Here is a 144,179-nt window from a genome sequence, read left to right on the forward strand (position 1 = left end):
GGAGCGCGAGCTAGGCCGCAACCTCGGTGTGGGTGGCGTCTCTCTCCATGTATCGCACCTTCGCCGGCAGGGATATCCAGGCAAGCAGGGGGGTGCGTGGGGGGCGCGAGCTAGGCCGCAACCTCAATGTAGATGGTGGTGTCTCTCTCCACGCAGTGAAGACCCCTACGAGTCAGCCTTGACGTATTGCAGCCGCCGCCGCTGCCTCCGCCCCACCCATGGCACAGCTGCAGCTGCAGTAGTTGTTGCTGTGGTTACTCACGATACCCCACAGTGATCGTGGTGAGGTGGTTATTTCGAATCCTCAACCAAGCAGCCTCCGTTAAAATTTCGAAGATGTCGGCGAGTTGACAGCGTGAACATTAGAACATTAGAACAAAGAACAAGTTTAGTTTGTCGATCACGTAGGCTTTATCCTTTAGCTGTATCCCTTTAAGTTGAGTTTATCCTTCCCCACGCTGCGCCACTGGGGTGAAGGGGGAGGCCTCGGCCCAATCCAGGCAAGGCCTCGCTCCCTCACGCATCGTTAAGCCACACACGCCGCATAACAGCCTGTTGCGTGATGCTGCTGCTTAGGCAGTGGTGCACAAGACAAAAACTCAAACACGTTTGGCAATCTTCTTGGTTCTTTCGGTAAAGTCACGTAGAAGGGAAATAATAAAATAATAAAAATAAAACATAATAAAATAATTCTCACGACGTTTCGGCCACAACGCAAGCAGCCGTCCTCAGGTGAAGACCAGGTCTGTCGGGGAGACAGCATCTGAATGAAACACCACGCTTGGAGCGTATATTTAAGCTGGGTTGGAAGAGGGGAGAGCGCCTTGACAAAATAATTAGCATATCAAGAGGAATTTAGCATATTTATGGGAAATGCAGATATGTGATTAGTACTACTTGTGAAATGGGTAGGAGGTGGGCGGGGGGTTTCAAAGTCATATTATGCCCGTGCATTATGCAGGATTAGCAGCATCAAAGGGAGGGGATAAGGGTAGCATTAATAAAGGGAAGGAATGTTAATGGTATGTAGCTGCAGTAACTAAACAACCACGTAAAAAACTAAAGTATAAACTACATAGTTTCATCAGTATACTAAATATACTCTCCAATAAGATGAGCTACTAACAGTAAGTAATACATTACAATTCTATGTCGCAAAAAATATAATATGCTTCCAGCTAAACTTTTTTCCCTTACATCACACGGGTCTACCCCATACTATATGCTGCCATAGACAAACCCAACATTAAATTATATACTGTATTACTATACACCACCCTATACCTTAGAATAATACATAGTGTAATATTACACTATGTATTATTCTATCCACCCTACTGTATATCACACTGCTGTATATTCACTGTACAATTACGATACTATATATTGCCTTATATTTTGTATTAAACATTACAATTGTATACTATTTATTATTATACAATCTGCAATACACTATACCATTGACCTTCGAGTGAAAGATACTAAGAGGAAGCAACGAAATATGTCAATGGGAGAGTGGTAGTAGGAGACTTGCAGCGGAGAAATAATCCATTCCCTGCTGAGAATACAAGATATATAGTCAATACCAGTGAGTGGACTGCGGTCTGAAAGTCACCATAAACGTGAACACAATCAGTTAAGATCCGAAATGGTTTATTACGTCCTTCCAATGATTGCTGAGCCAGAATCCATCTTCTCAGTTGAAATTGTCTCTGTTTGTATATGTGGATCGCCTCATTAACGAATCTTTCATGGTAGCCAGATGGCTTGCAGAGAACCTCTGTCTTGGAGAAGTCAATGTCATGTGAGCCCACTGAAGGGTACTGTATGTCTGGAACCACATCTTTTACAGACGGGACCAGATCACGAATTTTATGTACTGTGTTGAATTGGACCTGGATCTTGTGTTTAATCAGGATTTTGGAGATCTTTTTTGTGACCAAAGCAATGTAGGGTAAGGTGATGGTTTTGAAAGGCTCCTCAACAGGATCCTTCTTGATGGTTGGAGTGATGGCTTTGCGGATTGTGTAGTCGGAGTAACCATTAGCCTTAAGAGCATGGCGTACGTGTTTGAGTTCACTGGCAATGTGTTCCTGGTAGGAGATGCATTGGGCTCTATGGTATAGTCTTGATGAGGGAATTCTGCTGGGATGGATGGTGGTGGGAATCAGGTTTTAGGTAAGCATCCGTATGGGTGGCTTTCCTGTAGACAGAGTGACTCATTGAACCATCAGGTCTCCTTTTAATTATGACATCCAAAAAGGGTAGCTTGCCATCTTTTTCGACTTCCATGGTGAATCTGATGGCTGGGTGTATGGAATTGATGTGGTCGAGGAATTGGTCTAGAGCAGGCCGGCCATGTGGCCAGATGACAAAAGTGTCATCTACGTACCTCTTCCATAAGGTCGGACGTAGAGTGGCAGTCTGGATGGCGTCAGTCTCAAATTTATCCATGTTTCATTCAGACGCTGTCTCCCCGACAGACCTGGTCTTCACCTGAGGACGGCTGCTTGCGTTGTGACCGAAACGTCGTGAGAATTATTTTATTATGTTTTATTTTTATTATTTTATTATTTCCCTTCTACGTGACTTTACCGAAAGAACCAAGAAGATTAATCCCTGCAGTCACGAAAGCTTTAAATCGAAACGTTTGGCAATATATATAGAGGCGACGTGTCCGCAAATGGGCCTTCCTCACAGCACAACGCACAGGGCACGGCGTCTCGATTAAACCCCCCTGCACCCGCCAAACACAATTTAAACACACACACAGCTCACTCACACACACAGCTCACTCTCACACACAGCTCACTCACACACACAGCTCACTCATACACACACACTCACACAGCTCACACGCAGCTCATTCTCATGCACAGCACACACTCACACACACAGCTCACTCACACTCACAGCACACACACACTCACACACAGCACACATTCACACAGCTCACTCACACACACAACTCACTCACACACACTCACACACAGCTCACACGCAGCTCATTCTCATGCACAGCTCACACTCACTCACGCAGCACAACTCACACACACAGCTCACTCACACACTCACACACAGCTCACACTCACACAGCACAACTCACACACAGCTCACACTCACACACAGCACACTCACACAGCTCACTCAACAACAACAACCGCCATTCGCCACTAAGTGGCGGTGACGTCACCACGAAGCTTGTGCCAGGCCATGTGCACCCTGAGGCCACGTGAAGTGTCGAACGCCCGCTGACAGGAGGTCACGGGGCAGACCCAGGTGCCACGGGTCGACTGACCGAGATGACCGAGATGACTGGCTGATGCACCACCTGTGCCCCCTACTGTGCCAACTTGCTGTGCTTTAGCCACCCGGCGCTCCGCTCGTTGTTGTGAGCGTCGCTCCTCCGCCCTCCGTTGTTGTTGGAGGGCGACTGCCTCCAACTGCCCAGTAGCGTCCTTCACGAGCCTCCTCCACTGACGCCGATCTTGACACCGCTGGTACCAGTCATCGGCAAGTCCACTCAGCTCCACGTCCTCCTGTACCACATCACTCCATCTCTTCTCTAGCCCGTGCCGCGCCCGTTTAGCCCCCTCGATCCGGCCGAACAAAAGCTGTTTAGGCATGTGGTGGCTGGACATGCGGGCTACATGACCCAGCCAACGCAGCCTTGCCTGCCGGAGGAGCTCACTGATGGGACTTTGCCCAGATCTTTCAAGGACTTGTGAGCTCCTCACACAATCCAGCCTGGTTAAACCCAGGATGGATCGTAGGCAGGCCAGCCTAAATGTTTCCAACCGGCGAAGATGCTCCACTAGGGGGGTCCACGTTTCGCAAGCGTAGAGAAGGGAGGGAATGACCGTGGCCGAGAAGACCTGAAGCTTCGTGCAGAGCGACAGACCAGGTAGCTTCCACACAGCGTTACGCAACCGATGAAAAGATATTGCCGCTCGACTGATTCGGAGTGAGACCTCTGCTGATAAACTGGAGCCGGTCATAAGCACACTGCCCAGGTATGGGAAACTCTCCACTCTCTCCACAACTGCCCCATCACCGATTGGGAGTTGTGGGGGTGGAGTGCCCGATGGTACAAAATACCCAGGCAGGTGCTTAGTTTTGGTGGGGCTGATGGTAAGGCCCCACCTCTTAGTGGCACGCTCCAGTCTCAGCAGCAGCGTCTCCAACTCCTCTTCTGAATGAGCAGCTATTACCAAATCATCGGCATACATAACGTGGTTGACCAATAGGGAGCCATCCCTTGATCGCACCCGGGCGTCGATCAGCCTCCCATTATATCTGTACCAAATGGTAATTCCCCCGGTACAGCTATTGAAGGCTTCACGAACTACGCAGTCGAAATAGATGTTAAATAATGTGGGAGCCAGAGGACATCCCTGTCGCACCCCAAGGTGTACAGGGAAAGGCTCCGACTCCCGGCCACGTAGTTTTACCCGGGCCCGCTCACCATCATGAAGGTCCTTAATGATCGTGAGCAGAGGGTCAGGGACTCCGAAAGCACGAAGAACAACCCAGAGCCCAGTCCTACTGATGGTATCATAGGCCTTGACCAGGTCAATAAAGCAGAGATGTAGGTCTTTTTGGAATTCCCTACACCTCTGCTGTAGCAGACGGACAGAAAATATGGCATCTGTGCAGGACCGCCCTTTCCTGAAACCGCATTGGGGCTCCGCAAGCCTCTCCTCAGCGTGCCTAGCAAGGCGATGTTGAATAATCCTTGCCAGGACCTTACCCGGCACACTGAGGAGTGAGATGCCCCTGTAGTTGTTACAGTCGGTACGGTCCCCCTTCTTAAAGAGGGGGACCACCAGGGCATCCTTCCAGTCCTGCGGAACCCGTCCAGTGGTCCAGACTGTTGTTATGATGTCATATAGGGCAGTCTGTGCACAAACGCCACCCTCCCTCAGCATTTCGCTTGGGAGATCATCTCTGCCCGGTGCCTTCCCTGGTCTCAGACTCCGGATCGCCCTCAGTACTTCCTCAACAGCTGGTACCTCAGCCAGCCACTCACAGGGGGTGACCTCTTCCAATATTTGAAGCACCGCAGCCTCAGCAGGGTTATCCCCACTTTGTGCCATGATGTTTTCCTGGCTGAGAGATTTTCCCTCCCCCAGGACCTCACAGAAATGCTCAGCAAATCTGCAAACCTGTTCCTGGGGGTCGGAGATTGGATCACCGTTTTTTCCTCTAATGACGGTAATAGGTGTGGCGCTACAGGTTACTTTTTTGATGGAGTTAAATAGTGATTTGTGATCGCGGGCCACTGAGGCAGACTCCATCTCCTCAGCAACCCGCGACCACCACCCATCCTTACAGCGCCTTACGGCTCTCCGAACCTCCGAGCGAAGGCTGCGGTAAACCTCCTCATTCTCTGACGTGGGATGCTGTAGGCGATGAGAGTGGGCCTGTCGCTTTTTCTCAATTAACCTGAACACCTCCTCCGTCTGCCAGGGTTTCTGGGGAGGTCTGGACCGCGTACCCAAAGCAGCCATTGCAGCTGCATGAGTCACAGTCTTAAACCTCGCCCATTTACCCTCGACATCAGGTGGAGTGGGGGACGATGCCAACCCCAGCTGCAAGCAATGATGAAATTCTCGCTTGCAACTTTCATCAGCTAGCTGAGACCAGGCCACTTTTAGTTGGAATGGGGTCCTGGGTGTACACCCACCACCGGAGTGGAAGAATGGCAGGCGCATCTTACAGATGACTAGTCGATGGTCAGAGGTCAGATCAGCTCCACGGTAGGTCCTGGTGTCAAGGACATGGGCTCGCATCCGCTGGTCCGTCACTATGTAGTCCAGCAGATGTTCTTGCTTGGACCCGGCATGTATCCATGATGTTGTGTGGATGCGCCGATGCCGGAAGAGCGTGTTGGTAATTACAAGCCCATGGGCTGCACAAAAATCTAGCAGCCTCCTACCGTTATTATCACACTCTCACACACACAACTCGCTCACACACAGCTCACACTCACTCACACAGCTCACTCACACAGCTCACTCACACACACACAGCACACTCACACACTCACACACGCAGCTCACTCACACACACTCACACACGCAGCTCACACACACACACACACAGCTCACTCACACACACAGCTCACTCACACACACTCACACATAGCTCACACTCACTCACACAGCTCACTCACACACACAGCTCACTCACACACACTCACACACAGCTCACACGCAGCTCATTTTCATGCACAGCTCACACTCACTCACACAGCTCACTCACTCACGCAGCACAACTTGCACACACAGCTCACTCACACACACTCACACACAGCTCACACGCAGCTCATTCTCATGCACAGCTCACACACACTCACGCAGCACAACTCACACACCGTTGCACACGCCGCCGCCATCTTGAGACATCGATGGGCAGATCAGCTCCACGGTCGGTCCTGGTGTCAAGTACATGGGCCCCCCGCATCCGCTGTTCCGTCACTATGTAGTCCAGAAGATGTTCTTGCTTGGACCCGGCATGCATCCATGATGTTGTGTTGATGTGCCGATGCCGGAACAGCGTGTTGGTAATTATAAGCCCATGGGCTGCACAAAAATCGAGCAGCCTCCTACCGTTGTTATTGAGCTGATCTGGCCCATGCCTTGCAATCACTCCAGTCCAGGTGCCAGCATTATGACCAACTCGGGCATGGAAGTCACCCAACAAGATGACTCTATCCCGTGGGGCCACTTGAGCTAGCACCTGTGACAGGAGGTCATAGAAGGCATCTGACTCATCGCACACACACACGAACTCGCACACACACAACGCACACACATATATGGACTCACACACCCACATGGACATACCCACGCACACACAAACTTTTATATAGAGTAAGTAAGTTTGTAAATAGTTTTTTTATGTATGTGACTTTAGCACTACATTTTTTATTCAACGACTGACGGATGCGAAAATGGAATAGCACTGGCTTACTTACAGGGCTTATGGAGTGGTACCTGGGTTCTTTTTTTAAAACCAAATCCTTCGCAAGTTTTGTACACAGACAGACACACAGACAGAAATAATGACGTTTATCGGTCAGATGTTAATGATCCATGTGTAATACGAGCGTATGTGAGGTTTCGCCGCCCCAGCCCTAAGCCAATCAGGCGCCACGATGTATTGGGGGCAGGGTCTGGGGGCAGAGCCGGGGGGCATTAAGGGAGCGGTATTATCTGGAAGGTTCTCATGGGGTGTGGCTTAGGGCGGAGTCTGGGTGATGTTGAAAGGGGATATTAGGGGGAGCCGGAAGGGGCTTGGGGTCAGTTGGTGGGAGTTGGAAGCTGGACCACGTCGGGAGTCTCCTCGAATCATCGGCCACGTGGCAACGCGGAGACAGCTCCCAGCGCGCCGTTGGCCAGCGGTGCGCGGGAGCAGGGAAGCGCGAGAGCCGCGCGGGAGCGGGATGTGTTAGTCAGCGACGTGCCGCGGAGTGACTGAGGGGAGCGGAACGCGAGCTGTCCATAACGAAGAATAAAGAGACGGAGACACATTCGCATGGCGTCGACCTGTTTTATTACCCATGTGAAATGCATGTGTAGTTAAGAGTTTATCTTTGTGGGGAGCTGTAGCGCAGTTATTTCACTGCATTATGAACTCTACAATTAGTTTGATTATCGCCGACAGCAAACATGATTGATAACACTGCGAAACAAAAAAAAATTGTCCTTGCGTAGTAAGTGTTATTTTCTAATTGCTTATGCCTCAAAAGTACAGAAAATGGCTATTATTCCCCACAAACTTTGCTTTTGTGACCAGGACAGTGATATTTTGAAATGTACCTATTTTCAATGAGAAAATGTGTGGATTTGTGTCATTCCTTAACGTAAAGTCCTGGTCACAAAAGGAAAGTTTGTGGGCATAACCAATAAAAAAAATAACACTAGCCATCCAGGGACAAAAATCGTGTTACATAGTGTAAGTGAAAGCTGAACTTGTTGTGGGCCCCTGCTATGTTGATTCATCTTGAATTAATTACATGGTGAAGTGTGAGGAAGCATTAATACTGAGCAGATGAAGGTGGCCAGGCATGGTTCTGGACACACCACCACCTTTTTACCATGCGGGTGTGTGACAGTGTCAAGTTTGTATTTGCAGTAAAGTATATTAACTATTGAACATGTAGGTTAAATCAAAACAATAGTTTAATTTAGTTTTCCTCTGGGACTTTTTGTAAGAATGGAAACAATCAGGAAAATATCTCAGCACATATGCAGCTGAAGTTAGATCTGTTCATCTGAGCATTCAAGCAAATCTGAGCCTGGCTTCCACCTCGAAGTTTCGATTGAACATTAATTGATGTCTTCTTCTTCCTAGCGTTGTTCCCGCTGTGGCGCAGGGTCCGCTTTTCGGCATTGTCTTCTCCATTTGGCTCGGTCCAGGGCATCTTCAGGGGATGCGTTGACCGTCTTCATGTCTTCCTTTATTCGGTCCATCCATCGCTTCTTCGGACGCCCGCGTGGACGGCGGCCCTCTGGCTCAATACGCAAGGCAGTCTTGGCCACTGATGACTCTTCACTTCGCATCACATGGCCGTACCACCGAAGCCTTGCCTCAAGCATCTTGTCCGCAATGGGGGCCACACCAAGTCGCTTCCGAACGTCTTCGTTCCTGACACGATCCCATCGAGTGAGCCCGAGGCTCCATCTGAGCATCCTCATCTCCATGGTGTTGGAGAGCTTGTTCGTGTACAGTTGTGGCTGGCCAGCACTCGGATCCATAGAGTGCCACCGGTCGGACGATGGTCTTGTATATTTTTCCCTTCAGCCTATCCGGAATTTTCCGATCACAGAGGACTCCGGTGACTTGCCTCCATTTCATCCACGCCGCATTGACTCGTGACCTCACATCAGTCGTGATGCTACCATCTGAGCTGATGGTGGAGCCCAGGTACTTAAAGTCCGTCACTTTCTTCAGATCTTCTCCGTCAATGCTGATGGTGCCGTCGGTTTGGGGGCCACACTCCATATACTCCGTCTTTTTGATGTTGAACCTCATCCCGTTTTCGTCCAAACGTTCCTTCCACAGGCGCGTTTGTCTTTCCACTCCTCCTCTCTCTTCATCTGAGAGGAGGACGTCATCCGCGTAGAGAATTGACCATGGCAGGGGCGTGTGCAGGTCGGCAGTGATCGTGTCCATGCACAGGATAAACAGGAGTGGTGACAGGGCCGATCCTTGGTGCACTCCAACGCTGATGGGAAATGGCGGTGATATGCCCACTGCACACCTGACTGCACTGGTGATGTTCTTGTATAGGAGTTGCACCCAATGCACGTAGGTTTCAGGGACTCCATGGGATCGAAGCGAGTGCCAGATGAGGTCGTGGGGGACCCTGTCAAATGCCTTTTCAAGGTCGAGGAACGACACGTGCACAGCTTGGTTCTTCTCTCTGTGCCTCTCCAGCAGGAGCCTCGCCGCGAATATGGCGTCCGTAGTGCCACATCCTTTGACGAAGCCGCATTGGTTGGGTGATAGGGTGATGATGTTTCTAATCCTCGTGTCCAAAACTCGCTCAAAGATCTTCATCGCATGACACAGGAGCCGGATTGGCCTGTAATTCGAGCATTCTGCCACGTCCCCATTACCCTTCCAAATTGGAACCGTCGTGCTGGTCGACCAGGCTTCTGGGACCTCACTGGTGCTCGTGATGGTGCTGAAGAGCTGGGTAAGGAGGGCAGCACCCTGCCTGCCAAGGATCTTCCAGGCCTCAGCAGGGATATTGTCCGGGCCAGTCGCTTTCCCATTCTTCATTCTCTTGATAGCTTGTTCCACTTCGGTGATGGTGATAGGTGAAACCGGACCGAGGACGTGTTCAGCGCTAATAATCGGTGGGTGGGGAAATTCCTGGTTGCAGATTCCAGAGAAGTAGTCGCTCCAGCGTTGAAGGATGGCGGGCGGGTCTCTGAGAGCGCTGTGATTCTCATCCTTTATGCATTTGACCTGACCAATATCCTGAGTCGAACGATGGCGTGCCTCCGCCAGTCGATAGATCTTATTGGCACCTTCTGGGGTGTCCAGTTCGACAAACAGTTGGTCGTATTGAGCTAATTTCACCGCTGCAACTACTCGCTTCGCTGCCGATTTGCAGTTTCTGTATTGTTGGTAATCCAGATCTGCGAGCGTTTGGCGCCACTTCTTGAAAGCTAGCTTCTTCTCTTTCACTGCTAGCTGAACTTCTTCGTTCGACCACCATATTTGCTTGTCAATGAAGTGTTTTCCCGGCTTAGTTAGCCCCAGTGCTTCCATTGCTGCTGTGCACAGTTGGTCGGCGAAATCTTCCCAAATCGCATTTGCTGGTCGGTTGGTGTTCACGTCAATCTGATTAAAGGCGACTCTCAGCTGATCCTTGCATTCCTTCATCCGCCACCACTTAATTCGCTGCTGTCCAGTTGTTGGTGGGCGATGTCGCTGGCCAATGTCCATTTTTATGTCCATGACCAGGATGCGATGTTGCGGGGCGATGTTGTCCGATGGTATGACTTTAGTGTTTGTCACCGTTTTCAGCTTATCCCGCTTGACAAGCCAGTAATCAATTTGAGTTGATCTCCCACCACTGGCGTACGTAATGAGATGGGACGGTCTCTTCTTGAAGAAGGTGTTGGCGAGGACAAGATCATGGGCTTCCGCAAAGTCCAGGGCTCGGTTTCCCTCATCGTTCCGGGTACCATATCCTTGGCCACCATGGTTTCGAGGGTATCCATCCCGGGCGCTTCCAACGTGTCCATTTAGGTCTCCACCAATTACTAACTGCTCTTCTCCATTTATCGATTGCATGTGTCCATCAAATTCTTCCCAAAATTCCTCCTTGGTATCTGTTGGGCAGCCGGGCTGCGGCGCATAACAAGATACCACCCGGAGGCGCAGATCGTTTGAGTCGATTTCGATGGACATGAGGCGGTCGGAAACACGGTGGACTGCCACGACGTTGTCTCGTAGATTTTGGCTGACTGCGATTCCAACGCCGTTCTTGGTGTTTCTTTCACCGTTGTAGAACAGTTTGTATCCTTCTCCAATCTCCCTGGCCTTTGCTCCACTCCACTTCGTTTCTTGGATGCATACAATGTCGATACGACGGGCCTTTAGGGCAGCTGACAATTCTCGACTTCTCCCTGTCAATGTTCCGATGTTGAGTGTTCCCAGCCGTAGTCGGACTAACTTCTTTAGCCTGCCCCATCCATGAGCAGGTAGCCCTCGTCCACTTCTCGCGTCGTTTGGGCGAGGATGGCGCGCGTTTCCCCCGAGGGGTGCCCTAGCTTGTTCCAAGTTGATTTGACGTTGCCATAGATGCGACACAGAAATACTTTGGCCGGTGGGTTGCTCCATCTGACGCCAAAGACCCTCACCGTTGGTTGGAATCCAGCCGGCACCGCGTGGAGGTGGTGATGGTATTTTGCCGGCCAATTGAACATTAATTGATGTATTTCTGCATAATACAAATAGTATTATTTTCAACACACTTTGCTATTATAGCTGAATTTTTCTTAAATATTCCTTTCATAGCTAGACAGCCAAAATTGTGTGCTTGGAGTTTTTGGTAAGCATGAATTTTGAAGACACTGGGGTGTCCAGGCATATTTATGACCATTGGCCCTCTCATTGTGTGCCTTAACAGCCCGTGTGATGAATTGGGGAATTATTTTCACTATATCATGAATATAGGAATAAGTATAGATATGTTAGTCATGTGTGACTGTGTATCTATGCATTCCTCTGTGCCTTGATACTGACGTAGATGGTGTGGATATATTTTTCTGACTGCAGCTGACGCTTCCTCTGACTCTTTCTCTGCAGAATTGGTCTGATGGAGCAAAGGGACTCGGTACAAGAATGAAACAATGCGACCAGCATGCAGACAGCACGGATCGTACTGGAAGTTTGACACAGCACCAGAGAACTCACACAGGAGAGAAACCCTTCAAGTGCACTGTGTGAGAAGGCATTTACAGAGTCATCACATCTTAAAACACACCAGAGAACGCACACAGGGGAGAAACCTTTCAAGTGCACTGTGTGTGAGAAGGCATTTACAGAGTCATCACATCTTAAAATACACCAGAGAACACACACAGGAGAGAAACCCTTCAGGTGCACTGTGTGTGAGAAGGCATTTACAGAGTCATCACATCTTAAAATACACCAGAGAACGCACACAGGAGAGAAACCCTTCAAGTGCACTATGTGTGAGAAGGCATTTACAGAGTCATCACATCTTAAAAAACACCAGAGAACACACACTGGAGAGAACCCATTCAAGTGCACTGCGTGTGGAAGTGCATTTGCATGGTCATCAGATCTTCACAACCACCAGAGAACGCACACAGGAGAGAAACCCTTCAAGTGCACTATGTGTGAGAAGGCATTTGCAAAGTCATCAAATCTTCAAAGACACCAGAGAATACACACCGGAGAGAAACCCTTCAAGTGCACTATGTGTGAGAAGGCATTTACAGAGTCATCAACTCTTCACTACCACCAGAGAACGCACACAGGAGAGAAACCCTTCAAGTGCACTGTGTGTGAGAAGGCATTTGCACGATCATCGCATCTTAAAAAACACCAGAGAACGCACACAGGAGAGAAACCCTTCAAGTGCACTATGTGTGAGAAGGCATTTACAGAGTCATCAACTCTTCACTACCACCAGAGAACGCACACAGGAGAGAAACCCTTCAAGTGCACTGTGTGTGAGAAGGCAGTTACAGAGTCGTCACATCTAAAAACACACCAGAGAACGCATACAGGGGAGAACCCCTTCATGTGTACTGTGTGTGGAAGCGCATTTGCAACATTATCAAATCTTCACGACCACCAGAGAATGCACACAGGAGAGAAACCCTTCAGGTGCACTGTGTGTGGGAAGGCATTTGCACAGTCATCACATCTTCAGAGCCACCAGAGAACGCACACAGGAGAGAAACCCTTCAAGTGCACTGTCTGTGAGAAGGCATTTGCACAGTCATCAGTTCTTCATCGACACCAGAGAACACACAGGCATCAGAAGATCCCCAAGGAGCGGAGTCTGAAATCGGCTTGTGTAAGTCCAAGTGCTGCAATGAGCCCATCCCTGAAATGTGAAGAAGTGATGGTGAAGAGTGAAGACGCGATGGTAAAATGTGAAGATGAAGATTCATCTCCAAAATCGGACCTTCACATCGATGGAGGCAACGTGAAGCAGGAGGAGAATTCTGACTGTGAGGCAGAGCGAGGCAACTCCCAGGAGTTTGTGGAAGTGGAGGTGTGGGTGGACTTCTTAGACAATACAAAGTCAAATGGAGACCCGGTAGATGTGTAAGCTTGAGACAATGAAGCTCCAATAGATTCACCATTGTCACAGACCTTTAATTACAATAGCGTCAAGTTGCACACTCAATTCCTAGGTTCAACCTGCAGAGTAAGAGCAGCCAGTATTTGCGGACCTCTGGGTTGGGTAGATCTCTAACCAGGAGTAAGAGCCAATAAGCTCCCAAGCATTCACTAAAAAATTTAAATGTTTAGTGAAACCCGCCACTACGCGATTTGTTCTCCAACACACCGGTGTGCTGTACTAGTGTAGTGTAATAACGCCGACTGTTGTCCAGCAACGGCAACTGCGGTCGACAAATAGTACACACGCCAGTGAGCATATACACCGGTGTGTCGGCAGGGAAGAAGAACTGGGGCAAGGGTCACGGAAGACCCCATCTGGAAGCTCCTGGAACCTGCTAGTGGGTTCGAGAAGGGAGGCACGGCCAGGGCGGAGCCAGGCCACACTGGGTAGCATAAAAGCAGCTGAGAGTGGGAGCTCAGGGCTCATCTCCTCGTGGCTGTCATCTTCGCCGCCTTCGTCAATGCCGTCTTCGCTAGATATTGCACGGCCAGATAGTTGTTGGCTGTCTCGGTCAGCGCCATTGGTGTTACATGGTCAGGGTTGGGATTTAGGCTAGGCTAGACGACTAGAGAGAGCGAATTTATATTTACGTGACCCAAAAAAAATCTTATGGATGATATTGGTCGCGAAAGCCTATGTGTTAAACTTGCTTAATTGCCTCAGCTATTCGGAGTTTTGTATCATATCTCATCACAAACACTCGAAGAGCACCCCTATGTGGTAGCTGCCTCTGTGTGGCATAAGGTGTCCCAGCACCAGCCTGCATGTGGGCATGAGTCTGTCAGTCAGGGGCGATAATTGATGTGTAATCTCAGTTGTGCAATTTCTGGATAATATTTGGAATTTCCCAAAATTTTGACAATGACACCAACATGCAAAGACCTATGTGTTTTTATTGACACAATAGTATGTTTTACATCCACTCTTTAAGCAGATGGTGCATATTTTGTTTATGTTACTGGAGTAGCCAGGGGTGCCTGTCGGATTTGAACCTTGAACCTCTGCAATAAATAGAGAATGCGCTAACACTTGGCTTCCCTCATTCTGAGTGTAGGCATGCCAGCCAGTGTTTCTAACCAGCGCAGATGTTCCATTTATAGGGGTCCACGTTTCACATGCCTAGAGAACGGAGGGCAAGACTGTTGCCGAGAAGACCCGAAGCTTCATGTAGAGCGACAGGCCAGGTAGCTCCCACACAGCATTGCAGAGCTGATGGAAAGATAATGCCGCCCGACTGATTTGGACCACCCACACACTGTACACATACGCAGTGTAGACGTATTGTGTACACACAATGTATATACAGCGTACAAACAGTCTGCACATACACTGTATACACAAACACACTAACAAAAACAATGACTTCCATTCGCCAATACGTGGTGGTGAAGTCACCACGGCGCTTGTGCCAGGCTATGTGCACGTTAAGGCCACGTGAAGTGTCGAACTCCTGCCGCCAGGAGATCACAGGGCAGACTCAGGTGCCATGGTTAAACTGAGATGACTGTCCGATGCACCACCTGTGCCCCCTACTGTGCCAACAGTGTACATACACGGTGTGTGCGCGCGTGAATAGTATGCAGCTGCAGCAACCAAACAACCACGTAAAAAACTAAAGTATAAACTTCATAGTATCATCAGTATACTAAATATACTCTCTAATAAGCTGAGCTACTAACAGTAAGTAATACATTACAATTCTATGTCGCAAAAAATATAATATGCTTCCACCTAAACTTTTTTTCCTTACATCAAACAGGTCTAACCCGTACTATATGCTGCCATAGACAAACCCAACATTAAATTATATACTGTATTACTATACACCACCTTGTACATTGTTATATTACACTATGTATTATTCTACCCACCCTAATGTATATCACACTGCTATATATTCACTATACAATTACGATACTATATATTACCTTGTACATTGTATTAAGCATATAAATGTTATGCAGGGAATGGATTCTTTGCTCTGCTACTCTCCCATTCTCATATTTCGTTGCTGCCTCTTAGTATCTTTCACACGACGGTCAATGGTACAGTGTATAATAACAAATAGCATAACATTTATATGCTTAATACAATGTACAAAGTAATATATAGTATCGTAATTGTATAGTGAATATATAGCAGTGTGATATACATTAGGGTGGGTAGAATAATACATAGTGTAATATAACAATGTATAAGGTATAGGGTGGTGTATAGTAATACAGTATGTAATTTAATGTTGGGTTTGTCTATGGCAGCATATAGTACGGGGTAGACCTGTTTGATGTAAGGAAAAAAGTTTAGCTGGAAGCATATTATATTTTTTGCGACATAGAATTGTAATGTATTACTTACTGTTAGTAGCTCAGCTTATTAGAGAGTATATTTAGTATACTGATGATACTATGAAGTTTATACTTTAGTTTTTTACGTGGTTGTTTGATGTAAGGAAAAAAGTTTAGCTGGAAGCATATTATATTTTTTGCGACATAGAATTGTAATGTATTACTTACTGTTAGTAGCTCAGCTTATTAGAGAGTATATTTAGTATACTGATGATACTATGAAGTTTATACTTTAGTTTTTTTACGTGGTTGTTTGGTTGCTGCAGCTGCATACTATTCACATTCCTTCCCTTTGTTGGTGCTGCCCCTGCCCCCTCCCTTTGATGCTGTTAATCCTGCATAATGCATGGGCATAATATGACTTTGTAAACCCCCCGCCCACCTCCCACGCATTTCACAATAGCACTTCGCATTCCTGAATTTCCCATAAATATGCAAAATTCCTCTTCAAATGCAAATTCTTTTGTCAAGGCTCTCTTCCTCCTTCACAGCTTAAATAGACACTCCAAGCCTAAGACGTGTCATTTAGACTCTGTCTTATCGACAGACATGTTCTTCACCTGAGGACGGCTGCTTGCGTTGTGGCCGAAACGTCGTGAGAATTATTTTATTATGTTTTATTTTTATTATTTTATTACTTCCCTTCTACGTGACTTTACCGAAAGAACCAAGAAGAGGAGGCCTTGGTGTTTAACCCTGGTGCTTCTCTCGCACGGGCGATCTGGTGACAGTCTCTCACGAGATGCCCCCATTGGTCGCATAGATAGCACGCACGGGGAAGGGCGGTGGCTCCATAAGAGGCCCCTTGCCTACTTCCCCTTACCCTCCCAGTGCGCATTTGTTCGAGTTCTGCCTCTTATTGAGACACTCGCCTGGTTAGCCCCCCGACCATGGAGCGTAGCCCTCCCACCTCGGACTGGACTATCTCCGCTGTAGACTGCAGCTTGGTAACATTCAGGTGTACTTGGGTTACCTCCTCGCGTACTTGGGTCTCATGGCCTGTGAAATCTCCTATGCCGGTCTGTATCCCTGCCACCCATCCTGGGGTTGTCTCACGGGATCCCGAAGGCTCCCTCGTCCCCCCCCCCCCTCACCTCCTCCTCTGGAAGAATACTTGCAATGGTGCTATCCCAGCCGTCGGAATTCCACACGCTCGCGAGCAAATCCCTCACACACACACGTGCGCGTGCTCGGCAAGGGTGTTAGATGGGGGATATGGGCAGTTCGCATCTGGCTGCCACCCCGTTGTGCTTGTCAGATGCTGCTGAACTTTCTCGGTGGCGAGGTCATCAATGATCTCGGCAGTGTATCCCAGACGTGCGCTCTGTGTTAGCAAGCGTGATTTATTTTGGTGCGCTCTCACTGAGATCCGAAGTGAGAAGTTCACATCGTGGTTATTGTTGTCGTGGTGGTAGTTGTTGTTTACCCAGGTAGAGCCTCGATCCTTCTCTGTCTTGTAGGGAGGCCGCTTTGGATTGCACTACTCTTCGATTTCACATTAACATGCTAATTTATTACATTAATATCACTAGCCCCGGCCACTTCCTCATGACCCTTGGGCTACACCCATTTCAAACCTTTTACAGCAGTCTGCCTCAGCAGCAGTCCATGCATTTTCTATCAGTGTTTTTGTTTGCATTCTGACCACAAGTATTGTGGTTAATGCACACATGATTCCTTGTAAAAGGTTTCAATTTGGTGTTTTAACATCTTAACACCTGTTTTTTGCCAGAAAAATGGGGAAAACCTATTCTCATATTTTGGTACTGGCAAAGGTTCCATTATGAAATATTGCAGTATATTAGAGGTGAGCCGTGCTTGTGCAGAGAGGACAGTAAGGAGCCGGAAGTGAATGAATTTTGTGGCAAAAATGCAGGCCTGATTATATGTAAGGATAATGTGGTAAATGAGAAAAAATATAGCAGCGGCGGGGTGTTGGAGTGTGCAGGTGTTACAGGTGTTGAAGGTGAACAGGTAAGCTAAAAATTGCGTGAAAAACATAACTTACCCTTGAGTACGCATGGAATTTTTGATGTGTGTTTGTTTCATAGTGTTGGCGCAATTTGGTTCTCAAAAAAACACAGTCCGCTTTATTTATATACATTCAAACTCATCTTGGAATGTTTTGTATACGGTTTCTCCACATTTATTTCAGTAATTTAGTTTATTGGGACGACAGTACAGTACTTATTTCAATTGTAATGTATATTTTATATGCCGTTTACCTAACCCCATTATTTAGGTTAGGCTTAAGTTTTTAATATCGCAATTTTACCTTTCACATGGCACTTTCCAAGAATGTTACCTCCTCGCTATTCAAGGGGCTGCTGTACTTTTTTGTCCATCAGCTATAGCACAGGAGTACGGATTTTCAGCAGGAACTAAATCTCTGCTTTCTTGGTGTAATTACGGCCTATAGTACCATAAAGAGGCTTGGGGTTTTGGATTGTTTTTTTGTTTTCGATGTCTCTGCCTCTGCTCGCATTCGTTGAGGATTTTTATGATTTTAGGCAGGCCCGTCTAAAGCTGTGTGACCAGGAGTCAGGGCCATTTCCTGTTCAACTTGGCTTGTGGCCGAAATTCTCTCTGGCCCCATGCATTATATTACGTATCATTTTCAAATAAAGATGTGTTTTGAGAAGCTCACAATGGCCCTATAAAAAAATGCATTCCATACAGTAACAATGATACGCTAATCGATGCCTGGTTATAGTCAAGGGATCGTCCCCGGCTGGTCAACCATGTTACGCATGTTGATGATCTGGTCATGGCTACTCAATGATATTGAGTTGGAGAATCGTGTTCTGTACCTGGAGACTTCCATGACGAAATGGGGCCTTGCATATGTTCTACAAAAAGATCACCTCCCTGGGAAAATCTTGACCTAAAGCTTTCGTAACTGCAGGAATTCATATTCTTTGGGTCTTTCGGTTAAGTGACGTGACTTTACCGAAAGACCCAAAGAACACCTCCCTGGGAATTTAATGTCATTCAACACTGCACCTGCTCAGCTCTCCATGAATAATCAGGTCGTTCTACACGTGGTGGAGGAGCTCCTATAACTGGTTAATGTGTTCACGACCAGCTCTGGTTTGGCATCCAAAGTCTCACTTCAAATTAGTCTAGCAGCATTCTTTCATTAGGCTCTGTAGCACTATGTTGGAGCTGCCTGGACTTTTTTTCTATACCAATGTAATAAACCTTGATGAGACGGCTTCCGGAATCAGTCCTTTTTATTTTCAACTTCCACAGTTACACTTCACAAACTCCCCGTTGCTGACAGACAACGGAAAGCGGGCAGACTTCCCGCCAAGTCCCCACCGCGCACGTGGCACCCAGAGCCCCGTACGCGCGTGACTCCTGCCCTTCTCGTTCCCAAGTCTGCTCCCGACTTCTCTCTCCCTCTCTCTCTTAATCCCTTCGTCACGTGGTACCCCCCAGCCAATCCTCCGTAGACAGCGTTGACCGTTCCCGATGGTTCCCTGTCAATCCCGGGACCACGCCTCTGATCCGGCTTCCCATTAGCTGAGGCCCCGATTGTCCAGGCCAATCACCCCTGCTAACATGCCGTGATCACGCCGAGGCCATGCTCCCTGGCTCATCTTCAAAGACACCAGAGAACACACAGGAGAGAAACCCTTCAAGTGCACTGTGTGTGAGAAGGCATTTTCATGGTCGTCATATCTTCAGACCCACCAAAGAACACACACAGGAGAGAAACCTTTTAAGTGCAGTGTGTGTGGGAAGGCGTTTGCAAAGTCACCAATTCTTAAATCACACCAGAGAACACACACAGGAGAGAAACCTTTCAAGTGCACTGTGTGTGAGAAGGCGTTTGCAAAGTCATCAATTCTTAAATCACACCAGAGAACACACACAGGAGAGAAACCTTTCAAGTGCACTGTGTGTGGGAAGGTGTTTGCAAAGTCATCAAATCTTAAAAAACACCAGAGAACACACAAGCATCAGAAAATCCACAAGAAGTGTAATCTGAAATCAGCTTGTGAAAGTCAAAGTGCTGCAATGACCCCATTGTTCATGAAACAAGAACCAGAAGACAACCCTAGCCTGGACACTTTGAAAGGTATCAAGGTGAAATATGAAGAGGTGAAGGTGAAATGTGAAGAAGTAACAGTGAAGAGTGTAGAAGTGAAGGTTAAATTTGAAGATGATTCAACTCCAAAATCGGACCTTCACATAGATGGAGGCAGTGTGAAGCAGGAACTAAATTCTGACTGTGAGGCAGAGCGAGGCAACTCCCAGGAGTTTGTGGATGTGGAGGTGTGGGTGGACTTCTTAGACAATACAAAGTCAAATGGAGACCAGGTAGATGTGCAAGCTTCAGACAATTAAGCTCCTATAAATGCACTTTTGTCACAGACTAAAAGAACACCAAAGAAAGTACTGTCTGTGAAAAGACATTTGCACGGTCATCAGTTTTTCAGATCCACCAGAGAACACACGGAGAAACCCTTCATGTGCAGTGTCTGTGGGAAGGAATTTTCAGGTTCACCTGCTCTTAAAAATCACCAGAGAACACAGGTGTAATGATTGTGGTGTCGCTGCTGTGTACAGACGCACACGTGTGACGTCACTGCGTTACTATCACGTGGGTCTACACACATACATGACGTCATTCCGGCTGGAGGCGGGAATGACGTCAGGGCTGGTGCTGGACACGTGACCGAATCCGAGTGGGGGGCTGGGGGCCAAGGGGGACCTCGGGGGGCACGTGGACAGCACGGGGGCTTCGAGAGGGTGCTCGAAGGGTGGCGTGGCCGGGGTGAGGCCGGGCATGCCGAGGCCCATATAAGCAGCCTCCTCAGGGGGTTCGAGGCTGCCCGTGCTGAGAATGAAGACACCTCGTGAAGATGCCAAGAAGAGAAGGCCTACAGTGAGCGGACCGCCAGCAGCCACCTGGCTGGGTCACGCTAGAGTAGCTAAGAGAGAAGTGTGTCTTAGCTAGGGTAGGTCGGTGGTCACACCCTATGCGTAAAGTAAGAGTAACTGTTGAGTCACTGTTGTGTTCATTAAGAAATGAGTGTTGCATCCCAAGAAGTGTGTGCGCCTAATATGAACCCATTACACAGGCATCAGAAAATCCCCAAGGAGCAGAGGCTTGTGAAAGTCAAAAGTGCTGCCAGGCGCCCATCCTTAATGATAAGAACTACAAGAAAATCCCAGCTTGGACACTTTAAAATGTATCAGTCCGGCAGAACCCGGCAGGTCAGCTAGTGGGAATGAGGGACCGACACGCGTATCAACATAGGGTTTAAGTCGCGAGGAATGAACATACCACCGACGTTTTCCGTACTGAACGCGGATACTCTGTGAGTTCCGAACATCCACCAGCGTTACGGGCCCCCGCCACGGCCTGTGCAGTTTAGGGGATGTGCCCGCCGGCACCTGGGGGCAGTGGAGCCATACCAGGTCTCCCACTGACCAAGGCATGCGAGTACGCGATCGACGCGCATACCGTTCGTTCCTTGCCTGGGCACGGGCCGTCGCACACCTGGCAGCCTCTCGCGCCTCCGTAACGCGTTCAAGCGAGTCCCGCACGTGATCAGGCAAGGAGCGGGACGGTTGTTTACTCGGCTTAACCAGTTGCACATCGATGGGTGTAATATTCTCACGGCCATACATAAAAAAAAATGGTGAGTATCCCGTGGACGCGTGTGGAACCATGCGATATGCCGCTAAGACGCCTGGTATGTGCAAGTCCCAATTGGTTTGGTTTTCACTGACCGTGTGACAAAGCATAGCCGAGAGGGTACGGTTGAATCGTTCCACCATACCATCCGTTTGCGCATGGTATGGGGAAGTGCGAATTTTCTTTGTGCCCAGCGCGTCACAAACCTCCTTAAGCAATTTAGAGAAGTTCCGCCCTTGATCTGTGAGCAGCCTCTCAGGTGCCCCCCTATCCATGACATACCCGTTCAAGAAAGCGTCGGTGATGGACGCAGCCATTTGGTCGGGTAGAGGCCAGGCCATCGGCCATCGAGAAAAATATTCCACCCCGACCAGAAGGTATTTATTGCCCCTAGCCGACGGGGGAAATGGGCCCAGAATGTCCAGAGCAACTAATTCGTTGATGCGGGACACCTCAATGGAACGTAACGGCGATACATAGTGGTTCCGAGGCGGTTTCCTCTTCGCACAATCATGGCATGAGCGGACAAAGTCATTGACGTCTGCCGTCATGCCGGCCCAGAAAAAATCCTTTTGTATCGCGGCCAAAGTCTTCTGGACGCCGAGGTGCATCAACTTATCAGCGTGCAGAGCGCGAAGCAGGTCGTTGCGAAGCGAAGTAGGCACGACCAAGCGTGGTCGGTCAGACAACCCGTCGGTGCACATTAACAGTCCCGACTTGCCTCGGAACATCTGCCACTTCCATCCCGCCAATTGAGCTTTTTGTTTCCCTATCAATTTCCGTAGCGGAGACAGCGAGGTATCAGCCTCCTGCTCACGTAACCAGACCGCGTGCGGCAGCCTTAAGGTATCATCGGTGTCCACCGACACCTTCTGGTCGTCCTCATTCGCTATCGCCCCCATAACCGGGCAGGGCGAGGTGGGCAGTGCCGCGCAGTGGTGCGTGCCCGTCAGGCAAGTGCACGGAGGAACGGGTGGCAGCCTTGAGAGCGCGTCAGCGTTCGCGTGACGGGGGCCCCCTTACGATATGTAATATGGAAGGAAAATTCCTGTAACGATTCCAACCACCGAGCCAATTGGCCTGACGGCTGGTCCAATTTCAAGGAGTATTGCAAAGCCGCATGATCAGTGCGAACGAGGAATTTCCTTCCATACAGGTACGGCCGGTACAATCGAACAAAATGCACAATCGCCAAAAGTTCCCGCCTTGTCACGCAATATCGCGTTTCCGCAGGGGACAGAACCCTGCTGCCATACGCCACCACTCGCTCAATCCCGTCCTTACGTTGCGACAAAACGGCCCCAATGCCGATATCACTAGCATCCGTATCAAGGATGAACGGCTGTGAGAAGTCTGGGTAATTTAGCGTAGGCGCCGTGGCGAGGTGATCCCGAAGTGATCTAAAATAACTTTCTTCCTCCGCTCCCCATTTAAACCTTTGATTTTTTGCCCGTTAGAACGTGTAATGGTTTCGCCAACGTCGCAAAGTTCTTAACGAAGCGGCGATAATAGGAAGCGAATCCAATAAACCGCCGAACATCACCCACGGAAGTGGGTGTGGGCCACTCTCGAACACATTTGGTTTTCAAAGGGTCAGTGGACACGCCGTCCGAGCTGACAATATGACCCAAGTAACGGACGGAGTGTTGCAAAAGGTGACATTTTCTAGGCTTAAACTTGAGGTCAGCCGCCCTCATTCTTTGGAAAACCGTCTCCAGGCGTTGGAGGTGTTCCTCGAACGTGCGGCTGAAAACAATGATATCGTCTAAATATATGAGGCACGTTTCCCACTGTAGTCCAGCCAACACCAATTCCATAAGCCGTTGAAACGTCGCCGGAGCCGCGTTCAAGCCCATAGGCAACCGATTTCATGCAAAGAGACCTTGCGGCGTGCGGAATGCCGTTTTGGCTTTTGACTCATCATCGAGGGGAAGCTGCCAAAAGCCCGAGGACAGATCAAGGGTGGAAAAGAATTTAGCACCCGATAAAGCATCCAATGAGTCATCCATCCTCGGTAAAGAGTACGCGTCCACCACCGAAATTTTGTTCAACCGGCGGAAATCAACGCAAAATCTTGTACCACCATCTTTTTTCTTAACCAGAACGACGGGCGCGCCCTAAGGGCTGTTGGACGGCGAAATAATATCCGCCGCCAGCAATTCATCTACTGCTCCGTGCACGTGTTCCCTTTCCGCTGGGCTCATGCGATGAGGGTGCATACAGATGGGAGGTATCGCACCAGTGTCAATATGGTGCGACAAAAGCGACGTGCGGCCGAGGTCCAAATCATTTCTGCTGAAAACATCCGCGTACCGTAGCAATAATGAACGCAGAGCATTTCTTTGCTCATTCGACAAAGAAGAATTTTCCCCGCATAAATCTGCGATCCAGCGTTCTTGCGAACAATCGTGTGGAGGCCCACCAGCGGGCATCCGGGCGCGCGGCGTTTCGTCACAAGAGGCGAAATCGGTAGTGGCGTGAGCCAGCACCGATCCCTCCGGAACAACAACGCGGTCAGGTCCCCCATTCAACACCTGTATGAAAGGTGCCTGACCTGGTCGCACGATCGTTTGTGCTGCCGCCAAGGAAAAAGATTTAGCTACCGAATTTGATGGGGATAATAGCACGCCCTTCGCATCCCTTTCAATTTGAAGGGGTTTTCGGTAACGCAGCGGAATGAGCATTTGCGCTCCCGACGGAACCTCCACCGTAGCAGCGACTACGGCAGTAACTGCGTTACCTGTAGGCGCACTGGCCAGCAGGGAAGGCAGGAACGACATCCTACGACCCCCCGGCATTTCCAAACAATCCTGGTCGACCCGTATTTTCAGCGGCATCCGGCGCAGGAAATCAGTACCAAGCAAGCATGGGACAGCTAGCGAGCGAGAGATCAACACGGGTCCTGCAGCGGTAATATTCCCGATAGCGATGCTCACATCTACCTGACCACAGATACCCATGCTACCCCCATTTGCGGCTACACACGCATCATTAACCCTGCGTATCCGCGACGTAGGAATGGACAGCAAATGAAAAATAACATCTGAAATGATGGTGGCAGATGCGCCAGTGTCCACCAAAATACGGACGTCAACGCCGTCGATGGTACCCCGTACCGTCGACGAGCCTGACGCCGCAGCCACAACCCTGCGAGCCAATTTCTTCCACTGTGTAGCAGAGCGTGTAAATGGTGCAGGAGAAGTAAAATTATCCTTAGGAGTGTAAGAATGAGTGCGAGTGGATGAATGATGTGACACGACCTGCCGGGTGTCCGATTTGTGCCGACTCGCCCGAGGTTGTTGCAGTTCCGCAGCAGGTGGAGGAGATGGAGGTCCCCTTGGCCGAAGAGGCGACAGCAGAGGTCGGCAGCGGCAGTCGCGGGCGAAATGGCCTTGTCTGCCGCACTTGAAACACGCGGCCGTCGTCGGCCGGCGGTCGGATGACCCGGCCCCCGCACGTGGACGGCCTGCGTAGTCACCACGCTGGTCGCGCAGCCGCCGTCCCGGAATCCCATGCGGAACAGCAGCAGCCAGCACGTCGTCGTCGCCAGAGTCGTCGGAGCAGTGGACGACCCGTCGTGGAGACCACCCCAAGGGCGGCCCGTCGATTTCGGGTTTCCCCGTCCACGCCGCCATCTGGTCCCAGCGCTTGATGTTAAACTTAGCGTCCAAGCAGCGCGCCACCCATCGCGATGTAAGCGGTTCGTGGCCGCACACTGGTAGAGAAATGTTGAGCTCCTGAGACAACTCCAGCATCCAGCATACGGGAAAGGATGAGAGGATCCAAATGATCGGCCGTTGCGTCGGGATAGGCAGCCATGGCCAGCGCCATCAACGCCCCCCGATAAGCCAAAGGCGACTCCTCCGATCCTCGGCGATGCGACATAAATTTTCTGGTGGCTGACGTCGGTGGGTCGTAAAATTCCGCCATCTCTGCGAATGCATCTCGCAGTGTCTTCTTCTTGGACGCCGGGATGGAGCGGAAGACCCCCAGAGAAACATCATCAAGCAGTGTAGGTAGCGCTCCCAGCGCCTCCTCCTCCGTCCAATGCACGGATCTAAAGGCTGACTCGAAGCGCCACGTAAAAGCACTCCAATCGCCCCCGGCGAGAAATTCTTTAATCTGTGGAAGGCGATGTCTGCGGTGGCAAGCGCGCGCCGTGGGCGTCCCCGACTGCGGTTCCCGCGCTCCACCCGTCGCAGGCAAAATGGCGTCCGGCGGCCGCGTGATGGTAGGCGCGCCCAAAATGGCGGCCGACGGCTCCAGCGCAGCCGCCCCGCCCAAAACGTCGGCTTCTTCCCGCGTGGCAGGAGCAATGGCGGACTCCGATTCTTTTGTAGGACCCCTTCCCGCGGCGTCCAGCTGATCCGCAATCTGGCGACCCACGGTTGGTGAGGACGCTACCGCGGTCACCAGACTCAGCAGAATGACGCGTAACGACCCGATCTGCTCCGCCATCAGCCGCCATCCGTCTTTCGTTCCTGCGGTGGTCGCATCTTCTCCCAGTCGACGCTGAGAGGCGTCGAGAGCAGTATCAGCAGGCGGCATAGGAGCTGTAGCCCCCAACAGCTCATCTTCGTCCGTCTCGGCCTCTTCCTCCGATGGAGGCTCGGGCAGGTTCTTTTTTCTGAGGTGCTTGGTCATCTTGACGATCGTCCAAACGGTCGCAGAAGAACTTCTGACACCAATGTAATAAACCTTCTTGAGACGGCTTCCGGAATCAGTCCTTTTTATTTTCAACTTCCACAGTTACACTTCACACACTCCCCGTTGCTGACAGACAACGGAAAGCGGGCAGACTTCCCGCCAAGTCCCCACCGCGCACGTGGCACCCAGAGCCCCGTACGCGCGTGACTCCTGCTCTTCTCGTTCCCAAGTCTGCTCCCGACTTCTCTCTCCCTCGCTCTCTTAATCCCTTCGTCACGTGGTACCCCCCAGCCAATCCTCCGTAGACAGCGTTGACCGTTCCCGATGGTTCCCTGTCAATCCCGGGACCACGCCTCTGATCCGGCTTCCCATTAGCTGAGGCCCCGATTGTCCAGGCCAATCACCCCTGCTAACATGCCGTGATCACGCCGAGGCCATGCTCCCTGGCTCACCCCTTATTGGCTACAAAGCGGGACCGGCAAGCCAATCCCCACGTGAACCCTCTATGGCTGTTATTACACAAAGCTGTGAGTGTCCATCGCCAAGGTCTAGTCCATTGCAAAGGTCTCGTCAAAAAAACAGGCAATAGTCTACATTATAGACTGCCAATACACTAGCCGAGGTTAAGAACCAGGCTACAGTCGACATTATAGACTGCCAGTACGCTCACCGAGGTTAAGAACCAGGCTACAGTCTACATTAGTCGTTTTTTTTTCTTCTATTCACTTTATTTGTATTATTATTTTCTATCTACGTGACTTTACCGAAATAACCAGAGAATATGAATTCCTGCTGTCACGAAAGTTTTAAGTCAAGATTTTCCCAGGGAGGTGATCTTTTTCTAGAACATATGCAAGGCCCCATTTCATCATGGAATTCAACAGGTACAGAACAAAATTTTATAAGAATGGAAACAGTCAGGAAATTAACACTGCACATATGCAGCTTAAGTTAGATCTGTTCATCCTCGCATTCAAGCTCATCTGAGCCTGGCTTCACACCTCTAAGTTGCAAATGAACATTAATTTATACATTTCTGCATAATACAAATAGTGTTCTTTTCAACAGCCTTTGCTATGTTAGCTAATTTTTCTTAAATAAATATTCCTGTTGTAGCTAGACAACCAAAATTGTGTGCTTGGAGTTTTTGGTAAACATTAATTTTGAAGACGCTAGGGTGTCCAGGCATATCTATGACCATTTGCCCTCGCATTGTGTGCCTTAACTGCCCGTGTGATGAATTGGGGAATCTCTTTCACTATATCATGAAAATATGAATATGTATAGATGTGTAAGTCATGTGTGACTGTGTATATATGCATTCCTCTGTGCCTCAATACTCACATAGATGGTGTGGACATGCTTTTCTGTTTGCAGCTGACGCTCTCTCTGCAGAATTGGCCTGATGGAGCAAAGGCACTCAGCGCAGTTCAGTACAAGAAGGAAACAATGCGACCAGCATGCAAACAGCACGGATCGTACTGGAAACTTGACACAGCACCAGAGAACACACACAGGAGAGAAACTCTCAGAGTGCTGTGTGTGTGGGAAGGCATTTTCAGATTCATCTACTCTTAAACAACACCAGAGAACACACACAGGAGATAAACCTTTTAAGTGCACTCTGTGTGGGAAGGCGTTTACAAAGTCATCAAATCTTAAGACCCACCAGAGAACACACACAGGAAAGAAACCTTTCAAGTGCACTGTGTGTGAGAAGGCGTTTGCCCAGTCATCACATCTTCAAAGACACCAGAGAACACACACAGGAGAGAAACCCTTCAAGTGCACTGTGTGTGAGAAGGCATTTTCATGGTCGTCATATCTTCAGACCCACCAAAGAACACACACAGGAGAGAAACCTTTTAAGTGCAGTGTGTGTGGGAAGGCGTTTGCAAAGTCATCAATTCTTAAATCACACCAGAGAACACACACAGGAGAGAAACCTTTCAAGTGCACTGTGTGTGAGAAGGCGTTTGCACGGTCATCCATTCTTAAATCACACCAGAGAACACACACAGGAGAGAAACCTTTTAAGTGCACTCTGTGTGGGAAGGCGTTTGCATTGTCATCAAATCTTAAGATCCACCAGAAAACACACACAGGAGAGAAACGTTTTAAGTGCACTCTGTGTGGGAAGGCGTTTGCAAAGTCATCAAATCTTCAAACCCACCAGAGAACACACACAGGAGATAAGCCCTTCAAGTGCAGTGTGTGTGAGAAGGCGTTTTCAGATTCATCTGCTCTTAAACAACACCAGAGAACACACACAGGAGATAAGCCCTTCAAGTGCAGTGTGTGTGAGAAGGCGTTTTCAGATTCATCTGCTCTTCGACGACACCAGAGAACACACACAGGAGATAAACCCTTCAAGTGCAGTGTGTGTGGGAAGACATTTTTAGATTCATCTACTCTTCAACAACACCAGAGAACACACACTGGAGAGAAACTCTTCAAGTGCAGTGTTTGTGGGAAAGCGTTTGCACATTCATCAAATCTTAAAAAACACCAGAGAACACGCACGCATCAGAAAATCCACAAGAAGTGTAATCTGAAATCAGCTTGTGAAAGTCAAAGTGCTGCAATGACCCCATTTTTCATGAAACAAGAACCAGAAGACAATCCCAGCCTGGACACTTTGAAAGGTATCAAGGTGAAATATGAAGAGGCGAAAGTGAAATGTGAAGAAGTAACATTGAAGAGCGTAGAAGTGAAGGTTAAATTTGAAGATTATTCAACTCCAAAATCGGACCTTCACATAGATGGAGGCAGTGTGAAACAGGAACTAAATTCTGACTGTGAGGCAGAGCGAGGCAACTCCAAGGAGTTTGTGGATGTGGAGGTGTGGGTGGACTTCTTAGACAATACAAAGTCAAATGGAGACCAGGTAGATGTGCAAGCTTCAGACAATTAAGCTCCAATGGATGCACCTTTGTCACAGGCCTTTCTAATGAATATAATGTGACGCTCTTCAATGTTACTTCTTCAACTTCAAACATGGAATATGTGCTGTCAGGACAAAGTATCAATTTCTAGGTTCAAACTGCAGTGTAAGCGTGGCCAATATTTGTGAACCTGTGGGTTGGGGCGATCTCTAACCAGGAGTGACTCAAGTGTTTTGTATCATATCTCATCTTAGACACTCGATGGGTGCCCATAATGGGCATCTGCCCCTGTGTGCCACAAGGTGACCGTTCACTGGCCTGCATGTGGATATGAGTTTGTAAGTCGGGGGAGATGATTGATATGCCAGTCGGATTTGAACCTTGAACCTCTGCAACAAATAGAGAATGTACTACTACTTGGCTTCCCTCTATGAGAGTGCTGCACATATAGGCCTCATCTCGGCAGAGATCAACTTGTAAATACGTTGCAACGTTACGCAGTACATTTCAGTATAGTAATAAAATGTTGCCAATGTGCCCTTTGATTATTTTTAATCATAATTGAAAGAATACCCGTCTGATTTTGTACGTACATACAACATTTTGTGTATTAATGTCAAACATGGAATATGTGCTGTCAGGACAAAGTATCTGTTTTGGTGGTAACCTGTACAAAAACTCACGTGAGAGCTGTTATTTTTGTGATACGGGTCAAAGGGTATTTTTGTGAATCAGGACGCATCTGACTGGGGCAACTCATTGTCTTTGAAATCGGGAGCATAGTCGGATCATTCATCAGTTAAGGTATGCCACTTATAAGTTACGTATAGGAGATACATTCTCCACAAGAACACTAATTATCATTTTGTATTACGTATACATTTTGTCGAACTGAGACTTGAAATGGACCTTGCCGATGAACATCAGTTGAAGCAAGCCGGACTGTTGAGACATTGTACACCAAAACCAGTCCACAGGTGGCTTGTACTGAACACATGTGTAGTGCCATAAGAGAGGAGGGGCTGCTGGGGGCTCTAGGATCTTAGGCAGATAAGCCCTCGGTGCCAGGCGCTAGGATCCCAGGCACCCCAAACAGTTAAGCCCCTTGACGCCACCAACGGGGGGAGGGGCTGTGCGTGCTCTGTGGGATATCTGGGGGCGCACACAACCCCACCCCTCGTTCGGGACGAGGCATTAAAGGGCAGCTCCCTGGCCGATCGGGGGCAGTTGCAGCTCAAGACCCAAGATCAGCCAGCTTAGGATGTGGTGCCACAGCGACGGGGCCGCTCGGCCGAGCCAGGGAGCCGCCCGGCTTCCACCGCCGCACTGCCCCCCATCACCCCCCCCACATAAACACGCACCCGCACCCACGTAGGGCCTCGTGGTCGGGTCACCTACCCTGAGTTTTCACCCGAGGGCCCCCTAGGGGGGTTACCCCACGGTTTCTCAGGGCCAGGGAATTGGACAGGACCCTTCCCAGGCCAAGTAACACTGCGGCGCCGTGGGCGGATTTGAGATCGCACGACCACGGCGAGCTCAGAGAGCCCCGCAGTTAGAAACGCATACAAACACAAACACGGGTCAGCAAGGCAGATAGCTGGGATCAGGACCCGGGACGACTGATTGGTCGAAAGTTCAAAGGCCGGCGGGATCGCAGGGGAGCGGGAAATCCTGGGCTCAGGATTGGTCGAGAGACCAAGGCGGTCGGGACGGGGGCGCCTAGCCTTTGATGTAAATAGTTTAAAAGAAAACGCAGGGGCAGTAGGGAACTCTCTTCTTCTGGAGTTTGGACACGGGGTCAGCGACGAAGGAGTCATCGGGCGAGCCGCTAGATTGTCTGCAGGACGATCTGAGCGCCGCAAGGTCACCAAGGACTACAGACGGTATCGTGTTGCGCGCCTTACAACACCTCAGAGCGGAGAGTAGGATCCGGGGGAGAGGGTTAGTTCGGGGTAAGGACGAGTAGGAAAGCGGTTTGGCAGAGAGCGCAGCATAGAATAGGGCTACACGGCACCAGAGTGTGGGTTAGAAGCGCCTTGCTGGCTCGCACACACACACGGGTGGCTCGGTTGGTTAGCAAGGGCTAATAAAATCTCGAGCGTAGTAACAAAACCGTGTTGTTGGGTGTTTTTGGAACGTGGTATTAGCGTGCACTGCATTCGCGAGTGTGTGGTCGTTCTATGCATAAAGGCCGTGGTCTCTGTACGATTGTGCGGGTACGGAGGTGTGTGCGTTAACGCCCGGGGGGAGCACTTTTGTGTGTTGGCGTGACTACGCAGCCGTGTGAGAGGAGAATCGTCCTTGTACGATATTTGTGTTGACGTGCACGCGCGAGTGGGGGAGGGGACGAGTCGTCGTGTCGGCGTGTGCCCCGCTTGCGTGTGCTCGTTACTTGCGTAAAGTGCGGCGCGGTGGTGGACCCCTGACCCCCGACCCCGCCGCTCGAGCGCGTAATCGGCTGCGCATTGTTGTACGGTTTGTCTCGCGCGCACGGCGGCGGCGGCTTGAGTCGTTGTGTCGGCGTGTGCCCCGCTCGCGTGTGCTCGTTACTTGCGTAAGCTCTCGGCGTGCGTAATCGGCGTACCCCAGGTGCGCGATCGTAACGTGAGCGGCCAGCGTTGGGTGAGTGCCGTGCAGAGCTGTGTGTGGGTGTGCGCGTACGTGGTTAACCATGCCTGCTACGCGGACCCGCGGTGGAGGGGAATCCTCGGGTGACGGCTCCCACACCATGGGTGAGGAGCCTTGCGGCGGTTCGCTTAGCAGCGGGGGGGCGATTGATGATGTTAGTCCGGCCGTTAGTATTATCGAGGGAGGGATCTCGGGGGCTAGCGACCCCCACAAATTGGTGTCGGAAGCGGTACGGACCCCCGCGTTACCTCACGCTAAAATAAGACTGATATTTACCGGCCGGGGGGCCCCTTCGTGGAAGGCATTCGCCCGCAATCTCTTAGGGGCCAAGGAAATTAATGGATGGACGGACGCGCAGGCAGTACGTCAACTTAATATGAATCTTGATGGGCGGGCAGCCGATTTTGTAGAAGCGTTACCCGCGAGCGCACAGACACAGCTAGAGGAGCTGATGCGCCGACTCGATCAGCGTTTTGGCACGCGTGACGAGGAGGAAGCAAAATCGGCCTTAGAGGCGCGCCGTCGCCAACCTGGCGAAGATCTCCGTGATTACGCCGAGGATGTGCGCGAGTTAACAAAGATCGCACGCCCGGGGTACGCAACTGAGGTTATTGAGGAACTGGCTGCCGAGAAAATCCAGCGGTACCTGTCTCGCACGGCGTGGTGGCAGCCAGACATGAGCTGCCCACGTCTTCCCTTTAACACCCTTGTCGAGCGCGCATGTAAGTGTGAAAGAATTCACAGCGAACGCGCGCAGCTCCGGGGGCTGGGACGAGAGCGCGCCATTGCGAGCCTGCTCTCGGAAGACGAGGAGGAGGAACAGGAGCTCGCGAGGACGGTAAGGGGCCGGGAAAGAGAGCCTCCAGTGTCCCGCGAGACAACCCCGGGATGGGTTGCCGGTATACAAACGGGTATAAAGGATGTCTCCGGCCAGGTAACCCAGGTACGCGAGGAAACGAACAAAAATATGACCCAATTGCAATCCTCCGTTGAGACCATCCGATCTGAAATGGGGGACCTACGCGCCACGGTGGGAGGGTTATCTGGGAGGGTAGCCCGACTAGAGGCGGAGGGTGGACAGCGGCGTAATGGGGGGGGAGGGAGTGGGCGGGGGGCCCACTACGGAGCCGCCCCCCCTCCCCGGGCATGTTATATGTGCGATCGCCGAGGGCATCTAGTGAGAGACTGTCCTGAAATCACCCGAGCTAGGCAGGCGCGGGGGTTAAACTCCAACGCCTCCTAGTGAGCGGACCAACTAGGGGTGCAATCGACGCGGTCCCGATACAAATAGACGGTAATGGTAATAATGGCGAGCGAGTGATCTCCACACAGGTTCCAACAACAACGCCCACGGAAACGGTGACTCCTGGCGACTGGCTACGGGAGCTGGTGGCGGGGATCACGGGGGCCACGTCGCTGGTGGAAGGGGAGGTACACGGAGTGCGTACCCGAATTCTGCTGGACACGGGGGCGGTGGCCTCGCTCGTGAGCGCAGCGCACTGCAGCGCGATCGGGGTCGACGTGCGTCACCTGCAGGCACCGGACCGCGCGCTGCACACGGCGAGCGGAGCCGGAATGGGGCTGCTGGGGAGAGCCACCCTAGAGGTCCGCATAGGAAACCAGGTGTGCACACAGGAATTCTACGTTTCGAGTGTGTTGTGCCACGAGTGCATTGCAGGAACGGACCTCCTGGAAAAGTTGGGACTTAACGTACAGCCCCGGCAACGATGCGCTACGGTGGAGGGCAGCGGGGAGCGGATTCCGTTCCTAGGACAGGAGCCGAATCGCCCACGCTTCACACCCGTGGCCGCTACGCTGGTGTCGGCCGTCACCATCGGGCCTCTCGCCGAGATGCTGGTGCCAGTGGCAACCCTCTCCACCGACCCAACCCACCGACCATCGGGCGAGGTAATGCTGACTCCTCACCCGGAGTTGGCATCGCGATACGGGGTGGTAGGGTCAGCCACACTGGTAAACGCAGATGGGGGCCGGCTGTTTATACGTGTGTTTAACCCACACAGTACCCCGGCAATGATACGACGACGCACCCCGGTAGCCACCGTACACCCCCTGCATGCTCGCCACTCGAACGACTCGGTGTTCGCACTCTGGGCGGAGGACCCTGGCCGCCCCGAGGACAGCCAGGATCTGGCCTGGCGGGTCGGCCCGACCCCCCGAGCCGAGATTGTTCCCCTGCAGGATGCGTTACATGTGCCTTGGGCAGCCTTACCTAAGGGGGAGGCCGATCAGCTGCGCGGGTTATTGCGGGAGTACGCCGACGTGTTCAGTGAGCACGATTCGGACGTGGGCCGGACCGACCTGGTCAAGCACCAAATTGACACAGGTGCAGCCCGACCCATCAAACTCCCCGCATACCGAGTGGGCGCGCCTGAACGGACCCAGATCAAAGAGGCAGTCACGGATATGCTACGCGATAACATAATCCAGCCCTCCGCGAGCCCTTGGTCTGCCCCGGTGGTACTGGTAACGAAAAAGGATGGGTCAACCCGGTTCTGTGTCGATTACCGTAAACTAAATGCAGTCACGCTCGGCGATGCCTTCCCCATACCCCGCATCGACGACACCTTCGACAGTCTCGCAGGAGCGCGGTATTTTTCCACCCTCGATCTGGCGTCCGGTTACTGGCAGGTGGAGATGACGGAGGAAGATCGGCCGAAAACCGCATTCACCACCCCGATGGGACTATTCGAGTTTCGAGTACTCCCGTTCGGACTCACCAATGCGCCTGCGACGTTCCAGCGGCTGATGGAGTTGGTGATGCGGGGCTTGCAATGGGAACAGTGCCTGATTTACTTGGACGATGTGATAGTGTTCAGTAGATCTTTGTCTGAGCATTGGTCCAGGCTTCGAGAGGTGTTCCAGCGACTGCGAGCGGCTCATCTCAAGCTCAAGCCACGTAAGTGTTACATCGCACAACGCGAGGTGGGGTACCTCGGGCATCGCGTCAGCGAGGCAGGCGTGCACACCGATCCGGAGAAGGTACGCGCCGTAGTGGAGTGGCCACGGCCAAGGAATCTGACGGAGATCAGATCATTTTTGGGGCTCGCCACCTATTATCGTCGATTTGTAAAGGGATTCAGCGAGATTGCACGCCCTCTCACCCAACTCACCTCCCCTAAGCACCCCTACCAGTGGACGGGGGCCTGCCAGACGGCCTTCACCACTCTCAAAGATCACCTCACCCACGCCCCCACCCTCGCTTTCCCCGATTTTACCACCGATTTTATTTTGGACACCGACGCCTGCAGCAGCGGGCTGGGCGCGGTGTTGTCACAGGTACAGGAGGGGACGGAACGAGTCATCGCGTACGCCAGCCGGACCTTGAGTGGGGCCGAGCTGAACTATTGCGTGACCCGCCAAGAGTTGTACGCCGTAATTTTCGCATGCAAACAGTTCCGGCCGTATTTGTACGGCAGGAGATGTCGCGTACGCACTGACCATTATGCTCTGCAGTTCCTTCTTACATTCAAGGAGCCGCGGGGGCAGATGGCCCGGTGGTTGGCGCAGTTGCAGGAATACAACCTGCAAATCGAGTATCGGGCTGGCCGGACGCATGCAAACGCGGACGCCTTGTCGAGGCGACCCACGGTGTTCGCCGAGACGAGGGCGGAGGAGGCCTGCCCGTGTTTCACGGGGGGACGCTGCCGGCAGGCAACGGACCCCCGAGCGGCCGCGGCCACTGACCCCCCCCCAGCGAGAGAGAGTGCAGTGTGCGCCACAGAGACCCTCGCAGGTGGCACCGAGGATCCCGTCGACCGCCCGGCAAGCGCGGGACCCGCAGCTCGGGACCCGATCGGACGGATCCAGGAGGACGTCGGCTGCGCCTTCCCGGGCCTGAACGACGAGCAGCTGAGACAGACCCAGCAGCGAGATCCGGATCTGGCGGCGGTGGAGGCGGCACTGCGAGAGAAAGAGGATGCACTACCAGGGCCCTGGAGCGGTTTGTATGCCCGGTTGTGTGTGGAAAACGGGGTGGTGAGGGAACTGGCCGACGCTGGGCAGCCTGGGTGCATCTGCGTTCCCGCCCATGTGCGACCCCAACTACTACGACTGGTACACGACCACCCGCTCGGGGGCCATGATGGGGAACGGCGCACCCGGGAGACTCTGCGTCGCCAGTATCTCTGGCCTAAATTGGCGCAAGATGTGGCCGCCTGGGTGCAGGGCTGCCGGGCCTGTCAGCAGTGTGGGCAAAAGCCGGCGAGGTACCAGGTACCACTGAGGCCGTTCCGAGTCAGTCGGACGAATCAGTTGGTCGGAATCGACCTGCAGGGGCCCTTTCCACGATCCCACCGGGGCAACCGATATATTCTTGTAGCGGTGGAGTACTTCACCCGCTACCCCGTGGCGGTGGCTATCCCGGATAAAACAGCCCTCGTAGTGGCCCGGGCCTTCGTGGAAAACTACGTACTTAAGTGCGGGATCCCCGAACGAGTCATTACCGACCAGGGTAGTGAATTCGAGGCCGAACTATTCCAGGCGCTGTGCCGAGAGTTCGGGATCCAGAAGGACCGAACCACGGCATATCACCCCCAGGCGAACGGGATGGTAGAGAGGATGAACCAGACTCTGGCCGGGAAGCTTAAACGCATGGCGGCCGCGAATCAACAGGACTGGGACGAACACCTCCCCTATGCCCTGTTCGCCTACACCACCGCCGTTCACACATCTACAGGACAGACCCTGTTCCTAATGATGTTTGGTCGCGAGTCTCGCCTGCCCGCAGATCTGCTGTTCGGTGTCCCTCCGCCGCAACGGGAGGAAGGGAGCCACCCCGTGGAGCACTTGCTGGAGACCCTGCGAGGGGCCAGGGGCCGAGCCTACCCGAACGGAGAGGCCGCGCACCAGCGGCAAGAGCAGGGCGCCCGACCCCGTATGGAGCCCCCCTTCTACACTGCGGGCTCCGAGGTGTGGCTGTACACTCCCCGCGTCGGTGCCGGACAGGTGGGGAAGCTGACCACCTACTGGCGAGGACCCTGGATTGTGAGACGGCAGATCTCACCATGGACGGTGCTGATTCAGGGAGGAGAGAGGGGCCGGGAGATGGTGGTCAACATCCGCCGACTGAAGCCGTGGCGAGCAGCCCCCGAGGGGGGGAGCCCCGCCGTCCAAGTACCCCGAAACCCCGGGGTCCCCCCACCCCCCGTGCCCGGGGGCCTCGCGCAGTATATGGGCCCCACGGAGCCCCGGGCTCCGAGGGGCCCCGGGCGGGGCCGGGGGCGACGAGGACGGCGACCCTTAAACCCCACCGCCTCTGAGTTTGTTCCCCAGCCCGCAAGTGCCAGAGACCGAGGGGAGCCGTTGGAATGGAGGAAGAGACCACCGCCGGAGCCCCAGGAGACGGAGCCGCCACCCCCGAGGCCAGCCACAAGGGCCGGGCGAATCCCGCGGACCCCACGGCGATACCTCGTGGGGGCAACCCAGGCGAGGTGCTCCAGTCAACCCGGGACGGGGACTGGCACCCCGGGGGGCTATGTGGTGCCACAGCGACGGGGCCGCTCGGCCGAGCCAGGGAGCCGCCCGGCTTCCACCGCCGCACTGCCCCCCATCACCCCCCCCACATAAACACGCACCCGCACCCACGTAGGGCCTCGTGGTCGGGTCACCTACCCTGAGTTTTCACCCGAGGGCCCCCTAGGGGGGTTACCCCACGGTTTCTCAGGGCCAGGGAATTGGACAGGACCCTTCCCAGGCCAAGTAACACTGCGGCGCCGTGGGCGGATTTGAGATCGCACGACCACGGCGAGCTCAGAGAGCCCCGCAGTTAGAAACGCATACAAACACAAACACGGGTCAGCAAGGCAGATAGCTGGGATCAGGACCCGGGACGACTGATTGGTCGAAAGTTCAAAGGCCGGCGGGATCGCAGGGGAGCGGGAAATCCTGGGCTCAGGATTGGTCGAGAGACCAAGGCGGTCGGGACGGGGGCGCCTAGCCTTTGATGTAAATAGTTTAAAAGAAAACGCAGGGGCAGTAGGGAACTCTCTTCTTCTGGAGTTTGGACACGGGGTCAGCGACGAAGGAGTCATCGGGCGAGCCGCTAGATTGTCTGCAGGACGATCTGAGCGCCGCAAGGTCACCAAGGACTACAGACGGTATCGTGTTGCGCGCCTTACAACACCTCAGAGCGGAGAGTAGGATCCGGGGGAGAGGGTTAGTTCGGGGTAAGGACGAGTAGGAAAGCGGTTTGGCAGAGAGCGCAGCATAGAATAGGGCTACACGGCACCAGAGTGGGTTAGAAGCGCCTTGCTGGCTCGCACACACACACGGGTGGCTCGGTTGGTTAGCAAGGGCTAATAAAATCTCGAGCGTAGTAACAAAACCGTGTTGTTGGGTGTTTTTGGAACGTGGTATTAGCGTGCACTGCATTCGCGAGTGTGTGGTCGTTCTATGCATAAAGGCCGTGGTCTCTGTACGATTGTGCGGGTACGGAGGTGTGTGCGTTAACGCCCGGGGGGAGCACTTTTGTGTGTTGGCGTGACTACGCAGCCGTGTGAGAGGAGAATCGTCCTTGTACGATATTTGTGTTGACGTGCACGCGCGAGTGGGGGAGGGGACGAGTCGTCGTGTCGGCGTGTGCCCCGCTTGCGTGTGCTCGTTACTTGCGTAAAGTGCGGCGCGGTGGTGGACCCCTGACCCCCGACCCCGCCGCTCGAGCGCGTAATCGGCTGCGCATTGTTGTACGGTTTGTCTCGCGCGCACGGCGGCGGCGGCTTGAGTCGTTGTCGGCGTGTGCCCCGCTCGCGTGTGCTCGTTACTTGCGTAAGCTCTCGGCGTGCGTAATCGGCGTACCCCAGGTGCGCGATCGTAACGTGAGCGGCCAGCGTTGGGTGAGTGCCGTGCAGAGCTGTGTGTGGGTGTGCGCGTACGTGGTTAACCATGCCTGCTACGCGGACCCGCGGTGGAGGGGAATCCTCGGGTGACGGCTCCCACACCATGGGTGAGGAGCCTAGCGGCGGTTCGCTTAGCAGCGGGGGGGCGATTGATGATGTTAGTCCGGCCGTTAGTATTATCGAGGGAGGGATCTCGGGGGCTAGCGACCCCCACAAGGACTCTGGACCTCCTCGTCCCGCTTGTCCTTGTAAGGGCCGGGACGCTGTGAGGGCCAGTGGTGGGACTCTGGGACTCCCGGCTCTACGTCCTTGTAAGGGCGAGTTCCGAGGAAGCCAGAGTCCAGACCCGCACCTTGGCTGGGTCGGGTCAATTAGCCTCCCCTAGGGTAATTGCAGCCGGAGGAGCCCAGAGCGTAGCCAGAGTAGTGTATCTAGGCTGTGTACCTAGGCTGTAACAGAGTGTCAGGACTGTTGGAGTGTTGTATTGTAATAAAGAAGATACCTCTACAAGTGTCTCCGGAACCCATTACACATGCATTCCTAAAAGGCCGTGGTATTTACAGTTTGTGTAAAACATTCCTTTGTTTCGTGTAGAGAACGTTGAATGAAAGATGTCTGCCGATCTGTTTTTTCGCAAGGAGGTACTTTAAAGAGCACATTTGAAGGCATCGTGGATTTTTGTTACAGATTTGTATTCTAGCCTATGTTTTATTGAATTTTAACTTCTACTTAAATAAAACTTTAGATATATCTGTCTGCATTGATATCCCACCTTGTTTACCACATGTTTACCTAAATATGTAGACGCTCCCTCTGAAGACGTCACCTCAAATTAACGAGTGGGTTACGTCAGGGCCTTCCCCTCTCTCTGGCTTGTGATGTCACCAAGAGCAGAACTCGCCTCCACGGAATCTAACGACTGCACTGTCTTGGAATGCATTTACACAGTAATCAAATCTTCACAACTGCCAGGGAACACACATTAAAAACCACTTAATGTACAATTGGAAGGCCTTTTGAATTGTCTTGAAACTGAAACACGTGTAAGGAGGTCTACAAGGAGCAGAGTCTGAGATTGACGTGTGAAATTTGAAGTTCCATAAGCCCATCGTTTGTGATGCTTGGACCCAATAAAGATGGCAGCTGGGAAACGTCACCATTCGTGAAGGTGACCTGTGAAGGCTCTAGGGTTTGACTTCCAGGTCACTAATGGAGCCCGAGACAAATCACATCCATTTGTGGATGTGGAGTTTTGGGAGGACTTTTCGGACAAGGTCGAGTAGAAGCAGACAGCATGTGTGACCATAAGTGTTGGGTAGATCTGTAACCAAAAGCATGAGACACGGTTTCCCAATGTTTATTTCAATTGTTTAATTTTTAGTTGATTTGGAATACAGTACGTATTTCAATTGTGATGTAAATTTTAGTTGATGTTTACCTAACGCCATTACTTGGGTAAGGCTTAAGTATTGAATATCGCGTTTTTAGCTGTCGCGCGGCATTTTCCAAGAACGTAACCTACGATATTCAAGGGGCGGCTGTATTTTCTGTCGATCGAGTACAGCAGGCCTATGGTACCCTAAATAGGCTTGGTGCTTTGGGTTCCTTGATTTCGATGTCTCTGCCTCTGCTCACATTCGTTGAGGATTTTTATGATTTTGGGCAGGCCCATCTAAAGCTGCGTGACCAGGAGTTGGAACCATTTCCTGTTCAACTCGGCTTGTGACAGAAATTCACTCTGGCCCAATGCATTACATTTGTAATGTGAGGTTACACCTGGATAATAATGATGGGCTCTGCCGGCCTCAGCCCGCAATCAATGGGAAGTCGAGTTAGGGGCGTGGCCCTGGAGCCGTACATTAGCTTCGAGAAAGTTCCAGGGGTGTGGCTGAGGATTGGTTGCGGGGCATCACGTGGGCCAGGGATTAAAAGGAGCGGAGAATTCTAGATTTGAAGCTTTCGTGACTGCAATGATTCATATTCTTAGGTTTTTTCGGTAAAGTCACGTAGGTAAAACATTAAAATTAATGAAAGTAAAATCAAATAAAAATCACGACGTTTCGGAGGCAACACAAGTCTCCGTCATCAGGTGGGACCGTCACAGCCAGATTTGCTGGCTGTGACGGTCCCACCTGATAACGGAGACTTGTGTTGCCTCCGAAACGTCGTGATTTTTATTTGATTTTACTTTCATTAATTTTAATGTTTTACCTACGTGACTTTACCGAAAAAACCTAAGAATAGGAGTGGAGAAGCCACGTGGCTGGTGCCGTGGTCTGGAGCCTGCCATGTGGCAGGCCGCGGGAATCTCTCTCACGCTGTCAGCCAACAGCGTGAAGGAGCAAAGGAACTGGAGGAACGAATGTGGTGGAAGCTGTGAACGAAACTGAATAAAGAATTCTCAATTCACGACGTCGTCTCAACGGGGGTTATTACACATTACATAGCATCTTCAATAATTATGTAGTTTGTGGAGCTCCAATAGCCGTATACATAAATTGCATTCGTCGCGGTTAAAAATAATATGCTTATCGATGACTAGTCATAGTTAAGGGATTATACTGGTAGGAACGAAGTGAACCAGCCTACAATAGCTTATATCATCCGTCCGTTTGATGTCCGATTACGTGTAGCAACATCGCCCCCTACTGCAAACACTTGGCAGGACCCTACAAAAACCTTTAGACTCAGTGAGGCTTTCCTGGCTAAACAAGTGTAACATTCCCTTATAATTCCCTGAGATAGCTTTTAATTAAACATTTAAATTTAAAATTAACTCACAGCGGCCTAAAGCCTACAGCTAGGCCTAAAGCCTAGAACTAGGCCTCAAACTCTCCTTTCGTATCGTACCCCCGACATTTCATTTTATTATAGCCATTCATTTGTTCGTTCCTACCAGCCCACCCCGCAGGGACCTGTTTCCTTGCTGGTCAGCCCTGTTGCATCTGCTGATGATCTGGTAATGGCTACTCAATGAGATGGCTGGCTGAGGTGCCATCTCTTGTTTTGCCGGACACACAGTAACAAGAACAACAACCGCCATTCGCCACTAAGTGGCGGTCACGTCACCATGGCGCTTGTGCCAGGCTATGTGCACGGGGTAGACCCAGGTGCCATGGGTCGACTGACTCAGTTGACTGGCCGATGCACCATCTGTACCCCCGACTGTGCCAACACAGTGTACACACACACACAGTGTACACGCACAGGGCACACACACACAGTGTACACACACAGTTTGTACACACAGTGTACACACACACAGTTTGTACACACACAGTTTGTACACACAGTGTACACACACACAGTGTACACACACACACTGCACACACACACAGTGTACACACACACAGTTTGTACACACACACAGTTTGTACACACAGTGTACACACACAGTGTACACGCACAGTGTACACGCACAGGGTACACACACACAGTGTACACACACAGTGTACACACACACAGTTTGTACACACACACAGTTTGTACACAGTGTACACACACACAGTGATGTCACCACTCATTAACTCGTCGGCGTGAGACGCCAGGGAAAGCTGTTCCCCGCTAGTGACGTCATGTCACCAAGATATTCAATCCCCCCCACGGCGCTTTTGACCGGCGGTTCATTAACATAATTTATTCATGAAACAGTCGCGAGTTCATTGCGACGGGTTCAGCAGCCAAGCCCAATCACCCCACGTAGGCCCGGCTCATTAACATAATTTATTCAATTACACCGCTGCTTGTTGGGGGAGGGGATTGTGTGATGAACTCCGCAAGTGACGTCATGTCACCTCCTGCTGCCGCGTGACGTCACGATATATCCGGAAGCTGTTGCACCGCGAACGCGCGCTCACTGAGATCCGAGGTGAGAAGTTGACATCGTGGTGGTTGTTGTTGTGGTGGTTGTTGTGGTTGTTGTTGTTTACTCAGGTAGAGCCTCGCTCCTCTCGTAGGGATATCAATTGAGTAGCAGCGAGGATGGAATCGATGTCCAGGTTGGAACATTACAACGCGGGGCCTAGCCATGCGGGGCCTTGCCTCCTGCCCTCGCCTGATTGCATTTGCTTTAATTCTCTGCTCAAGTTTAATTTGTCTTCATCTGGCTCACTACTTTGAAAATTTGTTTCTTTTAATTATTTCTACAGTTTTTTTTTATCCTACCAAGGCCAAGCCCACTTCAGATGCTATACCGCTCTTGTTTTCAGAAGCGACCAGTCCAGAACAAAGTGGCTTATCAACGTGTGGAAATGTCTGTCGGTCAAATACTCTAAACGCGTGGTGATGTTGACTCTTAATGTGGAGGGGAAAACCCTGAGGATCCGGAGGAAAATCCACGCGACCACGGGGAGAGAGAGAGAGACGCGCAAACTCCAAATATACAGGAGGGGTCGGGATCGAACCCACCACCTCCTGTAATCCAGGAGAGGCAGTTAACATCTCCCAGCCACCATGGTGCACACTCGAGTACATTACCACAATGAGTCTCAGCACTCTAATTCAGGAGCGTTCTGCCGAGTTGGTTTTGCTGATGACAACTATTTTTATGATAATTGGTTTTTTACCCTTTTATCTGGCAACAAAACTGACACCTTCTTTACGAGGAGTCATGTTTGCATAGACCACAATACCTGCAGCCATAATGCAAACAAAAAACATAACTCTGATAATGTATGCACTGTCCTTGAAGTTGATTGGTCCACACCCGAGACAGCTTTCCTTAGAGCCTAGTCTCTTTCTCTCTCTGATGGTGCATTGTCTTTGAGTTGTGCGCCTTTTGGCGTCATCTGGTCCAACACCATGTGAGACTAGGCTCTAAGGAAAGCTGTCTCGGGTGTGGACCAATCAACTTCAAGGACAGTGCATATATTATCAGAGTTATGTTTTTGTTTGCATTATGACTGCAGGTATTGTGGTCTATGCAAACATGACTCCTCGTAAAAAAAGGTGTCAGTTTTGTTGCCAGATAAAAGGGTGAAAAAAAACAATTATATTTTTTAATGGCAAATGAGATTCCAATGGTGTAAACTATTTTTATATTACCAACCAATGCTCACAGAGCTGATAGATCTTTTGTCAGAAGCCACCTGGCCATAGATGATAGCTCAACGAAATGGCTTTTCACGTGGAAGATTGTAGCAGCCAAATAATCTAAATGCATGTTACTAAATGTGGAGGGGAAAATCGAAGGACCCAGAGAAAAAATAATCCGAGTGAGCGAGTGTACTCATTTGTGTTAGTGTACTCCTTGAGCGTGCTCTGCGTGCGTGGGTTCGACTCCAACCCTGACGCATTTATAATTGCAGTTTACATTTTAAAATTTTTTATTTCTCTCCCTGTAGTGGCATTGATTTTTCTCCACATTTAGAAACATGCGTTTTGAGAATTTTGCTGCAATACATTTCCATATTATAACCCACTAAGTTGAGCTATCATTTGTGTCCAGGTCGATTCTGGAAAAGAGCTATGCAGCTCAGATGGCCTCACCTGGTAAAATAAAAAATATTGTACTGTGTTTGAGGGTTTTTCAATTTAATTTCTCATTTAGCAGTTAAAGATTATGTTTCAGGAGGGTCCTGCATTCGACTGTTTGACCACCACCAAATATATTTTGAGTTTAGGTTTGGAAGAAAAACGGAAAACCCAGTGGAACACCAATGCCGACGGTGACGGCCGACGCCAGGATAGCGGCCACGGGCTTGAAGCGAGGGCAACCCGGCTCTTGTCCCAAGAAAGGAATCCGCTCCCCGCTGCCCTCCACGGTGGCTGCACGCTGAGCCCCAACTTTCCCAGGAGGTCGGTACCTGCAATACACTCGTGGCATAACACGCTCGACACGTATAACTCCTGGTTACACACCTGGTGACCCTCCCCAGCAGTCCCATCCCACTTCCACTTGCAGTGTGCAGCGCACGATCCGGGGCCTGTAGGCGGCCCACGTCAACCCCGACCACGCTGCCGTGTGTTGCACTCACGAGTGACGTTACTGCCCCCGTGTCCAGCAGAATCTGGGTACGCCAATCTGTTCACCTGCCCTTCCACGAGCGACGTGGCCCCCATTATTCCTGCCACCAGCTCCCACAGCCAGTCACCCGCCGTCGCCGCATTCTGGGGTGTTGTTGTCGGCATCTGCGTGGGGGTCACTCGCTCACCATTATCACGACAGTTTATTTGTGTTGGGGCCACGTCAATTGCACCCCTCCGTGGTCAACCTCTTTAGGGAGGCCTTGGTTTCGATTTAAAGCTTTCGTGACTGCAGGGATTCATCTTCTTGGTTCTTTCGGTAAAGTCACGTAGAAGGGAAGTAATAAAATAATAAAAATTAAACATAATAAAATAATTCTCACGACGTTTCGGCCACAACTCAAGCAGCCGTCCTCAGGTGAAGAACATGTCTGTCGATAAGACAGAGTCTAAATGACACGTCTTAGGCTTGGAGTGTATTTAAGCTGTGAGGGAGGAGGAAGAGAGCCTTGACAAAAGAATTTGCATTTGAAGAGGAATTTAGCATATTTATGGGAAATGCAGGAATGCGAATAGTGCTAATTGTGAAATGCTTGGGAGGTGGGCGGGGGGTTTTCAAAGTCATATTATGCCCATGCATTATGCAGGATTAGCAGCATCAAAGGGAGGGGGCAGGGGCAGCACCAACAAAGGGAAGGAATGTGAATAGTATGCAGCTGCAGCAACCAAACAACCACGTAAAAAACAAAAGTATAAACTTCATAGTATCATCAGTATACTAAATATGCTCTCTAATAAGCTGAGCTACTAACAGTAAGTAATACATTACAATTCTATGTCGCAAAAAATATAATATGCTTCCAGCTAAACTTTTTTCCTTACATCAAACAGGTCTCACCGTACTATATGCTGCCATAGACAAACCCAACATTAAATTGGATACTGTATTACTATACACCATCCTATACCTTATACATTGTTATATTACACTATGTATTATTCTACCCACCCTAATGTATATCACACTGCTATATATTCACTATACAATTACGATACTATATATTACTTTGTACATTGTATTAAGCATATAAATGTTATTCTATTTGTTATTATACACTGTACCATTGACCGTCGTGTGAAAGATACTAAGAGGCAGCAACGAAATATGAGAATGGGAGAGTGGCAGAGCAAAGAATCCATTCCCTGCATAACATTTATATGCTTAATACAATGTACAATGTACAAGGTAATATATAGTATCGTAATTGTATAGTGAATATATAGCAGTGTGATATACATTAGGGTGGGTAGAATAATACATAGTGTAATATAACAATGTATAAGGTGGTGTATAGTAATACAGTATGTAATTTAATGTTGGGTTTGTCTATGGCAGCATATAGTACGGGTTAGACCTGTTTGATGTAAGGAAAAAAGTTTAGCTGGAAGCATATTATATTTTTTGCGACATAGAATTGTAATGTATTACTTACTGTTAGTAGCTCAGCTTATTAGAGAGTATATTTAGTATACTGATGATACTATGAAGTTTATACTTTAGTTTTTTACGTGGTTGTTTGGTTGCTGCAGCTGCATACTATTCACATTCCTTCCCTTTGTTGGTGCTGCCCCTGCCCCCTCCCTTTGATGCTGCTAATCCTGCATAATGCATGGGCATAATATGACTTTGAAAACCCCCCGCCCACCTCCCACGCATTTCACAATTAGCACTTCGCATTCCTGAATTTCCCATAAATATGCTAAATTCCTCTTCAAATGCAAATTTTTTTGTCAAGGCTCTCTTCCTCCTCCTTCACAGCTTAAATAGACACTCTTATCGACCGACATGTTCTTCACCTGAGGACGGCTGCTTGCGTTGTGGCCGAAACGTCGTGAGAATTATTTTATTATGTTTTATTTTATTATTTTATTACTTCCCTTCTACGTGACTTTACCAAAAGAACCAAGAAGAGGAGGCCTTGGTGTTTAACCCTGGTGCTTCTCTCGCACGGGCGATCTGGTGACAGTCTCTCACGAGATGCCCCCATTGGTCGCATAGATAGCACGCACGGGGAAGGGCGGTGGCTCCATAAGAGGCCCCTTGCCCACTTCCCCTTACCCTCCCAGTGCGCATTTGTTCGAGTTCTGCCTCTTATTGAGACACTCGCCTGGTTAGCCCCCCGACCATGGAGCGTAGCCCTCCCACCTCGGACTGGACTATCTCCGCTGTAGACTGCAGCTTGGTAACATTCAGGTGTACTTGGGTTACCTCCTCGCGTACTTGGGTCGCATGGCCTGCGTTATCTCCTATACCGGTCTGTATCCCTGCCACCCATCCTGGGGTTGTCTCACGGGGTCCCGGAGGCTCCCTCGTCCCCCCCCTCACCTCCTCCTCTGGAAGAAGACTTGCAATGGTGCTATCCCGTCCCAGCCGTCGGAATTCCGCACGCTCGCGAGCAAATCTCTCACACACACGTGCGCGTGCTCGGCAAGGGTGTTAAATGGGGGATATGGGCAGTTCGCATCTGGCTGACACCCCGTTGTGCTTGTCAGATGCTGCTGAACTTTCTCGATGGCGAGGTCATCGATGATCTCGGCAGTGTATCCCGGGCGTGCGCTCTGTGTTAGCAAGCGTGATTTATTTTCGTGCGCGCTCACGGAGATCTGAAGTGAGAAGTTCACATCGTGGTTATTGTTGTCGTGGTGGTAGTTATTGTTTACCCAGGTAGAGCCTCGCTCCTTCTCTCTCCTAGGGAGTGTTGTATGTGTTGGGTTATGAAATTTTGATGAAAATAATAAAAATTAATAATTTTCCGAAAAATGCGCAAATCACATTAATTATGTTAATGTGTGTATTAACATGCATAAATTATGATAGTGTGAGTAATTATGTGCATAAATTATGATAATCACGGAGATAATCGTAGTAATTTATGCGGATGCTTGCGATTATGTTAATGTGTGCAGTTATGATAATTAGGCTCAGCTTCGTTTATCCAGTGTTATATCAATCAGGATAACACGATTATCATCAATTAAACGTTTATCGATTATCTTAGTGTGTTTATGATATTTTTAGGTCTCAATTTTCATATCTCATCGCAGGTAACAGCTCTTATGAATAAGATAGTTTTGCATGGACTTAGAAAGAATCACTCGAACAGTTGGTGTTAAGCAATTTTATTCTAACAAGCATGTGACATTCTATCATGCAAAAGCAGGTAACTAAAAATACTTCTTCATTTGCGACACTATGCATTTAACTAAAATGAATGAATAAACACTTATGCATTTACTAAATTGAATAACTGAAAACTCTTATGCATTTGCGATATTGTGCATTTAACGAACTGAATGACCAAAAATTATTATGCAATCGTAACCTCTACCTTTCCACCAGGCATCTCATTAGTTCGTTTTTGTATCGATCACAATCGGCGACTGGCCGAGTTTGAAAACAAGCATGACACACTTCATTTTGCGGTAATAAAAAGCACTTATTGTATCCCCGAGGCGAAAGTATATGTCAATAGATTCATCGGTAAGTATAATATTCTTTTAACGGAATGTTGGAGTCAATGGTGGATGAGGGCGTGGGTGTGGGGGGAGAGCGAAACTGGCTCTGTTTTAATTAATTCTTCGGCGAGTCTCTGACAAAGAAACCGGTTTGACAAGATATTCTCTGTGCTTCCGTGAGCCTGTGGAAACCATACGACCCTGTTAGGAGATTCCTCTGTCCGAGCGAGTTGCAGCCGAGACTTTCTTCGCGGCGGGGTGAGCAGCGGCGCTTGTTCGGAAGACTTTGACTCTCTTTCTCCACTGCTAGATGACGAGTTGGCACGATGCTCCTTGAAGATGCTTGGTCGCTCGTGTCGCTCGGTGTCGCTCGGTGACGCTCGCGCTCTCTTGGTGGCAGCCCCCGGCTTCTCCAATGCTCGATTGATTGTTGAGTCGGCACGATGTTCGCCGTCGCTCTGGACGTCTTGTGTGTTCACACTGGTCGTTGGTCGGTGTGCCCTCAGGCACACGGCGCATTCGATAGCTCTGTCCTCCTCCTCACAGCCGTTTGACCAGGCTTTCTCCATTGCTTCGCGCTCTCTGCTTTGTTCGCTTGGCGATCTCCGCCTTTCCTGCGGGTTGTTTGCTGGTCGTCACTCAGACGAGGAGCGATGCTTCGTTCGTGGCAGGGTGGACGTTGGCGTCTTTGTTGGCTTCACTCGCAGCTCGGTGACTCAGGGTAGCGATTCTTCTCAGGTGGTGCAGACCTCGGCTTGTAGCGGCACGTCGCTACCTCGCGATCCTCGTCATGCTGGATGACGAAAACTTCTTGGCGATCTGTGGTGGAGTCGAAGCCCGGACGATTCGGTGGGGCCTGTGGCCCGGAAGATCTGTGGGGAGGCCCGTGGCCCGGATGATCTGTGTTGAATGGATTTTTCCCCGGCTTATATTGAGAAAATCCACTCAGTTTCCCGAGTTGTTCAAAGTCTGTCATAAAACCTTCCTGTGGGTGGGACCATCTGCATCCGTGTGTGTGTGTCGTGTGCGTGTCCGTCTGTGTGTTTCGCGTGCGTGTTTGTCCGTGTGTTTATTAGCTTTGAAGACACAGCTGTGTGTCGTTCTGGAAGAAAGGGGTGGGGGTGGGGGCCTCGTGACGGCGCCACCGAAGCTATTCATTAGCCAGACCGATGGTTCGCGTCGAGTTATATATAAAAAAAATATTCGAATCCCTGTTTTTGTTACTGAATAATATTTGTCGCGAAAACCTACGCGTTAAGCGAGCTTAATTATTCCTTCCCTCGCTCAGGGATCATATCTTTTGTCTCACACAGCTTAAGTTGTTTTGGTTTGGAAGTTGAAATGCGACTTATTTGCTGCTTGGTTCCATCTGCATAGTTATGCCGAAACCGTGTTCACGATGTTTCATCGTGACCCGATCTCTCATGGAAATGTTATTTCCTCGCGTGTGCAATTTTTGCTGTCCGTGTGGTGGGAAGACAAAGACGGTTGTTTCCACGGTGGAAGCACCCGGCGCATGCGCTTATTTATTTATTTCCCAGAGCGTGTTAATTTCCTTTGAGCCATTGCCCGGGAGTTTTATTGGTGTCATTTCCTCGCTTTTGTGCCTGCGTGTGGAGATCCTCTCGGAAAGACAAAGATGGCCGTGATTACCCTCTTTCATGCCCTCTTTCCTTTGAAATGAGGTGTGCGCACATCTGTGTTAGTGTGTGGGGGCCTCTGTGGGAGTGTGGGGGCGTGTTTGTTCCCACGTTGCCGCGTCTATTAAAAAAAACGATATTATCTATGTTGGCAGAATAATTCTTAAAAAAAAAATAATTTTAAAAATTAAAAAGGGGGGCATATACCCAACAGTCCGCCCTTTTGAAAATTATCAGGGGTCGATTTGGCCACTGGCGAATTTTCAAACAAAGTAATGCCCCCTTTTTGTCATGAATCCCATCAGCCGCCCTTACTCTCGACGGTTATTTCTTACGACGCGCGTGCACGTATTACAATCTTAACCTGGTTACATCTGAAATAAGCAAAGAAAATAAACAACACGTTAAACATCGATATTGCGTTACATCGGTTCTCATACATCATAACTCCGACGAATATTCATTTTTGTTTTTGCTCAACCTGGTTACATTTGAATTAAGCAAAGAAAATAACAACACGTTAAACATCGATATTGCGTTACATCGGTTCTCATACATCATAACTCCGACGAATATTCATTTTTGTTTTTGTTAAATCCTGGGAAACGCTAGGTAGCGGTTTCGAACGCATTTATGCGTTACCTTCCTCATGTTGCCTGGTTTACCACTTATCACTTTGATAATTTGATCACGGTTTTCGGGTTCGTTTTTGGAGTTTCCTCTCTCACTCTCTCGCATCGTGGGAGTGTGTGGTGAAAAATTGTGCTGTACATAATCGGAATTCGCGCACACAACCCACTTTGACACTTGGTTCGTGGCATTCGCTCTCTCTGCGATTACATGCACATTTGCCGAGTCAGTGTGTCGATTTAATTCTGTGTCTCGTAATGTTGCCCTCTTTGTTTTTACGAGTGTGTTAGATTTCAACACCATTCCCGATATGTCATGAACATTCGTCTCCATTTTAGCACTCCGATCCACATACATTTTGGTTTCCCTTGGATATTTTCCATTCAAAGGCTCACGCCTGCGCTCCTCGGCGTGTCTCTGTGTTCTCTCTTTGTTTCTGCTGTCTGTTATCGACTGTCCGATCACACTTCAATTCAGCCCTGTCCTTGCATTCGATTTGTGCGTCATTTACGGGAGCACTGTCCGCGTTTTTGCCCGCCCTGTCACTTGCAGCCTGCCTGTATTTCCCATTGAGCTCGGGGTTTAACCAAACCTCGGCGGGTGGGGCGCGTGTTGGCCGCTCGCTCGCGCTCACTGTGGGTAGTTCATCATGTATTTGGACCGCATTCTGTGTTATTCCTCTATTCCCTCCTGGTACAGCCGGCGGAGGAATTGGTCGGAATTGGATCGATTGTGTTTGACCTCCCATCCTGCGATTCTCGTACATTTTTGGCCCAGTGTTACTCCCATTTGGGTGCCAAATTTTTCCTGGATTGTTACTTTGCCATTTTCGTGGGTAATTTTGACCTTGCGTATGTCGGGGCATGGGGTGTTGATATGATTCTGCCCTTAGCCTCCACATTCTGCGATTCTCCTGAATGTTCGCATCCATACCTCCGCGGTCTGTGTAACACCTTCCCGCTAGGTGGTTATCTTGTCATCTCTGTGCGTAATTTGAACCTTGCGTGTGTCGTGGGATGGGGTGTTGATATGGTTCTGTTCTGAGCCTCTCCCTCCTACGATTCTCCTGCATGTTCGCATCCATACCTCCGCGGTCTGTGTAACACCTTCCCGCTAGGTGGTTATCTTGCCATCTCTGTGCGTAATTTGAACCTTGCGTGTGTCGTGGCATGGGGTGTTGATATGGTTCTGTTCTGAGCCTCTCCCTCCTACGATTCTCCTGCATGTTCGCATCCATACCTTCGCAGTCTGTGTACCTTCCCGCTGGATGGTTATCTCGCCATCTTAGTGTGCAACTTTGGCCTCGTGTGTGTCGTGGCATGGGGTGTTGATATGGTTCTGTTCTGAACCTCCCCCTCCTGCGATTCCTCTGAATGTTCGGCTTTGTGCCGCTCTCATTCTCGTGCCAACCTCTCTCTGGGTTATTTTGCCATGTGTGTGTCTGCTCCTCTAGGCATTGTGGGATTGCTCGGTGATTTTTATTCCTCTCTGAGAGGCTGGGTTCCTTATCCCTCTCCCTGTGTTCTGGATCCGGATTACGATTCTTAGCTCTGTATAACCATGCCATGTACTCCTTGCTCTCTATGCGGCGTAAGGATGCGGTTTCTGGATTCAAAACCATTCTCACCCTTTCTGTAATCTCTGGACTCAAGGATTCAAAAAACATAATTTTGAACATTGTATCTCCTTCGTGGTATCGATTCACATCGCCTGCGTAATACGCTCTTTTAAATTGTACGAGGTAGTCACGTGGATCTTGGTCCATGCCCTGGGTCATCGATTTTACAGCATAAAACCCTTCAGTGAGTGTCGAATATTCTCCAAACTTCCGAATCACTGCCAGGCTCAGTTGTTTAAAATCATTTCTAACCTTGTGTGGTAGTGACTTTACCCATGGGATAGATTCTTTATGTAAGGTCCGTTTCAACAAACTCGCTTTTTCATCCCGTCTCCTCAGCCCTCTAATCATTGCCTCCTCTTCTACTGTTGCGATATGTGTGTGGATATCCATAGTCTTATTGTGGGGGTCAAAATCGGGAATTCTGACTAGAGCCTTGTCCATCAATTTAAGGGTTTTACTGGTGAATAGGTATTCCGAAAGTTGATTGCCGACAGCGTCATCATCAAACAAGTTATCATCAGGCAATCTGTCACTTTGATCTGTACTGTGTCGGGCGTGGTTAAGCGGTGTGCATTTTATGTGTGCGCGCCCAGTGCCGTGTCGCTCGTGTTGCCATTTCCCTTCAGTTTTTGCCTCTGCCCTTAGTGAAGCATGTCTTGGCGACTTCACTTCAACTTTTGTGCGATCAATCTCTGGACTCTGTCCACGTACCCAAGAGTGTGATTTAATGTTACTTCCATATTTATTCTGTGGATCAACGTCTGTGAGTTTCGCTGGTGTCGCGAGCCCTGATTTCTCCTCCCTTACAATGGTGTGAGGACATTTTTCCTCATTTATTAGAGACGATTTCTCTCCTGTTTCCTTTCCAAATTTTTCTTTATTCCACAATCCCTGTCTGTATGCCTGTGTGAGAAGGCATGAGTCCTGTCCTGCCTTCTCTGCAGTTTTTGCATCGTGTTCGCCTTCGTTACATTTTATCCAGTCAATTAGTTTCCCCCGAGGTGTGTTCGTGTTATCGATACAGCTCCCTTCCCATATGTCTCTCTGACTGTACTGCTTTGTAACAGATTGGTCGGTACGTTTTAATACGAGCTCCCCGTATCCCGTAACCCATTCAAAAATTATTCTTAATCCTAACATCTTAGGTATGGCGGAAGTTACACTGACATTCCTTTTCAGAGTACTTATAAAACAATTATCTCACAGAGTGTGGTCAGTTTGACTCGAGCTATCCTGTTATTTTCCGATTCAGTGTGCGTACCTCTAACACCATTTATCACAGGATACAATCGGTTCGATATGATTTATCTAAATTCCACTGTCTTTGTTTCAACTTGCTATTCTGGATTTTAACCTCAGAGGGCGTTTTTTTTTGTTTTACGCCCGTTTACAATCACAATGCAATGTTTGGTCCCGATATTCTGGTTAACACGTGGTGATTCATTCCATCATCCATGCAAAACACTGTCTGCGAGAGATCCCGGACGACGCCACCCAGTATGTTGTATGTGTTGGGTTATGAAATTTTGATGAAAATAATAAAAATTAATAATTTTCCGAAAAATGCGCAAATCGCATTAATTATGTTAATGTGTGTATTAACATGCATAAATTATGATAGTGTGAGTAATTATATGCATAAATTATGATAATCACGGAGATAATCGTAGTAATTTATGCGGTTGCTTGCGATTATGTTAATGTGTGCAGTTATGATAATTAGGCTCAGCTTCGTTTATCCAGTGTTATATCAATCAGGATAACACGATTATCATCAATTAAACGTTTATTGATTATCTTAGTGTGTTTATGATATTTTTAGGTCTCCATTTTCATATCTCATCGCAGGTAACAGCTCTTATGAATAAGATAGTTTTGCATGGACTTGGAAAGAATCACTCGAACAGTTGGTGTTAAGCAATTTTATTCTAACAAGCATGTGACATTCTATCATGCAAAAGCAGGTAACTAAAAATACTTCTTCATTTGCGACACTATGCATTTAACTAAAATGAATGAATAAACACTTATGCATTTACTAAATTGAATAACTGAAAACTCTTATGCATTTGCGATATTGTGCATTTAACGAACTGAATGACCAAAAATTATTATGCAATCGTAACCTCTACCTTTCCACCAGGCATCTCATTAGTTCGTTTTTGTATCGATCACAATCGGCGACTGGCCGAGTTTGAAAACAAGTGTAATGCGGGCGAAAGCGACCTTCCGGATGTGACGTCACGAGGAGGCGGAGCCAGGTGACGTGGGTGAAAGGTAGGGGGTCCTTAAGCGGGTAAACCGGAAGGAGAAGGCAGTCGGGGTGTGAATGGAAAGGTGTGGGGCCACGCGGGCGTACGAGCCGAGGGGGCACCGTCAGAAGCGGGAGCCAACCCTGGGAACAGTAGGGAGCTACTGGGAGGTGTAAAGCTGCAGATAGAGATAGGCAGTAAGGCTGTGTGTGAGGAGCAGCGGGGTGGCTGCCAGGAGTCGCAGGAGCGACGAGAAGGCGAGACAGCACGAGGCCGTCAGAGCTGCAGCAGGAACAGCCAAGGGAGCTGTGTGAGAGTACAGCAGCGGAGCTGCTGTGGGGCTGCAAGAGCGACAAGAACAGCAGCGGGGCTGCTGATGTGGACTGGAGTGACATCGGAACCAGCACAGAGAGAATAAGAGAGACAGCCGTGTGGGGACGCAGTACGGACCGAATAAAGGACACTGAGCCAGATATCGTGGTCAAGTCTTTTATTACACAAGCATGACACACTTCATTTTGCGGTAATAAAAAGCACTTATTGTATCCCCGAGGCGAAAGTATATGTCAATAGATTCATCGGTAAGTATAATATTCTTTTAACGGAATGTTGGAGTCAATGGTGGATGAGGGCGTGGGTGTGGGGGGAGAGCGAAACTGGCTCTGTTTTAATTAATTCTTCGGCGAGTCTCTGACAAAGAAACCGGTTTGACAAGATATTCTCTGTGCTTCCGTGAGCCTGTGGAAACCATACGACCCTGTTAGGAGATTCCTCTGTCCGAGCGAGTTGCAGCCGAGACTTTCTCCGCGGCGGGGTGAGCAGCGGCGCTTGTTCGGAAGACTTTGACTCTCTTTCTCCACTGCTAGATGACGAGTTGGCACGATGCTCCTTGAAGATGCTTGGTCGCTCGTGTCGCTCGGTGGCGCTGGGTGTCGCTCGGTGTCGCTCGTTGTCGCTCGGTGACGCTCGCGCTCTCTTGGTGGCAGCCCCCGGCTTCTCCAATGCTCGATTGATTGTTGAGTCGGCACGATGCTCGCCGTCGCTCTGGACGTCTTGTGTGTTCACACTGGTCGTTGGTCGGTGTGCCCTCAGGCACACGGCGCATTCGATAGCTCTGTCCTCCTCCTCACAGCCGTTTGACCAGGCTTTCTCCACTGCTTCGCGCTCTCTGCTTTGTTCGCTTGGCGATCTCCGCCTTTCCTGCGGGTTGTTTGCTGGTCGTCACTCAGACGAGGAGCGATGCTTCGTTCGTGGCAGGGTGGACGTTGGCGTCTTTGTTGGCTTCACTCGCAGCTCGGCGACTCAGGGTAGCGATTCTTCTCAGGTGGTGCAGACCTCGGCTTGTAGCGGCACGTCGCTACCTCGCGATCCTCGTCATGCTGGATGACGAAAACTTCTTGGCCATCTGTGGTGGAGTCGAAGCCCGGACGATTTGGTGGGGCCCGTGGCCCGGAAGATCTGTGGTGGGGCCCGTGGCCCGGATGATCTGTGTTGAATGGATTTTTCCCCGGCTTATATTGAGAAAATCCACTCAGTTTCCCGAGTTGTTCAAAGTCTGTCATAAAACCTTCCTGTGGGTGGGACCATCTGCATCCGTGTGTGTGTGTCGTGTGCGTGTCCGTCCGTGTGTTTCGCGTGCGTGTTTGTCCGTGTGTTTATTAGCTTTGAAGACACAGCTGTGTGTCGTTCTGGAAGAAAGGGGTGGGGGTGGAGGCCTCGTGACGGCGCCACCGAAGCTATTCATTAGCCAGACCGATGGTTCGCGTCGAGTTATATATAAAAAAAATATTCGAATCCCTGTTTTTGTTACTGAATAATATTTGTCGCGAAAACCTACGCGTTAAGCGAGCTTAATTATTCCCTCCCTCGCTTGGGGATCATATATTTTGTCTCACACAGCTTAAGTTGTTTTGGTTTGGAAGTTGAAATGCGACTTATTTGCTGCTTGGTTCCATCTGCATAGTTATGCCGAAACCGTGTTCACGATGTTTCATCGTGACCCGATCTCTCATGGAAATGTTATTTCCTCGCGTGTGCAATTTTTGCTGTCCGTGTGGTGGGAAGACAAAGACGGTTGTTTCCACGGTGGAAGCACCCGGCGCATGCGCTTATTTATTTATTTCCCAGAGCGTGTTAATTTCCTTTGAGCCATTGCCCGGGAGTTTTATTGGTGTCATTTCCTCGCTTTTGTGCCTGCGTGTGGAGATCCTCTCGGAAAGACAAAGATGGCCGTGATTACCCTCTTTCATGCCCTCTTTCCTTTGAAATGAGGTGTGCGCACATCTGTGTTAGTGTGTGGGGGCCTCTGTGGGAGTGTGGGGGCGTGTTCGTTCCCACGTTGCCGCGTCTATTAAAAAAAAACGATATTATCTATGTTGGCAGAATAATTCTTAAGAAAATTTTTTTTTTTTTAAAAAGGGGGGCATATACCCAACAGGAGCCCGCTTTGGATTGCACCACTCTTCGATTTCACATTAACATGCTAATTTATCACATTAACATCACTAGCCCCAGCCACTTCTTTATGACCCTTGGGCTACACCCATTTCAAACCTTTTAAAAACAGTCTGCCTTAGCAGCAGTCCATGCATTTTCTATCAGAGTGTTTTTGTTTGCATTCTGACCACAAGTATTGTGGTTAATAAACACATGATTCCATGTAAAAGGTTTCAGTTTGGTGTTTTAACATCTTAACACCTGTTTTGTTGCCAGAAAAACGGGGAAAATCTATTCTCATATTTTGGTACTGGCAAAGGTTCCATGATGAAATATTGCAGTATATTAGAGGTGAGCCGTGCGTGTGCAGAGAGGGCAGTAAGGAGTTGGAAGTTAATTAATTTTGTGGCAAAAATGCAGGCCTTTATAATATGTAAGGATAATGTGGTAAATGAGAAAAAATATAGCAGCAGCGGGGTGTTGGAGTGTGCAGGTGTTACAGGTGTTGAAGGTGAACAGGTAAGCTAAAAATTGTGTGAAAAACATAATAACACAATGAGACACAGCACTCTAGTTCAGGAGCGTTCTGCCGAGTTGGTTTTGCTGATGCACCCTTTAGACCGATGAACAACTATTTTTATGATAATTGTTTTTTTACCCTTTTATCTGGCAACAAAACTGACACCTTCTTTACGAGGAGTCATGTTTGCATAGACCACAATACCTGCAGTCATAATGAAAAAAAACATAACTCTGATAATGTATGCACTGTCCTTGAAGTTGATTGGTCCACACCCGAAACAGCTTTCCTTAGAGCCTCGTCTCTCTCTCTGATGGTGCATTGTCTTTGAGTTGTGCGCCTTTTGGCGTAATCTGGTCCAACACCATGTGAGACTAGGCTCTAAGGTAAGCTGTCTCGGGTGTGGACCAATCAACTTCAAGGACAGTGCATACATTATCAGTGTTATGTTTTTTTTTTCATTATGACTGCAGGTATTGTGGTCTATGCAAACATGACTCCTCGTAAAGAAGGTGTCAGTTTTGTTGCCAGATAAAAGGGTAAAAAAAACAATTATATTTTTTACTGGCAAATGAGGTTCCAATGGTGTAAACTATTTTTATATTACCAACCAAGGCTCACAGAGCTGTTAGATCTTTTGTCAGAAGCCACCTGGTCATAGATGATAGCTCAACGAAATGGCTTTAAACGTGGAAGATTATACCAGCCAAATAATCTAAATGCATGTTACTAAATGTGGAGGGAAAAAATCGAAGGACCCTAAGAAATAAATTCTGTGAGTGTACTCCACAAGTGTACTCTACGTGTGGCCCTATAAAAAATTGCATTCCATACAGTAACAATGATACGCTATTTGTCCCCTGCTGGTCAACAATGTTACGCATGTTGATGATCTGGTCATGGCTACTCGTTGATTTTGAGTTGGAGAATCTTGTTCTGTACCTGGAGAATTCCATGACGAAATTGGGCCTTGCATATGTTCTACAAAAATAGATCACCTCCCTGGGAAAATCTTAACTTAAAGCTTTCGTGACTGCAGGAATTAATATTCTTTGGGTCTTTTGGTAAAGTCATATGAACACCTCCCTGAGAATTTAATGTGATACAATACTGCACCTGCTCAGCTCTCTACAGAGGTCGCAATTGGGTACCCGATACCCGTACCCTACCCGATACCTGGCTACCCGTACCCGGCCGGGTAACGGTACCCGTTTGCGACCCTGGTGCGGCCGGGTACGGGTAGCCGCACGTGACTCACCCCAACCAATGACTGAGAAGGCCGTGAGTCACTGGTGAGTAACCGTTTGTCACTCATTTTCCAACGTCTTGTCTTCTCTCACAATTCAAGTTCCTAGAATCAACCCACCCGCACCTGAAACATGGCTTCATCCCAGAGGTCGCAATCGAGTACCCGATACCCGTACCCTACCTGATACCCAGCTACCCGTACCCGGCCGGGTATTGGGTAGGGTACCCGTTTGCGACCCTGGTGCGGCCGGGTACGGGTAAGGAATCAAAACCCGTTTGCGACCTCTGGCTCTCCATGAATAATCAGGTAGTTCTACACGTGGTGGAGGAGCTCCTATACCTGGTTAATGTGTTCACGACCAGCTCTGGTTTGGCATCCAAAGTCTCACTTCAAATTGGTCTAGCAGTTTTCTTTCATTAGGCTCTGGAACACTATGTGGAAGCTGCCTGGACTTTTTCTCCATACCAAGCTGTGAGTGTCCATCGCCAAGGTCTAGTCCATCGCCAAGTTCTAGTCGAAAAACCAGGCTATAGTCTAAATTATAGACTGCCAGGACACTCACCGAGGTTAAGAACCAGGCTGCAGTCTACATTATAGACTGGCAGTACGCTCACCGAGGTTAAGAACTAGGCTACAGTCTACATTTGTCGTTTTATCTTTATTTCTATTCACTTTATTTGTATTATTATTTTCTATCTACGTGGCTTTATTTATTCACGAAAACCGTCGCGAGTTCATTGAAACGGTTTAAAGCTTTCGTGACTACAGGGATTCATCTTCTTGGTTCTTTCGGTGACTTTACCGAAAGAACCAAGAAGATTCATTGCAACGGGTTTAGCAGCCAAGCCCAATCACCCCACATGGGCCCGGCTTATTAACATAATTCATTCAATTACACCGCTGCTTGTTGGGGGAGGGGATTGTGTAATGAACTCCGCTAGTGACGTCATGTCACCTCCTGCTTCCGCGTGACGTCACAAAATATCCGGAAGCTGCTGCACTGAGCGCAGCGCTCACTGAGATCCGAGGTGAGAAGTTCACATCGTGGTGGTGGTTGTTGTTGTGGTGGTTGTTGTTGTTGTTGTGGTTGTTGTTGTTGTTTACCCAGGTAGAGCCTCGCTCCGTCTCTCTCTCGTAGGGATATCAATTGAGTAGCAGCGAGTATGGAATCGATGTCCAGGTTGGAACATTACAACGCGGGGCCTAGCCATGCGGGGCCTTGCCTCCTGCCCTCGCCTGATTGCATTTGCTTTAATTCTCTGCTTAAGTTTAATTTGTCTTCATCTGGCTCACTACTTTGAAACTTTGTTTCTTTTAAATATTTCTGCAGTTTTTTTTTGTATCTTACCAGGCCAAGTCCACTTCAGCTGCTATACCGCTCTTGTTTTCAGAAGCGACCTGCCCACAACAAAGTGGCTTATCAACGTGTGACATGTCTGTCGGTCAAATACTCTAAACGCGTGGTGATGTTGACTCTAAACGTGGAGGGGAAAACCGGAGGAAAATCCACGCGACCACGGGGAGAGAGAGACACGCAAACTCCAAATATACAGGAGGGGTCGGGATCGAACCCACCACCTATAGTCCATGCGATACAGTTAACATCTCCCAGCCACCATGGTGCACACTCGAGTACATGACCGCAATGAGTCTCAGCACTCTAGTTCAGGAGCGTTCTGCCGAGTTGGTTTTGCTGATGCACCCTTTAGACCGATGAACAACTATTTTTATTGGGTAGGGTACCCGTTTGCGACCCTGGTGTGGCCGGGTACGGGTAAGGAATCAAAACCCGTTTGCGACCTCTGGCTCTCCATGAATAATCAGGTAGTTCTACACGTGGTGGAGGAGCTCCTATACCTGGTTAATGTGTTCACGACCAGCTCTGGTTTGGCATCCAAAGTCTCACTTCAAATTGGTCTAGCAGCTTTCTTTCATTAGGCTCTGGAACACTATGTGGAAGCTGCCTGGACTTTTTCTCCATACCAAGCTGTGAGTGTCCATCGCCAAGGTCTAGTCCATCGCCAAGTTCTAGTCGAAAAACCAGGCTATAGTCTAAATTATAGACTGCCAGGACACTCACCGAGGTTAAGAACCAGGCTGCAGTCTACATTATAGACTGGCAGTACGCTCACCGAGGTTAAGAACTAGGCTACAGTCTACATTTGTCGTTTTATCTTTATTTCTATTCACTTTATTTGTATTATTATTTTCTATCTACGTGGCTTTACCGAAATAACCAAAGAATATTAATTCCTGCAGTCACGAAAGTTTTAAGTCAAAATGTAACCACCTTTTTACCATGCAAGTGTATGAACATGTAAAGTTTGTATTTACTGTCAAGTATATTGACTCGATTGAACATGGAGGTTAAATCATAATAATAGTTTATTTTAGTTTTGCTCTGGAAATTTTTATAAGAATGGAAACAGGAAATTAACACAGCACATATGCAGCTGAAGTTAAATCTGTTCATCCTCGCATTCAAGCTCATTTGAGCCTGGCTTCACAACTCTAAGTTGCAAATGAACATTAATTTATACATTTCTGCATAATACAAATAATATTCTTTTCAACAGCCTTTGCTATGTTAACACATTTTTCTTAAATATTCCTGCCATAGCTAGACAACCAAAATTGTGTGCTTGGAGTTTTTTGTAAACATTCATTTTGAAGACACTAGGGTGTCCAGGCATATTTATGACATTTGCCCTCTCATTGTGTGCCTTAACAGCCCGTGTGATGAATCGGGGATTCTCTTTCACGATATCATGAAAATATGAATAAGTATAGATGTGTAAGTCATGTGTGACTGTGTATATATGCATTCCTCTGTGCCTCGATACTGACGTAGATGGTGTGGATATATTTTGTTCTGTCTGCATTTGCGCTTCCTCTGCAGAATTGGTCTGATGGAGCAGAGGCACTCAGCGCAGCTCGGTACAAGAAGGAAACAATGCGATCAGATTGCAAACATCACTGATCGTACTGGAAACTTGACACAGCACTAGAGAACACACACAGGAGAGATGACCTTCAAGTGCAGTGTGTGTGAGAAGGCATTTTCAGATTCATCTACTCTTAAACAACACCAAAGAACACACACAGGAGAGAAACCTTTTAAGTGCACTGTGTGTGAGAAGGCATTTGCACGGTCATCCATTCTTAAATCACACCAGAGAACACACACAGGAGAGAAACTTTTTAAGTGCACTCTGTGTGGGAAGGCGTTTGCAAAGTCATCAAATCTTCAAACCCACCAGAGAACACACACAGTAGATAAGCCCTTCAAGTGCAGTGTGTGTGGGAAGGCATTTTTTGATTCATCTACTCTTAAACAACACCAGAGAACACACACAGGAGAGAAACCTTTTAAGTGCACTGTGTGTGAGAAGGCATTTGCACGGTCATCCATTCTTAAATCACACCAGAGAACACACACAGGAAAGAAACCTTTCAAGTGCACTGTGTGTGAGAAGGCGTTTGCACAGTCACCACATCTTCAAAGACACCAGAGAACACACACAGGAGAGAAACCCTTCAAGTGCACTGTGTGTGAGAAGGCATTTTCATGGTCGTCATATCTTCAGACCCACCAGAGAACACACACAGGAGATAAACCCTTAAAGTGCAGTGTGTGTGGGAAGGCATTTTTTTTATTCATCTACTCTTAAACAACACCAGAGAACACACACAGGAGAGATGCCCTTCAAGTGGAGTGTGTGTGAGAAGGCATTTTCAGATTCATCTACTCTTAAACAACACCAGAGAACACACACAGGAGAGAAACCTTTTAAGTGCACTCTGTGTGGGAAGGCATTTGCAAAGTCATCAAATCTTCAGACCCACCAGATAATACACACAGGAGATCAACCCTTCAAGTGCAGTGTGTGTGGGAAGGCATTTTTTTAATTCATCTACTCTTAAACAACACCAGAGAACACACACAGGAGAGAAACCTTTTAAGTGCACTCTGTGTGGGAAGGCGTTTGCAAAGTCATCAAATCTTAAGTCCCACCAGAGAATACACACAGGAGATAAACCCTTCAAGTGCAGTGTGTGTGGGAAGACATTTTTAGATTCATCTCTTAAACAACACCAGAGAACACACACAGGAAAGGAACTCTTCAAGTGCAGTGTTTGTGGGAAAGCGTTTGCACATTCATCAGATCTTAAAAAACACCAGAGAACACACAAGCATCAGAAAATCCACAAGAAGTGTAATCTGAAATCAGCTTGTGAAAGTCAAAGTGCTGCAATGACCCCATTGTTCATGAAACAAGAACCAGAAGACAATCCCAGCTTGGACACTTGGAAAGGTATCAAGGTGAAATATGAAGAGGCGAAGGTGAAATGTGAAGAAGTAACAGTGAAGAGCGTAGAAGTGAAGGTTAAATTTGAAGATGATTCAACTCCAAAATTGGACCTTCACGTAGGTGGAGGCAGTGTGAAGCAGGAACTAAATTCTGACTGTGAGGCAGAGCGAGGCAACTCCCATGAGTTTGTGGATGTGGAGGTGTGGGTGACTTCTTAGACAATACAAAGTCAAATGGAGACCAGGTAGATGTGCAAGCTTGAGACAGTTAAGCTCCAATGGACGCAGCTTTGTCACAGGCCTTTCTAATGAATATAATGTGAAGTTGAACACTCAATTTCTAGGTTCAAACTGCAGTGTAAGCGTGGCCAGTATTTGTGAACCTGTGGGTTGGGGCGATCTCTAACCAGGAGTGACTCAAGTGTTTTGTATCATATCTCATCTTAGACACTCGATGGGTGCCCATAATGGGCATCTGCCCCTGTGTGCCACAAGGTGACCGTTCACTGGCCTGCATGTGGATACGAGTTTGTAAGTCGGGGGCGATGATTGATATGCCAGTCGGAGTTGAACCTTGAATCTCTGCACCAAATAGAGAATGTACTACTGCTTGGCTTCCCTCTGAGAGTGCTGCACGTATAGGCCTCATCTCGGCAGAGATCAACTTGTAAATACGTTGCAACGTGACGCAGTACATTTCAGTATAGTAATAAAATGTTGCCAATGTGCCCTTTGATTATTTTGAATCATAATTGAAAGAATACCTGTCTGATTTTGTACGTACATACAACATTTTGTGTATTAATGTCAAACATGGAATATGTGATGTCAGGACAAAGTATCTGTTTTGGTGGTAACCTGTACAAAAACTCACGTGAGAACTGTTATTTTTGTGATACGGGTCAAAGGGTATTTTTGTGAATCAGGACGCATCTGACTCTGGGGCAACTCATTGTCTTTGAAATCGGGAGCCTTGTCGGATCATTCATCAGTTAAGGTATACCACTTAAAAGTTATGTATAGGAGATACATTCTCAACAACACTAATTATCATTTTGTACTACGTATATAAATTTTGTCGAACTGAGACTTGAAATGGACCTTGCTGATGAACATCAGTTGAAGCAAAGCCCGACTGTTGTTGAGACATTGTACACCAAAACCAGTCCACAGGTGGCTTGTACTGAACACATGCATTCCTAGAAGGCCATGGTATTTATAGTTTGTGTAAGACATTCCTTTGTTTCGTGTAGAGAACGTTGAATGAAAGATGTCTGCCGATCTGTTTTTTTCGCAAGGAGGTACTTTAAAGAGCACATTTGATGGCCATGGTATTTATAGTTTGTGTAAGACATTCCTTTGTTTCGTGTAGAGAACGTTGAATGAAAGATGTCTGCCGATCTGTTTTTTTCGCAAGGAGGTACTTTAAAGAGCACATTTGATGGCATCGTGGATTTTTGTTACTGATTTGTATTCTAGCCTAGGTTTTATTAAATTTTTACTTTCATTTAAATAAAACTTTATATATGTGTCCATTGATATCCCACCTTGTTTTCCACATGTTTACTTAAATATGTAGAAGCTCCCTCTGAAGACGTCACCTCAAATTAACGAGTGGGTTACATCAGGGCCTCCCCCTCTCTGGCTTGTGATGTTGCAAAGAGCAGAACTCGCCTCCACGGAATCTAACGACTGCACTGTCTTGGAATGCATTTACACAGTAATCAAATCTTCACAACTGCCAGGGAACACATTTAAAACCACTTAAAGTATACTTGGAAGACCTTTTGAATGTTTTTGAAACTGAAACACGCGTAAGGAGGTCTACAAGGAGCAGGGTCTGAGATTGACATGTGAAATTTGAAGTTCCATTAGCCCATCGTTTGTGATGCAAGTGTAATGCGGGCGTAAACGACCTTCCGGATGTGACGTCATGAGGGGAGGGGTTACGTCACGTGGGGGAGAGGGGTCAGGTCTATAGGGAGAGAAACCGGAAGAGGAAGGAGAGTGATTGGGGACTAGGAACGAGTGAGGCCACGTAGGGCGGGTGTGGGAGAGTGGCGCGATCGCCACATACAACGGGGAGCGAGGTTGAGTGGCGCGATCGCCACATACAACGGGGACCGAGGTTCGGCACCGTCGGCCAACGGTGACCGACCCCGGAGCAGCAGGAGCAGCGGGGAGGCTGCAGTTAGCAGCGGGTCTGCACACGGAGTTGGCAGCGGGGGGTCTGCCCAGGGAGTTGGCAGCCGGGGGGTCTGCACACGGAGTTAGCAGCGAGTCTGCAAGGAGAGGAAGGAGGCTACAGTAGTGACAGCAGCCGGGGCTGCTAGCAGAGGGTCTCCAAGGGAGTGCCGTGAGGGAAAAGACAAGAACCCAAATAAAGGACACGGAGTCAGAGAGAAGCGTCCGAGTCTTTTATTACACTGGAGTCAGAAGTGCAACGGCATAGCAAAACAACTGAGAAAAAAGAATATTCCGTCTCCGGCATTGGCTTCATCTGCCGACGACGATGACCTTCCTCTTGAAGTCGGCCAGACTCTGGGTGAGGAAGAGATCCGTGCTGGGACGAGTGCGGGTTCGGGGGTCCAAGAGGTCGCCGTTTCGATGGACCCGTCTGCTCCAAAGGACGTGGATTCAAGATGGAGCCAGATGGCGGAGCAACTTGAAACTCTTAAGAACGTCATTACACAGTTGTGCGAGCTCGTCACGCCCAGGGCGGCGTCGGATGGAGATGGAGGTGGTCCGCAGGAGCCCGGGTTGTCTTCGCTGTCGCCGCCATCGGCCACGCGGCACGAAGACGCCATCTTGGGCGTGGCGCACAACGAAAAGCGGGAAGCCACCATTTTGGGACCTCCGCGACGGTCGACCGCCATCTTGTCGACACCACGTTGCGACGCCATGTTAAATTTGCCACCGGAGGAGTCGGCGGCTGGAGGGAGCAGGCCAAGGAGTCGCAGTCGTCACCTAACAACTGTCAAGGAATTCTCCATCGGGGGCGACTGGAGCGCGTTCGCCTGTAGATTTCTGGCAGCAGTACGCTCAGCGAGGTGGTCGGACGCCGAGGCGCTAGAAGTTCTTCCGACTCTGCTCGATGATGAGTCCGTTCGTTTTTTTCGCTCTATAAAAGCCGCGAAGAAGAAGACTCTGCGAGGTGTGTTCGACGAAATGGCGGACTCGTACGAGCCGCCGGATGATGCCCATCGCCGGTTTGTGCAACGACAACGCGCACCCGAGGAGTCACCGGTGGCGTATAGGGGCGCCGTGTTGGAGCTATCTATGGCCGCTTACCCGGAGACGGAGCCTGACCTGCTGGAACCTCTCATCCTGGGGAAAATGTTGGAGTTGTCCCGGGATCTCGGCATTCCTATGCCGGTGTGTGGTCATGAGAAGCTCACATCCCGGGCCGCGGCGAAATGTCTGGACGCCCAGTTCAACCTTCGCCGATGGAAACAAGTTACCGCGTGGACAGGTGGGCCTATCGTCGAGGGGGGTGCCGTAGGGTGGGACCCTACAAAGGCCGTGTACGTGCCGGATGGGAGCAGCCAACAGGAGCTGTCAGCTGCCGCCGCTCCGTGGCCGGCCCGTGGTGGGCCGGGGCCGCGGGTTGCGCCGCCGATACGGCCGCGTCGGGACGGGGTGCCCGCTGCGCGCCGCAACGACATCGAGTGCTTCCGCTGCGGGCGTCGGGGCCATTATGCCAGGGACTGCTGGGCCCGCGTTCCGGGTCCACCCCAGCAGGAGGCCTCGACAGCGGACGCTCCCAAGAAAGATTCTACAGTACAGGCAAGTCGGTGCGCACCAGACACCCGGCAAGGCTTGACACCTCATTCATCGCCGTTGTCATGCGAGGCGGATGTTGTTAACAACGGGAGGCCATTATCTGCGCCTTGTCGCTCGGTAACGCAGTGGCGCAAGTTGGCTCGGCGGGTTGTCGCGGCCGCTACCGGTTCGTCCACTGTACCCGGGTCGATCCAAGGGGTGGACGTACGTATTTTGGTGGATTCCGGTGCGTCCGCGACCATCATTTCGGATGTAATATTCCATCTTTTGAACATCCCACCAGGGGCCGTGAGGCCGGCTTACGCTTCCTGCGTCGCTGCGAACGGGGGTAGCATGGGTATTGTGGGCCAGGTGGACGCTAACATATCTATCGGGGGAGTGTCGGCCTCGGGCATTGTGTTAATTTCGAGGTCCCTTGCGGTTCCTTGTTTGTTGGGTACCGATTTTCTGGCAAAAATGCCCATTCTAATTCGAATTAATGAAAACTGCATTGAATTACCGGGGGGCCGTAAGATTGCATTTTTACCGTCCGCCTGGGGGCGACCTGCTCCTGTCGCCCAGGTGCAGGCGTTGTCGGAAATTTCTGTTGATATTCCACCTGGCTCACAGATGCTCATTCCCTTACGATATCGGAAGCCGTTGCCTGGTCGGCAGGGAGCTTTTGGGGTTTTGTTGTCGCCGTCCGCCGCTATTACGGGCGGATCGGCGCTGGTTGGGGCGCAAACTATTGTCCGCCCAGATCAGCGGCCGTTTTTGCAGGTGCTTAACGCGAGTACCGAAAGCGTGTGTGTGCCGGCTGGTACCGTTGTGGCACATGCCACTACGGCGTTTACGGCTCGGTGATCTGTCCAGCGGGGGGCTGGTTGGGGGTGTTTCACACGATGGAGCGGTGGATGATCGCTGGATCGCTGAATTGTGTGGGGAGAATTCGGCCCTTTCCGGCGAACAACGTTGTGCGATTCGTAAATTATTATAGAGTTATTCGGATGTGTTTAGCTCCGACGATTTGGACTTGGGTCGCGGGTGGGCCGCCGACCGTCCGGGACGGCCCGGCGACCCGCACTCGCTCGAAATCCCTCACATTTCGTTAACTTTTGTGTTGTGTTCTTGTTATATTGTTGTTGTATGCTTCGTGTCCTTTGACGTATTGGTCTTTTACACTCGCATTACTTGTAAAGTTGTTGTTCAGCCGAGGTCGGCTGGATTTTCTCTACGGGGGAGGGTGGTGTAATGCGGGCGTAAACGACCTTCCGGATGTGACGTCATGAGGGGAGGGGTTACGTCACGTGGGGGAGAGGGGTCAGGTCTATAGGGAGAGAAACCGGAAGAGGAAGGAGAGTGATTGGGGACTAGGAACGAGTGAGGCCACGTAGGGCGGGTGTGGGAGAGTGGCGCGATCGCCACATACAACGGGGAGCGAGGTTGAGTGGCGCGAACTCGCCACATACAACGGGGACCAAGGTTCGGCACCGTCGGCCAACGGTGACCGACCCCGGAGCAGCAGGAGCAGCGGGGAGGCTGCAGTTAGCAGCGGGTCTGCACACGGAGTTGGCAGCGGGGGGTCTGCCCAGGGAGTTGGCAGCCGGGGGGTCTGCACACGGAGTTAGCAGCGAGTCTGCAAGGAGAGGAAGGAGGCTACAGTAGTGACAGCAGCCGGGGCTGCTAGCAGAGGGTCTCCAAGGGAGTGCCGTGAGGGAAAAGACAAGAACCCAAATAAAGGACACGGAGTCAGAGAGAAGCGTCCGAGTCTTTTATTACACAAGGACCCAATAAAGATGGCAGCTGGGAAACGTCACCATTCGTGAAGGTGACCTGTGGAGGCTCCAGGGTTTGACTTCCAAGTCACTAATGGAGCCCGAGATAAATCACAGCCATTTGTGGATGTAGAGGTTTGGGAGGACTTTTCGGATAATGTCGAGTAGAAGCAGACAGCATGTGTGACCTTACGTGTTGGGGAGACCTGTAACCAAAAGCATGAGACACGGTTTCCCAATGTTTATTTAAATTGTTTTTAGTTTATTTAGAATACAGTACATATTTCAATTGTAATCTAAATTTTAGTTGACGTTTACCTAACGCCATTACTTGGGTAAGGCTTAAGTATTGAATATCGCGTTTGTATCTGTCGCGTGGCACTTTCAATAAACGTAACCTCCGATATTCAAGGGGCGGCTGTATTTTCTGTCGATCGAGTACAGCAGGGGAGTACGGGTTTTTACTAGAAACTAGATCTCTGCTTTCTTGATGTAATTAAGGCCTATGGTACCATAAAGAGGCTTGGTGCTTTGGGTTCCTTGATTTCGATGTCTCTGCCTCTGCTCACATTCGTTGAGGATTTTTATGATTTTGGGCAGGCCCATCTAAAGCTGCGTGACCAGGAGTTGGAACCATTTCCTGTTCAACTCAGCTTGTGACAGAAATTCACTCTGGCCCAATGCATTACATTTGTAATGTGAGGTTACACCTGGATGATGATGATTGGCTCTGCTGGCTTCAGCCCGCAACCAATGGGGAGTCGAGTTAGGGGCGTGGCCCTGGAGCCATACAGTAGCTTCGAGAAAGTTCCAGGGGTGTGGCTGAGGATTGGCTGCGGGGCGTCACGTGGGCCAGGGATTAAAAGGAGCGGAGAAGCCACGCTGGTGCCGTGGTCCGGAGCCTGCCACGTGGCGGGCCGCCGCAGTCTCTCTCTCACGCTGTCAGCCAACAGCGTGAAGGAGCAAGGGAACTGGAGGAACGAATGTGGTGGAAGCTGTGAACGAAACTGAATAAAGAATTCTCAATTCACGACGTCTCAACGGGGTTTATTACACATTACATAGCATCTTCAATAATTATGTAGTTTGAGAAGCTCACAATGGCCATATAAATGATTTGCATTCGTCGCGGTTAAAAATAATATGCTTATCGATGACTGGTTATAGTTAAGGGATTATATTGGTAGGAACGAAGTGAACCAGCCTACAATAGATTATATCGTCCGTCCGTCCGATGTCCAATTAGGTGTAGCAACATCTCCCCCTACTGCAAACACTTGGCAGGACCCTACAAAAACCTTTAGACTCAGTGAGGCTTTCCTGGCTAAACAAGTGTAACATTCCCTTATAATTCCCTGAGATAGCTTTTAATTAAACATTTAAATTTAAAATTAACTCACAGCGGGCTAAAGCCTACAGCTAGGCCTAAAGCCTAGAACTAGGCCTCAAACTCTCCCTTCGTATCGTACCCCCCGCCATTTCATTTTATTATAGCCATTCATTTGTTCGTTCCTACCATCCCACCCCGCAGGGACCTGTTTCCCTGCTGGTCAGCCCTGTTGCATCTGCTGATGATCTGGTAATGGCTACTCAATGAGATGGCTGGCTGAGGTGCCATCTCTTGTTTTGCCGGACACACACAGTAACAATAACAACAACCGCCATTCGCCACTAAGTGGCGGTCACTTCACCATGGCGCTTGTGCCAAGCTATGTGCACGGGGTAGACCCAGGTGCCATGGGTCGACTGACTCAGTTGACTGGCCGATGCACCACCTGTACCCCCGACTGTGCCAACACACAGTGTACACACACACAGTGTGTACACATACACATTGTATACACAGTGTACACAAACACAGTTTGTACACACACAGTGTACACACACACACAGTGTACACACATACACATTGCATACACAGTGTACACACACAATAATGTTCACGTTGTTATTGAGCTCACGCACCCAAGGGGTCTCTGTTCAAGAGAGGCAACAATATAAATGTAATCTAAATAAACTTAAACTCTAACCCTGATCTCGTTCTCTGACGTCACCACTAATTAACTTGGCGTGAGACGCCAGGGAGAGCTGTTCCCTGCTAGTGACGTCATGTCACCAAGGTTTTTAACCCCCCCTCTACCGATCTTTTGAGCGTGACGTCACGTCTAGTTGGTCACTGTCGATTTCGGTTCCAGTAAAAATCATTTTTTGGGAAAAGCCACGCCCAGTCACTGGCGGTTCATTAACATAATTTATTCATGAAAACCGTCGCGAGTTCATTGCAACGTGTTTCGCAGCCAAGCCCAATCACCCCACATGGGCCCAATCTATTAACATAATTTATTCAATTACACGGCTGCTTGTTGGGGGAGGGGATTGTGTAATGAACTCCGCTAGTGACGTCATGTCATCTCCTGCTGCCGCGTGACGTCACGATATATCCGGAAGCTGCTGCACCGCGCGAGCGCTCTCACTGAAATCCGAGGTGAGAAGTTGACATCGTGGTGGTTGTTGTTGTTTACCCAGGTAGAGCCTCGCTCCGTCTCTCTCTCTCTCGTAGGGATATCAATTGAGTAGCAGCGAGTATGGAATCGATGTCCAGGTTGGAACATTACAACGCGGGGCCTAGCCATGCGGGGCCTTGCCTCCTGCCCTCGCTTGATTGTATTTGCTTTAATTCTCTGCTTAAGTTTAATTTGTCTTCACCTGGCTCACTACTTTGAAACTTTGTTTCTTTTAAGTATTTCTACAGTTTTTTTTTATTATCCTACCAGGCCAAGCCCACTTGAGCTGCTATACCGCTCTTGTTTTCAGAAGCGACCAGCCCACAACAAAGTGGCTTATCAACGTGTGGAAATGTCTGTCGGTCAAATACTCTAAACGCGTGGTGATGTTGACTCTAAATGTGGAGGGGAAAAGCATGAGGATCCGGAGGAAAATCTACGCGACCACGGGGAGAGAGAGAGACACGCAAACTCCAAATATACAGGAGGGGTCGCGATTGAACCCACCACCTCCTGTAATTCAGGAGAGGCAGTTAACATCTCCCAGCCACCATGGTGCACACTCGAGTATATTCCACAATGAGTCTCAGCACTCTAATTCAGGAGCGTTCTGCCGAGTTGGTTTTGCTGATGCACCCTTTAGACCGATGAACAACTATTTTTATTATAATAGTTTTTTTACCCTTTTATCTGGCAAGAAAACTGACTCGTTTTTTACGAGGAGTCATGTTTGCATAGACCACAATACCTGCAGTCATAATGCAAACAAAAAACATAACTCTGATAATGTATGCACTGTCCTTGAAGTTGATTGGTCTACACCCGAGACAGCTTTCCTTAGAGCCTAGTCCCTCTCTCTGATGGTGCATTGTCTTTGAGTTGTGCGCCTTTTGGCGTCATCTGGTCCAACACCATGTGAGACTAGGCTCTAAGGAAAGCTGTCTCGGGTGTGGACCAATCTACTTTAAGGACAGTGCATACATTATCAGAGTTATGTTTTTTGTTTGCATTATGACTGCAGGTATTGTGGTCTATGCAAACATGATTCCTCGTAAAAAACGAGTCAGTTTTGTTGCCAGATAAAAGGGTAAAAAAATACAATTATATATTTTTTATGGCAAATGAGATTCCAATGGTGTAAACTATTTTTATATTACCAATCAAGGCTCACAGAGCTGTTAGATCTTTTGTCAGAAGCCACCTGGCCATAGATGATAGCTCAACGAAATGGCTTTTCACGTGGAAGATTGTAGCAGCCAAATAATCTAAATGCATGTTACTAAATGTGGAGGGGAAAATCGAAGGACCCTAAGAAAAAATAATCCGAGTGAGCGAGTGTACTCATTTGTGTTAGTGTACTCCTTGAGCGTGCTCTGCGTGCGTGGGTTCGATTCCAACCCTGACGCATTTATAATTGCAGTTTACATTTTTTTATTTTTTATTTCTCTCCCTGTAGTGGCATTGATTTTTCTCCACATTTAGAAACATGCGTTTTGAGAATTTTGCTGCAATACATTTCCATATTATAACCCACTAAGTTGAGCTATCATTTGTGTCCAGGTCGATTCTGAAAAAGAGCTATGCAGCTCAGATGGCCTCACCTGGTAAAATAAAAAATATTGTACTGTGTTTGAGGGTTTTTCAATTTAATTTCTCATTTAGCAGTTAAAGATTATGTTTCAGGAGGGTCCTGCATTCGACTGTTTGACCACCACCAAATATATTTTGAGTTTAGGTTTGGAAGAAAAACGGAAAACCCAGTGGAACACCAATGCCGACGGTGACGGCCGACGCCAGGATAGCGGCCACGGGCTTGAAGCGAGGGCAACCCGGCTCTTGTCCCAAGAAAGGAATCCGCTCCCCGCTGCCCTCCACGGTGGCTGCACGCTGAGCCCCAACTTTCCCAGGAGGTCGGTACCTGCAATACACTCGTGGCATAACACGCTCGACACGTATAACTCCTGGTTACACACCTGGTGTCCGAGGCGACCCTTAAGGGTGACCCTCCCCAGCAGTCCCATCCCACTTCCACTTGCAGTGTGCAGCGCACGATCCGGGGCCTGTAGGCGGCCCACGTCAACCCCGACCACGCTGCCATGTGTTGCACTCACGAGTGACGTTACTGCCCCCGCCGTCGCCGCATTCTGGGGTGTTGTTGTCGGCATCTGCGTGGGGGTCACTCGCTCACCATTATCACGACAGTTTATTTTTGTTGGGGCCACGTCAATTGCACCCCTCCGTGGTCAACCTCTTTAGGGAGGCCTTGGTTTCGATTTAAAGCTTTCGTGACTGCAGGGATTCATCTTCTTGGTTCTTTCGGTAAAGTCACGTAGAAGGGAAGTAATAAAATAATAAAAATAAAACATAATAAAATAATTCTCACGACGTTTCGGCCACAACGCAAGCAGCCGTCCTCAGGTGAAGAACATGTCTGTCGATAAGACAGAGTCTAAATGACACGTCTTAGGCTTGGAGTGTCTATTTAAGCTGTGAGGGAGGAGGAAGAGAGCCTTGACAAAAGAATTTGCATTTGAAGAGGAATTTAGCATATTTATGGGAAATGCAGGAATGCGAAGTGCTAATTGTGAAATGCGTGGGAGGTGGGCGGGGGGTTTTCAAAGTCATATTATGCCCATGCATTATGCAGGATTAACAGCATCAAAGTAATATATAGTATCGTAATTGTATAGTGAATATATAGCAGTGTGATATACATTAGGGTGGGTAGAATAATACATAGTGTAATATAACAATGTATAAGGTATAGGGTGGTGTATAGTAATACAGTATATAATTTAATGTTGGGTTTGTCTATGGCAGCATATAGTACGGGGAAGACCTGTTTGATGTAAGGAAAAAAGTTTAGCTGGAAGCATATTATATTTTTTGCGACATAGAATTGTAATATATTACTTACTGTTAGTAGCTCAGCTTATTAGAGAGTATATTTAGTATACTGATGATACTATGAAGTTTATACTTTAGTTTTTTACGTGGTTGTTTGGTTGCTGCAGCTGCATACTATTCACATTCCTTCCCTTTGTTGGTGCTGCCCCTGCCCCCTCCCTTTGATGCTGCTAATCCTGCATAATGCATGGGCATAATATGACTTTGAAAACCCCCCGCCCACCTCCCACGCATTTCACAATTAGCACTATTCGCATTCCTGCATTTCCCATAAATATGCTAAATTCCTCTTCAAATGTAAATTCTTTTGTCAAGGCTCTCTTCCTCCTCCCTCACAGCTTAAATAGACACTCCAAGCCTAAGACGTGTCATTTAGACTCTGTCTTATCGACAGACATGTTCTTCACCTGAGGACGGCTGCTTGCGTTGTGGCCGAAACGTCGTGAGAATTATTTTATTATGTTTTATTTTTATTATTTTATTACTTCCCTTCTACGTGACTTTACCGAAAGAACCAAGAAGAGGAGGCCTTGGTGTTTAACCCTGGTGCTTCTCTTGCACGGGCGATCTGGTGACAGTCTCTCACGAGATGCCCCCATTGGTCGCATAGATAGCACGCACGGGGAAGGGCGGTGGCTCCATAAGAGGCCCCTTGCCTACTTCCCCTTACCCTCCCAGTGCGCATTTGTTCGAGTTCTGCCTCTTATTGAGACACTCGCCTGGTTAGCCCCCCGACCATGGAGCGTAGCCCTCCCACCTCGGACTGGACTATCTCCGCTGTAGACTGCAGCTTGGTAACATTCAGGTGTACTTGGGTTACCTCCTCGCGTACTTGGGTCACATGGCCTGCGATATCTCCTATGCCGGTCTATATTCCTGCCACCCATCTTGGGGTTGTCTCACAGGGTCCCGGAGGCTCCCTCGTCCCCCCCCCCTCACCTCCTCCTCTGGAAGAAGACTTGCAATGGTGCTATCCCGTCCCAGCCGTCGGAATTCCGCATAATCGCGAGAAAATCTCTCACACACACACGTGCGAGTGCTCGGCAAGGGTGTTAGATGGGGGATATGGGCAGATCGCATCTGGCTGCCACCCCGTTGTGCTTGTCAGATACTGCTGAACTTTCTCGGCGGCGAGGTCATCGATGATCTCGGCAGTGTATCCCAGGCGTGCACTCTGTGCTCGCAAGCGTGATTTATTTTTGTGCGCGCTCACTGAGATCTGAAGTGAGAAGTTTACATCGTGGTTATTGTTGTCATGGTGGTCGTTGTTGTTTACCCAGGTAGAGCCTCGCTCCTTCTCTCTTGTTGGGAGGCCGCTTTGGATTGCACCACTCTTCGATTTCACATTAACATGCTAATTTATTACATTAACATCACTAGCCCCGGCCAATTTTTTTATGACCCTTGGGCTACACCCATTTCAAACCTTTTAAAAACAGTCTGCCTCAGCAGCAGACCATTCATTTTCTATCAAAGTGTTTTTTTTTTGCATTCTGACCACAAGTATTGTGGTTAATGCACACATGATTCCATGTAAAAGGTTTCAGGTTGGTGTTTTAACATCTTAACACCTGTTTTGTTGCCAGAAAAATGGGGAAAACCTATTCTCATATTTTGGTACTGGCAAAGGTTCCATGATGAAATATTACAGTATATTAGAGGTGAGCCGTGTGTTTGCAGAGAGGACAGTAAGGAGCCGGAAGTGAATGAATTTTGTGGCAAAAATGCAGGCCTGATTATATGTAAGGATAATGTGGTAAATGAGAAAAAATATAGCAGCAGCGGGGTGTTGGAGTGTGCAGGTGTTACAGGTGTTGAAGGTGAACAGGTAAGCTAAAAATTGCGTGAAAACATAATAACTTACCCTTGAGTACACATGGACAATTTGGGGTGTGTAGGTTTCATAGTGTTGGCGCAATTTGGTTCTCAAAAAAACACAGGAAGTCTGCTTTATTTATATACATTTATACTCATCTTGGAATGTTTTGTATACGGTTTCTCCACGTTTATTTCAGTAATTTAGTTTATTGGGAATACAGTACAGTACTTATTTCAATTGTGATGTATATTTTAGTTGCCGTTTACCTAACCCCATTATTTAGGTAAGGCTTAAGTTTTAAATATCGCCATTTTACCTTTCACACGGCACTTTCCAAGAATGCAACCTCCTCGCTATTCAAGGGGCTGCTGTATTTTTTGTCCATCAGCTATAGCACAGGAGTACGGATTTTCAGCAGGAACTAAATCTCTGCTTTCTTGGTGTAATTACGGCCTATAGTACCATAAAGAGGCTTGGGGTTTTGGATTATTTTTAGTTTTAGATATCTCTACCTCTGCTCACATTCGTTGAGGATTTTTATGATTTTAGGCAGGCCCGTCTAAAGCTGTGTGACCAGGAGTCGGATCCCTTTCCTGTTCAACATGGCTTGTGGCCGAAATTCCCTCTGGCCCCATGCATTACATTACGTAGCATTTTCAAATAATGATGTGTTTTGAGAAGCTCACAATGGCCCTATAAAAAATTGCATTTCATACAGTAACAATGATACGCTAATCGATGCCTGGCTGAAGTCAAGGGATTGTCCCCTGCTGGTCAACTTTGTTACGCATGTTGATGATCTGGTCATGGCTACTCAATGACATTGAGTTGGAGAATCTTGTTCTGTACCTGGAGAATTCCATGACGAAATGGGGCCTTGCATATGTTCTACAAAAAGATCACCTCCCTGGGAAAAGCTTGACTTAACGCTTTCGTGACTGCAGGAATTCATATTCTTTGGGTCTTTCGGTAAAGTGACGTGACTTTACCGAAAGACCTTCTTGAGACAGCTTCCGGAATCAGTCCTTTTTATTTTCGACTTCCACAGTTACACTTCACACACTCCCCGTTGCTGACAGACAATGGAAAGCGGGCAGACTTCCCGCCAAGTCCCCACCGCGCACGTGGCACCCAGAGCCCCGTACGCGCGTGACTCCTGCTCTTCTCGTTCCCAAGTCTGCTCCCGACTTCTCTCTCCCTCTCTCTCTTAATCCCTTCGTCACGTGGTACCCCCCAGCCAATCCTCCGTAGACAGCGTTGACCGTTCCCGATGGTTCCCTGTCAATCCCGGGACCACGCCTCTGATCCGGCTTCCCATTAGCTGAGGCCCCGATTGTCCAGGCCAATCACCCCTGCTAACATGCCGTGATCACGCCGAGGCCATGCTCCCTGGCTCACCCCTTATTGGCTACAAAGCGGGACCGGCAAGCCAATCCCCACGTGAACCCTCTATGGCTGTTATTACATCACCCCCCCCCCCCCCCCCCCGTGAAAAAAATCAGCCGTCTCGGCTGGGAAAAAAGGGTGATCAACCAATTCTGTAAAACATCTTATTAGGGCACCAAGGTGCATTTAACAATAAAGGGTGAAACGGCGTCCCCGCGCCGAACAACACTTAAAAACAGTCACCCATGAAAAAACCCGACATACATTAGGGCGCCCCTGCAGCGCGGTAACGACAGTGAAGAAACAGCTAGACGATCAAACGTTAACGAAACGGGAGAGATTTCGATCGCGTACGCGACGCGGGACCCTCTCCGCTTCCAGCGCATGGTCGCTTTGCCTTCAGAACGACAGGAGGTGGTAGGCTTGAAGAAGAAGAAGGTTGTTGGTTCTCGGTCATATCCAGGGCAGTCCCCGTTGGAGGGGGGGCAGCGGGGGCTTCCTCAGCCCTCAGAACCTGTTCATTTGTAGGAGGCACAACACAGTCCCCCTTGGGATCAACGGGCCTGGCAATCGGCGTAATCGGTCCGGCAGAACCCGGCAGGTCAGCTAGTGGGAATGAGGGACCGACACGCGTATCAACATAGGGTTTAAGTCGCGAGGAATGAACATACCACCGACGTTTTCCGTACGGAACGTGGATACTCTGTGAGTTCCGAACATCCACCAGCGTTACGGGCCCCCGCCACGGCCTGTGCAGTTTAGGGGATGTGCCCACCGGCACCTGGGGGCAGTGGAGCCATGCCAGGTCTCCCACTGACCAAGGCATGCGAGTACGCGATCGACGCGCATACCGTTCGTTCCTTGCCTGGGCACGGGCCGTCGCACACCTGGCAGCCTCTCGCGCCTCCGTAACTCGTTCAAGCGAGTCCCGCACGTGATCAGGCAAGGAGTGGGATGGTTGTTTACTCGGCTTAACCAGTTGCACATCGATGGGTGGAACATTCTCACGGCCATACATAAAAAAAAATGGTGAGTATCCCGTGGACGCGTGTGGAACCAGGCGGTATGCCGCTAAGACGCCTGGTATGTGCAAGTCCCAATCGGTTTGGTTTTCACTGACCGTGTGACAAAGCATAGCCGAGAGGGTACGGTTGAATCGTTCCACCATACCATCCGTTTGCGGATGGTATGGGGAAGTGCGAATTTTCTTTGTGCCCAGCGCGTCACAAACCTCCTTGAGCAATTTAGAGGAGAAGTTCCGCCCTTGATCTGTGAGCAGCCTCTCAGGTGCCCCCTTATCCATGACATACGCGTTCAAGAAAGCGTCGGTGATGGACGCAGCCGTTTGGTCGGGTAGAGGCCAGGCCATCGGCCATCGAGAAAAATATTCCACCCCGACCAGAAGGTATTTATTGCCCCTAGCCGACGGGGGAAACGGGCCCAGAATGTCCAGAGCAACTAATTCGTTGATGCGGGACACCTCAATGGAACGTAATGGCGGTACATAGTGGTTCCGAGGCGGTTTCCTCTTCGCACAATCATGGCATGAGCGGACAAAGTCATTGACGTCTGCCGTCATGCCGGCCCAGAAAAAATCCTTTTGCATCGCGGCCAAAGTCTTCTGGACGCCGAGGTGCATCAACTTATCAGCGTGCAGAGCGCGAAGCAGGTCGTAGCGAAGCGAAGTAGGCACGACCAAGCGTGGTCGGTCAGAAAACCCGTCGATGCACATTAACAGTCCCGACTTGCCTCGGAACATCTGCCACTTCCATCCCGCCAATTGAGCTTTTTGTTTCCCTATCAATTTCCGTAGCGGAGACAGCGAGGTATCAGCCTCCTGCTCACGTAACCAGACCGAGTGCGGCAGCCGTAAGGTATCATCGGTGTCCACCGACACCTTCTGGTCGTCCTCATTCGCTATCGCCCCCATAACCGGGCAGGGCAAGGTGGGCGGTGCCGCGCAGCGGTGCCGCGCAGCGGTGCGTGCCCGTCAGGCAAGTGCACGGAGGAACGGGTGGCAGCCTTGAGAGCGCGTCAGCGTTCGCGTGACGGGGGCCCTCTTACGATATGTAATATGGAAGGAAAATTCCTGTAACGATTCCAACCACCGAGCCAATTGGCCTGACGGCTGGTCCAATTTCAAGGAGTATTGCAAAGCCGCATGATCAGTGCGAACGAGGAATTTCCTTCCATACAGGTACGGCCGGTACAATCGAACAAAATGCACAATCGCCAAAAGTTCCCGCCTTGTCACGCAATATCGCGTTTCCGCAGGGGACAGAACCCTGCTGCCACTCGCTCAACCCCGTCCTTACGTTGCGACAAAACGGCCCCAATGCCGATATCACTAGCATCCGTATCAAGGATGAACGGCTGTGAGAAGTCTGGGTAATCTAGCGTAGGCGCCGTGGCGAGGTGTTCCCGAAGTGATCTAAAAGAACTTTCTTCCTCCGCTCCCCATTTAAACCTTTGATTTTTGCCCGTTAGAACATGTAATGGTTTCGCCAACGTCGCAAAATTCTTAACGAAGCGGCGATAATAGGAAGCGAATCCAATTAACCGCCGAACATCACCCACGGAAGTGGGTGTGGGCCACTCTCGAACACATTTGATTTTCAGAGGGTCAGTGGACACGCCGTCCGAGCTGACAATATGACCCAAGTAACGGACGGAGTGTTGCAAAAGGTGACATTTTCTAGGCTTAAACTTGAGGTCAGCCGCCCGCATTCTTTGGAAAACCGTCTCCAGGCGTTGGAGGTGTTCATCGAACGTGCGTCTGAAAACAATGATATCGTCTAAATATATGAGGCACGTTTCCCACTGTAGTCCAGCCAACACCAATTCCATGAGCCGTTGAAACGTCGCCGGAGCCGCATTCAAGCCCATAGGCAACCGATTGAATTCAAAGAGACCTTGCGGCGTGCGGAATGCCGTTTTGGCTTTTGACTCATCATCGAGGGGAAGCTGCCAAAAACCCGAGGACAGATCAAGGGTGGAAAAGAATTTAGCACCCGATAAAGCATCCAATGAGTCATCCATCCTCGGTAAAGGGTACGCGTCCGCCACCGAAATTTTGTTCAACCGGCGGAAATCAACGCAAAATCTTGTACCACCATCTTTTTTCTTAACCAGAACGACGGGCGCGCCCCAAGGGCTGTTGGACGGCGAAATAATATCCGCCGCCAGCAATTCATCTACTGCTCCGCGCACGTGTTCCCTTTCCGCTGGGCTCATGCGATGAGGGTGCATACAGATGGGAGGTGTCGCACCGGTGTCAATATGGTGCGACAAAAGCGACGTGCGGCCGAGATCCAAATCATTTCTGCTGAAAACATCCGCGTACCGTAGCAATAATGAACGCAGAGCATTCCTTTGCTCATTCGACAAAGAAGAATTTTCCCCGCATAAATCTGCGATTCAGCGTTCTTGCGAACAATCGTGTGGAGCCCCATCAGCAGGCATCCGGGCGCGCGGCGTTTCGTCACAAGAGGCGAAATCGGTAGTGGCGTGAGCCAGCACCGATCCCTCCGGAACAACAACGCGGTCAGGTCCCCCATTCAACACCTGTATGAAAGGTGCCTGACCTGGTCGCACGATCGTTTGTGCCGCCGCCAAGGAAAAAGATTTAGCTACCGAATTTGATGGGGATAATAGCACGCCCTTCGCATCCCTTTCAATTTGAAGGGGTTTTCGGTAACGCAGCGGAAAGAGCATTTGCGCTCCCGACGGAACTTCCACCGTAGCAGCGACTACGGCAGTAACTGCGTTACCTGTAGGCGCACTGGCCAGCAGGGAAGGCAGGAATGACATCCTACGACCCCCCGGCATTTCCAAACAATCCTGGTCGACCCATATTTTCAGCGGCATCTGGCGCAGCAAATCAGTACCAAGCAAGCATGGGACAGCTAGCGAGCGAGAGATCAACACAGGTCCTGCGGCGGTAATATTTCCGATAGCGATGCTCACATCTACCTGACCACAGATACCCATGCTACCCCCATTTGCGGCTACACACGCATCATTAACCCTGCGTATCCGCGACGTAAGAATGGACAACAAATGAAAAATAACATCTGAAATGATGGTGGCAGATGCGCCAGTGTCCACCAAAATACGGACGTCAACGCCGTCGATGGTACCCCGTACCGTCGACGAGCCTGACGCCGCAGCCACAACCCTGCGAGCCAATTTCTTCCACTGTGTAGCAGAGCGTGTAAATGGTGCAGGAGAAGTAAAATTATCCTTAGGAGTGTAAGAATGAGTGCGAGTGGATGAATGATGTGACACGACCTGCCGGGTGTCCGATTTGTGCCGACTCGCCCGAGGTTGTTGCAGTTCCGCAGCAGGTGGAGGTCCCCTTGGCGGAAGAGGCGACAGCAGAGGTCGGCAGCGGCAGTCGCGGGCGAAATGGCCTCGTCTGCCGCACTTGAAACACGCGGCCGTCGTCGGCCGGCGGTCGGATGACCCGGCCCCCGCACGTGGACGGCCTGCGTAGTCACCACGCTGGTCGCGCAGCCGCCGACCCTGAATCCCATGCGGAACAGCAGCAGCCAGCACGTCGTCGTCGCCAGAGTCGTCGGAGCAGTGCACGACCCGTCGTGGAGACCACCCCAAGGGCGGCCCGTCGATTTCGGGTTTCCCCGTCCACGCCGCCATCTGGTCCCAGCGCTTGATGTTAAACTTGGCGTCCAGGCAGCGCGCCACCCATCGCGATGTAAGCGGTTCGTGGCCGCACACTGATAGAGAAATGTTGAGCTCCTGAGACAACTCCAGCATCCAGCATACGGGAAAGGATGAGAGGATCCAAATGATCGGCCGTCGCGTCGGGATAGGCAGCCATGGCCAGCGCCATCAACGCCCCCCTATAAGCCAAAGGCGACTCCTCCGATCCTCGGCGATGCGACATAAATTTTCTGGTGGCTGACGTCGGTGGGTCGTAAAATTCCGCCATCTCTGCGAATGCATCTCGCAGTGTCTTCTTCTTGGACGCCGGGATGGAGCGGAAGACCCCCAGAGAAACATCATCAAGCAGTGTAGGTAGCACTCCCAGCGCCTCCTCCTCCGTCCAATGCACGGATCTAAAGGCTGACTCGAAGCGCCACGTAAAAGCACTCCAATCGCCCCCGGCGAGAAATTCTTTAATCTGTGGAAGGCGATGTCTGCGGTGGCAAGCGCGCGCCGCGGGCGTCTCCGACTGCGGTTCCCGCGCTCCACCCGTCGCAGGCAAAATGGCGTCCGGCGGCCGCGTGGCGGCAGGCGCCCCCAAAATGGCGGCCGACGGCTCCAGCGCAGCCGCCCCGCCCAAAACGTCGGCTTCTTCCCGCGTGGCAGGAGCAATGGCGGACTCCGATTTTTTTGTAGGACCCCTTCCCGCGGCGTCCAGCTGATCCGCAATCTGGCGACCCACGGCTGGTGAGGACGCTACCGCGGTCACCAGACTCAGCAGAATGGCGCGTAACGACTCAATCTGCTCCGCCATCAGCCGCCATCCGTCTTTCGTTCCTGCGGTGGTCGCATCTTCTCCCAGTCGACGCTGAGAGGCGTCGAGGAGAGCAGTATCAGCAGGCGGCATAGGGGCTGTAGCCCCCAACAGCTCATCTTCGTCCGTCTCGGCCTCTTCCTCCGATGGAGGCTCGGGCAGGTTCTTTTTTCTGAGGTGCTTGGTCATCTTGACGATCGTCCAAACGGTCGCAGAAGAACTTCTGACACCAATGTAATAAACCTTCTTGAGACGGCTTCCGGAATCGGTCCTTTTTATTTTCAACTTCCACAGTTACACTTCACACACTTCCCGTTGCTGACAGACAACGGAAAGCGGGCAGACTTCCCGCCAAGTCCCCACCGCGTACGTGGCACCCAGAGCTCCGTACGCTCGTGACTCCTGCTCTTCTCGTTCCCAAGTCTGCTCCCGACTTCTCTCTCCCTCTCTCTCTTAATCCCTTCGTCACGTGGTACCCCCCAGCCAATCCTCCGTAGACAGCGTTGACCGTTCCCGATGGTTCCCTGTCAATCCCGGGACCACGCCTCTGATCCGGCTTCCCATTAGCTGAGGCCCCGATTGTCCAGGCCAATCACCCCTGCTAACATGCCGTGATCACGCCGAGGCCATGCTCCCTGGCTCACCCCTTATTGGCTACAAAGCGGGACCGGCAAGCCAATCCCCACGTGAACCCTCTATGGCTGTTATTACACAAAGCTGTGAGTGTCCATCGCCAAGGTCTAGTCCATTGCAAAGGTCTCGTCAAAAAAACAGGCAATAGTCTACATTATAGACTGCCAATACACTCGCTGAGGTTAAGAACCAGGCTACAGTCGACATTATAGACTGCCAGTACGCTCACCGAGGTTAAGAACCAGGCTACAGTCTACATTAGTGGGTTTTTTTCTTCTATTCACTTTATTTGTATTATTATTTTCTATCTACGTGACTTTACCGAAATAACCAAAGAATATGAATTCCTGCTGTCACGAAAGTTTTAAGTCAAGATTTTCCCAGGGAGGTGATCTTTTTCTAGAACATATGCAAGGCCCCATTTCATCATGAAATTCAACAGGTACAGAACAAAATTTTATAAGAATGGAAACAGTCAGGAAATTACCACTGCACATATGCAGCTTAAGTTAGATTTGTTCATCCTCGCATTCAAGCTCATCTGAGCCTGGCTTCACACCTCTAAGTTGCAAATGAACATTAATTTATACATTTCTGCATAATACAAATAGTATTCTTTTCAACAGCCTTTGCTATGTTAGCTAATTTTTCTTAAATAAATATTCCTGTCGTAGCTAGACAACCAAAATTGTGTGCTTGGAGTTTTTGGTAAACATTAATTTTGAAGACACTAGGGTGTCCAGGCATATTTATGACCATTTGCCCTCGCATTGTGTGCCTTAACAGCCCTTTGTGATGAATTGGGGAATCTCTTTCACTATATCATGAAAATATGAATATTTATAGATGTGTAAGTCATGTGTGACTGTGTTTATATGCATTCCTCTGTGCCTCAATACTCACATACATGGTGTGGACATGCTTTTCTGTTTGCAGCTGACGCTCTCTCTGCAGAATTGGCCTGATGGAGCAAAGGCACTCAGCGCAGTTCAGTACAAGAAGGAAACAATGCGACCAGCATGCAAACAGCACGGATCGTACTGGAAACTTGACACAGCACCAGAGAACACACACAGGAGAGAAACCCTTAGAGTGCTGTGTGTGTGGGAAGGCATTTTCAGATGCATCTACTCTTAAACAACACCACAGAACACACACAGGAGATAAACCTTTTAAGTGCAGTGTGTGTAAAAAGGTGTTTGCACAGTCATCCATTCTTAAATCACACCAGAGAACACACACAGGAGAGAAACCTTTTAAGTGCACTCTGTGTGGGAAGGCGTTTGCAATGTCATCACATCTTAAGATCCACCAGAAAACACACACAGGAGAGAAACCTTTTAAGTGCACTCTGTGTGGGAAGGCGTTTGCAAAGTCATCAAATCTTCAAACCCACCAGAGAACACACACAGGAGATAAGCCCTTCAAGTGCAATGTGTGTGGAAAGGCATTTTTTGATTCATCTACTTTTAAACAACACCAGAGAACACACACAGGAAAGAAACCTTTCAAGTGCACTGTGTGTGAGAAGGCGTTTGCACGGTCACCAGATCTTCAAAGACACCAGAGAACACACACAGGAGAGAAACCTTTCAAGTGCACTGTGTGTGAGAAGGCGTTTGCACAGTCATCACATCTTCAAAGACACCAGAGAACACACACAGGAGAGAAACCCTTCAAGTGCACTGTGTGTGAGAAGGCATTTTCATGGTCGTCATATCTTCAGACCCACCAAAGAACACACACAGGAGAGAAACCTTTTAAGTGCAGTGTGTGTGGGAAGGCGTTTGCAAAGTCATCAATTCTTAAATCACACCAGAGAACACACACAGGAGAGAAACCTTTCAAGTGCACTGTGTGTGAGAAGGCGTTTGCATGGTCGTTCATTCTTAAATCACACCAGAGAACACACACAGGAGAGAAACCCTTCAAATGCACTGTGTGTGAGAAGGCATTTTTATTGTCATCATATCTTCAGACCCACCAGAGAACACACACAGGAGATAAACCCTTCAAGTGCAGTGTGTGTGGGAAGACATTTTTAGATTCATCTGCTCTTAAACAACACCAGAGAACACACACAGGAGAGAAACCTTTTAAGTGCATTCTGTGTGGGAAGGCGTATGCAAAGTCATCAAATCTTCAGTCCCACCAGAGAATACACACAGGAGATAAACCCTTCAAGTGCAGTGTGTGTGAGAAGGCATTTTCAGATTCATCTACTCTTAGAAGACATCAGACAACACACACAGGAGAGAAACTCTTCAAGTGCAGTGTTTGTGGGAAAGCGTTTGCACATTCATCAAATCTTAAAAAACACCAGAGAACACACACGCATCAGAAAATCCACAAGAAGTGTAATCTGAAATCAGCTTGTGAAAGTCAAAGTGCTGCAATGACCCCATTGTTCATGAAACAAGAACCAGAAGACAATCCCAGCCTGGACACTTTGAAAGGTATCAAGGTGAAATATGAAGAGGCGAAAGTGAAATGTGAAGAAGTAACATTGAAGAGCGTAGAAGTGAAGGTTAAATTTGAAGATTCAACTGCAAAATCGGACCTTCACATAGATGGAGGCAGTGTGAAGCAGGAACTAAATTCTGACTGAGGCAGAGCGAGGCAAATCCCAGGAGTTTGTGGATGTGGAGGTGTGGGTGGACTTCTTAGACAATACAAAGTCAAATGGAGACCAGGTAGATGTGCAAGCTTGAGACAATTAAGCTCCAATGGATGCACCTTTGTCACAGGCCTTTCTAATGAATATAATGTGAAGTTGAACACTCAATTTCTAGGTTCAAACTGCAGTGTAAGAGTGGCCAGTATTTGTGGATCTGTGGGTTGGGTCGTTCTCGAATCCGGGAGCAACTCATGTGTTTTCTAACATATCTCATCTTAGACACTCGAAGGGTGCCCATAATGGGCATCTGTCCCTGTGTGCCACAAGGTGACCGTTCACTGGCTTGCATGTGGATATGAGTTTGTAAGTCGGGGGCGATGATTGATATACCAGTCGGATTTGAACCTTGAACCTCTGCAACAAATAGAGAATGTACTACTACTTGGCTTCCCTCTATGAGAGTGCTGCACATATAGGCCTCATCTCGTCAGATCAACTTGTAAATACGTTGCAACGTGACGCAGTACATTTCAGTATAGTAATAAAATGTTGCCAATGTGCCCTTTGATTATTTTGAATCGTAACTGAAAGAATACCTGTCTGATTCTGTACGTACATGCAACATTTTGTGTATTAATGTCAAACATGGAATATGTGATGTCAGGACAAAGTATCTGTTTTGGTGGTAACCTGTACAAAAACTCACGTGAGAGCTGTTATTTTTGTGATACGGGTCAAAGGGTATTTTTGTGAATCAGGACGCATCTGACTGGGGCAACTCATTGTCTTTGAAATCGGGAGCATAGTCGGATCATTCATCAGTTAAGGTATGCCATTTATAAGTTACGTATAGGAGATACATTCTCCACAAGACCACTAATTATCATTTTGTATTACGTATACATTTTGTCGAACTGAGACTTGAAATGGACCTTGCCGATGAACATCAGTTGAAGCAAGCCGGACTGTTGAGACATTGTACACCAAAACCAGTCCACAGGTGGCTTGTACTGAACACATGTGTAGTGCCATAAGGGAGGAGGGGCTGCTGGGGGCTCTAGGATCCTAGGCAGATAAGCCCTCGGTGCCAGGCGCTAGGATCCCAGGCACCCCAAACAGTTAAGCCCCTTGGCGCCACCAACGGGGGGGCTGTGCGTGCTCTGTGGGATATCTGGGCGCACACAACCCCACCCCTCGTTGGGGACGAGGCATAAAAGGGCAGCTCCCTGGCCGATCGGGGCCAGTTGCAGCTCAAGACCCAAGACCAGCCAGCTTAGAACCCTGGACCCCCTCGTCCCGCTTGTCCTTGTATGGGCCGGGACGCTGTGAGGGCCAGTGGTGGGACTCTGGGACTCCCGGCTCTACGTCCTTGTAAGGGCGAGTTCCGAGGAAGCCAGAGTCAAGACCCGCACCTTGGTTGGGTCAAGTCAATTAGCCTCCCCTAGGGTAATTGCAGCCGGAGGACCCCAGAGCGTAGCCAGAGTAGTGTATCTAGGCTGTGTACCTAGGCTGTAACAGAGTATCAGGACTGTTGGAGTGTTGTATTGTAATAAAGAAGATACCTCTACAAGTGTCTCCGGAACCCATTACACATGCATTCCTAAAAGGCCGTGGTATTTATAGTTTGTGTAAAACATTCCTTTGTTTCGTGTAGAGAACGTTCAATGAAAGATGTCTGCCGATCTGTTTTTTCGCAAGGAGGTACTTTAAAGAGCACATTTGAAGACATCGTGGATTTTTGTTACAGATTTGTATTCTACCCTAGGTTTTATTGAATTTTAACTTCTATTTAATTAAAACTTTAGATATATCTGTCTGCATTGATATCCCACCTTGTTTACCACATGTTTACTTAAATATGTAGAAGCTCCCTCTGAAGACGTCACCTCAAATTAACGAGTGGGTTACGTCAGGGCCTCCCCCTCTTTCTGGCTTGTGATGTCACCAAGAGCAGAACTCGCCTCCACGGAATCTAACGACTGCACTGTCTTGGAATGCATTTACACAGTAATCAAATCTTCACAACTGCCAGGGAACACACATTAAAAACCACTTAATGTACACTTGGAAGGCCTTTTGAATTGTCTTGAAACTGAAACACGCGTAAGGAGGTCTACAAGGAGCAGAGTCTGATTGACGTGTGAAATTTGAAGTTCCATAAGCCCATCGTTTGTGATGCAAGGTCCCAATAAAGATGGCAGCTGGGAAACGTCACCATTCGTGAAGGTGACCTGTGAAGGCTCCAGGGTTTGACTTCCAGGTCGCTAATGGAGCCCGAGACGAATCACAGCCATTTGTGGATGTGGAGGTTTGGGAGGACTTTTCGGACAATGTCGAGTAGAAGCAGACAGCATGTGTGACCATAAATATTGGGTAGACCTGTAACCAAAAGCACGAGACACGGTTTCCCAATGTTTATTTCAATTGTTTAGTTTTTAGTTGATTTGGAATACAGTACTTATTTCAATGGTGTTGTAAATTTTAGTTGATGTTTACCTAACGCCATTACTTGGGTAAGGCTTAAGTATTGAATATCGCGTTTTTAGCCGTCGCGCGGCATTTTCCAAGAACGTAACCTACGATATTCAAAGGGCGGCTGTATTTTCTGTCAATCGAGTACAGCAGGGGAGTACGGATTTTTACTAGAAACTAGATCTCTGCTTTCTTGACGTAATTAAGGTATATGGTACCCTAAATAGGCTTGGTGCTTTGGGTTCCTTGATTTCGATGTCTCGACATCTGCTCACATTCGTTGAGGATTTTTATGATTTTTGGCAGGCCCATCTAAAGGTGCGTGACCAGGAGTTGGAACCATTTCCTGTTCAACTCGGCTTGTGACAGAAATTCACTCTGGCCCAATGCATTACATTTGTAATGTGAGGTTACACCTGGATAATAATGATGGGCTCTGCTGGCTTCAGCCCGCAACCAATGGGGAGTCGAGTTTGGGGCGTGGCCCTGGAGCCGTACATTAGCTTCGAGAAAGTTCCATGGGTGTGGCTAAGGATTGGTTGCGGGGCATCACGTGGGCCAGGGATTAAAAGGAGCGGAGAAGCCACGTGGCTGGTGCCGTGGTCCGGAGCCTGCCACGTGGCGGGCCGCCGCAGGCTCTCTCTCACGCTGTCAGCCAACAGCGTGAAGGAGCAAGGGAACTGGAGGAACGAATGTGGTGGAAGCTGTGAACGAAACTGAATAAAGAATTCTCAATTCACGATGTCGTCTCAACGTGGTTTATTACACATTACATAGCATCTTCAATAATTATGTAGTTTGAGAAGCTCACAATGGCCGTATAAATAAATTGGATTCGTCGCAGTTAAAAATAATACGCTTATCGATGACTTGTTATAGTTAAGGGATTATACTGGTAGGAACGAAGTGAACCAGCCTACAATAGATTATATCGTCCGTCCGATGTCCGATTACGTGTAACAACATCGTTCCCTACTGCAAACACTTGGCAGGACCCTACAAAAACCTTTAGACTCAGTGAGGCTTTCCTGGCTAAACAAGTGTAACATTCCCTTATAATTCCCTGAGATAGCTTTTAATTAAACATTTAAATTTAAAATTAACTCACAGCGGCCTAAAGCCTACAGCTAGGCCTAAAGCCTAGAACTAGGCCTCAAACTCTCCCTTCGTATCGTACCCCCGCCATTTCATTTTATTACAGCCATTCATTTGTTCGTTCCTACCAGCCCACCCCGCAGGGACCTGTTTCCCTGCTGGTCAGCCCTGTTGCATCTGCTGATGATCTGGTAATGGCTACTCAATGAGATGGCTGGCTGAGGTGCCATTTCTTGTTTTGCCAGACACACACAGTAACAATAACAACAACCGCCATTCGACACTAAGTGGCGGTCACGTCACCATGGCGCTTGTGCCAGGCTATGTGCACGGGGTAGACCCCCAGGTGCCATGGGTCGACTGACTCAGTTGACTGGCCGATGCACCATCTGTACCCCCGACTGTGCCAACACAGTGTACACACACACACACAGTTTGTACACACACACACACACAGTTTGTACACACACAATGTACACGCACAGTGTACACGCACAGGGTACACACACACAGTTTGTACACACACAGTGTACGCACACAGTACTCTTTGGTTCTTTTCGGTTAAGTCACGTCTAAAAATAAAATAATAAATTAAAATAACATATTACGACGTTTCGATTGCAACACAAGCAATCATCATCAGGTATAAAAGAAATAGCAACACAAATCTAACTAGAAAACTATAGACAGACATACAAGCAGACAGACATCACAACGGCACACAGAGAGAGAACACACATCGGCACAAAGAGAGGGGTCGTTTCTGTGACGGTCCCTTAAATATAGAGAGGGGGGGCGGGGACGGAGAGAGGTAGGGGGCAGAGAGAATTAGCATATCAATGAGTGTACGACCACGTACTCCTGTTGCAATTAAGATGACAATGTGGAACGGGCACGCAAAATTGAAAATTAGGAGACAGGCACACGAAAATTAAATAACCTAGCAAAATATCGAAATGTGATGTAATACAACACAGAGAGTCGGTTAACACACAACGCATAGCCTGGTTGATTACGTGTTTCAAAATTTGCTAAGTTAGAATTTTAAGTGTGAAAATTCCAAAGAGATGACACAGGCAGAGAGAACAAATAGCCAGAAAGAAAAAGGATAAGCTTAAAACTTCCCCGTAGAAGTGGTTCAATCTTAATTTAGGAGCTTTCGTGACTGCAGGAATTACTCTTTGGTTCTTTTCGGTTAAGTCACGTCTAAAAATAAAATAATAAATTAAAATAACATATTACGACGTTCATCTCTTTGGAATTTTCACACTTAAAATTCTAACCAGGCTATGCGTTAATTGTGTGTTAACCGACACTCTGTGTTGTATTATGTGGTGCCACAGCGACGGGGCCGCTCGGCCGAGCCAGGGAGCCGCCCGGCTTCCACCGCCGCACTGCCCCCCATCACCCCCCCCACATAAACACGCACCCGCACCCACGTAGGGCCTCGTGGTCGGGTCACCTACCCTGAGTTTTCACCCGAGGGCCCCCTAGGGGGGTTACCCCACGGTTTCTCAGGGCCAGGGAATTGGACAGGACCCTTCCCAGGCCAAGTAACACTGCGGCGCCGTGGGCGGATTTGAGATCGCACGACCACGGCGAGCTCAGAGAGCCCCGCAGTTAGAAACGCATACAAACACAAACACGGGTCAGCAAGGCAGATAGCTGGGATCAGGACCCGGGACGACTGATTGGTCGAAAGTTCAAAGGCCGGCGGGATCGCAAAAGAGCGGGAAATCCTAGGCTCAGGATTGGTCGAGAGACCAAGGCGGTCGGGACGGGGGCGCCTAGCCTTTGATGTGAATAGTTTAAAAGAAAACGCAGGGGCAGTAGGGAAGGCTCTTCTTCTGGAGTTTGGACACGGGGTCAGCGACGAAGGAGTCATCGGGCGAGCCGCTAGATTGTCTGCAGGACGATCTGAGCGCCGCAAGGTCACCAAGGACTACAGACGGTATCGTGTTGCGCGCCTTACAACACCTCAGAGCGGAGAGTAGGATCCGTAGGAGAGGGTTAGTTCGGGGTAAGGACGAGTAGGAAAGCGGTTTAGCAGAGAGCGCAGCATAGAATAGGGCTACACGGCACCCGAGTGTGGGTTAGAAGCGCCTTGCTGGCCCGCACACACACACGGGTGGCTCGGTTGGTTAGCAAGGGCTAATAAAATCTCGAGCGTAGTAACAAAACCGTGTTGTTGGGTGTTTTTGGAACGTGGTATTAGCGTGCACTGCATTCGCGAGTGTGTGGTCGTTGTATGCATAAAGGCCGTGGTCTCTGTACGATTGTGCGGGTACGGAGGTGTGTGCGTTAACGCCCGGGGAGAGCACTTTTGTGTGTTGGCGTGACTACGCAGCCGTGTGAGAGGAGAATAGTCCTTGTACGATATTTGTGTTGACGTGCACGCGCGAGTGGGGGAGGGGACGAGTCGTCGTGTCGGCGTGTGCCCCGCTTGCGTGTGCTCGTTACTTGCGTAAGCTCTCGGAGCGCGTAATCGGCTGCGCATTGTTGTACGGTTTGTCTCGCGCGCACGGCGGCGGCGGCTTGAGTCGTCGTGTCGGCGTGTGCCCCGCTTGCGTGTGCTCGTTACTTGCGTAAGCTCTCGGCGTGCGTAATCGGCGTACCCCAGGTGCGCGATCGTAACGTGAGCGGCCAGCGCGGCGCAGAGCGGCGCAAGAGTGGGTGTCGCGTGGGGAGCTGCGTGTGTGTGCGTGCGACCACCCCGTGTGCGATACAGGTGCGCGATCATAACGCGAGTTGAGTTGGAGTGCGCGGAGCGGCGTGTGTGTGTGTGGGCGTGCGTACGTTCGCTCCGTGTGGGTTGCAGGCGCGCGATTAGGACAGGGAGGTATCGTAGTAGGGAGGGGCAGAATACTACTCGGTAATTAGCCATGCCGGCTACGCGGACCCGCGGGGGAGGGGAATCCTCGGGCGATGGTTCCCACGCCACGGGTGAGGAACCTAGCAGCGGGGGGGCGATTGATGATGCTAGCCCGGCCGTTAGCATTATCGAGGGAGGGATCTCGGGGGCTAGCGACCCCCACAATTACATCACATTTCGATATTTTGCTAGGTTATTTAATTTTCGTGTGCCTGTCTCCTAATTTTCAATTTTGCGTGCCCGTTCCACATTGTCATCTTACTTGCAACAGCAGTACGTTGCCGTACACTCATTGATATGCTAATTCTCTCTGCCCCCTCGCTCTCTCCGTCCCCGCCCCCCCTCTCTATATTTAAGGGACCGTCACAGAAACGACCCCTCTATTTGTGCCGATGTGTGTTTTCTCTCTGTGTGCCGTTGTGATGTCTGTCTGCTTGTATGTCTGTCTATAGTTTTCTAGTTAGATTTGTGTTGCTATTTCTTTTATACCTGATGATGATTGCTTGTGTTGCAATCGAAACGTCGTAATATGTTATTTTAATTTATTATTTTATTTTTAGACGTGACTTAACCAAAAAGAACCAAAGAGTAATTCCTGCAGTCACGAAAGCTCCTAAATTAAGATTACACACACTGTACACGCACACAGTGTACACACACAGTGTACACACACATAGTTTGTACACACAGGGTACACACACACAGTTTGTACACGCACAGTGTACACACACACAGTTTGTACACAGTGTATACACACACAGTGACGTCACCACTCATTAACTCGTCGGCGTGAGACGCCAGGGAAAGCTGTTCCCCGCTAGTGACGTCATGTCACCAAGATATTCAATCCCACCCCCTCCACCGCGCGTTTGACTGGCGGTTCATTAACATAATTTATTCATAAAAACCGTCGCTATTTCATTGCGACGGGTTCAGAAGCCACGCCCAATCACCCCACGTGGGCCCGTCTCATTAACATAATTTATTCAATTATACCGCTGCTTGTTGGGGGAGGAAATTGTGTGATGAACTCCGCTAGTGACGTCATGTCACCTCCTGCTGCCGCGTGACGTCACGATATATCCGGAAGCTGCTGCACCGCGCGCGCGCTCACTGAGATCCGAGGTGAGAAGTTGACATCGTGGTGGTTGTTGTTGTTGTTTACTCAGGTAGAGCCTCGCTCCTCTCGTAGGGATATCAATTGAGTAGCAGCGAGTATGGAATCGATGTCCAGGTTGGAACATTACAACGCGGGGCCTAGCCATGCGGGGCCTTGCCTCCTGCCCTCGCCTGATTGCATTTGCTTTAATTATCTGCTCAAGTTTAATTTGTCTTCATCTGGCTCACTACTTTGAAACTTTGTTTCTTTTAAATATTTCTACAGTTTTTTTTTATATCCTACCAGGCCAAGCCCACTTGAGCTGCTATACCGCTCTTGTTTTCAGAAGCGACCTGCCCACAACAAAGTGACTTATCAACGTGTTGAAATGTCTGTCGGTCAAATACTCTAAACGCGTGGTGATGTTGACTCTTAATGTGGAGGGGAAAACCCTGAGGATCCGGAGGAAAATCCACGCGACCACGGGGAGAGAGAGAGACACACGCAAACTCCAAATATACAGGAGGGGTCGCGATCGAACCCACCACCTCCTGTAAATCAGGAGAGGCAGTAAACATCTCCCAGCCACCATGGTGCACACTCGAGTATATTCCACAATGAGTCTCAGCACTCTAATTCAGGAGCGTTCTGCCGAGTTGGTTTTGCTGATGCACCCTTTAGACCGATGAACAACTATTTTTATTATAATAGTTTTTTTACCCTTTTATCTGGCAAGAAAACTGACTCCTTTTTTACGAGGAATCATGTTTGCATACACCACAATACCTGCAGTCATAATGCAAACAAAAAACATAACTCTGATAATGTATGCACTGTCCTTGAAGTTGATTGGTCCACACCTGAGACCGCTTTCCTTAGAGCCTAGTATCTCTCTCTGATGGTGCATTGTCTTTGAGTTGTGCGCCTTTTGGCGTAATCTGGTCCAACACCATGTGAGACGAGGCTCTAAGGTAAGCTGTCTCGGGTGTGGACCAATCAACTTCAAGGACAGTGCATACATTATCAGAGTTATGTTTTTTTTTCATTATGACTGCAGGTATTGTGGTCTATGCAAACATGACTCCTTGTAAAGAAGGTGTCAGTTTTGTTGCCAGATAAAAGGGTAAAAATAACAATTATATGTTTTACTGGCAAATGAGGTTCCAATGGTGTAAACTATTTTTATATTACCAACCAAAGCTCACAGAGCTGTTAGATCTTTTGTCAGAAGCCACCTGGCCATAGATGATAGCTCAACGAAATGGCTTTAAACGTGGAAGATTATAGCAGCCAAATAATCTAAATGCATGTTACTAAATGTGGAGGGAAAAAATCGAAGGACCCTAAGAAAAAAATAATGTGAGTGTACTCCACAAGCGTACTCTACGTGTGTGAGTGCACTCTGCGTGTGAGTGCACTCTGCATGTGTACTCTGCGTGTGTGAGTGTACTCCGTGTGTGCGAGTGTACTGTGTGTATGATTAACCCGTGCGTCTGTGTACTCTGTGTGTGTGAGATTACCCCGTGTGTGCGAGTGTACTCCGTGTGTTAGAATACTCTGTGTGAGTGTACTCTACTCTGTGTGCGAGTGTACTCCGTGTGTTAGAATACTCTGTGTGAATGTACTCTACTCTGTGTGTGTGTGTGCGAGTGTACTCCGTGTGTTAGAGTACTCTGTGTGAGTGGACTGTACTGTGTGTGTGTGCGAGTTTATTCTGTGTTAGAGTACTCTGTGTGAATGTACTCTACTCTGTGTGAGATTACCCCGTGTGTGCGAGTGTACTCCGTGTGTTAGAATACTCTGTGTGAGTGTACTCTACTCTGTGTGAGTGTACCAACGTGTGTGTCGTATGGGGGAGTGGCCGTGTTGCGCGGTGACGTCACCCTCAGAGTCGGCACCTCCCCCTCTGTCAGGCGGGTGATGTCACCAAGAGCAGACCGGAGAGAGTAGTTGGGGCGAGTGCTTGAGAGCAGAGGTCGCAAACGGGTTTTGATTCCTTACCCGTTTCCCGTACCCGGCCGCACCAGGGTCGCAAATGGATCCCCGTACCCGGCCGGGCACGGGTACCCGTTCCCTACTCGTACCCTACCCGAAATGAGTGACAAACGGTTACTCAGCAGTGACTCACGGCCTACCCGTACCCGGCCGCACCAGGGTCGCAAACGGTGGCTGGGTACGGGTAGCCGGGTATCGGGTAGGGTACGGGTATCGGGTACCTGGTTGCGACCTCTGCTTGAGAGCGAGTCACGCGTGTAGAGTGTGTACAGGGAGAGGGAGTCGGTGTGTTCATTGTACAGTGAAACCTTGGATTGCGAGTAACAACTTGGTCTGCTAGTGTTTTGCAAGACGAGCAAATTTTTTAAATAAATAATAATTTATAAACGAGCGATGTCTTGCAAAACGAGCACTACGTACAGTATACACCATTGGCTCGGTATACACAACTGAGCCAATGGTTCTTCTCTCTCTCTCGCTGCGGGATTGTAGGTAATCATCTCCCATGCTCTGTCTCGGTCGGCGTGCCTCACTCGTATAGTCACCATCCGTGCGAGCGTATGCTGTTTACTACAGTATAGTGTTGTGACCACGTGTGTGTGCGTAAAGCATTGTTTTATTTTGTGTCCAAGTGTAGTGACTGTTCTTTAGTAACTGTACTGCAAGTGAAATTCGTCCTACACAATAACCCTCCTCCTCTCCTCTCTCTCGTCTCCCTCACACCAGCCACGATTAAATGTAATTAATAAATTTGATTACTTTATATTAAATAAAAATATAAAAACGTATTTTGTATTAATCATTTTTATATGAATACAGTATTTTTGGGTTGTGGAACGAATCATCTGAGTTTCCATTATTTCTTATGGGGAAATTCGCTTTGATATACGAGTGCTTTGGATTACAAGCACGTTTCCGGAACGAATTATGCTCGCAATCCAAGGTTTCACTGTAATTTATTTGTGTGTGATATATTGTACTAGGGTGGCAAGATGTTAACTACCTCACATGGTATGCAGAATGTCTTGGGTTCGATTCCAACCCTGACGCATTTATAATTGCAGTTTACATTTTTTATTTTTTCTCTCTCTCCCTGTAGTGGCATTGATTTTTCTCCACATTTAGAAACATGCATTTTGAGAATTTTGCTGCAAAACATTTCCATATTATAACCCACTAAGTTGAGCTATCATTTGTGTCCAGGTCGATTCTGAAAAAGAGCTATGCAGCTCAGATGGCCTCACCTGGTAAAATAAAAATAGTGTACTGTGTTTGAGGGTTTTCCAATTTAATTTCTTATTTAGCAGTTAAAAACTATGTTTCAGGAGGGTCCTGCATTGGACTGTTTGACCACCACCAAATATATTTTGAGTTTAGGTTTGGGAGAAAAACGGAAAACCCAGTGGAACACCAGTGACGGCCGACGCCAGGATAGCGGCCACGGGCTCGAAGCGAGGGCAACCCGGCTCTTGTCCCAAGAAAGGAATCCGCTCCCCACTGCCCTCCACGGTGGCGCATCGCCGGCGGGGCTCCACGTTGAGCCCCAACTTTTCTAGGAGGTCGGTACCTGCAATACACTCATGGCATAACACGCTCGACACATAACTCCTGGTTACACACCTGGTGTCCGAGGCGACCCTTAAGGGTGACCCTCCCCAGCAGTCCCATCCCACTTTTACTTGCAGTCTGCAGCGCACGATCCGGGGCCTGTCGGTGGCTGACGTCAACCCCGACCACGCTGCAATGTGTTGCACTCACGAGTGACGTTACCGCCCCCGTGTCCAGCAGAATCTGGGTACGCCGCCTGTTCACCTGCCCTTCCACGAGCGACGTGGCCCCCATTATTCCTGCCACCAGCTCCCGCAGCCAGTCACCCGCAGTCGCCGCATTCTGGGGTGTTGTTGTCGGCATCTGCGTGGGGGTCATTCGTCACCATTATCATGACAGTTTATTTATGTTGGGACCACGTGGATTGCACCCCTCTGTGGTCCCCTCTTTAGGGAGGCCTTGGTGTTTAACCCTGGTGCTTCTCTCGCACGGGCGATCTGGGGACTGTCTCTCACGAGATGCCCCCATTGGTTGCATAGATAGCATGCACGGGGAAGGGCGGTGGCTCCATAAGAGGCCCCTTGCCCACTCCCCCTTACCCTCCCAGTGCGCATTTGTTCGAGTTCTGCCTCTTATTGAGATACTCGCCTGGTTAGCCCCCCGACCATGGAGCGTAGCCCTCCCACCTCGGACTGGACTATTTCCGCTGTGGACTGCAGCTTGGTTACATTCAGGTGTACTTGGGTCACCTCCCCGCATACTTGGGTTACCTTTTCGCGTACTTGGGTCTCATGGCCTGTGAAATCTCCTATGCCGGTCTGTATCCCTGCCACCCATCCTGGGGTTGTCTCACGGGATCCCGGAGGCTCTCTCGTCCCCCCCCCCTCACCTCCTCCTCTGGAAGAATACTTGCAATGGTGCTATCCCGTCCCAGCCGTCGGAATTCCGCACGCTCGTGAGCAAATCTCTCACCCGCACGCTCGCGAGCAAATCTCTCACACGCGTGCTCGGCAAGGGTGTTAAATGGGGGATATGGGCAGTTCGCATCTGGCTGCCACCCCGTTGTGCTTGTCAGATGCTGCTGAACTTTCTCGGCGGCAAGGTCATCGATGATCTCGGCAGTGTATCCCGGGCGTGCGCTCTGTGTTAGCAAGCGTGATTTATTTTTGTGCGCGCTCACTGAGATCCGAAGTGAGAAGTTCACATCGTGGTTATTGTTGTCGTGGTGGTAGTTGTTGTTTACCCAGGTAGAGCCTCGCTCCTTCTCTGTCTTGTAGGGAGGCCGCTTTGGATTGCACTACTCTTCGATTTCACATTAACATGGTAATTTATTACATTAACATCACTAGCCCCGGCCACTTCTTTATGACCCTTGGGCTACACCCATTTCAAACCTTTTACAACAGTCTGCCTCAGCAGCAGTCCATGCATTTTCTATCAGAGTGTTTTTGTTTGCATTCTGACCACAAGTATTGTGGTTAATGCACACATGATTCCTTGTAAAAGGTTTCAGTTTGGTGTTTTAACATCTTAACACCTGTTTCGTTGCCAGAAAAATGGGGAAAACCTATTCTCATATTTTGGTACTGGCAAAGGTCCCATGATAAAATATTGCAGTATATTAGAGGTGAGCCGTGCGTGTGTAGAAAGGACAGTAAGGAGCCGGAAGTTAATTAATTTTGTGGCAAAAATGCAGGCCTGATAATATGTAAGGATAATGTGGTAAATGAGAAAAATATAGCAGCAGCGGGGTGTTGGAGTGTGCAGGTGTTACAGATGTTGAAGGTGAACAGGTAAGCTAAAAATTGTGTGAAAAACATAATAACTTACCCTTGAGTACGCATGGAATTTTTGATGTGTGTATGTTTCATTGTGTTGGCGCAATTTGGTTCTCAAAAAAACACAGTAAGTCTGCTTTATTTATATACATTTATACTCATCTTGGAATTTTTTGTATACGGTTTCTCCACATTTATTTCAGTAATTTCATTTATTGGGAATACAGTACAGTACTTATTTCAATTGTGATGTATATTTTATATGCCGTTTTCCTAACCCCATTATTTAGGTAAGGCTTAAATGTTGAATATCGGCATTTTAGCTTTCGCACAGCACTTTCCAAGAATGTAACCTCCGCGCTATTCAAGGGGCTGCTGTATTTTCTGTCCATCAGCTATAGCACAGGAGTACGGATTTTCAGCAGGAACTAGATCTCTGCTTTTTTGGTGTAATTACGACCTATAATACTATAAAGAGGCGCTTGGGGTTTGGGATTGTTTTTTTGTTTTCGATGTCTCTGCCTCTGTTCACATTCGTTGAGTATTTTTATGATTTTAGGCAGACCCATCTAAAGCTGCGTGACCAGGAGTCAGGGCCCTTTCCTGTTCAATTTGGCTTGTGGCTGAAATTCTCTCTGGCCCCATGCATTACATTACGTAGCATTTTCAAATAATGTGTTTTGAGAAGCTCACAATGGCCCTATAAAAAATTTCATTTCATACAGTAACAATGATACGCTAATCGATGCCTGGTTATAGTCAAGGGATTGTCCCCTGCTGGTCAACCATGTTACGCATGTTGATGATCTGGTCATGGCTACTCAATGATATTAAATTGGAGAATCGTGTTCTGTACTTGGAGAATTCCATGACGAAATGGGGCCTTGCATATGTTCTACAAAAAGATCACCTCCTTGGGAAAATCTTGACTTAAAGCTTTCGTAACTGCAGGAATTCATATTCTTTGGGTCTTTCGGTTAAGTGACGTGACTTTACCGAAAGACCCAAAGAACACCTCCCTGGGAATTTAATGTCATACAGCACTGTACCTGCTCAGCTCTCCATGAATAATCAGGTCGTTCTACACATGGTTGAGGAGCTCCTATACCTCGTTAATGTGTTCACGACCAGCTCTGGTTTGACATCCAAAGTCTCACTTCAAATTAGTCTAGCAGCATTCTTTCATTAGGCTCTGTAACACTATGTGGAAGCTGCCTGGACTTTTTTACATACAAAGCTGTGAGTGTCCATTGCCAAGGTCTAGTCCATTGCAAAGGTCTTGTCCATTGCAAAGGTCTCGTCAAAAAAACAGGCAATAGTCTACATTATAGACTGCCAATTCACTCACCGAGGTTAAGAACCAGGCTACAGTCGACATTATAGACTGCCAGTACGCTCAACGAGGTTAAGAACCAGGCTACAGTCTACATTAGTCGTTTTTTTTTCTTCTATTCACTTTATTTGTATTATTATTTTCTATCTACGTGACTTTACCGAAATAACCAAAGAATATGAATTCCCACTATCACAAGTTTTAAGTCAAGATTTTCCCATTGAGGTGATCTTTTTGTAGAACATATGCAAGGCCCCATTTCGTCATGGAATTCAACAGGTACAGAACAAGATTTTATAAGAATGGAAACAGTCAGGAAATTAACACTGCACATATGCAGCTGAAGTTAGATCTGTTCATCCTCGCATTCAAGCTCATCTGAGCCTGGCTTCACACCTCTAAGTTGCAAATGAACATTAATTTATACATTTCTGCATAATACAAATAATATTCTTTTCAACAGCCTTTGCTATATTAGCTACTTTTTCTTAAATAAATATTCCTGTCGTAGCTAGACAACCGAAATTGTGTGCTTGGAGTTTTTGGTAAACATTCATTTTGAAGACACTAGGGTGTCCAGGCATATTTATGACCATTGGCCCTCTCATTGTGTGCCTTAACAGCCCGCGTGATGAATTGGGGAATTATTTTCACTATATCATGAAAATATTAATAAGTATAGATGTTTAAGTCATGTGTGACTGTGTATATATGCATTCATCTGTGCCTTGATACTGACGTAGATGGTGTGGATGTGTTTTTCTGTCTGCAGCTGACGCTTCCTCTGACTCTTCCTCTGCAGAATTGGTCTGATGGAGCAAAGGGACTCGACGCAGCTCGGTACAAGAAGGAAACAATGCGACCAGTATGCAAACAGCACGGATCATACTGGAAGTTTGACACAGCACCAGAGAACTCACACAGGAGAGAAACCATTCAAGTGCATTGTGTGTGAGAAGGCATTTGCAAAGTCATCACATCTTCAGAGTCACCAGAGAACGCACGCAGGAGAGAAACCCTTCAAGTGCACTATGCGTGAGAAGACATTTGCACAGTCATCAAATCTTCAGAGCCACCAGAGAACACACACAGGGGAGAAACCCTTCAAGTGCACTGTGTGTGAGAAGGCATTTACAGAGTCATCACATCTAAAAACACACCAGAGAACGCACACAGGGGAGAAACCCTTCATGTGCACAGTGTGTGAGAAGGCATTTGCAAAGTCATCAAATCTTCAGAGTCACCAGAGAACGCACACAGGAGAGAAACCCTTCAAGTGCACTGTGTGTGAGAAGGCATTTACAGAGTCATCACATCTAAAAATACACCAGAGAACACACACAGGAAAGAAACCCTTCAAGTGCACTATGTGTGAGAAGGCATTTACAGAGTCATCACATCTTAAAACACACCAGAGAATGCACACAGGGGAGAAACCCTTCAAGTGCACTATGTGTGAGAAGGCATTTGCAAAGTCATCAAATCTTCAGAGTCACCAGAGAACGCACACAGGAGAGAAACCCTTCAAGTGCACTATGTGTGAGAAGGCATTTACAGAGTCATCAACTTTTCACGACCACCAGAGAATACACACAGGAGAGAACCCCTTCAAGTGCACTATGTGTGAGAAGGCATTTGCAAAGTCATCAAATCTTCAGAGTCACCAGAGAACGCACACAGGAGAGAAACCCTTCAAGTGCATTGTGTGTGAGAAGGCATTTGCAAAGTCATCAAATCTTCACAACCACCAGAGAACGCACACAGGAGAGAAACCCTTCAAGTGCACTATGTGTGATAAGGCATTTGCAAAGTCATCAAATCTTCAGAGTCACCAGAGAACGCACACAGGAGAGAAACCCTTCAAGTGCACTATGTGTGAGAAGGCATTTACAGAGTCATCACATCTTAAAAAACACCAGAGAACACACACAGGAGATAAACCCTTCAAGTGCACTATGTGTGAGAAGGCATTTGCAACGTCATCAATTCTTCAGAATCACCAGAGAACGCACACAGGAGATAAACCCTTCAAGTGCACTATGTGTGAGAAGGCATTTGCAACGTCATCAATTCTTCAGAGTCACCAGAGAATACACACCGGCGAGAAACCCTTCAAGTGCACTGTGTGTCGGAAGGCATTTGCACGGTCATCACATCTTCAAAGACACCACAGAACACACAGGCATCAGAAGATCCCCAAGGAGCGGAGTCTGAAATCGGCTTGTGCAAGTCCAAGTGCTGCAATGAGCTCATCCCTGCTGAAAAAAGAACCTGAATTTAATTCCAGCTTGGACGCAATGAAATGTATCAAGGTGGATTTTGAAGAGGTGAAATGTGAAGAAGTGATGGTAAAATGTGAAGATGAAGATTCAACTCCAAAATCGGACCTTCACATCGATGTAGGCAACGTGAAGCAGGAGGAGAATTCTGCCTGTGAGGCAGAGCGAGGTAACTCCCAGGAGTTTGTGGAAGTGGAGGTGTGGGTGGACTTCTTAGACAATACAAAGTCAAATGCAGACCCGGTAGATGTGTAAGCTTGAGACAATGAAGCTCCAATAAATGCACTTTTGTCACAGACTAAAAGAACACCAAAGAAAGTACTGTCTGTGAAAAGACATTTGCACGGTCATCAGTTTTTCAGATCCACCAGAGAACACACGGAGAAACCCTTCATGTGCAGTGTGTGTGGGAAGGAATTTTCAGGTTCACCTGCTCTTAAAAATCACCAGAGAACACAGGTGTAATGATTGTGGTGTCGCTGCTGTGTACAGACGCACACGTGTGACGTCACTGCGTTACTATCACGTGGGTCTACACACACACATGACGTCATCCCGGCTGGAGGCGGGAATGACGTCAGGGCCGGTGCTGGACACGTGACCGAATCCGAGTGGGGGGCTGGGGTCCAAGGGGGACCTCGGGGGGCACGTGGACAGCAGGGGGGCTTCGAGAGGGTGCTCGAAGGGTGGCGTGGCCGGGGTGAGGCCGGGCACGCCGAGGCCCATATAAGCAGCCTCCTCAGGGGGTTCGAGGCTGCCCGTGCTGAGAATGAAGACACCTCGTGAAGATGCCAAGAAGAGAAGGCCTACAGTGAGCGGACCGCCAGCAGCCACCTGGCTGGGTCACGCTAGAGTAGCTGAGAGAAGTGTGTCTTAGCTAGGGTAGGTCGGTGGTCACACCCTATGTGTAAAGTAAGAGTAACTGTTGAGTCACTGTTGTGTTCATTAAGAAATGAGTGTTGCATCCCAAGAAGTGTGTGCGCCTAATATGAACCCATTACACAGGCATCAGAAGATCCCCAAGGAGCAGAGGCTTGTGAAAGTCAAAAGTGCTGCCAGGCGCCCATCCTTAATGATAAGAACTACAAAAAAATCCCAGCTTGGACACTTTAAAATGTATCAGTCCGGCAGAACCCGGCAGGTCAGCTAGTGGGAATGAGGGACCGACACGCGTATCAACATAGGGTTTAAGTCGCGAGGAATGAACATACCACCGACGTTTTCCGTACTGAACGCGGATACTCTGTGAGTTCCGAACATCCACCAGCGTTACGGGCCCCCGCCACGGCCTGTGCAGTTTAGGGGATGTGCCCGCCGGCACCTGGGGGCAGTGGAGCCATACCAGGTCTCCCACTGACCAAGGCATGCGAGTACGCGATCGACGCGCATACCGTTCGTTCCTTGCCTGGGCACGGGCCGTCGCACACCTGGCAGCCTCTCGCGCCTCCGTAACTCGTTCAAGCGAGTCCCGCACGTGATCAGGCAAGGAGCGGGACGGTTGTTTACTCGGCTTAACCAGTTGCACATCGATGGGTGTAACATTCTCACGGCCATACATAAAAAAAAATGGTGAGTATCCCGTGGACGCGTGTGGAACCATGCGATATGCCGCTAAGACGCCTGGTATGTGCAAGTCCCAATTGGTTTGGTTTTCACTGACCGTGTGATGAAGCATAGCCGAGAGGGTACGGTTGAATCGTTCCACCATACCATCCGTTTGCGGATGGTATGGGGAAGTGTGAATTTTCTTTGTGCCCAGCGCATCACAAACCTCCTTAAGCAATTTAGAGGAGAAGTTCCACCCTTGATCTGTGAGCAGCCTCTCAGGTGCCCCCCTATCCATGACATACCCGTTCAAGAAAGCGTCGGTGATGGACGCAGCCATTTGGTTGGGTAGAGGCCAGGCCATCGGCCATCGAGAAAAATATTCCACCCCGACCAGAAGGTATTTATTGCCCCTAGCCGACGGGGGAAATGGGCCCAGAATGTCCAGAGCAACTAATTCGTTGATGCGGGACACCTCAATGGAACGTAACGGCGATACATAGTGGTTCCGAGGCGGTTTCCTCTTCGCACAATCATGGCATGAGCGGACAAAGTCATTGACGTCTGCCGTCATGCCGGCCCAGAAAAAATCCTTTTGTATCGCGGCCAAAGTCTTCTGGACGCCGAGGTGCATCAACTTATCAGCGTGCAGAGCGCGAAGCAGGTCGTAGCGAAGCGAAGTAGGCACGACCAAGCGTGGTCGGTCAGACAACCCGTCGGTGCACATTAACAGTCCCGACTTGCCTCGGAACATCTGCCACTTCCATCCCGTCAATTGAGCTTTTTGTTTCCCTATCAATTTCCGTAGCGGAGACAGCGAGGTATCAGCCTCCTGCTCACGTAACCAGACCGAGTGCGGCAGCCGTAAGGTATCATCGGTGTCCACCGACACCTTCTGGTCGTCCTCATTCGCTATCGCCCCCATAACCGGGCAGGGCGAGGTGGGCGGTGCCGCGCAGCGGTGCGTGCCCGTCAGGCAAGTGCACGGAGGAACGGGTGGCAGCCTTGAGAGCGCGTCAGCGTTCGCGTGACGGGGGCCCCCTTACGATATGTAATATGGAAGGAAAATTCCTGTAACGATTCCAACCACCGAGCCAATTGGCCTGACGGCTGGTCCAATTTCAAGGAGTATTGCAAAGCCGCATGATCAGTGCGAACGAGGAATTTCCTTCCATACAGGTACGGCCGGTACAATCGAACAAAATGCACAATCACCAAAAGTTCCCGCCTTGTCACGCAATATCGCGTTTCCGCAGGGGACAGAACCCTGCTGCCGTACGCCACCACTCGCTCAACCCCGTCCTTACGTTGCGACAAAACGGCCCCAATGCATATATCACTAGCATCCGTATCAAGGATGAACGGCTGTGAGAAGTCTGGGTAATTTAGCGTAGGCGCCGTGGCGAGGTGATCCCGAAGTGATCTAAAATAACTTTCTTCCTCCGCTCCCCATTTAAACCTTTGATTTTTTGCCCGTTAGAACGTGTAATGGTTTCGCCAACGTCGCAAAGTTCTTAACGAAGCGGCGATAATAGGAAGCGAATCCAATAAACCGCCGAATATCACCCACGGAAGTGGGTGTGGGCCACTCTCGAACACATTTGGTTTTCAAAGGGTCAGTGGACACGCCGTCCGAGCTGACAATATGACCCAAGTAACGGACGGAGTGTTGCAAAAGGTGACATTTTCTAGGCTTAAACTTGAGGTCAGCCGCCCTCATTCTTTGGAAAACCGTCTCCAGGCGTTGGAGGTGTTCCTCGAACGTGCGGCTGAAAACAATGATATCGTCTAAATATGAGGCACGTTTCCCACTGTAGTCCAGCCAACACCAATTCCATGAGCCGTTGAAACGTCGCTGGAGCCGCGTTCAAGCCCATAGGCAACCGATTTCATGCAAAGAGACCTTGCGGCGTGCGGAATGCCGTTTTGGCTTTTGACTCCTCATCGAGGGGAAGCTGCCAAAAGCCCGAGGACAGATCAAGGGTGGAAAAGAATTTAGCACCCGATAAAGCATCCAATGAGTCATCCATCCTCAGTAAAGAGTACGCGTCCGCCACCGAAATTTTGTTCAACCGGCGGAAATCAACGCAAAATCTTGTACCACCATCTTTTTTCTTAACCAGAACGACGGGCGCGCCCCAAGGGCTGTTGGACGGCGAAATAATATCCGCCGCCAGCAATTCATCTACTGCTCCGCGCACGTGTTCCCTTTCCGCTGGGCTCATGCGATGAGGGTGCATACAGATGGGAGGTGTCGCACCAGTGTCAATATGGTGCGACAAAAGCGACGTGCGGCCGAGGTCCAAATCATTTCTGCTGAAAACATCCGCGTACCGTAGCAATAATGAACGCAGAGCATTCCTTTGCTCATTCGACCAAGAAGAATTTTCCCCGCATAAATCTGCGATCCAGCGTTCTTGCGAACAATCGTGTGGAGGCCCACCAGCGGGCATCCGGGCGCGCGGCGTTTCGTCACGAGGCGAAATCGGTGGTGACGTGAGCCAGCACCGATCCCTCCGAAACAACAACGCGGTCAGGTCCCCCATTCAACACCTGTATGAAAGGTGCCTGACCTGGTCGCACGATCGTTTGTGCTGCCGCCAAGGAAAAAGATTTAACTACCGAATTTGATGGGGATAATAGCACGCCCTTCGCATCCCTTTCAATTTGAAGGGGTTTTCGGTAACGCAGCGGAATGAGCATTTGCGCTCCCGACGGAACCTCCACCGTAGCAGCGACTACGGCAGTAACTGCGTTACCTGTAGGCGCACTGGCCAGCAGGGAAGGCAGGAACGACATCCTACGACCCCCCGGCATTTCCAAACAATCCTGGTCGACCCGTATTTTCAGCGGCATCCGGCGCAGGAAATCAGTACCAAGCAAGCATGGGACAGCTAGCGAGCGAGAGATCAACACGGGTCCTGCAGCGGTAATATTCCCGATAGCGATGCTCACATCTACCTGACCACAGATACCCATGCTACCCCCATTTGTGGCTACACACGCATCATTAACCCTGCGTATCCGCGACGTAGGAATGTACAGCAAATGAAAAATAACATCTGAAATGATGGTGGCAGATGCGCCAGTGTCCACCAAAATACGGACGTCAATGCCGTCGATGGTACCCCGTACCGTCGACGAGCCTGACGCCGCAGCCACAACCCTGCGAGCCAATTTCTTCCACTGTGTAGCAGAGCGTGTAAATGGTGCAGGAGAAGTAAAATTATCCTTAGGAGTGTAAGAATGAGTGCGAGTGGATGAATGATGTGACACGACCTGCCGGGTGTCCGATTTGTGCCGACTCGCCCGAGGTTGTTGCAGTTCCGCAGCAGGTGGAGGAGATGGAGGTCCCCTTGGCGGAAGAGGCGACAGCAGAGGTCGGCAGCGGCAGTCGCGGGCGAAATGGCCTTGTCTGCCGCATTTGAAACACGCGGCCGTCGTCGGCCGGCGGTCGGATGACCCGGCCCCGCACGTGGACGGCCTGCGTAGTCACCACGCTGGTCGCGCAGCCGCCGTTCCGGAATCCCATGCGGAACAGCAGCAGCCAGCACGTCGTCGTCGCCAGAGTCGTCGGAGCAGTGGACGACCCGTCGTGGAGACTACCCCAAGGGCGGCCCGTCGATTTCGGGTTTCCCCGTCCACGCCGCCATCTGGTCCCAGCGCTTGATGTTAAACTTAGCGTCCAAGCAGCGCGCCACCCATCGCGATGTAAGCGGTTCATGGCCGCACACTGGTAGAGAAATGTTGAGCTCCTGAGACAACTCCAGCATCCAGCATACGGGAAAGGATGAGAGGATCCAAATGATCGGCCGTCGCGTCGGGATAGGCAGCCATGGCCAGCGCCATCAACGCCCCCCGATAAGCCAAAGGCGACTCCTCCGATCCTCGGCGATGCGACATAAATTTTCTGGTGGCTGACGTCGGTGGGTCGTAAAATTCCGCCATCTCTGCGAATGCATCTCGCAGTGTCTTCTTCTTGGACGCCGGGATGGAGCGGAAGACCCCCAGAGAAACATCATCAAGCAGTGTAGGTAGCGCTCCCAGCGCCTCCTCCTCCGTCCAATGCACGGATCTAAAGGCTGACTCGAAGAGCCACGTAAAAGCACTCCAATCTTAATTTTAGAACTTTCGTGACTGCAGGAATTATTATTTGGTTCTTTCGGTTAAGTCACGTCTAAAGATAAAATAATAAATTAAATTAAATAATAGAATACGACGTTTCGATTGCAACACAAGCAATCATCATCAGGTATAATGAAATAGCGACATAATATCTAACCAGAAAACTATAGACAGACATATTAGCAGACAGATATCACAAGATACATACATAGCGAGAGCAACACAGGTGACAGAGAGGGGTGATCGTCTCTGTGGGGTGGCCTTAAATAGACAGAGGGGGGGCGGAGGCAGAGAGAGGGAGGGGGGTTAGAAAAAATTAGCATATTGGTGCTGCGAGTACGATGGCACAGCAAGCAAGCCTGAAAATCAGGAGAAAGACACACTAAAATTAAATAACCTAGTAAAATATCGAAATGTAATGTAATACAACACAGAGGGTCGGTCAACACACAATTAACGCATAGCCTGGTTGATTACGTATTTCAAAGATTGCTAAGTTAGAATTTAAGTGTGAACATTCTAAAGAGGACACAGGCAGAGAAAACAAGTCGCCAGAGAGAGAGAAAAAAGATAAGCTTAAAACTTCCCCGTAGAAGTGGTTCAATCTTAATTTTAGAACTTTCGTGACTGCAGGAATTATTATTTGGTTCTTTCGGTTAAGTCACGTCTAAAGATAAAATAATAAATTAAATTAAATAATAGAATACGACGTTTCGATTGCAACACAAGCAATCATCAGGTATAATGAAATAGCGACATAATATCTAACCAGAAAACTATAGACAGACATATTAGCAGACAGATATCACAAGATACATACATAGCGAGAGCAACACAGGTGACAGAGAGGGGTGATTTTCAGGCTTGCTTGCTGTGCCATCGTACTCGCAGCACCAATATGCTAATTTTTTCTAACCCCCCTCCCTCTCTCTGCCTCCGCCCCCCCTCTGTCTATTTAAGGCCACCCCACAGAGACGATCACCCCTCTCTGTCACCTGTGTTGCTCTCGCTATGTATGTATCTTGTGATATCTGTCTGCTAATATGTCTGTCTATAGTTTTCTGGTTAGATATTATGTCGCTATTTCATTATACCTGATGATGATTGCTTGTGTTGCAATCGAAACGTCGTATTCTATTATTTAATTTAATTTATTATTTTATCTTTAGACGTGACTTAACCGAAAGAACCAAATAATAATTCCTGCAGTCACGAAAGTTCTAAAATTAAGATTGAACCACTTCTACGGGGAAGTTTTAAGCTTATCTTTTTTCTCTCTCTCTGGCGACTTGTTTTCTCTGCCTGTGTCCTCTTTAGAATGTTCACACTTAAATTCTAACTTAGCAATCTTTGAAATACGTAATCAACCAGGCTATGCGTTAATTGTGTGTTGACCGACCCTCTGTGTTGTATTACATTACATTTCGATATTTTACTAGGTTATTTAATTTTAGTGTGTCTTTCTCCTGATTTTCAGGCTTGCTTGCTGTGCCATCGTACTCGCAGCACCAATATGCTAATTTTTTCTAACCCCCCTCCCTCTCTCTGCCTCCGCCCCCCCTCTGTCTATTTAAGGCCACCCCACAGAGACGATCACCCCTCTCTGTCACCTGTGTTGCTCTCGCTATGTATGTATCTTGTGATATCTGTCTGCTAATATGTCTGTCTATAGTTTTCTGGTTAGATATTATGTCGCTATTTCATTATACCTGATGATGATTGCTTGTGTTGCAATCGAAACGTCGTATTCTATTATTTAATTTAATTTATTATTTTATCTTTAGACGTGACTTAACCGAAAGAACCAAATAATAAAAGCACTCCAATCGCCCCCGGCGAGAAATTCTTTAATCTGTGGAAGGCGATGTCCGCGGTGGCAAGCGCGCGCCGCGGGCGTCTCCGACTGCGGTTCCCGCGCTCCACCCGTCGCAGGCAAAATGGCGTCCGGCGGCCGCGTGGTGATAGGCGCGCCCAAAATGGCGGCCGACGGCTCCAGCGCAGCCGCCCCGCCCAAAACGTCGGCTTCTTCCCGCGTGGCAGGAGCAATGGCGGACTCCGATTCTTTTGTAGGACCCCTTCCCGCGGCGTCCAGCTGATCCGCAATCTGGCGACCCACGGTTGGTGAGGACGCTACCGCGGTCACCAGACTCAGCAGAATGGCGCGTAACGACTCGATCTGCTCCGCCATCAGCCGCCATCCGTCTTTCGTTCCTGCGGTAGTCGCATCTTCTCCCAGTCGACGCTGAGAGGCGTCGAGGAGAGCAGTATCAGCAGGCGGCATAGGGGCTGTAGCCCCCAACAGCTCATCTTCGTCCGTCTCGGCCTCTTCCTCCGATGGAGGCTCGGGCAGGTTCTTTTTTCTGAGGTGCTTGGTCATCTTGACGATCGTCCAAACGGTCGCAGAAGAACTTCTGACACCAATGTAATAAACCTTCTTGAGACGGCTTCCGGAATCAGTCCTTTTTATTTTCAACTTCCACAGTTACACTTCACACACTCCCCGTTGCTGACAGACAACGGAAAGCGGGCAGACTTCCCACCAAGTCCCCACCGCGTACGTGGCACCCAGAGCCCCGTACGCGCGTGACTCCTGCTCTTCTCGTTCCCAAGTCTGCTCCCGACTTCTCCCTCCCTCTCTCTCTTAATCCCTTCGTCACGTGGTACCCCCCAGCCAATCCACCATAGACAGCGTTGACCGTTCCCGATGGTTCCCTGTCAATCCCGGGACCACGCCTCTGATCCGGCTTCCCATTAGCTGAGGCCCCGATTGTCCAGGCCAATCACCCCTGCTAACATGCCGTGATCACGCCGAGGCCATGCTCCCTGGCTCATCTTCAAAGACACCAGAGAACACACACAGGAGAGAAACCCTTCAAGTGCACTGTGTGTGAGAAGGCATTTTCATGGTCGTCATATCTTCAGACCCACCAAAGAACACACACAGGAGAGAAACCTTTTAAGTGCAGTGTGTGTGGGAAGGCGTTTGCAAAGTCATCAATTCTTAAATCACACCAGAGAACACACACAGGAGAGAAACCTTTCAAGTGCACTGTGTGTGAGAAGGCGTTTGCAAAGTCATCAATTCTTAAATCACAACAGAGAACACACACAGGAGAGAAACCTTTCAAGTGCACTATGTGTGGGAAGGTGTTTGCAAAGTCATCAAATCTTAAAAAACACCAGAGAACACACAAGCATCAGAAAATCCACAAGAAGTGTAATCCGAAATCAGCTTGTGAAAGTCAAAGTGCTGCAATGACCCCATTGTTCATGAAACAAGAACCAGAAGACAACCCTAGCCTGGACACTTTGAAAGGTATCAAGGTGTAATATGAAGAGGTGAAGGGGAAATGTGAAGAAGTAACAGTGAAGAGTGTAGAAGTGAAGGTTAAATTTGAAGATGATTCAACTCCAAAATCGGACCTTCACATAGATGGAGGCAGTGTGAAGCAGGAACTAAATTCTGACTGTGAGGCAGAGCGAGGCAACTCCCAGGAGTTTGTGGATGTGGAGGTATGGGTGGACTTAGACAAAGTCAAATGGAGACCAGGTAGATGTGCAAGCTTCAGACAATTAAGCTCCAATGGATGCACCTTTGTCACAGGCCTTTCTAATGAATATAATGTGAAGTTGAACACTCAATTTCTAGGTTCAAACTGCAGTGTAAGAGTGGCCAGTTTTTGTGGATCTGTAGGTTGGGTCGTTCTCGAATCCGGGAGCGACTCATGTGTTTTCTAACATATCTCATCTTAGACACTCGAAGGGTGCCCATAATGGGCATCTGCCCCTGTTTGCCACAAGGTGACCGTTCACTGGCCTGTATGTGGATATGAGTTTGTAAGTCGGGGGCGATGATTGATATACCAGTCGGATTTGAACCTTCAACCTCTACAACAAATAGAGAATGTACTACTACTTGGCTTCCCTCTGAAAGTGCTGCACATATAGGCCTCATCTCGGCAGAGATCAACTTGTAAATACGTTGCAACGTGACGCAGTACATTTCAGTATAGTAATAAAATGTTGCCAATGTGCCCTTTGATTATTTTGAATCATAATTGAAAGAATACCCGTCTGATTTTGTACGTACATACAACATTTTGTGTATTAATGTCAAACATGGAATATGTGATGTCAGGACAAAGTATCTGTTTTGGTGGTAACCTGTACAAAAACTCACGTGAGAGCTGTTATTTTTGTGATACGAGTCAAAGGGTATTTTTGTGAATCAGGACGCATCTGACTGGGGCAACTCATTGTCTTTGAAATCTGGAGCATAGTCGGATCATTCATCAGTAAAGGTATGCCACTTACAAGTTACGTATAGGAGATACATTCTCCACAAGAACACTAATTATCATTTTGTATTACGTATACATTTTGTCGAACTGAGACTTGAAATGGACCTTACCGATGAACATCAGTTGAAGCAAGCCGGACTGTTGAGACATTGTACACCAAAACCAGTCCACAGGTGGCTTGTACTGAACACATGTGTAGTGCCATAAGAGAGGAGGGGCTGCTGGGGGCTCTCGGATCCTAGGCAGATAAGCCCTCGGTGCCAGGCGCTAGGATCCCAGGAACCCCAAACAGTTAAGCCCCTTGACGCCACCAACGGGGGGAGGGGCTGTGCGTGCTCTGTGGGATATCTGGGGGCGCACACAACCCCACCCCTCGTTGGGGACGAGGCATAAAAGGGCAGCTCCCTGGCCGATCGGGGGCAGTTGCAGCTCAAGACCCAAGATCAGCCAGCTTAGGACTCTGGACCCCCTCGTCCCGCTTGTCCTTGTAAGGGCCGGGACGCTGTGAGGGCCAGTAGTGGGACTCTGGGACTCCCGGCTCTACGTCCTTGTAAGGGCGAGTTCCGAGGAAGCCAGAGTCCAGACCCGCACCTTGGCTGAGTCGGGTCAATTAGCCTCCCTTAGGGTAATTGCAGCCGGAGGAGCCCAGAGCGTAGCCAGAGTAGTGTTTCTAGGCTGTGTACCTAGGCTGTAACAGAGTATCAGGACTGTTGGAGTGTTTTATTGTACTAAAGAAGATACCTCTACAAGTGTCTCCGGAACCCATTACACATGCATTCCTAAAAGGCCGTGGTATTTATAGTTTGTGTAAAACATTCCTTTGTTTCGTGTAGAGAACGTTGAATGAAAGATGTCTGCCGATGTTTTTTCGCAAGGAGGTACGTTAAAGAGCACATTTGAAGGCATCGTGGATTTTTGTTACAGATTTGTATTCTAGCCTAGGTTTTATTGAATTTTAACTTCTATTTAAATAAAACTTTAGATATATCTGTCTGCATTGATATCCCACCTTGTTTACCACATGTTTGCTTAAATATGTAGACGCTCCCTCTGAAGACGTCACCTCATATTAACGAGTGGGTTACGTCAGGGCCTCCCCCTCTCTCTGGCTTGTGATGTCACCAAGAGCAGAACTCGCCTCCACGGAATCTTAACAACTGCACTGTCTTGGAATGCATTTACACAGTAATCAAATCTTCACAACTGCCAGGGAACACACATTAAAAACCACTTAAAGTACACTTGCAAGGCCTTTTGAATTGTTTTGAAACTGAAACACGCGTAAGGAGGTCTACAAGGAGCAGAGTCTGAGATTGACGTGTGAAATTTGAAATTCCATAAGCCCATCGTTTGTGATTCAAGGACCCAATAAAAATGGCAGCTGGGAAACGTCACCATTCGTGAAGGTGACCTGTGAAGGCTCCAGGGTTTGAGTTCCAGGTCGCTAATGGAGCTCGAGACGAATCACATCCATTTGTGGATGTGGAGGTTTTGGAGGACTTTTCGGACAATGTAGAGAGTAGAAGCAGACAGCATGTGTGACCATAAGTGTTGGGTAGACCTGTAACCAAAAGCATGAGACACGGTTTCCCAATGTTTATTTCAATTGTTTAGTTTTTAGTTGATTTGGAATACAGTACTTATTTCAATTGTGATGTAAATTTTAGTTGACGTTTACCTAACGCCATTACTTGGGTAAGGCTTAAGTATTGAATATCGCGTTTTTAGCTGTCGCGTGGGACTTTCCAAGAACGTAACCTCCGATATTCAAGGGGCGGCTGTATTTTCTGTCGATCGAGTACAGCAAGGGAGTACGGATTTTTACTAGAAACTAGATCTCTGCTTTTTTGATGTAAGTAAGGCCTATGGTACCATACAGAGGCTTGGTGCTTTGGGTTTCTTGATTTCGATGTCTCTGCCTCTGCTCACATTCGTTGAGGATTTTCATGATTTTGGGCAGGCCCATCTAAAGGTGCGTGACCAGGAGTTGGAACCATTTCCTGTTCAACTCGGCTTGTGACAGAAATTCACTCTGGCCCAATGCATTACATTTGTAATGTGAGGTTACACCTGGATGATGATGATTGGCTCTGCTGGCTTCAGCCCGCAACCAATGGGGAGTCGAGTTAGGGGCGTGGCCCTGGAGCCGTACATTAGCTTCGGGAAAGTTCCAGGGGTGTGGCTGAGGATTGGCTGCGAGGCATCACGTGGGCCAGGGATTAAAAGGGGCGGAGAAGCCACGTGGCTGGTGCCGTGGTCCGGAGCCTGCCACGTGGCGGGCCGCGGAAATCTCTCTCACGCTGTCAGCCAACAGCGTGAAGGAGCAAGGGAACTGGAGGAACGAATGTGGTGGAAGCTGTGAACGGAACTGAATAAAGAATTCTCAATTCACGATGTCGTCTCAACGGGGTTTATTACACATCACATAGCATCTTCAATAATTATGTAGTTTGAGAAGATCATAATGGCCGTATAAATAAATTGGATTCGTCGCAGTTAAAAATAATACGCTTATCGATGACTGGTTATAGTTAAGGGATTATACTGGTAGGAACGAAGTGAACCAGCCTACAATAGATTATATCGTCCGTCCGTCCGATGTCCGATTAGGTGTAGCAACATCGCCCCCTACTGCAAACACTTGGCAGGACCCTACAAAAACCTTTAGACTCAGTGAGGCTTTCCTGGCTAAACAAGTGTCACATTCCCTTATAATTATCTGAGATAGTTTAAAATTAACTCGCAGCGGCCTAAAGCCTACAGGTAGGCCTTAAGCCTAGAACTAGGCCTCAAACTCTCCCTTCGTATCGTACCCCCGCCATTTCATTTTATTATAGCCATTCATTTGTTCGTTCTTACCAGCCCACCCCGCAGGGACCTGTTTCCCTGCTGGTCAGCCCTGTTGCATCTGCTGATGATCTGGCAATGGCTACTCAATGAGATGGCTGGCTGAGGTGCCATCTCTTGTTTTGCCGGACACAATAACAATAACAACAACCGCCATTCGCCACTAAGTGGCGGTCACGTCACCATGGCGCTTGTGCCAAGCTATGTGCACGGGGTAGACCCAGGTGCCATGGGTCGACTGACTCAGTTAACTGGCCGATGCACCATCTGTACCCCCGACTGTGCCAACACACAGTGTACACACACACACCCAGTGTACACACACAGTTTGTACACACACAATGTACACGCACAGGGTACACACACACAGTTTGTACACACAGTGTACACACACACAGTGTACACACAGTGTACACACACAGAGTGTACACGCACAGGGTACACACACAAAGTTTGTACACAGTGTACACACACACAGTGTACACACACAGTGTACACGCACACAGTGTACACGCACAGAGTACACACACAGTGTACACACACACACAGTTTGTACACAGTGTACACACACACAGTGTACACACACACAGTGTACACACACACAGTGTACACATACAGTGTACACACACAGTGTACACACACACAGTTTGTACACACACACAGTTTGTACACACAGTGTACACACACACAGTTTGTACATACAGTGTACACGCACAGGGTACACACACACAGTTTGTACACACAGCGTACACACATACAGTGACGTCACCACTCATTAACTCGTCGGCGTGAGACGCCAGGGAAAGCTGTTCCCCGCTAGTGACGTCATGTCACCAAGATATTCAATCCCAGTTTACACGTAGGCTTTCGCGACCAATATTGTTCATAATCAACGATTTTTGGGTTTAGATCGCGTTATTTATAAATGTGTCGTAACCCTCCACCACCCGACAAGGCCAATCAGTAAAAAAGTGTCACGTTGACAAAAGACAAATAGTTCACTGCTTTAGCCCACCGGTGTGTTGAAGCGTGAAACCACAACATTTACAATTTGAGTACGACGTTTCGCTGGTAATTGCATCCAGCACCCCCTCCACCGCGCTTTTGACTGGCGGTTCATTAACATAATTTATTCATAAAAACCGTCGGTATTTCATTGCGACGGGTTCAGTAGCCAAGCCCAATCACCCCACGTGGGCCCGGCTCATTAACATAATTTATTCAATTACACCGCTGCTCGTTGGGGGAGGGATTGTGTGATGAACCCCGTTAGTGACGTCATGTCACCTCCTGCTGCCGCGTGACGTCACGATATATCCGGAAGCTGCTGCACTGCGCGCGCGCTCACTGAGATCCGAGGTGAGAAGTTCACATCGTGGTGGTTGTTGTTGTGGTGGTTGTTGTTGTTTACCCAGGTAGAGCCTCGCTCTTCTCGTAGGGATATCAATTGAGTAGCAGCGAGTATGGAATCGATGTCCAGGTTGGAACATTACAATGCGGGGCCTAGCCATGCGGGGCCTTTCCTCCTGCCCTCGCCTGATTGCATTTGCTTTAATTCTCTGCTTAAGTTTAATTTGTCTTCACCTGGCTCACTACTTTGAAACTTTGTTTCTTTTAATTATTTCTACAGTTTGTTTTTATATCTTACCATGCCAAGCCCACTTCAGCTGCTATACCGCTCTTGTTTTCAGAAGCGACCTGCCCACAACAAAGTGACTTATCAACGTGTGGAAATGTCTGTTGGTCAAATACTCTAAACTCGTGGTGATGTTGACTCTAAATGTGGAGGGGAAAACCCTGAGGATCCGGAGGAAAATCCACGCGACCACGGGGAGAGAGAGAGAGACACGCAAACTCCAAATATACAGGAGGGGTCGCGATCGAACCCACCACTTCCTGTAATCCATGAGAGGCAGTTAACATCTCCCAGCCACCATGGTGCACACTCGAGTACATGACCACAATGAGTCTCAGCACTCTAATTCAGGAGCGTTCTGCCGAGTTGGTTTTGCTGATGCACCCTTTAGACCGATGGACAACTATTTTTATGATAATTGGTTTTTTACCCTTTTATCTGGCAACAAAACTGACACCTTTACGAGGAGTCATGTTTGCATAGACCACAATACCTGCAGTCATAATGCAAACAAAAAACACAACTCTGATAATGTATGCACTGTCCTTGAAGTTGATTGGTCCACACCCGAGACAGCTTTACTTAGAGCCGAGTCTCTCTTTCTGATGGTGCATTGTCTTTGAGTTGTGCGCCTTTTGGCGTCATCTGGTCCAACACCATGTGAGACTAGGCTCTAAGGAAAGCTGTCTCGGGTGTGTGGACCAATCAACATCAAGGACAGTGCATATATTATCAGAGTTATGTTTTTTGTTCGCATTATGACTGCAGGTATTTTGGTCTATGCAAACATGACTCCTCGTAAAAAAAGGTGTCAGTTTTGTTGGCAGATAAAAGGGTTAAAAAAAACAATTATATTTTTTACTGCCAAATGGTGTAAACTATTTTTATATTACCAACCAAGGCTCACAGAGCTGTTAGATCTTTTGTCAGAAGCCACTTGGCCATATGTTGTATATGTCGGTTTATGAAATTTTGATGAAAATAATAAAAATTAATAATTTTCCGAAAAATGCGCAAATCGCATTAATTATGTCAATGTGTGTATTAATATGCATGAATTATGATGGTGTGAGTAATTATATGCATAAATTATGATGGTGTGGGTAATTGTATACATAAATTATGATAATCGCGTAGATAATCGTAGTAATTTATGCGGATGCTTGTGATTATGTTAATGTGTGAAGTTATGATAATTAGGCTCAGCTTCTTTTATCTAGAGTTATCAATCAGGATAACACGAGTATCATCGATTAAACGTTTACCGATTATCCTAGTGTGTGTTAGGATACTTAGGTCACCAGTTCAGATCTCATCACAGGATACAGCTCTTATGAATAAGATAGTTTTGCATGGACTTGGAAAGAAGCACTCGAACAGTTGGTGTGAAGCAATTTTATTCTAACAAGCATGTGACATTCTATCATGCAGGTCAAACATGCGTCAATAATTCATGAATAACCAAACTCTTATGCATTTGCGATATTATGCATTCGATTAATATGAATAACTAAAATTCTTATGCAATTTCGAGACTATGCATTTGACTAAAATGAATGAATAAACACTTATGCATTTGCGAGAACAACTCAAAACTCTTATGCATTTAACGAACTGAATGACTAAAAACCCTCCTAACAACCAGGCATCTCATTAGTTCGTTTTTATATCGATCACAATCGGCGACTGGCCGAGTTTGAAAACAAGCATGACACACTTCATTTTGCGGTAATAAAAAACTTATTGTATCCCAGAGGCGAAAGTATATGTCAATAGATTCGTCAGCAAGTATAAATCCTTTAAAACGGAATGTTTGATATAGTGGTGGGTGAGGGCGTGTTCGTGTGGGAGAGCGAATCTGGCTCTGTTTTAATTAATTCTTCGGCGAGACTCTATGACAAAGGAAACTGGTTTGACAAGATTTCCTCTGTGTTTCCTTGAGTCTGTATGTGGGGAGCGATACGACCTCTCTGCTGTCTGTGCGAGCTGTAGCCGAGACGTTCTCCGCTGTGAGGTGAGCGGCGGCGCTCGTACGGAAGACTTTGACTCTCTTTCTCCACGGCGGGATGACGAGTCGGTTTTGGGTTGATGCTGGTCGATCTGGGCGTCGCTCGGTGTCGCTCGTTGTCGCTCGTTGACGCTCGTTGACGCTCGCTGGCGCGCGGTGGCGCGCGGTGGCGCGCGGTGGCGCGCGGTGGCGCGCGTTCAGCGATCTCTGCCTTTCCTGCGGGTTGTTCGCTGGTCGTCACTCTGACGAGGAGCGATGCTTCATTCGTGGCAGGGTGGACGTTGGCGTCTTTGTTGGCTTCACTCGCAGCTCTGCGACTCAGGGTAGCGATTCTTCTCAGTTGGTGCAGACCTCAGCTTGTAGCGGCACGTCGCTAACCCGCGAACCTCGTCATTCTGGATGACGAAAACTTCTTGACGATCTGTGGTGGAGTCGAAGCCCTGGCGACGAGATGGGGCTCAGAGCCCTGGCGATCTGTGGTGGGGCCCGTGGCCCGGATGATCTGAGTTGAATGGATTTTTTTCCGGCTTATATTGAGAAAATCCACTCAGTTTCCCGAGTTGTTCAAAGTCTGTCATAAAACCTTCCTGTGGGTGGGACCATCTGCATCCGTGTGTGTGTGTGTCGTGTGCGTGTCCGTCCGTGTGTTTCGCGTGCGTGTTTGTCCGTGTGTTTATTAGCTTTGAAGACACAGCTGTGTGTCGTTCTGGAAGGGGGGGGTGGGGGCCTCGTGACGGCGCCACCGAAGTTATCCATTAGCCAGACCGATGATTCGCGTCGAGTTATATATATATATATATATAAATAAATATTCGAATCCATGTTTTTGTTACTGAATAATATTTGTCGCGAAAACCTACGCGTTAAGCGAGCTTAATTATTCCCTCCCTTGCTCGGGATCATATCTTTTGTCTCACACAGCTTAAGTTGTTTTGGTGTGGAAGTTGAAATGCGACTTATTTCCATTATGCCCCAGTTATGCCGAAACCGTGTTCCCGATGTTTCATCGTGACCCGATCTCTCATGAAAATGTTATTTCCTCGCGTGTGCAATTTTTGCTGTCCGTGTTGTGGGGAGACAAAGACGGTTGTTTCCACGGTGGAAGCACCCGGCGCCTGCGCTTATTTTTATTTATTTTCTGAGAACGTGTTAATTTCCTTTGAGCCATTGCCCGGGAGTTTTATTGGTGTCATTTCCTCGCTTTTGTGCCTGCGTGTGGAGATCCTCTCGGAAAGACGAAGACGGTCGTGTTGCTGCTTCCCATGGGTTGTTGTGTTTGGTTAATTTTGAGAGCCTTATTCGCCGTTAGCTCCTCTAGGTCCTCTAGGATATTCACTTTAATTCCGTGCTTATTATTTGACTTCTTGTGATTATTTAATCTGCTATCCCGGCTAGGAATTTTGTTTTGGACCCCCAAGCCATAATTATTCTTTGATGCTTCGGCCCGGCCGCGTAGGAATTATTTAAGGTAAATAATGTCCGTATTTAATTAACAATTGATGAATCGCGACTCTGGTTTTCAATTGGAGTGAGGATGGATACTGTTTGCTTAATCTTCATGGCTAAGTTGGTACTTGTGCATCTAACATGGTTCAAAGACCCGTATGTGCTTTTTGTCGTCAATGCTGTTTCTTTGTTAAGAACATAACCATCTCTTCCTCCGTGGTGCCCGGCCCTGCAAGGCTTTTTTCGAGAGGGTGTCATTCCAACCCCCTGCCTGCCATTCCCCCCTCCCTTGTTCCTTCTGTGTGAAATTCGGGGAGTTTTTATGATCTTGATTACCCTTCTTTCATGCCCTCTTTCCTTTGAAATGAGGTGTGCGCACATCTGTGGGAGTGTGGGGGCGTGTCCGTTCTCACGTTGCCGCGTCTTAAAAAAACGATATTATATGTTGGCAGAATAATTCTTAAAAAAAAAATATTAAAAAATTAAAAAGGGGGTATATACACAACAATCCGCCCGTTTGAAAATTATCAGGGGTCGATTTGGCCACTGGCGAATTTTCAGACAAAGTAATGCCCCCTTTTTATGTCATGCATCCCATCAGCTGCCCTTACTCTCGGCGGTTATTTCTTACGATGCGCGTGCACGTATTACAATCTTAACCTGGTTACATCTGAAATAAGCAAAGAAAATAAACAACACGTTAAACATCGATATTGCGTTACATCGGTTCTCATACATCATAACTCCGAGGAATATTCATTTTAGTTTTTGTTAAATCCTGGGAAACGCTAGGTAGCGGTTTCGAACGCATTTATGCGTTACCTTCCTCATGTTGCCTGGTTTACCACTTATCACTTTGATAATTCGATTACGGTTTTCGGGTTCGTTTTTGTAGTTTCCTCTCTCACTCTCTCGCGTCGTGGGAGTGTGTGGTGAAAAATTGTGCTGCACATACCCAGAATCCGCGCACACGACCCACTTTGACACTTGGTTCGTGGCGTTCGCTCTCTCTGCGATTACATGCACATTTGCCGAGTCAGTGTGTCGATTTACTCCTGTGCCTCGTAATGTTGCCCTCTTTGTTTTCACGAGTGTGTTAGATTCCAACACCATTCCCGATATGTCATGAACATTCGTCTCCATTTTAGCACTCCGATCCACATAAATTTTGGTTTCCCTTGGATATTTTTCATTCAAAGGCTCACGCCTGCGCTCCTCAGGGCGTGTCTCTGTGTGCTCTCTTTGTCTCTGCTGTCCGTTATCTACTGTCCGACCACGCTTCAATGCAACCCTGTCCCTGTATTCGATCCGCGCGTCATTTACAAGAGCACTGCTCGTGTTTTTGCCCGCCCTGTCACTTGCAGCCTGCCTGTATTTCCCATTGAGCTCAGGGTTTAACCAAACCTCGGCGGGTGGGGCGCGTGTTGGGCGCTCGCTCGCGCTCACTGTGGGTAGTTCATCATGTATTTGGACCGCATTCTGTGTTATTCCTCTATTCCCTCCTGGTACAGCCGGCGGAGGAATTGGTCGGAATTGGATCGATTGTGTTTGACCTCCCATCCTGCGATTCTCCTGAATGTTCGCATCCATACCTCCGCGGTCTGTGTACCTTCCCGCTGGATGGTTATCTCGCCATCTTAGTGTGCAACTTTGGCCTCGTGTGTGTCGTGGCATGGGGTGTTGGTATGGTTCTGTTCTGAACCTCCCCCTCCTGCGATTCCTCTGAATGTTCGGCTTTGTGCCACTCTCATTCTCGTGCCAACCTCTCTCTGGGTTATTTTGCCATGTGTGCGTGCGCCCTTGCTCCGTCCTGCATTGTGGGACTGCTCGGTGATTTTTATTCCTCTCTGAGAGGCTGGGTTCCTTGTCCCTCTCCCTGTGTTCTGGATCCGAATTATGATTCTTAGCTCTGTATAACCATGCCATGTACGCCTTGCTCTCTATGCGGCGTAAGGATGCGGTTTCTGGATTCAAAACCATTCTCACCCTTTCTGTAATCTCTGGGCTCAAGGATTCAAAAAACATAATTTTGAACATTTTATCTCCTTCGTGGTATTGATTCACATCGCCTGCGTAATACGCTCTTTTAAATTGTACGAGGTAGTCACGTGGATCTTGGTCCATGCCCTGGGTCATCGATTTTACAGCATAAAACCTCTCAGTGAGTGTCGAATATTCTCCAAACTTCCGAATCACTGCCAGGCTCAATTGTTTAAAATCATTTCTAACCTTGTGTGGTAGTGACTTTACCCATGGGATAGATTCTTTATGTAAGCTTCGTTTCAACAAACTCGCTTTTTCATCCCGTCTCCTCAGCCCTCTAATCATTGCCTCCTCTTCCACTGTTGCGATATGTGTGTGGATATCCATAGTCTTATTGTGGGGGTCAAAATCGGGAATTCTGACTAGAGCCTTGTCCATCAATTTAAGGGTTTTACTGGTGAATAGGTATTCCGAAAGTTGATTGCCGACAGCATCATCATCAAACAAGTTATCATCAGGCAATCTGTCACTTTGGTCTGTGCTGTGTCGGGCGTGTTGCCATTTCCCTTCAGTTTTTGCCTCTGCCCTTAGAGGAGCATGTCCTGTCGACTTTACTTTAACATTTTTCCTCCCTCTATCTGTGAAGTTGTCAGTCTCACATGTTTTTGTTTGCATATGTATCTCTCCATCCCTTCTCTCGAATTGTGAGGGTTTCCCTTTGTCAAGGATTTTTTGTTCGATATCCATAATTTTTTTGCGATCAGTCCCTTGACTCTGTCCACGTACCCAAGAGTGTGATTTACTGTTACTTCCATATTTATTCTGTGGGTCAACGTCTGTGAGTTTCGCTGGTGTCGCGAGCACTGATTTCTCCTCCCTCTCGAGGGTGTGAGGACATTTTTCCTCATTTATTAGAGACGATTTCTCTCCCGTTTCCTTTCCAAAATTTTCCTCATTCCACAATCCCTGTCTGTATGCCTGAGTGGGAAGGCATGAGTCCTGTCCTGCCTTCTCTGCAGTTTTTGCATCGTGTTCGCCTTTGTTACATTTTATCCAGTCACTTAGTTTCCCTCGAGGTGTGTTCGTGTTATCGATACAGCTCCCTTCCCATATGTCTCTCTGACTGTACTGCTTTATAACAGATTGGTCGGTACGTTTTAATACGAGCTCCCAGTAACCCGTAACCCATTCAAAAATTATTCTTAATCCCAGCATCTCAAAAGTGTGGCGGGAGTTACTTTGACATTTCCTTTCAGAGTGCATATGAACCAATTATCTCACAGAGTGTAGTCAATTTGACTCGAGCTATCTGTTATTTTCCGATTCAGAGTGCGTACCTCTAACACCATTTATCACAGGATGCAATTGGTTTGATACGATATTATCTTAATTCCACTGTCTCTGTTTCAACCTGCTATTCTGGGTTTTAACCTTAGGGGGCGTTTCTTTTTGTTTTACGCCCGTTTACAATCACCATGCAATGTTCGATCCCGATATTCTGGTTAACACGTAGTGGTTCATTCCATCATCCATGCAAAACACTGTCTGTGAGAGATCCCGGACGACGCCACCCCATTATGTTGTATATGTCGGGTTATGAAATTTTGATGAAAATAATAAAAATTAATAATTTTCCGAAAAATGCGCAAATCGCATTAATTATGTCAATGTGTGTATTAATATGCATGAATTATGATGGTGTGAGTAATTTTATGCATAAATTATGATGGTGTGGGTAATTGTATGCATAAATTATGATAATCGCGGAGATAATCGTAGTAATTTATGCGGATGCTTGCGATTATGTTAATGTGTGAAGTTATGATAATTAGGCTCAGCTTCGTTTATCTAGAGTTATCAATCAGGATAACACGAGTATCATCGATTAAACGTTTACCGATTATCCTAGTGTGTGTTAGGATACTTAGGTCACCAGTTCAGATCTCATCACAGGATACAGCTCTTATGAATAAGATAGTTTTGCATGGACTTGGAAAGAAGCACTCGAACAGTTGGTGTGAAGCAATTTTATTCTAACAAGCATGTGACATTCTATCATGCAGGTCAAACATGCGTCAATAATTCATGAATAACCAAACTCTTATGCATTTGCGATATTATGCATTCGATTAATATGAATAACTAATTCCGATTCCAAAGAACACAGGATGAGATGTTACTATCCTTTGTGCAAGCACTTCCAAGAGTTCATGAACAGTGAGCCTGGTGAAATTTGGGGAGCGCATCGTCAGTAGTGACCCTTTGGTTCCTAGGGTGTTTCGGCCTTTCATACTATACACCCTCCCCAAAGGTGGCCAGCGACAGGGTGATCAATCCTACGCTTGCGTCCCATTCCCAATTAGTCATAGGAGTTGCCTTGTTGTTGATAGCCAACATCCCATGGGACTATGCATGGCAGGGGCGTCCTCCTCCCTGAGTCAAGCATTGTTGACTGCATACCTCCTGGCCCTCTCACTTTGGGGCCCAGCTGGGGTCTTTCCTCTTCATCCAGAGCCACTGACTGCTGCCTTCTGCCGCCTCCGATACAGCTCTGATTGCCGAACGCTGGCTCTGGCCCTTAATTCCCAGGTCTCTAAGCAGTCTGGTTGTAGATGTTGCCACAAAACCTCTGCAGCCCACCTCCACTGGTCGGACTTCTGTGTTCCAGCCATGATGCCGTGCTTCGGCAGCTAGATCGGCATAGCGCAGATGTTTTCGCTCATAAGCCTCATCTACTGAGTCCTCCCAGGGTACTGTGAGCTCAATGATGAAGACCTTCTTGAGCGAACGGGACCAGAGCACCATGTCAGGTCTTAGGGTGGTGGTTGCGATCTCCGGAGGAAACACAAGTTGCCGGCCAATGTCAGCTAGCATTTTCCAGTCGCGGGCCAAGCGCAGCTGGTCTCGCTCTATTGGTGTAGAGCCGCTCTTCGGTGGTTTAGCCCCTTCGCGGACAAAGGTCGTCCGTAAGGGGTGTGATGCTGCTGGGGGTGGTAGGGAGTTGGTGGCAGCTCGCTTGTCCTCCAAGGCGGACGCAAGGTTTTTAAGGACTTGGTTGTGACGCCAAGTGTAGCGTCCTTGGGTGAGGCTTGTTTTACACCCTGTGAGAATGTGCCTGAGGTTGGCTGGCATGGAACAGAGGGCACAGTCCGGATCTTCACCATACCATTGGTGAAGATTAACTGGTGTTGGAAGGATGTCATATGTTGCTCTGATGGAAAAGCTCAACCGCCTCGCTTCCATGGCCCACAGATCCTTCCAGCTGATCTTCCTCTTCTCCACACTGTCCCATCGAGTCCACTGTCCTTGTTTGGCAAGAGAGACTGCCTTGGCCCACCTTGCAGCCTCCTCCTGATGGCGTACTTCCTGCACTACCATCTTCCGCCGCTCTGGTGCAGTGGCCTTACTCCAAGCAGCACGGCTAGTTAGCCCAAGGCCTCCTCTCCCTTGCTGAACATGACCCACAATGTCAGCATGTCTGAGGGCTGCTGTTGCCTCCTGGACTGCTTTTCCTGGCCTCCATTTGCGCCCAGTTGCCAAGGTCGGCGCGTTGTTGCTCACCACTGGGTCTCGAGATTCATTCAGTGTCATCTGGAGCCTGGTTTTTGCACACTTGAATTCCTCGGTTAGACTGGTGAGGGGCAGCTTGAGGACACCATCTCCATAGAGGCCTATGGTGGTAAGGCATCGTGGAACTCCGAGCCACTTCTTTAAGTAGCTCGTGGCTCCTCTTTCCATCTTCTCCACTGTTGAGATTGGAACCTCATACACTGCTAGGGGCCACAACACCCGGGGTAGGAGACCAAACTGCAGACACCAGGCCTTTAACTTTCCAGGTAGCTGGGTGTTGTCGATGGACTGTAGGCTACTACTGATGTCTTTGCGCAGCTGTTGCACCTGGTCTTTGTCCTTCAGGCTTGCATCATACCACCTTCCAAGGCTTTTTACCGGCTGCTCAGACACTGTTGGGATTTGGTCATCTCCGATGAAGAATTTCAGGTCACAGAGTACTCCCTTCACAATCGAGATGCTGCGTGTGACTTGGATGGTTTAATCTTCATACGGGCCCAGCTGATGTTCTCCTCGAGTTTTCTGAGCAGTCTCCTGGTGCATGGGACAGTGGTGGTCAATGTTGTAATGTCGTCCATGTAGGCTCTGAGTGGAGGGAGGCGAAAACCAGAGTCGACTCGCTGTCCACCAGCAACCCATTTTGAGGATCTGATGATAACCTCCATTGCCATTATGAATGCCAATGGAGAAATGGTACATCCCGCCATTATACCTACATTCAGGCATTGCCATGAGGTGGTGAACTCTGAGGTGGTGAAGCAGAACTGCAGATCCTGAAAGTACGACTTCACCAGGGTTGTGATGGTGTCCGGTATGTGGAAAAATCTGAAGGCAGACCACAGGAGTTCATGGGGCACAGAGCCGAATGCATTGGCGAGGTCGAGGAAGACTACATGGAGGTCCCTTTTCTCCACCTTGGCCATTTGGATCTGGTGCCAGATCGTGCTGGAATGTTCCAAGCAGCCAGAGAACCCTGATATTCCTGCCTTCTGTACAGATGTATCGACGTACGCATTCCTTTGCAGGTACTCGGCCATCCTCTGGGCAATGATCCTAAAGAAGATTTTACCCTCGACATTCAGTAAGGAGATTGGGCGGAATTGGCTGATGTTCACTGCATCCTTCTCCTTAGGGATCAGGACCCCGCCTGCCCTACGCCACACTTTGGGTATTATCTTCTTTTGCCAAGCTGTTCTCATAAGCCTCCAGAGGAACCTCAGGACATCTGGTGCGTTCTTATACACTTTGTACGGGACTCCATTTGGCCCCGGGGCTGATGCTGTTCTTGCCCTTCGAACTGTTTTCCACCTCTTTCCTTGTCGGAGGGCTGGTCTCAATATGATGTTCCGGGGGTTCAATGGGTGGGATATCTGATGGGATGGCCAGATGTTCATGTCACTTTGAGTCAAAGTTTGTTGTTCTCAGGTGCTCTTCTAGGTCTTTCTTTGTTGTTTTTAGAACTCCACTTTTTTCCTTCGTGAAGAGACTTTTAAGGAACTTGAAGGGATCTTTATAGAATCGAGTTCTAGTTTGTTCTTTCTTCTGCGCTTCCGTAGGTTCTCTGCTCTACGGAGGGATGCCAACCGGGTTTTGATGTCAGCCTGAAGTGCCTCTATGCCCTCCTTTTCCACTTCCGAGGCTTTCTTCCACTGTTTCTTAAGCTGTCTCCTTTCTTGAATGAGGCGCTTGATTTCTTGTTGCCTCCTGGAAACTGGTGGGGTTGGAACCTTTCTCCCGCCTTTTGCCTCTTGCACTCCAAAGCTTTCTGCCCCGTACTCATAGATGATGTCCCCCATCCTCTCCAACTTCTTCTCCACTGTGCCTCGAAGTTTCTCGAGGGTCAAGGTAAGGTCAGTATTCACTGTTTCCCACAACTTCTTGTCACTGGCGCCAGGCCACTTCACATACGGTCTGTGCCCTGGTAGTCTCCTCTCGATTGCAGGTCTCGGAGGCTGGGTGAGTTCCACTCCTGTTGTTGGTTCCACCTCAGTTGTTACTTCGGTGCTTGAGTTTACGTCCTCCATGACAGTGGTACTGATGCACTGCAAACTATGGTTTGCGTCCAGTTGCTGTGCTTCATTCGACTGATTTGATCGCTTTCGCAGAAAGTAATCAATGCGAGGCCTCTGTCTCTCTTTACCCAAACACCCCTTCCCCTGGTGGATCCTCAACCCATGGTGTGATGTAACTTTCCTCCAACCACAGACACATACCTGCATCTGTTTGTGGCCTGCTGTTGCAGTGGAACTTGTGACAGTTGCTGTGGTGTTCTCTTGTGCTGTGCTCTCATTACTCGTAGTCGTTTCCGGTCCATTCGTTACCATGTTGTCAGTCGATGAGTCATCTTCTGCCCCCGCTCTCGTAGACTCTAGGGGTATTCTCGTATGTTGACTTTCTGTAGCTAAATCGGGTGTTTCCAACATACTGCGAAGCATGGGAAACTACAGAAATGGGAAGCTAACCCATGACTGTCCCAGTGGGGTCTATTCCCTCCTGTCAGCCGTCTCTCCGTGCCGCCACAAGGACTTTCCCCTGTTGTCAACTGATCTTTCTCAGCAGTCACTGGACAAGTCCAGATATTCAGATTCCAAAGAACACAGGATGAGATGTTACTATCCTTCTTATGCAATTACGAGACTATGCGTTTGACTAAAATGAATGAATAAACACTTATGCATTTGCGAGAACAACTCAAAACTCTTATGCATTTAACAAACTGAATGACTAAAAACCCTCCTAACAACCAGGCATCTCATTAGTTCGTTTTTGTATCGATCACAATCGGCGACTGGCCAAGTTTGAAAACAAGCATGACACACTTCATTTTGCGGTAATAAAAAACTTATTGTATCCCAGAGGTGTAAGTATATGTCAATAGATTCGTCAGCAAGTATAAATTCTTTAAAACGGAATGTTTGATATAGTGGTGGGTGAGGGCGTGTTCGTGTGGGAGAGCGAATCTGGCTCTGTTTTAATTAATTCTTTGGCGAGACTTTATGACAAAGGAAACTGGTTTGACAAGATTTCCTCTGTGTTTCCTTGAGTCTGTATGTGGGGAGCGATACGACCTCTCTGCTGTCTGTGCGAGCTGTAGCCGAGACTGTCTCCGCTGTGAGGTGAGCGGCGGCGCTCGTACGGAAGACTTTGACTCTCTTTCTCCACGGCGGGATGACGAGTCGGTTTTGGGTTGATGCTGGTCGATCTGGGCGTCGCTCGGTGTCGCTCGTTGTCGCTCGTTGACGCTCGTTGATGCTCGGTGGTGCGCGGTGGCGCGCGGTGGCGCGCGGTGGCGCGCGGTGGCGCGCGTTCAGCGATCTCTGCCTTTCCTGCGGGTTGTTCGCTGGTCGTCACTCTGACGAGGAGCGATGCTTCGTTCGTGGCAGGGTGGACGTTGGCGTCTTTGTTGGCTTCACTCGCAGCTCTGCGACTCAGGGTAGCGATTCTTCTCAGTTGGTGCAGACCTCAGCTTGTAGCGGCACGTCGCTAACCCGCGAACCTCGTCATTCTGGATGACGAAAACTTCTTGACGATCTGTGGTGGAGTCGAAGCCCTGGCGACGAGATGGGGCTCAGAGCCCTGGCGATCTGTGGTGGGGCCCGTGGCCCGGATGATCTGAGTTGAATGGATTTTTTTCCGGCTTATATTGAGAAAATCCACTCAGTTTCCCGAGTTGTTCAAAGTCTGTCATAAAACCTTCCTGTGGGTGGGAACATCTGCATCCGTGTGTGTGTGTGTCGTGTGCGTGTCCGTCCGTGTGTTTCGCGTGCGTGTTTGTCCGTGTGTTTATTAGCTTTGAAGACACAGCTGTGTGTCGTTCTGGAAGGGGGGGGGGTGGGGGCCTCGTGACGGCGCCACCGAAGTTATCCATTAGCCAGACCGATGATTCGCGTCGAGTTATATATATATATAAAATAAATATTCGAATCCATGTTTTTGTTACTGAATAATATTTGTCGCGAAAACCTACGCGTTAAGCGAGCTTAATTATTCCCTCCCTTGCTCGGGATCATATCTTTTGTCTCACACAGCTTAAGTTGTTTTGGTTTGGAAGTTGAAATGCGACTTATTTCCATTATGCCCCAGTTATGCCGAAACCGTGTTCCCGATGTTTCATCGTGACCCGATCTCTCATGGAAATGTTATTTCCTCGCGTGTGCAATTTTTGCTGTCCGTGTTGTGGGGAGACAAAGACGGTTGTTTCCACGGTGGAAGCACCCGGCGCCTGCGCTTATTTTTATTTATTTTCTGAGAACGTGTTAATTTCCTTTGAGCCATTGCCCGGGAGTTTTATTGGTGTCATTTCCTCGCTTTTGTGCCTGCGTGTGGAGATCCTCTCGGAAAGACGAAGACGGTCGTGTTGCTGCTTCCCATGGGTTGTTGTGTTTGGTTAATTTTGAGAGCCTTATTCGCCGTTAGCTCCTCTAGGATATTCACTTTAATTCCGTACTTATTATTTGACTTCTTGTGATTATTTAATCTGCTATCCCGGCTAGGAATTTTGTTTTGGACCCCCAAGCCATAATTATTCTTTGATGCTTCGGCCCGGCCGCGTAGGAATTATTTAAGGTAAATAATGTCCGTATTTAATTAACAATTGATGAATCGCGACTCTGGTTTTCAATTGGAGTGAGGATGGATACTGTTTGCTTAATCTTCATGGCTAAGTTGGTACTTGTGCATCTAACATGGTTCAAAGACCCGTATGTGCTTTTTGTCGTCAATGCTGTTTCTTTGTTAAGAACATAACCATCTCTTCCTCCGTGGTGCCCGGCCCTGCAAGGCTTTTTTCGAGAGGGTGTCATTCCAACCCCCCGCCTGCCATTCCCCCCTCCCTTGTTCCTCCTGTGTGAAATTCGGGGAGTTTTTATGATCTTGATTACCCTTCTTTCATGCCCTCTTTCCTTTGAAATGAGGTGTGCGCACATCTGTGGGAGTGTGGGGGCGTGTCCGTTCTCACGTTGCCGCGTCTTAAAAAAACGATATTATATGTTGGCAGAATAATTCTTAAAAAAAAAATATTAAAAAATTAAAAAGGGGGTATATACACAACACCATATATGATAGATCAACGAAATGGCTTTTCACGTGGCAGATTGTAGCAGCCAAATAATCTAAATGCATGTTACTAAATGTGGAGGGAAAAAATCGAAGGACCCTAAGAAAAACAAATACTGTGAGTGAGTATACTCATTTGTGTTAGTGTACTCCGCAAGCGTAAACTACGTGCGTGAGTGTACTCTGCGTGTGTGAGATTACCCCGTGTGTGTGAGTGTACTCTGTGTGTTTACTCTGTATTAGAGTACTCTGTGTGAGAGTACTCTACTGTGTGTGAGTGTACCCCGTGTGTGTTGTGTGGGGAGCGGCCGTGTTGTGCGGTGACGTCACCCTCAGAGTCGGCTCCCCCCCCCCTTCTGTCTGGCGGGTGACGTCACCAAGAGCAGACCGGAGAGAGGAGTTGGGGACAGCAGCTGAGAGGTGCGCTTGGGGCGAGTGCTTGAGAGTGAGTCACGCGTGTAGAGTGTGTACAGGGAGAGGGAGTCAGTGTGTTCATTGTAATGTGTGTGTGTGATGTATTGTGCTGTGGTGGCGAGATGTTAACTACCTCACATGGTATGAAGGATGTCGTGGGTTCGAGTCCAACGCTGACGCATTTATAATTGGAGTTTAATTTTTTTTCTTTTCTTTCTCTCCCTGTAGGGGCATTGATTTTTCTCCACATTTAGAAACATGCATTTTGAGAATTTTGCTGCAAAACATTTCCATATTATAAGCCACTAAGTTGAGCTATCATTTGTGTCCAGGTCGATTCTGAAAAAGAACTATGCAGCTCAGTGGGCCTCACCTGGTAAAATAAAAATAGTGTACTGTGTTTGAGGGTTTTCCAATTTAATTTCTTATTTAGCAGTTAAAGATTATGTTTCAGGAGGGTCCTGCATTGCACTGTTTGACCACCACCAACTATATTTTGAGTTTAGGTTTGGGAGAAAAACGGAAAACCCAGTGGAACACCAATGCCGACGGTGACGGCCGACGCCAGGATAGCGGCCACAGGCTCGAAGCGAGAGCAAACCCGGCTCTTGTCCCAAGAAAGGAATCCGCTCCCCACTGCCCTCCACGGTGGCGCATCGCCGGCGGGGCTGCACGCTGAGCCCCAACTTTTCTAGGAGGTCGGTACCTGCAATACACTCGTGGCATAACACGCTCGACACGTATAACTCCTGGTTACACACCTGGTGTCCGAGGCGACCCTTAAGGGTGACCCTCCCCAGCAGTCCCATCCCACTTCCACTTTCAGTTTGCAGCGCACGATCCGGGGCCTGTAGGCAGCTCACGTCAACCCCGACTACGCTGCAGTGTGTTGCACTCACAAGTGACGTGACCGCCCCCGTGTCCAGCAGAATCTGGGTACGCCACCTGTTTACCTGCCCTTCCACGAGCGACGTGGCCCCCATTATTCCTGCCACCAGCTCCCGCAGCCAGTCACCCGCAGTCGCCGCATTCTGGGGTGTTGTTGTCGGCATCTGCGTGGGGGTCACTCGCTCACCATTATCACGACAGTTTATTTGTGTTGGGACCACGTGGATTGCACCCCTCTGTGGTCCCCTCTTTAGGGAGGCCTTGGTGTTTAACCCTGGTGCTTCTCTCGAGCGGGCGATCTGGGGACAGTTTCTCACGAGATGCCCCCATTGGTCGCATAGATAGCACGCACGGGGAAGGGCGGTGGCTCCATAAGAGGCCCCTTGTCCACTCCCCTTTACCCTCCCAGTGCGCATTTGTTCTCTGCCTCCTATTGAGATACTCGCCTGGTTAGCCCCCCGACCATTGAGCGCAGCCCTCCCACCTCGGACTGGACTATCTCCGCTGTGGACTGCAGCTTGGTAACATTCAGGTGTACTTGGGCCACCTCCCCACATACTTGGGTTACCTCCTCGCGTACTTGGGTCGCATTGCTTGCGATATCTCCTATGCTGGTCTGTATCCCTGCCACCCATCCTGGGGTTGTCCCACGGGGTCCCGGAGGCTCCCTTGTCCCCCCCCCTCACCTCCTCCTCTGGAAGAAGACTTGCAATGGTGCTATCCCGTCCCAGCCGTCGGAATTCCGCACGCTCGCGAGCAAATCTCTCACACACACACGTGCGCGTGCTCGACAAGGGTGTTAGATGGGGGATATGGGCAGTTCGCATCTGGCTGCCACCACGTGCTTGTCAGATACTGCTGAACTTTCTCGGCGGCGAGGTCATCGATGATCTCGGCAGTGTATCCCAGGCGTACGCTCTGTGTTAGCAAGCGTGATTTATTTTAGTGTCCGCTCACTGAGATCTGAAGTGAGAAGTTCACATCGTGGTTATTGTTGTCGTGGTGGTAGTTGTTGTTTACCCTGGTAGAGCCTCGCTCCTTCTCTGTCTTGTATGGAGGCCGCTTTGGATTGCACCACTCTTCGATTTCACATTAACATGCTAATTTATTACATTAACATCACTAGCCCCGGCCACTTCCTTATGACCCTTGGGCTACACCCATTTCAAACCTTTTACAACAGTCTGCCTCAGCAGCAGACCATGCATTTTCTAGCAGAGTGTTTTTGTTTGCTTTCTGACCACAAGTATTGTGGTTAATGCACACATGATTCCTTATTTGGAATACAGTACAGTACTTATTTCAATTGTGATGTTTATTTTAGTTGCCGTTAACCTAACCCCATTATTTAGGTAATGCTTAAGTATAATGATGTATTTTGAGAAGCTCACAATGGCCCTATACAAAATTGCATTTCATACAGTAACAATGATACGCTAATCGATGCCTGGTTATAGTCAAGGGATCGTCCCCTGCTGGTCAACCATGTTACGCATGTTGATGATCTGGTCATGGCTACTCAATGATATTGAGTTGGAGAATCGTGTTCTATACCTGGAGAATTCCATGACGAAATGGGGCCTTGCATATGTTCTACAAAAAGATCACCTCCCTGGGAAAATCTTGACTTAAAGCTTTCGTAACTGCAGGAATTCATATTCTTTGGGTCTTTCGGTTAAGTGACGTGACTTTACAGAAAGACCCAAAGAATACCTCCCTGGGAATTTAATGTCATACAACACTGCACCTGCTCAGCTCTCCATGAATAATCACGTCGTTCTACACGTGGTGGAGGAGCTCCTATACCTGGTTAATGTGTTCACGACCAGCTCTGGTTTGGCATCCAAAGTGTCACTTCAAATTAGTCTAGCAGCATTCTTTCATTAGGCTCTGTAACACTATGTGGAAGCTGCCTGGACTTTTTTACATACAAAGCTGTGAGTGTCCATCGCCAAGGTCTAGTCCATTGCAAAGGTCTTGTCAATAAAACAGGCAATAGTCTACATTATAGACTGCCAATACACTCACCGAGGTTAAGAACCAGGCTACAGTCTACATTATAGACTGCCAGTATGCTCACCGAGGTTAAGAACCAGGCTACAGTCTACATTAGTCGTTTTTTTTCTTCTATTCACTTTATTTGTATTATTATTTTATATCTACGTGACTTTACCGAAATAACCAAAGAATATGAATTCCCGCTATCACAAAAGTTTTAAGTCAAGATTTTCCCAGGGAGGTGATCTTTTTGTAGAACATATGCAAGGCCCCATTTCGTCATGGAATTCAACAGGTACAGAACAAGATTTTATAAGAATGGAAACAGTCAGGAAATTAACAATGCACATATGCAGCTTAAGTTAGATCTGTTCATCCTCGCATTCAAGCTCATCTGAGCCTGGCTTCAGACCTTTAAGTTGCAAATGAACATTAATTTATACATTTCTGCATAATACAAATAGTATCAACAGCCTTTGCTATGTTAGCTAATTTTTTTTAAATAAATATTCCTGTCATATTAAAAAACGTTGATTATGAATTCCTGTCATAGCTCGACAACCGAAATTGTGTGCTTGGAGTTTTTGGTAAATATTCATTTTGAAGACACTTGGGTGTCCAGTCATATTTATGACCATTTGCCCTCTCATTGTGTGCCTTAGCAGCCCGTGTGATGAATTAGGGAATCTCTTTCACTATTTCATGAAAATATGAATATGTATAGATGTGTAAGTCATGTGTGACTGTATATATGCATTCCTCTGTGCCTCAATACTCACGGAGATGGTGTGGATATGTTTTTCTGTCTGCAGCTGATGCTCGCTCTGCAGAGTTGGTCTGATGGAGCAAAGGCACTCAGCGCAGCTCGGTACAAGAAGGAAACAATGCGACCAGAATGCAAACAGCATGGATCGTATTGGAAACTTGACACTGCACCAGAGAACACACACAGGAGAGAAACCCTTCAAGTGCACTGTGTGTGGGAAGGCGTTTGCACAGTCATCAACTTTTCAGACCCACCAGAGAACACACACAGGAGAGAAACCTTTTAAGTGCAGTGTGTGTAAAAAGGTGTTTGCACGGTCATCCATTCTTAAATCACACCAGAGAACACACACAGGAGAGAAACCTTTTAAGTGCACTTTGTGTGGGAAGGCGTTTGCAATGTCATCAAATCTTAAGACCCACCAGAGAACACACACAGGAGATAAGCCCTTCAAGTGCAGTGTGTGTGGGAAGGCATTTTTTTATTCATCTACTCTTAAACAACACCAGAGAACACACACAGGAAAGAAACCTTTCAAGTGCACTGTGTGTGAGAAGGCGTTTGCACGGTCACCACATCTTCAAAGTCACCAGAGAACACACACAGGAGAGAAACATTTCAAGTGCATTGTGTGTGGGAAGGCGTTTGCACAGTCATCACATCTTCAAAGACACCAGAGAACACACACAGGAGAGAAACCCTTCAAGTGCACTGTGTGTGAGAAGGCATTTTCATCGTCGTCATATCTTCAGACCCACCAGAGAACACACACAGGAGATAACCCCTTCAAGTGCAGTGTGTGTGGGAAGGCATTTTTTATTCATCTACTCTTAAACAACACCAGAGAACACACACAGGAGAGAAACCTTTTAAGTGCACTCTGTGTGGGAAGGCGTTTGCAAAGTCATCAAATCTTAAGACCCACCAGAAAACACACACAGGAGAGAAACCTTTTAAGTGCACTCTGTGTGGGAAGGCGTTTGCAAAGTCATCAACTCTTCAGACCCACCAGAGAATACACACAGGAGATAAACCCTTCAAATGCAGTGTGTGTGAGAAGGCGTTTTCAGATTCATCTGCTCTTCGACGACACCAGAGAACACACACAGGAGATAAACCCTTCAAGTGCAGTGCGTTTGCACATTCATCAAATCTTAAAAAACACCAGAGAACACGCACGCATCAGAAAATCCACAAGAAGTGTAATCTGAAATCAGCTTGTGAAAGTCAAAGTGCTGCAATGACCCCATTGTTCATGAAACAAGAACCAGAAGATAATCCCAGCCTGGACACTTTGAAAGGTATCAAGGTGAAATATGAAGAGGCGAAAGTGAAATGTGAAGAAGTAACAGTGAAGAGCGTAGAAGTGAAGGTTAAATTTGAAGATTATTCAACTCCAAAATCGGACCTTCACATAGATGGAGGCAGTGTGAAACAGGAACTAAATTCTGACTGTGAGGCAGAGCGAGGCAACTCCCAGGAGTTTGTGGATGTGGAGGTGTGGGTGGACTTCTTAGACAATACAAAGTCAAATGCAGACCCGGTAGATGTGTAAGCTTGGGACAATGAAGCTCCAATAAATGCACCTTTGTCACAGACTAAAAGAACACCAAAGAAAGTACTGTCTGTGAAAAGACATTTGCACGATCATCAGTTCTTCAGATCCACCAGAGAACACACGGAGAAACCCTTCATGTGCAGTGTGTGTGGGAAGGAATTTTCAGGTTCACCTGCTCTTAAAAATCACCAGAGAACACAGGTGTAATGATTGTGGTGTCGCTGCTGTGTACAGACGCACACGTGTGACGTCACTGCGTTACTATCACGTGGGTCTACACACACACATGACGTCATCCCAGCTGGAGGTGGGAATGACGTCAGGGCCGGTGCTGGACACGTGACCGAATCTGAGTGGGGGGCTGGGGGCCAAGGGGGACCTCGGGGGGCACGTGGACAGCAGGGGGGCTTCGAGAGGGTGCTCGAAGGGTGGCATGGCTGGGGTGAGGCCGGGCACGCCGAGGCCCATATAAGCAGCCTCCTCAGGGGGTTCGAGGCTGCCCGTGCTGAGAATGAAGACGCCTCGTGAAGATGCCAAGAAGAGAAGGCCTACAGTGAGCGGACCGCCAGCAGCCACCTGGCTGGGTCACGCTAGAGTAGCTAAGAGAGAAGTGTGTGTTAGCTAGGGTAGGTCGGTGGTCACACCCTATGTGTAAAGTAAGAGTAACTGTTGAGTCATTGTTGTGTTCATTAAGAAATGAGTGTTGTCTCCCAAGAAGTGTGTGCGCCTAATATGAACTCATTACACAGGCATCAGAAGATCCCCAAGGAGCAGAGGCTTGTGAAAGTCAAAATTGCTGCCAGGCGCCCATCCTTAATGATAAGAACTACAAGAAAATCCCAGCTTGGACACTTTAAAATGTATCAAGGGGAAATTTGAAGAGGCGTAGATGAAATGTGAAGATGCGGCAGTGAAGAGCGACGAAGTGACGGTAAAATGTGAAAATGAAGATTCAACTACAAAATCGGACCTTCACACCGATGGAGGCAACAAGTAGCAGGAGGAGAATTCTGACTGTGAGGCAGAGAGAGGCAACTCCCAGTAGTTTGTGGGAGTGGAGGTGTGGTTGGACTTCTTAAACAATACAAAGTCAAATGGAGACCCGGTAGATGTGTAAGCTTGAGACAATGAAGCTCCAATAGATTCACCTTTGTCACATGCCTTTAATTAAAATAACGTGAAGTTGCACACTCAATTCCTAGGTTCAACCTGCAGAGGAAGAGCAGCCAGTATTTGTGGACATATGGGTTGGGTAGATCTCTAACCAGGAGTAAGAGCCAATAAGCGCCCAAGCATTCACTATATTATGATAATATTTGCATTCATGTGGAGCTTAATTGCCCCTAATAAAAACGCGTTAATTTCAATGTTTGGTGAAACCCGCCACTACGCGATTTGTTTTCCAACACACCGGTGTGCTGTACTAGTGTAGTGTAATAACGCCGATTGTTGTCCAGCAACGGCAACTGCGGTGGACAAATAATACACACGCCAGTGAGCATATACATGGGTTAGTCGGCAGGGCAGAAAAACTGGGGCAAGGGTCATGGAAGACCCCATCTGGAAGCTCCTGGAACCTGCTAGTGGTTTCGAGAAGGGAGGCGCGGCCAGGGCTGAGCCAGGCCACACTGGGTAGCATAAAAGCAGCTGAGAGTGGGATCTCAGGGCTGTCAGTTTTGGGAGTGGGCTCATCTCGTCGTGGCTGTCATCTTCGCCGCCTTCGTCAATACCGTCTTGGCAAGATATTGCACGGCCAGATAGTTGTTGGTTGTCTCGGTCAGCACCATTGGTGTTACATGGTCAGGGTTGTGTTTATAAGGTGGCCCGGGAAATTCAGGGCCACGAGGCCCGCCAGCATTGGCCCAAAGTGGAGGCTTGGCCGTGGCGGGAGGAGGACATGGTGGCTGTGGTGTGCGGCCTGGGGACGCACAGGAGAAGGCCCCCGCGGGTGGGTTGGCAACCGGCGAAGCCCCCTCCACCTTGGGGTCCCACGGCCAAGTGTTTCAGGTGTGGTCAGCCGAGCCACATCGCCATAGAATGCCGGGGTGTCAGTAGGGTGCCGGCAACGCCACCGTAGCACTCCGACCTGCCGGCAACATTTTCCCAAGCTGCACCGGATCCGAGTCTCTGATGCTTTCCGTGACTGCCGTGTGCAAAGTGTCAGGGGCTGGATCTGATTAGATGCTACTGCGGATTTCAGGGACGGGCCATGCCCTTAGGCCATTGTTTTTTTGTTCCCATTACTCGGAATCCCAAGGAATGCAAAACCCTGCCAAGGTGGGGGTGACCAGTGTCGAGGACCGGCTCACGTGAGCTATGTTCTGGTAAAGGCGGACTCTCCTTTGTAAGGTGGGATTCGGGGGGGTGGTGTATATTGTTTGGCTTGTGTTATCGGTTCTCGTGGGGGGGGGGGGGGTGTCACCGTTATGCTGTCCCTGATGGGGTTCTTGCCCATGCCGCAGTTGCGCTGCTTGTTGGCGGTTTGTGGGGGGGTGCCGCGGGTTGTTCTTTTTGTTGGCGGTCCGCGGGGGGCGCCGGAGTTGCGCTACGTGGTTATGGTTCGCGGGAGATGCTGTGGTTGTGCTGTATATTCGCGGGAAGTATTGCAACCAAGGTTTTCTTTTTTGGGGTAAATTGTTTTTTCGTGTTGGTGGTGTTTCTCGGTGTTGGGGTTGCTCTTCCTGTCCACCGGTTGCAGTTGCAACGGCAACTGCGGTGGACAAACAGTGCACACGCCGGTGAGCACATACACGAGTGTGTCGGCAGGGTGGAGGAACTGGGGCAAGGGTCATGGAAGACCCTATCTGGAAGCCCCTGGAACCTGCTAGAGGGTTCGAGAAGAAAGGCGCGACCAGGGCGGAGCCAGGCCGCGCTGGGTAGAAATAAAGCCGCTGACAGCGGGAGCTCACCGCTGCCGGTTCTGGGAGTGGGCTCGTATCGTCGTTGCTGTCATCTTCGCTAGATATTGCACGGCTGGATAGTTGTTGGCTGTCTCGGTCAGCACCATCGGTGTTACACGATCATAGTTGTGTTTAGGCTCAGCTAGACGACTAGAGAGAGCGCATTTATATTTATGCGATCTAACCCAAAAAAAATCTTATGGATGATATTGGTCGCGAAAGCCTACGCGTTAAACTTGCTTAATTGCCTCAGCAATTCGGAGTTTTGTATCATATCTCATCACAAACACTCGAAGAGCACCCCTAAGTGGCAGCTGTCTCTGTGTGGAATAAGGTGGCCCAGCACCAGCCTGCATGTGGACATGAGTCTGTCAGTCAGGGGCGATAATTGATGTGTAATCTCAGTTGTGCAATTTCTGGATAATATTTGGAATTTCCCAAATTATGACAATGACACCAAAATGCAAAGACCTATGTGTTTTGAATGCCACGATAGTATGTTTTACATCCACTCTTTAAGCAGACGGTGCATATTTTGGTTGATGTTACTGGAGTAGCCAGGGGTGCCTGTCGGATTTGAACCTTGAACCTCTGCAATAAATCGAGAATGCGCTACCAGTTGGCTTCCCTCAATCTGAGTGTAGGTATGACAGCCAGTGTTTCTAACCAGCGTAGATGTTCCATTTAGAGGGGTGCACGTTTCACATTCCTATAGATTGGAGGGCATGACTGTTGCCGAGAAGACCCGGAGCTTCATGCAGAGCGACAGGCCAGGTAGCTTCCACACAGCATTGCAGAGCTGATGAAAAGATAATGCCGCCCGACTGATTCGGACCACCCAAACACTACACATACGCAGTGTAGACGTATTGTGTACACACAATGTATATCCAGCATACACACAGTCTGCACATACACTGTATACACAAACACACTAACAAAAACAATGACTGGCATTCGCCAATACGTGGTGGTGAAGTCACCATGGCGCTTGTGCCAGGCTATGTGCACGTTAAGGCCACGTGAAGTGTCGAACTCCCGCCGGCAGGAGGTCACAGGGCAGACTCAGGTGCCATGGTTCAACTGAGATGACTGGCCGATGCACCACCTGTGCCCCCTACTGTGCCAACTGTACACACACACGGTGTGCGCGCGCGCACACCGTGTGTGTGTACACAGTTTGTGTACAGGGGCCGTCCATAAATGACGTCACGCGATTTTGGACGATTTTGACCCCCCCCCCCTTCGTCACACGACGTAACAAAAAGTCAGACCCCCCCCCTCAAATATGACGTCACAAAGCTCTACCCACCCTCCCCCCCCCCAAAAAAACATGCTTCAAATCAATTTAAACTATTGTCATTGCAGTGCGTATTTAATGTGGCACTACACTCTGATGTAGGAGAAAACATTTATTAAAAAGTATATTTAATTAAGTAGAACGTAATATAGGTTTTGGGGTCAGATCACCTTATTTATAAATGTGTCGTAACCCTCCACCACCCGACACGGCCAAACAGTAAAAAATGTGTCACGTTTTTCAAAGGACCAAATAATTCACTTTTTTAGCCCACCGGTGTGCTGAAGATAGAATCAACAGCATTTTTTTTATTTGAATACGACGTTTCGCTGATAATTACAATCAGCTTCATCGGGCAAGAATGGTGAAGCTCTCCTGTTGCTTCCGGTCGTAAATAGAGCAGCATCAGGGCGACGTCATCATTTAATTCAATTCGATCTGGTGCAATGATTCGAGGCAAAGAGGGGGAGGGTATTGTAATTATATATATTGGTAATCATTCAATTGTTATTCATTGGTATTTTTTTCCCTTATAAGGAATTGTAATTGTATTTATATAATAATACGCTTCCAGGCCACACTAAGCCTGTAGCTGTCAGAGCGATTGAAGTTATTTCTGTTTCAATTTCAATGGATTCTCTAATTAGTCTTGGCCAGTAATAATTAATTTTACACAACACTTCAACGTTATCAAAATCAATTGAGTGTCCTTGTTGACAAGCATGCTCTGTCACTGCCGACAGTTGTGTTTGAGATAATTTAATGTTTCTTTGGTGTTCTTGTGGGGGCCGTTGGCCCCCGGGTTCCCCCACCCGCCATCATCCCCTATTCCGTTTATGTTACCCCACCTCCCTAATACCCGCTAGGGTTTCGCCGGCCTTTGAACGCGACGCCCCTACCCATACGGCTTCACGCAGCGCTCCCACGCTGCAAGCATACGTGCGCATGGCATCATCAATCAAACGCCATACTCCCCCTCTTTACACCGCTACGTACAGCTCTCGCACGCTGCGAGCGTGCGCCCGTCTACAGCCCTGTGCGGCACTCGCCTCCACGTCGAATAACCACGTTACCAATGCGCACCCGTATCCGACACGCAGCGAACGTACGCGCACTCACGCACACAGCTCCCCGCGGCACTCACTCACCACTGAATACCCCCGTTGTGATCGCGTACCTGTATCATACACGTAGTGAACACACGCGCACCCACACGCGCAGCTCCGCGCAGCACTCACTCACGTGGCGAACCACTGTGTGCACAGTACCACACACGTTCACACCTCTCAACGAGATCACAGGCCGCGATCAGCTATTAATGATTTATTGTCCGCTACCTGGAACTAGGTGTTAAATCAGTGAGTCGACGAGGCTGGCCTACGCTGATACCTTTATACCTATTCCCGATTTATCTGCTACTAGCAGTGACAAATATTGAACCGGACATTGACCATCTCATTAACCAAAGGCAGGCCCATAGTTCCCATTGAAATACTGGCAAGTTTGTTGATTTAACTTTACTTGTTCTTCATTTTAAATATTGTATTTGTTCCTGTTTTGTTTCTTCACTTCAAAATAAGATATATGCAGTGTGCATAGGAATTTGTTCATAGTTGTTTTAACTATAGTCCGGCCCTCCAACGGTCTGAGGGACAGTGAACTGGCCCCCTGTTTAAAAAGTTTGAGGACCCCTGGTGTAGAGGAAATGGCTCTGACTGACGACCATGTAGTTTGACGCGGGGCCGCTCACCATCATGAAGGTCCTTAAGGATCGTGAGCTAAGTTTGAGGGACTCCGAAAGCATGAAGAACAACCCAGAGGCCATGCCTACTGATGATATCATAGGCCTTGAGCAGGTCAATCAAGCACATACATTCACTCACACGCACACATGGACCTACAGACATGCAAAGAAATGGACTTACACTGACTGACATGGAGCCATGCACACAAAGCGACTAACAGACGCCCATGGACTGACACACACACATATGGACTCACACACGCATAGACATGCACTTTAGATACACACACATGGAGTTACACACACATATATCGACGAACACACATACAGCGATTCACACACACACACATCGACTCACACACAGGCATACGTGGACTCACACACATTGAGGTAAACACACATGTACTTACACACATCCATATCGACTAAGACACACACAAATGGACTTACACACACATACATAGACTTGCACACTTGTATATGTTGGGTTATGAAATTTTGATGAAAATAATAAAAATTAATAATTTTCCGAAAAATGCGCAAATCGCATTAATTATGTTAATGTGTGTATTAATATGCATAAATTATGATGGTGAGCGTAATTATATGCATAAATTATGATAATCACGGAGATGATTGTAGTAATTTATGCGGATGCTTGCGATGATGTTAATATGTGCAGTTATGATAGTTAGGCTCAGCTTCGTTTATCCAGTGTTATCTCAATCAGGATAACACGATTATCATCGATTACACATTTACCGATTATCTTAGTGTGTTTTTATGATATTTTTAGGTCTCCATTTTCATCTCTCATCGCAGTCAACAGCTCTTATGAATAAGATTGTTTTGCACGGACTTGGAAAGAATCACTCGAACAGTTGGTGTTAAGCAATTTTATTCTAACAAGCATGTGACATTCTATCATGCAGGTCAAACATGCGTCAATAATTCATGAATAACCAAACACTTATGCATTTGCGATATCATGCATTCGATTAATATGAATAACAAAAATTATTATGCAATTACGAGACTGTGCGTTTGACTAACATGAATGAATAACTCAAAACTCTTATGCATTTAACGAACTGAATGACTAAACCCTCCTAACAACCAGGCATCTCATTAGTTCGTTTTCGTATTGATCACAATCGGCGACTGGCCGAGTTTGAAACAAGCATGACACATTTCGTATGGCGGTAATATGGCACTTATTATACCCAAGAAGCGAAAGTACATGTCAATAGATTCATCGGCAAGTACCAAATCCTTTTTAACGGAATGTTTGATACAATGGTGGGTGAGGCGTGTTGCGGGAGAGCTAATCTGGCTCTGTTTTAATTAATTCTTCGGCGAGGCTCTATGACAAAGGAAACTGGTTTGACAAGATTTTCTCTGTGTTTCCTTGAGTCTGTATGTGGGGAGCGATACGACCTCTCTGCTGTCTGTGCGAGCGTCAGCTGAGACTTTCTCCGCGATGAGGTGAGCGGCGGCGCTCATTAGAAGACTTTGACTCTTTTTCTCCACGGCGGGATGACGAGTCGGTTTTGGTTGATGCGGGTCGATCTGGGTGTCGCTCGTTGTCGCTCGGTGGCGCGCGGTGGCGCGCGGTGGCGCGCGCTTGGCGCGCGGTGGCGCTCGCTTGGCGCAGGGTGGCGCAAGGTGGCGCACGGGGGCGCAAGGTGGCGCAAGGTGGCGCACGGTGTCGCTCGTTCAGCGATGTCCGCCTTTCCTGCGGGTTGTTCGCTGGTCGTCACTCTGACGAGGAGCGATGCTTCGTTCGTGGCAGGGTGGACGTTGGCGTCTTTGTTGGCTTCACTCGCAGCTCTGCGACTCAGGGTAGCGATTCTTCTCAGTTGGTGCAGACCTCGGCTTGTAGCGTCGCGTCGCTACCTCGCGAACCTCATCATGCTAGATGACGAAAACTTCTTCGTTGTCGGCGTTGAGATGAGATGGGGCCCGTGGCCCGGACGATGTGGTGGGGCCAGAGACCCTGACGAACTGTGGTGGGGGGCCAGGGCCCATGACGATGTGTCTTGAATGGATTTTTCCCCGGCTTATATTGAGAAAATCCCCTCAGTTTCCCGAGTTGTTCAAAGTCTGTCATAAAACCTTCCTGTGGGTTTGTGTGTCCGTCCGTGTGTTTCGCGTGCGTGTTTGTCCGTGTGTTTATTAGCTTTGA

The 144,179-nt window shown here is 48.8% G+C and overlaps 4 protein-coding genes across 4 annotated transcripts; all 4 read left to right on the forward strand.

Annotated features, from left to right (window-relative positions):
- The first annotated feature begins 10,611 nt into the window (after nucleotides 1–10,611).
- LOC144738232 (uncharacterized) lies at nucleotides 10,612–31,047 on the forward strand. The gene is made up of 3 exons (XM_078621226.1): nucleotides 10,612–10,734; nucleotides 11,945–12,973; nucleotides 27,585–31,047. Exons 1-3 carry the CDS (start codon nucleotides 10,612–10,614, stop codon nucleotides 28,962–28,964), a joined length of 2,532 nt encoding a protein of 843 aa, XP_078477352.1. The 3' UTR covers nucleotides 28,965–31,047.
- LOC144738215 (uncharacterized) lies at nucleotides 19,333–20,447 on the forward strand (the record flags this gene model as incomplete). The annotated part of the gene is made up of 1 exon (XM_078621212.1): nucleotides 19,333–20,447. A coding segment is annotated over one exon (774 nt), but the record flags the coding sequence as incomplete, so codon positions are not given.
- An 11,128-nt stretch (nucleotides 31,048–42,175) lies between the features above and the next one.
- On the forward strand, nucleotides 42,176–102,522 carry LOC144738233 (uncharacterized). Its single transcript, XM_078621228.1, has 11 exons — nucleotides 42,176–42,285; nucleotides 44,039–44,213; nucleotides 61,145–61,910; nucleotides 65,186–65,510; nucleotides 66,030–66,242; nucleotides 68,951–69,091; nucleotides 81,934–82,067; nucleotides 83,766–85,427; nucleotides 92,908–93,003; nucleotides 96,350–96,531; nucleotides 100,434–102,522. Exons 3-11 carry the CDS (start codon nucleotides 61,272–61,274, stop codon nucleotides 102,163–102,165), a joined length of 5,124 nt encoding a protein of 1,707 aa, XP_078477354.1. The 5' UTR covers nucleotides 42,176–42,285; nucleotides 44,039–44,213; nucleotides 61,145–61,271; the 3' UTR covers nucleotides 102,166–102,522.
- Nucleotides 102,523–109,556: 7,034 nt separating this feature from the next.
- LOC144738216 (uncharacterized) lies at nucleotides 109,557–114,272 on the forward strand. The gene is made up of 2 exons (XM_078621213.1): nucleotides 109,557–109,646; nucleotides 110,374–114,272. The coding sequence occupies exons 1-2, from the start codon at nucleotides 109,557–109,559 to the stop codon at nucleotides 110,908–110,910; spliced, it is 627 nt and encodes a 208-aa protein (XP_078477339.1). The 3' UTR covers nucleotides 110,911–114,272.
- Nucleotides 114,273–144,179: the final 29,907 nt, after the last annotated feature.

This window comes from Lampetra planeri, chromosome 78 (genome assembly GCF_965212315.1).
Source record: "Lampetra planeri chromosome 78, kcLamPlan1.2.h2, whole genome shotgun sequence".
Taxonomy (NCBI): domain Eukaryota; kingdom Metazoa; phylum Chordata; class Hyperoartia; order Petromyzontiformes; family Petromyzontidae; genus Lampetra; species Lampetra planeri.

Coding starts and splice junctions, on each gene's coding strand:
- LOC144738216 (XM_078621213.1), top strand. CDS start 109,557: ATGGCGGCCGACGGCTCCAGCGCAGCCGCCCCGCCCAAAACGTCGGCT. Junction 109,647..110,373: donor TGGCGGACTCCGATTCTTTT/GTAGGACCCCTT, acceptor CACCCCTGCTAA/CATGCCGTGATCACGCCGAG.
- LOC144738233 (XM_078621228.1), top strand. CDS start 61,272: ATGACCTTCAAGTGCAGTGTGTGTGAGAAGGCATTTTCAGATTCATCT. Junction 69,092..81,933: donor GAACGAATGTGGTGGAAGCT/GTGAACGAAACT, acceptor CACCCGTCGCAG/GCAAAATGGCGTCCGGCGGC. Junction 85,428..92,907: donor AGCAGGAACTAAATTCTGAC/TGAGGCAGAGCG, acceptor ATTGTGTGATGA/ACTCCGCTAGTGACGTCATG.
- LOC144738232 (XM_078621226.1), top strand. CDS start 10,612: ATGGGACGGTCTCTTCTTGAAGAAGGTGTTGGCGAGGACAAGATCATG. Junction 10,735..11,944: donor TGGCCACCATGGTTTCGAGG/GTATCCATCCCG, acceptor GAACTCACACAG/GAGAGAAACCCTTCAAGTGC. Junction 12,974..27,584: donor AGAAACCCTTCAAGTGCACT/GTCTGTGAGAAG, acceptor AAACTCTCAGAG/TGCTGTGTGTGTGGGAAGGC.